This window comes from Nilaparvata lugens, chromosome 4, assembly GCF_014356525.2.
Source record: "Nilaparvata lugens isolate BPH chromosome 4, ASM1435652v1, whole genome shotgun sequence".
Taxonomy (NCBI): Eukaryota; Metazoa; Arthropoda; class Insecta; order Hemiptera; family Delphacidae; genus Nilaparvata; species Nilaparvata lugens.
Window position 1 is genome coordinate 10,658,542 of NC_052507.1, and position 121,009 is coordinate 10,779,550.

Here is a 121,009-nt window from a genome sequence, read left to right on the forward strand (position 1 = left end):
CCTACTCCTCCCTCTCGTCACCCTCCTCCTCATCTCCTTCATCTTCCTTATTCTCGATCTTCTCTTTTTCATCTTTCCTCCGTTTCCTCCATACCCTTCTCTTCATTTTCATCTCCTCCTCCTCCTCTTCTTCTTCTTCTTCTTCCTCCTCATCATCATCATTATCATCGTTCCCTCCTCCTCCATCTCCTTCTCCTTTTTTCCCTTTGCACCTTTACAACAACTGCAAACTACAATATTGTAGTATAATGTAGTCTATACAAGCTACATTGTTTATACATCTCACAACAACCCCTTTGAGTGTATAATATATCCCTCTCCCTCGTCTGCATTGCAGCACCTATTTTCCATCGCAGTCACTCTGCCCGCCCACCTTGTACCGTATTATTTACATGTTTCCTGTCTGTGTGATGGGCTAGAAAGGGAATCCACCCTTTTACGGTTTCCGTGCAATTGAAGCCCTATCAGTGTTCTGTTTGTACTCTGTCAGTGATAAAGGCTTGAAATACAAGCTCATTGAAGTGAATTATACCTTCAATATTGATTTAAATATTATACAGTTGTTGATGTGGTTCAGTTAATATAGATTTGAAAAAGGGGGTGTGCTTGCAATTTATATTGTAGTTCTGAATTTTTTAATATACTGTTTAGATACATCTGAGAAGTTAAGATCCAGTCTTTTCCATCCAATTTTGACTATATTTTCAAATTCGAAAACAACATTTTTGATAAAGAATAACCAGTACCCTTTTATTTTCTTCGATGGCACGACCGGGATGAGTACCGTCCTATTATCATGTATCCAAATGAAAAATATGTTTCATAATAATGCCATTCGTATATATTTCCAATTTCTTCTTCTCTTTCCTTTCCTTTTCTTCTCCACCTCTTCAACCTCTTCTATCTCATTCTTCCACAACTCATTCATCTGAACCTTCTTCTTCAATCCTTTTCAACCAATCATTTTAATCTTTTTCCCTTTCATCATCATGGGTTTATCTTCTCTCTTTCAATTTCGTGACGTTTTTTCCAATTCTCTTTTTCCACCATTTTCTTCGTATTTTTTCTCATTTTCGTTAACCTGATGATCCTTCTATACTTTTATCTTCATCTCCACCTACTTTTAACATTCACTACATTACGAAACACAATATTCATTTACTTCCATACAATACTCTACCTCTTTCTCATGTGTGTTATTTGGAAAAGGGGGCTCCTCTTGCATCAATTTTCCACACTTGTAATGTTTCAAAGTGTAGAAATGATGACATCTATTTATCTATGTTCCTCCAATAATTAATGGTCTTTCATCTATTTTATCTACTTTTACTTCTACTTTTTAATTTTCTTCCTCATCTTCTTCAACCTGGTTTTCCCACTATTCTCCTATTTTCTCCGTCTTTATCATCTATTACCCATTTCATCCTTTGCCAATCTTATCCCTCCTCTTCTCTTTATTTTTGTATTCCTCTCATTTTCCATCTTCCTTCTTCTTCTTCTCCTCCTTATACCCCCTATCCTCATCTTCATCCTGTTCCTCCTCCTCTTCCTCAACATCCTCCACTCCTCAACACCGCCACATCTTCTTCCTCTTCCTCATTTTCCCTTTGCACCTTTACAACAACTGCAAACTACAATTGTAGTATAATGTAGTCTATACAGAGTACATTGTTTATACATCTCACAACAACCCCTTTGAATGTATAATATATCCCTCTCTCACGTCTGCATTGCAGCACCTATCTTCCATCGCAGTCACTCTGCCCGCCCACCTTGTACCGTATTATTTACATGTTTCCTGTCTGTGTGATGGGCTGGAAAGGGAATCCACCCTTTTACGGTTTCCGTGCAATTGAAGCCCTATCAGTGTTCTGTTTGTACTCTGTCAGTGATAAAGGCTTGAAATACAAGCTCATTGAAGTGAATTATACCTTCAATATTGATTTAAATTACACAGTAGTTGATGTAGTCCAGTCAATATAGATATGAAAAAGGGGGTGTGCTCCCAATGCTCTATAGTGTAGTTCTGATTTTCTAATATATTGTTAAGATATAGAAGAGAAGTTCAAAACCAATTTTTCCATGCAAAATTTCCATATACTATAGTGAGGTCCACGTTACAGTACATTACAGTAGATATCCATTTATGGATAAAAGAGGACTTAATACTGTCGAAATCACTAATTTATAGGAACAACTTTAGATGCTAGATTGATTCCATAATCTAAAAAAAGGCGAGAGCGAATTTATCTGTCAGGTTACTGGATTTGGCGGAAATAGCTGGAAAATGAACCGGAAATACGAGGTTTTTGGCTTCTCTGTATTTATAGAGAGGTCCACGTTATAATGGCAGTGGAGAAAGAAAGATAGGAGAACAACGTTGCCGATCCTCTGTCTTGTCAATGCGTTCTATAGACGCATGACGTATGACAGTAGCTGATACAGGTTTAAGTAACTGTTCATTCTCGCTTAAAATGATGAATTATATTTTATTATGCAAGAAATTATATTTATCAATGATATCATAATGAATTTACATAATTAAGATGAGATATTTTGTTAATTAATTATTATTCATTTATTGGATAGAGTAAACAACACAGTAGTCGGAAAAGAAAATACAAGCTATTGCCCAAAACTTCTTCAATTTCCTAATTTTGTCCAAATATTATGTTATATATTTATAATATTATATTGAATATTATTCTACGGCATTAAGAGACGATCTGGCAACAGAGCAAAGCGAGAAAGAGATATTGCTATCTGTTTTGTTGAGTGATAGACAAGGATAACAATACAATTGCTAATCTAACACTGCAATTATAACGTGGACTTCCCTTTATATTTCACAATCAATTTTCTTATTCTCGTAGATCTTGGCGGTAGACGTTTTTTAAAAAGCTAATACCTTTTGTGTGTGTTCGTGTGACTGTACATGAGTAAAAAAATAGATTTATTGAATCCCCGTCAACCAATTTTCTTATCAATTATATTTTATTGAGCAAGAAAATATATATTTCAATAATTCCATAATGAATTTCAATGATTGAGATGAAATATTTTGTTAATTAATTACTAATTTTACATTGTTAAAAGACGATCTTGAACAGAGCAAAGCGAGAAAGAGATAGCGCTATCTGTTTTGTTGAGTGATAGACAAGGATAACAATACAATTGCTAATCTATCACTGCCATTATAACGTGGACCTCACTATAGATTTCTTGAATCTCCGACAATCAATTCTCTTATTTTCGTAGATTTTGGCGTTAGACGTGTTTTACAAAGCTAATACCTTTTGTGTGTGTTCGTGTGAGTGTACATGAGTCAAAAAAAAAAAAATAAATAGATTTCTTGAATCCCCGTCAACCAATTTTCTTATTCTCGTAGATTTTGGTGGTAGACGTGTTTTACAAAGTTATCAGCTTTTGTGTTTCAAGTTTGAGTGTATAATGTGCGTGTGTTCACGAGTCCAAAACAAAATATGATCCTCTCTCGAGAACTTGAGGAGGAGCCAGCAGTCGATAAGTGGCTTCATGAGGAGGAAATGAGTGAGTGAAAGATGATGAGGAGAGGATGAAGTCTTTTGCTAATTTGCCCAACGGCTAAACTCTAAAGCTAAACGAACACTCTCAAGTAGCTCAAACTCGTGTTTGAACTACTTTGTTAACGTAACTAGAGGTCTTGATAATTCTTCTTCTTTTTCCTCATTATCTTCCTCCTCGTCATCCTCTTCCTTCAACTTTCTCTTCTACCTTGATAAGCGCTTTGTGCGAAATTGAGGTGCATTAGGTGATTTTGATAACGAATGCTTGCAGTTGTCTATGCTTCTTATAGAGTTGGTAATTGGGTGAAATATCGTAGTTTTTCAACGTCTTCGAAGTTGACCTATATTCTGAAGAAATAATATAGTACCTGTTTACTATAATGTAAAAATATAATGAGTAATGTGATAAATGTAAACAGATGGAAATAAATTGGAAAATGCATCTGTTTAAATGCTAATTAATGAATAATTATTATTAAACGAAAATCCCAATTGAATGCTGTAAATCACCCCGAAGACGTTTGCTACTGCAAATATTGACAACAGGGTAAAAAGCAAGATATTTCTGGTAGAAACATTGGAATATGGGCTTAAGTACACTCAACAATAAATGCTCCACTTTTTGACCGAATTTGACTTATGATGCATGATTTTGAACCGCCTTGACGAGCCAAGAAGAATGAAGTGTAGTACGATGAAATCTGAGCATTGTGTCAAAAGTTATAAGTGTTTGAAATTTTGATCCTTGAGGTGACCTTAAGCGCGCCTCTCCACTAGGAAATACTGAAATGAAGTGCATCTAACGGGTGATTCTCATAGGACATAATCTCATGAACTAATATCATTGTTCGAAATATCAATGTGAGGACAATGTAGTTGGTGATGATGGTTGAAGCTGAAAATTAGGTGTTTTTCACAATACAAGGAGCATTGTTTCCAGGTGTACCTGGAAATCTATATGAGATAGAGCGCTCTACCTGATCTCAGATTGTAGAGCACAAAAATACGCTCAGAGGGATTTTGAACTATTCATCTGAATGATAACAATCGGAAGATATTGTTGATCAAAACCTAAAATTCATCAAAATTGACTTTTTCTTTAAATTTCACTTATTTTTGAAAAATCATGACTCAGTACTCGTTGGAAATAGAGAGTTCCAAATGATCTAATTTTATAATTTAAAAAAAATGCGAGACCAAATTTTTCTGTCCGATTACGAGATTTGGCAGAAATAGCTGAAAACTGGAAAATGAGCCGAAAATACGAGTTTTTTTGGGCCACCCTGTATCTAGCACAAGGAAATTTTGCATGAAGATATTGGTTCTGGACTTCTCTTGTATACTCTAATAATATATTAAAAAATCAGAACAACAATATAAATTCAAGCACACCCCCTTTTTTATGTCTATATTGACTGGACTAAAGTGAATTAGAGGCAATGTGAAGTCTATTAAAAGCCTACTTGTCATGTCTGGCCTGTGAAAAGGAAGTCTTTAGTTGAGTCTCTTTGTCGAGTCATTTTATTGGTCTGTTCGTTTTTGATAATCACTGTCAGTCACTCACATTATGAGTGACTCATATTAGAGTGTGACATGCGCATGCGTCTTGTTGGCTTCTAAATATAGTCTGATTCAATTTCATTCAATTATAATCTTATAACGACTAGTACTAAAGCCTTACTTCTGTTGGAATCATTGAATTTGATGAAATATTTTAATTTCTTGGATTCGAAATAATTCAGTTTGCATTGTCATAAAAACGTGACTGTAAAACCTGATTAGGTAATATCGTTTTAGTAATGCGAAATAAACAATAATTTAGAAAAGATGGAACACACTTAGATCAAGAGGCGCTATCAAAAGGCGCATCATCCTAAAAGATGACAAGGATTCAGTAACTCAAGATTCAGTAACTTTATTTATTATAAATTAAATTTTATCATTTAAATTAAACTCTATTACTTCATTAGTATGAAACCCATGCTATTTATTCTTTATTGATTCATTGCAATAAGAACTTTATCAAAATTGTAGGGAGAGAAAAAATAAGGTAACCTTGTGCTATTCCTCTCCCAAATTTTGGTAAGGTAAAACCTCGCTCTGCACGGGTCAAATTAAAAACTTGACAAACTGAAAACTTGACCTATTGAAATCTCTAAGAATTTAAAATAGGCCTATAAGCATCCTCGTTAAATTGAAAATCTATATGCAAAATTTCAAGTTAATCAGAATTCTTTGAGATTTGGGAAAAATAAATGTAGTTGAGTGATTATCACCAGGCAGGCGTTTAAAATTGGTTGTAAGGTAATAATACTGTCATGACTATATTTGGAATACTTGGGCGTGTCTAGTCTCGGCCAATTACAGTAGAGCTCACTCAACCATCATTGGTCAACAGCTAATGGCCAATCGTAGGCTTCTCCCACTTCCACACTACATATTGTGCTGCTCAATGCTTTCAATTTACTAGAGATTGATAATGGTGTTTCAACAGAAATTAGAATCTTGAATCGTTCTTTCATTGGTCAACAGCTAATGGCCAATCGTAGTCTTCTCCCACTCCCACACTACATATTGTGCTGCTCAATACTTTCAGGTTACTAAAGATTGATAATGGTGTTTCAACAGAAATTAGAATCTTGAATCGTTCTAATAAATTAGTGGTTTTGACAATATCAAGTCGATTCATTGAATATGATGAATGTCTACTAAGTTACCACAATAACAGAGAAAGTTCATTTGTTTTTTTCAATGCGACGTATTTTTTCTTATTGCTCTTAAAGACGTTGTCTAATCTTAACTATATCACTTCTAGCTCAGAGATTAACCATTTTCATTTTGAATTCTATCTACTTGTTCTACGGATCAGTCAGAGATGCGTTTTCAAATAGTACTGCTAACAAGTTCAGTTATTTGGTGTTTCAAACTACCGATATGCCTAAATAGCAGTCGTTAGGTCAAATCAGAGGCCCTGAAACTGATCATTTGCGACCTGAAAACTCTGACACCAGACCTGAGCCAGCCAGGTCACTTGATATTATTATTAAACTACCGGTACTTCAAGTCAACTAAGAACTTAATGCCTAAATAGCAGTCGTTAGGTCAAGTCAGAGGCCCTGAAACTGATCATTTGCGACCTGAAAACTCTGACACCAGACCTGAGCCAGCCAGGTCACTCGATATTATTATTATTGAACTACCGGTACTTCAAGTCAACTAAGAACTTATTTGTTTGAGTATATTATGAGATTCAGTATACAGGTTTTAATTTGTTTTAATATAAAGTACGATAGCTATGAAGTAGGGTATTTGGAAGAGCTCTACATTCTCACTATATATATATTCATGTAACCCAATTCCACAATCAATACGGTCACAGACTGAGGTGAACAACTGTTCTTCTCCAGACGGTCAACTTAGTTGTGACAATCGGGGCTTGAAATTGCATTTGCAACGCCACACAAATCATTATCATCATCGTCATCACCTACATCATGATCAGCATCATCATCATCATCATGGTTATCAGAACAGAACAGGGACATAACTGACCATTCCACATTGTGAAATTCACTCAAGACTCCCAGCATTTCTTATGAATAACATCACTGCTTCCCAGTCAAACCTATGCTGACAGTTTGAAGTGAATCTCACTAAAGAAGTAATTGTAGCCTATAATACTATTGGATTCCCGTAATAACGATACAGGGTGAACCGTAATGTGTGTAGTTGTCAATGCCTCATTGTCAAGGTTATTAATTTCGTATGAACGCTCAACGTTATCCTGTTCAAAATCCTCATTATGTACGAAGGAGTCAAGGAGTGAGTAGATTGGTTCCATGGATTTGTGGTTTCTAAAGTTTTGAAATTTTTGAAAATTGATATGTGTTGTGAAATTTAAAGTTGATTGGTCAAAGGACTCTACAGTTTTTGTAAGAACGGATTGATTTTCTGAACAAATCCAGGAAGATTGTGCTGTTTCCTATCTTTTTATCTGTAGAATATTATTTGTTTCATCAAATGAATTCGTTCAGAAAAATCTAAAACATTTCATTATTCAATAAATTGTGGAATCGTCATATTTTCTATAGATTTGTAAGTCGAACGAACGATCTATGAAAATTTTATTGTGTAGTTGAGAAGTTGATATTGTGATAATTATTCATATTGAATGAAGAAGACTAAGATTTTGACAAAATAATTTTTTGACAATTTCTTAGTCTTTTTCATTCAATCTAAGAAAATTATGTACATCAACATCTAGACGTGTAGAAATGAAATATTTACTCAAATTTATGTAGTATAATTTTATAGTCTGTACCTGTATAATGTAGTGACCTAAAAGAAAACTATATAGTACTAATAAAACTATACAGAGTACATAGTTGACCGAGCGAAGTGAGGTCTAAGATTCAAGTCGCCGGTTTGGCATTTCTCTTAATTTTTAAATGTTTATATGTTGCGCATTTACGGCGAAACGCGGTAATAGATCTTCATGAAATTTGACAGGTATGTTCCTTTTTAAATTGTGCGTCGACGTATATACAAGGTTTTTGGAAATTTTGCATCTCAAGGATAATATAAAAGGAAAAAGGAGCCTCCTTCATACGCCAATCTTAGAGTAAAAATCAAACTATAGAATTATTAATCATAAATCAGCTGACAAGTGATTACACAGATGTGTGGAGAAACCAGTCTATTGCTGTATTTCCATAAGGTCTATAGTTTCAATCAGATACTTGTGGATGAGAATACTGCGTGAGGTCTACTGTTCACAGAACTACTAGTATATAGTCTTGTACAAGACACTACAACCCGACTCAACTTTCGTTTATAACTAATATACTGAGTATATATGACTACATTATATACTGAGGCAAGTGCATGAGCTGTGACATTTGAAATTTGAACGCTACATAAATCACCGACGATTCTCATATGAGCGATAAATAAATAATATAGATATAACCTAGACATATAGAATAAACACAGGTATATCGAACATACAGTACAAAATCAAAACACAGGTATATAGAGTTGATGAATTTGAATATAGCGGAAAAGCTGCTATTTAATGTATTATTCACGGTATCTGGGATACCGTAACGTGGAAAGTCATACGACGCGATATATATATATATATATATATACAAAGTCATACATCATATATACCTTACGCCAGCGCTCTATATTTCCCCTGGTAGCCATATTGTTTAGGCTGCTGTGACGGGGTACTGATATCATTCTGCCCCCACATTTATGTGGGGGGTTTCTGAAATGTGTCCCCCTTTCGGCGGCGCAATCATGTAGTGTGGTGTAGTGAACATAAATATGTTAGTATAGTGTGTGCATTGAATTGGTGTTTTTGTGTGCTGTTTAAGATAGGAGAATGGGTATTGTCTACCGTTGAGGAAAAATAGTGTACCGTGTCTTAGGTAACAGGCTTTACCTTACTTTACCTTTACCTTTACTTTAGATGTTGGTAGGTAGGTAACTGTGATTTCATTGTGTATGTAACCGCTAAAATCGACTTACCTTTTTTCACAGATACGTCTTTGAAATGAATACAGATTGCTTTAAAATGAATGACCAAAATCAAATAGATTCATTTATCGTTGAAAAAGGTTTACGAACATTAAATCACATACTAAATTACTGTTAAAACCAGTGTTAGCATTTGTTGAACTACAAAAATATTATTCAGAGTTTTTACAAGGAACTCACTAGTCTATAGTGAGGTCCACGTTATAATGGCAGTGTTTGATTAGCAATGGTATTGCTATCCTTGTCTATCATTCAACAAAGCGGATAGCACTATCTCTTTCTCGCTTTGCTCTGTTGCCAGACAGTCTTTTGAAACAATGTAGAAATAATAATTAACAAAATATTTCATCTTAATCATGAAAATTCATTATGAAATTATTGAAAAACATAATTTCCTGCTTGTTAAATTAATATCGGGGACCGAGCTTCGCTCTGGAGTACAAATCATAAAAAAATTATTACGAAAGAAGAATTTATAATAACATTCATACAGAAATGTTCTTTCTAATCACAGTAAATTGAGTTTAATTCCCAGAGGAATGCAAAAATTTCCCTCACAAAGGCCCAGTTGCACAAAAGCCAGTTAAATTTTAATCCTGATTAACTTCACATGAAGCAAATCAGAGAAGAGACCATTTCAAAAAGATGGATCTACTGGAATTAATCAGGATTGAAAATAACCCGGCTTTTTTGCAACCGGCACTAAGTACCTGATTGAATGATTACAAAAGTTCAACAGCTGAGTCATAATTTTGACACAGTCCCACACACATGAACTCACTCACTCAGTTCCATCACCAACAGACGACGAAATAATTATTATCAGCTGTTTTGCCAAGGATGAATAAAAATTATCCTTTTAATGTCCTTCAGCGAGTTTTCCCAGGGATAAGACCTAGTGCAATCGAATCTTTATATTATAAACCTACTGTTTTCTGAATTTCGTGAGAGTCGTTAGAGCCCTTTTTGAGATCCGGTGAAATACAAACATATGAACATATAAACAGAATTTGCTCATTTAATAGTATAGGATAATTGATTATTTTAAACGAGCATGAACATTTAATATTACATCAATAAACCTGTATCAGCTACCTCTATAGGAGGCATTGACAAGACAAGGATCGGCAACGATGTTCTCCTTTCTTTCTCCACTGCCACCATACCGTAGACCTCACTATAGGAAATGCTCACGAAAGTTTAATGTTCACAGTACGTAGTTCTATAATAGAACTTCTATACCTCATCTTTGCTAGAGAACGAAAATAGTAAACTATCCGAAATAAGGGGGCTTCCAACATGTTGCATGTTTAACCACCCACTATAATTTTCATCAGCCTGATTATGTTTGTTCGTTGGTTTGGAACGGAGCCGATACGAACAGCAGCACAAAGGAGAAGAAAAATAAGGGAAGAAGAAGAGGAAGAACCAGAATGAGGTTAATGTAGCGGATAACTCAATAAGCAATTGCCGAAGAGAATAATAGAATCGGAGGGCAGAATGGCTTGAAACCTGGCCAAAGGGTAAGGTTGCGTAATATTGGCCCTATATTACTTCACTAACATACTGTATGTAAGCCTTGACCAGGAGAACTATATAATCTTGCTTGTTGCGATCACCGAAGACCGAATCATGTGAGTAATGGGTTTTCAGTAGACCTACTGGAAACTTGATAGAAACAGTGAGTAAACTATTGTTTCTTATTGGTGCGAACACAATGAAACGTACCAACTTACTAGAAGAAACAGAGAGTAAACTATTGTTTCTTATGGAAGCGAACACAATGAAACGTACCAACTTGCTAGAAACAGAGAGTAAACAACTATTGTTTCTTATGGAAGCGAACACAATGAAACGTACCAACTTGCTAGAAACAGAGAGTAAACAACTATTGTTTCTTATGGAAGCAAACACAATGAAACGTACCAACTTGCTAGAAACAGAGAGTAAACAACTATTGTTTCTTATGGAAGCAAACACAATGAAACGTACCAACTTTCTAGAAGAAACAGAGAGTAAACAACTATTGTTTCTTATGGAAGCAAACACAATGAAACGTACCAACTTTCTAGAAGAAACAGAGAGTAAACAACTATTGTTTCTTATGGAAGCAAACACAATGAAACGTACCAACTTGCTAGAAACAGAGAGTAAACAACTATTGTTTCTTATGGAAGCAAACACAATGAAACGTACCAACTTGCTAGAAACAGAGAGTAAACAACTATTGTTTCTTATGGAAGCGAACACAATGAAACGTACCAACTTGCTAGAAACAGAGAGTAAACAACTATTGTTTCTTATGGAAGCAAACACAATGAAACGTACCAACTTGCTAGAAACAGAGAGTAAACAACTATTGTTTCTTATGGAAGCGAACACAATGAAACGTACCAACTTGCTAGAAACAGAGAGTAAACAACTATTGTTTCTTATGGAAGCGAACACAATGAAACGTACCAACTTTCTAGAAGAAACAGAGAGTATACAACTATTGTTTCTTATGGAAGCAAACACAATGAAACGTACCAACTTGCTAGAAACAGAGAGTAAACAACTATTGTTTCTTATGGAAGCAAACACAATGAAACGTACCAACTTGCTAGAAACAGAGAGTAAACAACTATTGTTTCTTATGGAAGCGAACACAATGAAACGTATCAACATACTAGAAGAAACTGAGAGGCAACTATTGTTTCTTATGGAAGCAAACACAATGAAACATACCAACTTGCTAGAAACAGAGAGTAAACAATTGTTTCTTATTGGAGCGTTCACACAATGACGCTCCAACTCATCTTTTAGTATGAAGTAGGAGTTGGTATGAAATGAAATTGAATTGGAATGTATTTTTGAAAAAGTGTATAAGTTTTGAGGTTGAATCAATTTTCAATTGTTATCTTCGAATTGTGTATTTCAAGATGTTTTCTGGTTTTTTTACAGATAACAAATGTTGGCCGAGTTTTCGCTATTCATTCCATATTGCATCATCAAATGAGCATCACTGGTTCAGGTAAGCTTCAATTAAAGTTTATTAAATCTATTAAAGTTTATTGATATTTGTTTCAATGAAAATGATTCCTTTTCCGTAATTCTTTCTGTTTCTCTTATTTTTCATACTTTTTTTTATTGCTCCTTATTCTTTCCTCATTTTCATTATCCAATTTCGTGCTTTGAATGGGCTCGTTAATCGTCGGTCCCGGCTGCCTAAAAAGCAGTCGTTAGGTCATGTCAGAGGCCCTGAAATTGATCAGTTGCGACCTGAAAACTCTGACATCAGACCTTAGCCAGCCAGGTCACTCGATATTATTATATTATCCAATTCTCTTATCATTATTGTAATTAATATTCTCTAAGATTCTTTTCCTATGCCTTTTCGTCTTTCTCATCCTCTGGTCTATTATCAATAGGGAGCAATCAAACTTTATTATTATTTTTCACTTTCTTTTAATTTAGATAATCACTTTATTTTATCTCTAAATTTTCTGTTCTCAGTTATCGTAGACTTGTCACCTATTTCTCTTTCCTCCTCCTCAACTTTGTTCATTTTTGGCCGCATATCCATCTCGGTCTTTTTTATTTCCCTATTTATTTATTCAATAGAGACAAAAGCATATAATCATAAGGTGATAGGAAATGGAAATACAGGTTTTTCAACTCCTGACTTAATTTCTTAACTTACTTCAATTAATTTTGTAGAATTCCCTCCTTCCCTCTTATTTGTATCAACTTTGCTCATCCTTTGCAAAATAAATTTTGTATTTTCCGTTTCCTCAGATCATTTTTTGTCATCCTTTTCTCACATTTTGTACTTCTTCTCACCTGAATTGTTTCTTACTAGACTTCAATTCCATTAGAAATGTAGTTGAATCTCCAGCTTCATACACTTTCCCACTTTATCATAATATGTCTTCTTTTCTCAGTTTTACCATAGAGGAAGGATAGCACATGGATAGTTTGTGCTATCTTTTTTGTATGGTTTTATTGACTTTCTAGTGCTCTACACTTTTTCCCCATCTTATTTTAATATGCAATATGTCCCATCTTATGTTCATATATTGATTAGTATGTTCCTATAAACTTTGTAAGCTACATTCACTCTCCAATTTTATTTTGATATGTCTCATCTTATTTTCATATTTTGGTTACTGTGTTCCTATAAACTTTGTAAGCTATATTCACTCTCCTAGCACACAATATATATATACTCAACTTTGTAAACTTACACCACATACTGTACCAACAACTTTATAGTATGAAGCCTATCTATCCATCATCTTCGCCTTGTATGGTATCAATAAAGTTTTGAATCCATTGTAATAGCCTAGCTATCAAGCTTTGAGAAACTTTGGGTTCGTATTACAGTAACGACATACACATATTTGATGTTCTACAATCTATATAGCTCTCCGCCGGTGTGAGCAAGGTTATATTTATAGGGATATATGTTGGATATATTACATCGCAGTGGCACATAATGCACTTATATAAGTTGTGAGCATGCTAGATACGATGGGACATTAGTCACTTTAATGGCGTTTCCAGGCATACATTTATCACCAGACATGCGTCGTGTTAATCTCTTTGTTCCAAATCTATGGTAGGTAAACAGTATTAAATCTATGTAGCAGGTCTTGAGCTATGGTTGGGAATACTGTTGTGGAATGGCTGTCGATAAATTTCAATGTGGTTGAGTATTGTAATTTCTGTTTGTGTAGTAATGAAAGAGATGTTGTGAACCTCCTTACTGGGTAAAACCACTAATAATAGAGAATAGGTATCATAAAGATATAAAGACAGCATAAATATACAAAATATAGTATAAAGATAAAAAATATAGCATTAAGATATAAAGATGGCATGAAGAGAGAAGATAGCTGTTATGCCATGATGGTACAACTTGAAATATTTATTATATAACTGTTCAAAATTGGTTCATTCTTTTTGAAACACCCGGTATATATAGTTTTGTTGATTATAATACATATTTTTATGTATATGTAAAATATGCTGAACTTGCACCTTGAAGTATTATTTGGACACCTCTACCAGAAGTTCGATCACGTTCTATTCTGTAGTATATAATATAGAGTTCTGTTATAGAGGGGTCAACGGGTGATGAAGGCTTTTCCCTGCGCACTTTATTGCACTGCACTACTTTGGCTTCATTCCAAACGTGGATCCATTTCATTGCCTCCGCCGCCTTTTAGTCTGCCTCACCCTTTCAACGCTTCCAGCCTCACAATCTTGCTGACCTCATCATTTCTCTCTCTCTCTTCTCTCTCTCTCTCTCACTCTCTCTCTCTCTCTCTCTCTCTCTCTCTCTCTCTCTCTCTCTCTCTCTCTTCCGAAGAATGGACATTGATATGTCCAAAGCTCCGCCAATTTATTATGTAGATGCATAACAATATTATTTCTATTTTATCTATAGTTATTACAAATTGCTTTTTTTCATATCATATACAGCTCAATAATTATTTTCTTAATTTATATTTTGTAAATTCATCTATAATTTTGCTGTATTGTAAGCTATTGTATATAAGGCTAGTTACACACACATCGATTTTTGGTCGTACGATATTTTGTCGTCACTATGAATTCTATGAGATTAAACGGAACTTGGCAAACATCATATGTTTGAAATCATCTGTTCAATCTAATAGAATTTATAAGGACGGTAAAATATCGTACGACCAAAAATCGATGTGTATGTAACTAGCCTAAGTGTATAAGCCAGTATATATTGTAATCTACATAAAGTACTCAATCAATCAATCTCTCTCTCTCTCTCTCTTGGATTGTGTGACAGAGAGGAACAGGAGTCCTAACTACGTCCTAATAAAGGCAAATAATCAATCAATCATCCTGTTTAATGCTTTCTTCCCCCTTTCAATCATTTTGCTTATTGAGTTCTCATCTTTTTCATCATCATCACATTTTCTCCTACTTCTTTCTCTTCCTCCTTTTTTTCTTCTTTTTTTTCTTTTTTTTCTCCTGCGTTTTCTTTGTTTCTTGTCTTTCCTTGTTCTCTTATCCTCCATCCATTTTTTATCCTGTTTGATGTTATCTCTTTTTAATCATTCTGCTCATTAAGTTTTCTTCCTTTTTTCATCATCATAATTTTCTTCTTCTTCTACTCCTATTTTTCATCTCTTCTTTTTCTTCACGTCTACTTCTTCTTTCAGTTTTTCTTCTTCTTCTTCTTCATTCTCTTCAATCTCTCGATCCTTCTCCTTCACCTCATTTCAACCAAGATTTTCCAAATCAGCATAAGTGTTGTGCTCTTTGAATTTCTCTCAGCTCCCATTCATAGAGAATGGAAATCTACTACTCAACTACAGTACAGTGGATCGATTCTCTTTCCCACTCTCACTTACTTCAGTCACATTTTTTCTCTTCTCTCTCCAATTCACTCAATTTCTTTATCTTTTCTCAATTTCAATTCTCAATTTCATTCACTCTCAATCACTACCTATTCCATCACGATCTCTGGTTCTTTTGTTTCTCTGTCTCTCTTCATATCTCTCATTATTATACTTGTTCTTTCGTCCTTCTGTCTCTCTTCATTTCTTTCAAATGTATCTCACTCACTCTCACTCTCCCTCACTCTCTTTCTCTCTCCATCTTACTTTCTTTCAACTCTACTCTCTCACTTACCCACTTATCCATCCCCCTTTCTCTCTCTCTCTCTTACCGTTTACCCGGTCGTGTGTTGATGGGAAGGATATTTTATATTCTTCTTAGAGAATCGACAATTATTTGTTGAAACACCGCTGATTTATGAAGTTACATCACATTATTATTTTATCGTTATTCTAATTGCATTCAAACTTTATTCTCATTGATTAATTATTTATACTCTGTAAAATTCGTTGAATAACTAGCATTACCGTCATATTTAATGTAAGTTATTGTATAAGCCAGTAAATATTGTAACATATATAAATAAATAAATCTAATCTAATCTCTCTCTTTCACTCTCGTACTTTCGTCATTCTGTCTTCCTCCATTTTTGCGCCAAAAGGTGAGTTATCTGAAGTGAGAGAGGTGGCAATATCTACAACTCAATACAAGATGGTGAGCCCTTGTACAACTCAATTCATTCCATCTCTCTCTTACTCATTTTCTCTCACTGAATCTGAATCTCTCTCTTTTCCTTCCTCTTCCCATCTTACTCTCTCTTTCAACTCCACTCTCTTATCAGACACACATTTCATCTTTGTCTCTCTCACTCACTTTCTCTCTCCGAATCTGAATCTCTCTCTTTTCATTTCTCTTTCTTTCTCTCTTTTTCAACCCTAGTCTCTTATCAGACACTCATTTCATCTCTCTCTTACTCTCTTTCTCTCTATCTTTCTTTCTCTCTATCTTTCTCTCTTGCACTTTCGTCACTCTGCTCTGTCTCTCTCCATTTTTACCCCAAAAGGTATATATATATATATACATATCTAAAATGAGAGAGGTGGCTGAGAAAGGAGCACTCAAACCATACCTACAACTCAATACAAGAAGGTCAGCCCTTGTACAACTCAACTCATTCCATCTCTCTCTCTCACTTTTTCTCTCTTTCTTACTCACTTTTTCTCACTGAATATGAATCTTTCTCTTCCTCTTTCTTCCTCTCTCTTCCAACCCCACTCTCTTCTTTTCAGACACTCTTTTTATATTTTTCTCTCTTTTACTCTTTTTTTTTCTCTCTCTCTCTCTCTCTATTTTCATATTGTTAATATTCTTTCCGAAGAATGGACATTGATATGTCCAAAGCTCCGCCAATTTATGTAGATGCATAACAATATGAATATTATCTATAGTTATTATATTACAAACTGCTTTTTCATATCATATACAGTTCAATAATTATTTTCTTAGTCTATATTATGTAAATTCATCTATAATTTTGCTGTATTGTAAGCTATTGTATATAAGTGTAAAAGCCAGTATATATTGTAATCTACATAAATAAAGTACTCAATCAATCAATCAATCAATCAATCAATCTCTCTATTTTATTTTCTCTATCTTTCTCTCTCTTGCACTTTCGACACTGTTTCTCTCCATTTTTACCCCAAAAGGTATATATATTGAAATATATATATATTTAAAGTGAGAGAGGTGGCTGAGAAAGGAGCACTCACACCATACCTACAACTCAATACAAGAAGGTCAGCCCTTGTACAACTTAACTCATTCCATCTCTCTTTCTCTCTTTCTTACTCACTTTCTCTTACTGAATATGCATCTTTCTCTTCCTCCTTGTTCCTCTATCTTCCAACCCCACTCTCTTCTTATCAGACACTCTTTTCATCTCTTTCTCTCTTTCACTCTTTCTCTCTCTCTCATTCTCTCTCGTACTTTTGTCACTCTATCTCTCTCTATATATACATAGATAAGGTATATCTCTGAAGTGAGAGAGGTGGCTGAGAAAGGAGCACTCAAACCATACCTACAACTCAATACAAGGTCAGCCCTTGTACAACTCAACTCATTCCATCCATCTCTCTCTCTCTTTCTTACTCACTCTCTCTCACTGAATATGAATCTTTCTCTTCCTCTCTCTTCCAACCTCACCCTCTTCTTTCCAGACACTCTTTTCATCTTTTTCTCTCTTTCACTCTCTCTCTCTCTCATCATCATCTGATAATCTATTCTTCTGTTTTCTTATGTGAATTTTTCTTCTATTGTAAAGGGTTGTGTGGTAGAGAGGACCAGGAGTCCTAACTCCGCCCCAATAAAGGCATATAATCAATCAATCAATCTCTCTCTCTCTATCTTTCTCTCTGAAGTGAGAGAGGTGGCTGAGAAAGGAGCACTCAAACCATACCTACAACTCAATACAAGAAGGTGAGCCCTTGACTGGGTAGGGCTGAAATACGTATCTTGAAGGAGTTTTCCCCATTCCAACTCTGTGGTTGAGAGCTGAAGAATTGTACAAGTCGTAGACCACTCGAGAAATTCTTCGCTGCTTGGTCTGTTTTTGGTGGGTTGAAGGGGGTGGTGAAGATTGTTGGAAGGGGGAGGTATGGTACCCCTTCTTTGGTGTTGTTTAGTGGGGTCAGGGGGTCGGGAGGACCCCAAACCCTTTTCTGGCAGCTCGCAGGTCCAATTTGGGGCATCAACTACTTTTCTCAACGCCAGCAAGTAAAAGGCAAGATTGATTCGCGAATGGTATGGTGGTCAGATCTCTCACACTTTCCTTCTGTTCCTTTCTCTGATCTCTAATATAATGCCTCTCCCTTTCTCTCTGTCTTTCTCAATATCTATCAATCTCTCTTTCTTTTACCCTATCTCTCCAATTATTTTTTAAATATTCTATCAATTCTCCTTGTCCATCTTTTCCCATTTATCTAGTTTTCTAGAGGCCTTCCTTTCTTTTAATATGGCTACTTTCTGTTTGGTTGGTTTCTTCATCCTTCATTTCATGTATTCTCTTTTCCTCACTTCATTATCTTCCTTATTCTTCAACTTCTTATTCTTGTTTTTCCTCCTATTTTAGCTCAGTTTACTTTTCGTTATGTTTAGTTACTTTCTTCTTTTGTAATTTCACGTGTTTCCTTTTCTCTACTTCACTCTCTACCTTTTCTTCTTCTTCTTCTTCTTCTTCTTCTTCTTATTATTCTTCTTCTTCTTATTCTTTTCTTCTTCGTCTTCTTCTTCTTCTTTTCTTCTCTTCTTTCTTCTTCTTCTTTTCTTCTTCTTCTTCTTTTCTCTTCTTCTTCTCCTCTTCTTCTTACTCCTCTTCTTCTTCTCCTCTTCTTATTTTCTCCTCTATCTTCTTCTTCTTCTTCTTCTTCTCTTCTTTCTTCTTCTTCTCTTCTTCTTCTTATTCGTCTTCTTCTTATTCTTCTTCTTCTCTTCTTCTTCTTCTCCTTCTTCTTTTCCTCTTCTTCTTCTTCTCCCTTTCTTCCCTTCATTCAGGTTTCGTCTCCTTTATTAGTTTCCTTCTCATTCTCATGTTTGGTTTTCTGTGTATTTCCATCCATTCACGCTCTTTCAATCCACTGCTACATTTCAAATGTTTTTTTCACCCTTTTTGTCTCTTTTTTGTTCACCACAATTTTAACCTTCGCAAGTTTCATTGATATCCCCTTCTGCTCCCTTTTTCTATTGTTTCCTCCTATCACCCCTTTTTTTACTTTCTCAAACTTTTGACTCAGTAAGTTTGTCTTCTCTCTCTCTCTCTCTCTCATACATTGTAATGTATAAATGCAATAGGTTTTTAAGACCTAGCAAGTGAAAATCAATCAATCAATCAATCATAATAATTATGTTATAATGAGAGAATAACATAACATAACATGGCTACAATAATATATATATATATATATATATATATATATATATAATTATTTTACAAATAATTTTAAATTCTACATGACATGATTTCATTTGATTCTCATAATAACATAAAAATTATGTTATTATGAGAATGTAATTAAATCATGTCCTGTAGCATTGAAAATGATTTGTAAAATGATTATATAATATTATTGTAACCATGCGACAAGCAATTGAAAATGAAGTCTATCTATCTATCTCTCTCCATCATCATATCAATTAAAACTTTACAATATTTCCATTAATAAAATAATCCTAGTTTAATTAAGTTTTTGGTAGAGAGAGAGGTTAGGGGGAGGATATTTTTAATATTCATTCCGAAGAATGGACATGATATGTCCAAAGCTCCGCCAATTATGTAGATGAATAACATATAATTATCTATAGTTATTAATTACAAATACTTTTCCATATCATATACAGTTCAATAATTATTTTCTTAGTCTAATTATGTAAATTCATCAATAATTCTGCTGTATTGTAAGCTATGTATATAAGTGTATAAGCCAGTATATATTGAATCTACATAAATAAAGTACTCAATCAATCAATCAATCAATGATATGAATGATAGAATAACATAAAGTTATTAACATAACATAATAACATAACATGTTACAATAATATTTATAATCTTTTACAAATAATTTAAAATTGTACATGACATGATTTTATTTGATTCTCATAATAACATAAAAATTATGTTATTATGAGAATGTAATGAAATCATGTCATGTAGCATTGGAAATGATTTGTAAAATAATTATAAATATTATTGTAACCATGTTACCATAGACGACAAGCCTAGTAACAATTGAAAATAAAGTCCATCTATCTATCTCTCTCTCTCCACGTAGTTTCCCTGGATCGGTCTATCAATTATTCTCATACCTTACAGCTATTCCGTATCCTGTTCATGTTCTTCTTTTCTTCTTGCTCTTTTTTCTAATTCTTACCCTTATATTACAATCTCTTGTCCTCTTATATTCCTTTCTCTCTCGTCATGTCTCTCCAAATTCTTTTTCATCTACTTTCCATTCACGTAGTTTCCCTGGATCAGTCTTTCAATACTCATACCTTACAACTACTTCATCATCTTCTTTATTCTTACTCTTTTCTACTTCTCACCCTTATATTATAATCTTTGGTCCTCTTATATCTTCCTTTCTCTCCGTCATGTCTCTCCAAATTCTTTTTCATTATCTTCACCATTCACGTAGTTTCTCTGGATCGTTCTATCAACTCTCATACCTTACAACTACTCCGTCTCCTGTACATTGTCTTCTTTATATTCTTACTTTTTCCCACTTCTTACCCTTCTATTACACTCTCTCTTCCTCTTTCTTTCTCTTCCTTCATGTCTCTCCAAACTCTTTCTTATTTTCTTCACCCTCACTTTTCCCTAGATCGTTCTATCAATTCCTATACCTTACAACCACTCTGTCTCCTGTACATGATTTCCATCTTCTTACTTTTTCTACTTCTTACCCTTCTAGTACACTCTCTCGTCCTCTTCCTTTCTCTCCCTTCTTGTCTCTCTCTCTCTCTAAACTACCTCTCTCATCTCGCCTAAACCCTTCTCCTCCCAATAAAAGGTACTTGGCCAGCATTTCAGGAATTGCTAAGGGACTCAAACCACAGCCACTTTAACAGTTGTTGTATGAGAGCAAGTGAGAGAGTGGGCTGTTGCACTTCTCTCTCTATTTTTAATTAAGTTTGCGTAGAAAACATAAATTTCTTGTCGTAAACTTTCTTGCTCCCCACTTTCAGTTTGAGAATCATAACTCGTTTTTATTCGCCCCAAATGTCTCAGAAGTTTGGGGACTGTACTGCTGCAGTATACTGTACTCCTGGAGTCTATATATTTCTTGGTTCCTGGTTTGGCAATTCAAGAATCTAGCCTGCATCTTGGTTTTGAATTATTGTGAAACATGATACTGTATTATTTCAATAGTTCACTCTAATAATAATAATAATAATAATAATAATAATAATAATATCGAGTGACCTGGCTGGCTCAGGTCTGGTGTCAGAGTTTTCAGGTCGCAACTGATCAATTTCAGGGCCTCTATAGTGACTGTATAATGTATAACCAGTCTGATTATACAGTCTCTATATAGTTCACTTCATGGTTTTTAAAGTTTTTATCATGTAAATAAATTACATGTTACTAACTCAATTGCTTAGTTGTTATTCTCTTTCTGATCCTTTTCAAGCCTCATTAGATAAAGAGTCGGTTGCACAAAAGCTGGTTGAATTTTAACCGTGATCAATTTCACCAGAATCAATCAGAGAAGGCCTTTTTGATAAGACGGCTTCTCTGATTGGTTCTCGTGGAATTAATCACGATTAAAATTTAACCGGCTTTTGTGCAACCAGCACTTACTTGTTAACTTAGTGAGATTCTATAAAGTAATAATAATCTTATAAACTCATTGGAAATGATAAGATAGCCCGTTCTCTTTTTCTTCCGTCTTCCAATAGTAGGTAGCTAGTTGTGATTCAAGACCTAAATTACAAGGTATATAAAAGCGAAATGGCACTCACTCACTCACTCACTCACTGACTGACTCACTCACTCACTCACTCACTCACTCACTCACTCACTCGCAGAACTAAAAATCTACCGGACCAAAATCGTTCAAATTTGGTAGGTATGTTCAGTTGGCCCTTTAGAGGCGCAATAAGAAATCTTTTGGCAATATTTTAACTCTAAGGGAGGTTTATAAGGGTTTACAGTTCGTCTTTTAGCATGTATATTCTTCTTATCCTCTTAATTTCAATTGAAAAATGTCCATACCATATGTTGATATAGAACTATAATCTAGAGAGAGTACCTCTTCGAAACAGTTGTTTACTGGTAACTAAATTAATAATTTTAAGGGTTGGTATTAAGTTGGTTGACTTTGTTAGGTTGGCACCAAGTTGAAGATTGAAATGCATTTATCGTTCAGCCAATATCCGTTTAGCCAGACGTTTAGTTTGGACCCCCGACTGGATCGTCCTAACATATATAAAAATGCTCAAATATCTCATTCTTGGACGATCCAGTCAGGGGTCCAGGGGGCGGAGCCCCCTGGCTAGACGGATATGGCGAGCGAAGCGAGCCTGACGGCTAGTCTGATATAATACTGTATTAATTATTGATTATTGTTCATAATAAACAATTGTATTTCTAATATTATATTATAGTCACCAAGAAAATATATTTTTTTATAATTCAATAATAAATTTTCATAACCGAAATTAAATATATTCTGGTAGTTCATTATAGTTCTTTATAGCCTATGAAAGATTTGGCGACGGTGCGGTGTTAGAAAATTTTAGAAATATCTTTTTCGTCTAATAACAGACAAGGATAGCAAACCAATGCTACTCACTATAGAAGGTTTGGCTTTACTTGAAAGTCTGTAGAGTTTGAGTGACTCATTAGTTTTACTACGATGATACAAGATAAAACAAAAGGCTGCTCAAACAAATATTCAATCAGTGGGATAAACAATCAATTTAGCTAATTTAAAAATGACCTATGAAAGGGCTAGATTTCTTAGTAGTGGTGGGAGCCAATAGGAGTTCAGTAAGAGAGAACTCAACCAATCACAAACCAGCCAATGAAAGAGCAGCGATTTTGTCGTCATGGCGGCCACAGACAATAGGAATTCAGTATTAGGAAATGATACTGAACTCACTTCACAAACTCACTAATGATAAAGAAACTATATATCTATCAGTGCTGAGAGTATAGAATGTAAATTTTTATATTTACAATGACTCTTGATTATTTATTTACTATACAAGAAATGTATTTTCAGTTATAACACTAAACACTTCGTATGAGGTCATAGCTTTCCAATGATAGTGTCAGGTGGATTTTGAAAAGAAATCTTGAGCAGATTAGTGAAATATTGCCGCAAGCTTTGTCAATGAACTGGATAAAGTACTGAGGATGGATAGATAATTCGTTATTATCTTCATCAAACGTTTGTTATAAATGTTTCAACTGTAACTAAGGCATTGACATCACCATCAAACACTTTCATCTATTCATTTTGAACAAATATATTGTATTGGCAACATCAGTTCTTATTCTTTCAATTATTCATCAAATACTTTTTCATCAATACATCAAATGCTTGTTCTGTAGCCATCGGAACCTCTTACAGAATTCGCATTGCTACGCTTGTTGTTCCTTAGCCTGTCAGCTAGCACTCAGATCTTTCTAGAGCCTAAACTACTGGACAAAAGATTTTGAAGTGGGTTTCACTTTCATAAGCAATGTAGATATGTGAGACTGACTGAGTAGATTGTGTGTTGTGTGTTAATCCTACTCTTTGATGGATTTCGGTTTCCATTTATCATGTGATTGGTCATTAAGTTGTCATTCCTTTCAATTCTCATACTTTTATGGTCATTTTTTTGTTCAATCTTCCAAAAGATTGGAATGGAAGTCGTTATACTTCCATTTTCACTATTCGTTTGAAACATCAATCCTTGTCCCTTTTGATGTATTACTTTCTCCATCATTTATGAAGCTTTTGGTCATTCGTTATAGCTCGCTCTAGAATAACTCAGCTTCATTCTATCATTCCGTGTATTTGTTGCATACGTCCTTTTTCCTTATACAGAGTGGGTGAAAAGTCCGAGAACGGCTTAATATCTCATACATAAAGATAATTTGATTGTGGGTGTGATTGGGGATCCTACTCAAATTAAAAAAAATCTGGTGTGGCGCACTCACACAACTTTCCTTGCAGTTATGAAAATTTATCACCTGACGCTAGTGTTCCCGCGCATCTCAAGTCTACTATTCAAAGATATGAGACAGCTGGTGATAGGTCAATAACGCTGGAAACACACGAGGTCTGCCATCTCTTCGTAGTGAATGATTTAATAGAACCAACAGTTGCCAACAGTTTGCAATTTAATAATCACATTTTCTCGGATTTCAAGCTTATTTTCAATTTTAGGTGGAAATGTTACTGGACATTAATTGCAGAGATTTTCATGCTCAATCTTTTCCACTTGAATTTTTTTATTTAAATTGTATATGAAGGCTGATAATTGGGAATCTAAAATCCAACATTGCATAGATGGAGCAAAGCTCCTGAAATTTTTACAGATATAGGACTTGTTGCAGTTGATAGAGCTTATCAATGACTATTTCAGGTGAATTTGATCAAAATCGTTGGAGCCGTTTTCGAGAAAATCGTGAAAAACCCTGTTTATGATAACATTTTCGCCATTTTAGCCGCCATCTTGGATTGCATTTGATCGAAATTGTTCGTGTCAGATCCTTATAGTGTAAGGACCTTACATTCCAAATTTCAAGTCATTCCGTTAACTGGGAGATGAGATACCGTGTACACACACACACACACACACACACACACACACACACACACACACACACACACACACACACTCACACACATAAGCTGCGTACACATATACGCGCTTCCAACCCGCACCGAGCACGCTCCGCCTTCGTACCGCCCTCGTTCCTCCATCGTACCGCAGTCGCTCCGCCCCCGCTCTGCAGTCGCACCCATCATGAACGTTACGGAAGATGTTAGATCTTCTCGCGTTCCCCGGTCGAACCACTGTTGCTCCCCGGTCGATCATCAATCGCTCTGCTGGAGTGACGTTCGGTTGCGGAGCAGAGCGAAAGTCTGTACGCACCTATACAGACCAATACCGAAAATCACTTTTTCGAACTCAGGGGACCTTGAAACGTATAGAAATTTAGAAATTGGGGTACCTTATTTTTTTCGGAAAGCAATACTTTCCTTACCTATGGTAATAGGGCAAGGAAAGTAATACTACTTTACTATGACTTTGAAAATCTGGTCCGCCATTTTGAATGCAACTTTATTTTTTCAAATAGGAAGATGGTCATGCGATACTTGAGATATCAATGTACGGTTTTCGCCATTCATTTTGTCTTGAAATTCGAATCGAAATCATGTATCGTATTACCACCTTCCTATTTAAGAAAATAAAGTTGCATTCAAAATGGCGGTCCAAGATGGCTGACCAGATTTTTAAAGCCGTAGTAAGTAGTATTTTAAATTTCAGTAGGATCCCCATTACTACACCCACTGTCAAATTATCTTTGTGTATGAAATATTAAGCCGTTCTTGGACTTTTCAACCTTTCTCTGTATAGTGAGGTCCACGTTATAATGACAGTGTATAGTGTTGCCATCCTTGACAAAGTAGGTAGCGCTATCCTTTTTCAGCTCCGCAACTTTGCCAGATCGTTTCTCAACAATGTATTAATATACTTCACAAACTATCCAATCTAGGTTCACACACCAGACAATCTGAAATTTGTAGATCTCAGGCACTCCCCATGGATCTTATGATTTTTATGAATCGAAAGAATTGCTTATAGCATTCACTTTTTGACCGAGGGAAGTGAGGTCTAAAGGTGCGTACAGACTTTCGCTCTGCTCCGCAACCGAACGTCACTCCAGCAGAGCGATTGATGATCGACCGGGGAGCAACAGTGGTTCGACCGGGGAACGCGAGAAGATCTTCCGTAACGTTCATGATGGGTGCGTGGGCGGAGCGACTGTGGTCGATGGTGGTACGAGGGAGGAGCGTGCTCGGTGCAGGTTGTAAGCGCGAATATGTGTACGCAGCTTAAGATTCAAGTCGACGGTTTGGCATTTCTCTTAATGTTTAAATGTTTGAATGTTTATATGTTTATATGTTGCGCATTTACGGCGAAACGCGGTAATAGATTTTCATGAAATTTGACAGGTATGTTCCTTTTTTAATTGCGCGTCGACGTATATACAAGGTTTTTGGAAATTTCGCATTTCAAGGATAATATAAAGGGAAAAGAGCCTCCTTCATACGCCAATATTAGAGTTAAAGTCAGACTATAGAATTATTCATCACAAATCAGCTGACAAGTGATTGCACATATGTGTGGAGAAGCCAGTCTATTGCTGTATTTCCATAAGGTCTATAGTTTCAATCAGGTACTTGTGGATGAGAATCCTGCGAGAGGTCTACTGTTCACAGAACTACTAGTGTTACAATATATGTAACAGGCAATATCAATATGCCTGTAATCTCAACTTTTCCAGTATTATAAACTTGATTTCTATTAAAATTACATAGGTTTTCTTCAATGGTCGCTTCCTGTTTCTCGAAATTATGTCACTCCAGCTATAATCTGTGGTCTCTAGTGAGATGCACGTTATAATGGCAGTGGAGAAAGATAGGAGAGCAGCTTTGAGGATTTTCTGCCTTGACACTGCCTTCTGTAGAGGGATAGCTGATTCCAGTATATATCTGATTAGTTCATTCTTGTTTATACTCTATTCGTCAAGAGATATATTCTTCAATTATTTAATAATAAATTCTCATTATTGAGAATATTTCTTCATCATAATCATCTTCTTACAAGGATTAGGCTCTATTGGCCTGTACCGGCATCCATTCTCTCTTGGTCTTCCTATGCCTCGCTTTCCTAAAACCTTTTCCCAAACCCTTTCGGGTTTGTACTCCCATGCTAATATTGGGTGCCTATTAGATGGCATTCTGAATAAATGAGTAGACCAATTTTCCCAATATTCTTTCAGAATATCCAATTGAGAATATTTTGTTTATTATCAATTATATTCTACATTGTTGAAAAACGATTTTTTCGAGTGATGGACAAGGATAGCAACACCAATGCTAATCAAATACTGCCATTATAACGTGGACTTCACTATAGAGTCGAGACTTCTGTCTGGTTGGAAATTTGAAATTCTCTGCCAGCTTCAAACCTCGCCGTAATTATTTTGCATAGGAAAGGCGTGTAATTAAAACATTCGCATGTATATTTGCCGTCATTTGGCTTTGTTATTGTAACAAACTCGCAGCTATATGCCACCGTGAGAGAACGTTTGAAGTGCTGTTTACCATTCTCCGGCTTGCTAAATTTGCATTTGCATGGTTTGGGCGAAATGCAGGCTGTTGTGCTGTGTAATTGAAACTAGTAAACGTTTTTCAATTTCCTGCAATATCATTCTCACTGTTTTGTGTGTGTGTCTCTATCTCTCTCTCTCTCTCTCTCTCTCTTTCTATTTCCCTCATTCGTTCTATTCTTCTCACTTTTTGTCTCCCTTACATTGTTATTATTATTTCTCTCTCATTCGTTCTATTATTCTCCCTTCCGTATTTATTATTATTTTTCTCTTTCATTCGTTCTGTTTGACAGTTTCCATTTGTCTCAGTGTTGTTTGTGTTTTGAAAAGAAGTTTGGTGAAATTTGAAAACACTTTTCTGTCATGATTGAAAAGCTTTCAACATTTGAAAAATACCTATGTGATGAATCGGCATTGTGCAATTTATTCTTGATTTCTTAGGTAATTGTGTTGACAAACATTATTCTAAAGATAGTTAATATGAAAACTCAATTTCAAAATTTCAGAATTTTGAACAACTACTCGTATATCTCCCATCCTCTAATCTATTCTCTCTCTTATCAGCTATTTTCATTCTAACATCTCTCTTTCTCGTAGAAATTATAATTTCAACGGATCTTGTTCACCTTCTCTCTTTTATCGGTATCACAATTTTCCATCCAAATATATTTGCACTTGAAATTTAGAGTTCAAAGTCTTGATTGACTTTTCACTCCACATCACAGTTTTCTGTCAAAAAATTACTGCCCTTCAATTTAGAATTTAAAATATTGCTTGATGGATTTGTTGCTGAACTCATTTTCATGTACCCTCTCATGTATTTTAATACATTCCTCTTCTTCCTTCTCTTCTCTCTCCCAGGTCCAGCATCTGATGAATTAATTGAGCAAAAGCTTGTTGTTGAAAAGCTATGAATGAACAAAAATGTTTGCACCTGGATTTAAAAATAGAGATTGGTGAATTGGTTGCTCAACTCATTTTTGAACTCTTCTCATGAATTTTCTCTCTTCAATATATTTCTCCTCTATCAATCTCTCTCTCTCTTTCTCTCTCCCATGGCGAGCATCTGATGAATGTCTGATGAACAAAATCTATTTGTTGAAAAGATCTGGATGAACAAAAATGTCCAAAAATTTTGGAACTTGAATTTAAAAATAGTGATTGGTGAATTGGTTGCTCAACTCATTTTTGTACTCCTCATGCCTTTCTCTCTCTTTCATATATTTCCCTCTCTCTCTTCCATGACCAGCATCTGATGAATAAGTTGAGCAAAATCTAGTTGTTGAAAAGCTGTGAATGAACTCGCGGTGTACTAACGAACGTAACTTGATTAATGGATGCTGGTGGCTGGTGTCGGTTGTTCCAGTCAAACTTTTCTCTTTTCGGACGCAAACTTTTGTTTGTCGAGTGTTTGACGCCATAATTATAATATTTGAGAGTGCTGGAAGTTGAGGCGAGTGTGTTGATGATGAGTGTAATTGCAAAGTTCATAGAGCTCATGGAATTGGAATGGAGTTCATTCCGATGAATTGGTGTATCGAGAGCTCTGTATTTTAGCAGAAAGTATAGAATATAATGTACTTTCTACATTCTATATTCTATTTTACATTTTATACTCTCTGTATTTTAAACAAGTTTATTCAGGAATTTAAAATATTTTCATGAATTGAACACTGTATTTGGAGATATTATGCAATTTCTCCTAGGTTCATTGAAATTGAAACATTACCAGTAGTTGAGAGTAAGTATTGGTTTTTAATGGTTTTTAATATGTTGCGAATTTTATTGAAGACTAGCAGGTAAACCGTACTCTGCAAGAGTCTTATTACAAACTTGAAAAACTGAAAACTTGACCTACTGAAATCTCGAAGAATTTAAAATAGGCCTATAACCATCCTTATAATTTAGAGTTTATATGCAAAATTTCAAGTTAATCAGCTCGGTAATGGACACGTGATGATGCGTTCGTTATTCGTGAATTTCCTATCCTGTACGTGTATAAGCCAATTCCTTTCTTTCATAGATTGTATCTTTTCTCAATTATATGTCATTTTCCTTCGAGCTCCTATGATAAAAAGCCTCTAATTTTAATAGGAAGGCTTTAAATGATATAGATGAACTTTTCTTTTTTGTCAAACACTCAATACTCATTAGTAAGCCATTTTTCATGATTACGATTTGATAATACCAGAGACAAGAAAAATAGCTTATCCTTATATAGATTATGTTTATCCTTCATCTATGATAATACACAGTAAATATTTGTTGAATGACGCCATCATTGAAAACATTGACGTAGTTTAGTCTTTCCTAATAGTTCTCCATTGCTTGGTGTTTTGTGTAAGGTGTGGATTCCTCATCTTGTGCATTTTTTGGGAGGCTAAATTTTAGACATCGTTCCACAAATTTGTGTGAATTTAAATTTAAGAAAAATGGTATCCATTCCTAGAGAAATCTTATTTTTAAGGGTTTACCAGACTGATGTAGGTCTACATTTGTTATTTTTGATGATATGTATCATGTTTAGCACGCGATTCCTAAGACCAGGCGCACCCAAGTTAGTCAAGACAAGACAGGATCAAACACGTTTAGTCATAATACTTCACATTGTTGCTTATGACGCAACTCACACTGATTAGTCATTGCAAATAGACATGTTAACTATGTGAAGTGTTGTGACTAAACGTGACTTTACGTGACTAGTCTTGTCTTGACTAATCGGCGTACGTCCAGCCTGGGTTCAACACGTTATATACGATAAGACATAACATACAGAAAGAGGGCAGTCTTAGGGTGGGCACACACCAATTAGTCAAGACAAGACTACAGTAGTCACGATTAGTCACAATACTTCACATAGTTGCTTATCCATTTATTTATTCATGGAAACAACAGGTAAAACCCCCCATTTTGCCTCCTTCACACTATACGATAATTTCCAACATAACACAATTTCCAATAAGAAGAACATAGAAAATATGAGGAAATAATAAATTATAAAAATAGCCAACTATAAAATTATGAAAATGAAGTAAGATAAAAAATTTGAAAAAAAATAGTTAATTATAAAATTATGAGAAGGAAATAAGATGAAAGATGAAACTTTGCTTCATATGAAGAAAATACACACCGATTAGTCATTACAATTAGACATGTCTCCATAAGCAACTATGTGAAGTATTGTGACTAAACGTGTCTTGTCTTATATTGACTGGTGTGTGCCTAGTCTTATACCGAACAATAATTCCTTGAATCTTTGAACACTAATTATATATTATTTCATTACTTTATTTTATTATTTTAATCTTGAACATTCATTATTCTTGACCATTAATCCTTCATTGAATCTATTGCAATATATAATACCTTACTATTCAATTTATTGGAAACTTGTAACTTGAAACGTATAATGTTTGAGCACCCAATTCTTACTATCAGTCAAACAAGTTACATACGATATTATCTACAGCTTGAGTACAGCCTTATCCTCAAAATTGCATGCTTCAGATTCCTCCTTATTACAGTCTTTCCTCTTATTACAAAGTATTTTTTTAATTTAAAAATGATTTTTGTGTGTATGGATTGTAAATTGAGTGTGAAATTGGAGAATTTTGAGTGACTCATAACCTATAGTGAGGTCCACGTTATAATGACAGTGAAGAAAGATAGGAGAACAGCGTTGCCAAGTATCTCCATTTTGCCACTGAGTGTACACAGCTGTTACTCAATTCATCCCATTGAATTTAATCTAATAATAATTATCATTTCCTCGATAAAATAATCAATTTAATGTCAAATTAATTGAGAAAATGTATTTTTTCATAATTTGATTCAAAATTTGCTTCCATAATTGAGATAAGATTTTATTTTTATACAAACCTGAAATGGCGGCTAATTTAAAAAGCTGTGATACACCAATCTGAATTTAAAAACAACAGAAATTAAATTATTTTGTAGGTATTCTATTCCAATTTCTTTTAAAAGTAATAGATACATAGAAATCCTATTGGAAATAAATAATTTTAATGGAAATAATTCTGAAATAACCTTTCAATATTATTTATACCGGTAAGAGTAGGTCTAACAACCTATACGTGTAGGCTAACTGAAGCATGGATGAAGTCTAGGATGGTTAGTTATCAACTTTCAAAATGTCATTTCAGGTATTTTAATCTGTGTTTCTCATACGGTATTGTCTAAAAATTATTTTAATTGTTCCAAAAATACATTTTAAATCAATTATACGACTTGTGTACTAAAGTAATTTTGATAGAGTGAAGAAAAAATGGCGGCTGAGAATTGTTTGTCTTCTTTTGTACAGTCACTGTCAAAAGTGAAAATAAAATATTCTGGAAAACAGACAACATTGCAAAGCTAGATAGAGATAGCGCTATCTGTTTTGTTGTATGATAGAAAAGGACAGGAACAGTATTGTCAGTAGGATTGCCATTATAACGTGAACCTCACAATTATTTGGACTTGATTATGATTATGAACATGATTGATATGAATTAGAATTGGAACCGTTTTGGGCGTACTCTGTGGTACTTTTCTGTAAGTTGTATAAATTTGAATTATCTATATAATTATATAAAAGCGAAATGGCACTCACTCACCTACTCACTGACTGACTGACTCACTCACACACTCGCATAACTAGAAATCTACCGGACAAAAAACGTTAAAATTTGATAGGTATGTTCAGTTGGCCCTTTAGAGGCGCACTAAGAAATCTTTTGGCAATATTTTAACTCTAAGGGTTGTTTATAAGGTTTTAAAAGTTCGTCTTTTAGCATGTATATTCTTCTTCTCCCAATCTCTTAATTATAATTGAAATTTCCATATCAAATGTTACTATAGAACTATAATCTAGATAGAGTACCTCTTCGAAACAGTTGTTAACTAGCAACTAAATTAATAATTTTGTCAGGTTGGCATTAAGTTGAGTTGACTTTGTTAGGTTGGAGATTTAAATGCATTTATCGCGGAAAAATTGATTGGGCACTGCTACTTCAACCCTGGGAATATTATATTACTAGGTGTCAGGCTCGCTTCGCTCGCCATATCCGTTTAGCCAGCCGTTTAGTCTGGACCCCCGAGTGGATTGTCCTAACATTATGATAAAAATGCTCAAATGAAAAATGCAGGCGAGCAAAGTGAGATCTTATCCTTATTCTTGTAGCTTGTAGTCTAACAGCTGATCTTATTCTTGGACGATCCAGTCGGGGGTCCAGGGGGCGGAGCCCCCTTGCTAGACGGATATGGCGAGCGAAGCGAGCCTGACGGCTAGTTGAATAAATAAATCCAATACCTTCCTGATACTGTAGAAGTAGGATCTCTAAACGCTGTAAGAAACGACAGGCAACCAATGATTTTAGTCGGCTTCTCCTCGTTGCCACAGATTAATGGCCATTTTAAATTACTGAGGGAAAGAGCCAGGAAGGCGGGCAGGTAGCTGCCGAAAGAAGCACGAAAAAAATGACTTGCAAGTTTATAAGAATTTCTCACGAAATTCAATTTGGTCGAGACGCGGCCATTCTTTTCCATTTTCTTTGTCGACACTCTTGCAGTATTTGGGAAAGGAGTGGCCCGTAATCATAGTGTTATATAAAAATGATAGTGCAGGAAAACGTGACGTTGTGCAGTAGAAGGAGGAGGTAGCGGGGGAGTAGGAGGAAGAGAAAGAGAGGAGACGGGAAGGAGGAAAAGAAGAAGTAGTAAAAGAAAAAAGAAGTAGGAGTGAGGGGGAAGAAGAAGAGGAAGAAGAAGAAGAAGGAGTAGGAGAGGGCGAAGAAGGAGAAGAAGAAGAAGAGAAGAAGAAGAAGAAGAAGAAGAAGAAGAAGAAGAAGAAGAAGAATAACAACTAGAAAGAGAAGAAGAAAGTAAGGAGGAGAAGATGAAGAAAAGTAGATGGAGGGGGAGGAGGAATGGATGGAAGAGGAAGAAGGGTTGGATGGGGTGGAGGAATGGGAGGAAAAAGAAGATGAGGAGTCAGGAGGAGGACGAGTAGGAGAAAGAGAAAGAAAAGATGGAGGGGGAGGAGGAGGTACAGTAGGAGAATGAGAAGGATGATGAGGTTGCAAGATGAGGAAGAGGAGGTTGAATAGGAGGAGGAGGAGGAAGTTGAGGAGGAGGAGGAGGAAGAGGAGGAAATGAAGGAAAAGAAAGATGAGGAGTAGGAGGAGTAGGAGAAAGAGAGGATGAAGGGGGAGGAGGAGGTAGAGTAGAAGATTGAGAAGGATAATGATTTTGAATGGGAGGAGGAAGAAGAGGAGAAGAAGAAAAAGAAAAAAAAGAAGAAAAGAAGAAGAAAAGCAGGAGGACAATGTAAACTGTGACATAAGTAGTGTAAGAAGATTTTTTTGAAATAAGATGTGAAAGTAGAGATTGAATATTGTGTAACATGAGTATAATATTGATTTGAGTGAAATTTTTGCAATAATTATTGTGAAGGAATATTTTTGTTTGGATTCGTATTTGAAAATTGATCAATCTGATTAAAGAAAAGTTGATCAAAAATTAAAGGAAGAAGAAGAAGAGGGAGGAAGAGGATTAGATGACAAAAGAAAGTAGAAGGAGAAGAAAAAGAAGAAGTAGAAAAAGGAGGAGGAGAAGGAGAAGAATAAGGAGAATAAGAAGAAAGAAGAAGAAGAAGAAGAAGAAGAAGAAGAAGAAGGAGGATGAGGAGGAGGTGGGGGGAGGAGAAGGAGAAGAAAGAATAAGAAGAGGGAGGAAGAGGATTAGATGACAAAAGAAAGTAAAAGGAGAAGAAGGAGGAGGAGACGGAGAAGAGAGAATAAGAAGAAAGAAGGAGAAGAGGGAGGAAGAGGATTAGATGACAAAAGAATGTAGAAGGAAAAGAAGAAGAAGAAATAGAGAAAGGCGGAGGAGGAAAAGAAGAAGAAGAAGAAAAAGAAAAAGAAATAATAAAGAAAGAAGAAGAAATAAAGAAAGGAGGAGGAGGAAGAATAAGAAGAACGAAGAAGAAGAAAAAGAAGATGAAGAAGAATAGGGTGAAGAAGAAGACGAAGAAGGAGCTAGTAGAAGAAGAAGAAAAGATTGAGCAGAAAAGAGGCCTGAAACGTGTCTGTCCATTAAATAAGCGACACAGCAGCTATTATTATTTTAGGTGTGACTTTGGCTGATGGGTGGGGAAGACCCATCTTTCACCGCAGCCTTCCTGATTATCATTATGTCGGCCCACCCACCACCTATATCTGTATAGATGTATATATTTACCTATCTTTGTTATATCCATCTATCGCGTTGTCACTGCCTCGGTTGTAGCAGTAAGTCAGAAGCTTCAAGTAATAAAGACTGGCTGTAATGATGAAGCCTCATCACAAAGCTTACCGCAACAGAATATCAATTATTCTCGTTCTGGAATATCAATTCTTGCTCCAGAATTTCAATTGTTGCTTCAGAATATCACATCTTGCTCTAGAATATCAATTGCTACTTCATAAAATCAATTTTTGCTCCAGAATATATATTCTTGCTCTAGAATATCAATTCTTACTGCTGTATGATATAAATTTTTGCTCATTCTTACTGCTGTATGATATAAATTTTTGCTCATTCTTACTGCTGTATGATATAAATTTTTGCTCATTCTTACTGCTGTATGATATAAATTTTTGCTCATTCTTACTGCTGTATGATATACATTTTTGCTCATTCTTACTGCTGTATGATATACATTTTTGCTCATTCTTACTGCTGTATGATATACATTTTTGCTCATTCTTACTGCTGTATGATATAAATTTTTGCTCATTCTTACTGCTTTATGATATAAATTTTTGCTCATTCTTACTGCTGTATGATATAAATTTTTGCTCATTCTTACTGCTGTATGATATAAATTTTTGCTCATTCTTACTGCTGTATGATATACATTTTTGCTCATTCTTACTGCTGTATAATATAAATTTTTGCTCATTCTTACTGCTGTATGATATAAATTTTTGCTCATTCTTACTGCTGTATGATATACATTTTTGCTCATTCATACTGCTGTATGATATACATTTTTGCTCATTCTTACTGCTGTATAATATAAATTTTTGCTCATTCTCACTGCTGTATGATATACATTTTTGCTCATTCATACTGCTGTATGATAAATTTTTGCTCATTCTTACTGCTGTATAATATAAATTTTTGCTCATCTTACTGCTGTATGATATAATTTTTGCTCATTCTTACTGCTGTATAATATAAATTTTTGCTCATCTTACTGCTGTATGATATAAATTTTGCTCATTCTTACTGCTGTATGATATAATTTTTGCTCATTCTACTGCTGTATGATATACATTTTTGCTCATTCTTACTGCTGTATGATATAATTTTTGCTCATTCTTACTGCTGTATGATATAAATTTTTGCTCATTCTTACTGCTGTATGATATACATTTTTGCTCATTCATACTGCTGTATGATATACATTTTTGCTCATTCATACTGCTGTATGATATAAATTTTTTCTCATTCTCACTGCTGTATGATATAAATTTTTGCTCATTCTTACTGCTGTATGATATAAATTTTTGCTCATTCTTACTGCTGTATGATATAAATTTTTGCTCATTCTTACTGCTGTATGATATAAATTTTTGCTCATTCTTACTGCTGTATGATATAAATTTTTGCTCATTCTTACTGCTGTATGATATATATTTTTGCTCATTCTTACTGCTGTATGATATAAATTTTTGCTCATTCTTACTGCTGTATGATATAATTTTTGCTCATTCTTACTGCTGTATGATATAAATTTTTGCTCATTCTTACTGCTGTATGATATAAATTTTTGCTCATTCTTACTGCTGTATGATATACATTTTTGCTCATTCTTACTGCTGTATAATATAAATTTTGCTCATTCTTACTGCTGTATGATATAAATTTTTGCTCATTCTTACTGCTGTATGATATACATTTTTGCTCATTCATACTGCTGTATGATATACATTTTTGCTCATTCATACTGCTGTATGATATAAATTTTTTCTCATTCTCACTGCTGTATGATATAAATTTTTGCTCATTCTTACTGCTGTATGATATAAATTCTTGCTCATTCTTACTGCTGTATGATATAAATTTTTGCTCATTCTTACTGCTGTATGATATAAATTTTTGCTCATTCTTACTGCTGTATGATATACATTTTTGCTCATTCATACTGCTGTATGATATAAATTTTTGCCCATTCTCACTGCTGTATGATATAAATTTTTGCTCATTCTTACTGCTGTATGATATAAATTTTTGCTCATTCTTACTGCTGTATGATATACATTTTCGCTCATTCTTACTGCTGTATGATATAATTTTTGCTCATTCTCACTGCTGTATGATATAAATTTTTGCTCATTCTTACTGCTGTATGATATACATTTTTGCTCATTCTTACTGCTGCATGATATAAATTTTTGCTCATTCTTACTGCTGTATGATATAAATTTTGCTCATTCTTACTGCTGTATGATATAAATTTTTTCTCATTCTTACTGCTGTATGATATAAATTTTTGCTCATTCTTACTGCTGTATGATATAAATTTTTGCTCATTCTACTGCTGTATGATATAAATTTTTGCTCATCTTACTGCTGTATGATATACATTTTTGCTCATTCTTACTGCTGTATGATATAAATTTTTGCTCATTCTTACTGCTGTATGATATAATTTTTGCTCATTCTTACTGCTGTATGATATAAATTTTTGCTCATTCTTACTGCTGTATGATATAAATTTTTGCTCATTCTTACTGCTGTATGATATACATTTTTGCTCATTCTTACTGCTGTATGATATAATTTTTGCTCATTCTTACTGCTGTATGATATAAATTTTTGCTCATTCTTACTGCTGTATGATATAAATTTTTGCTCATTCTTACTGCTGTATGATATACATTTTTGCTCATTCTTACTGCTGTATGATATAAATTTTTGCTCATTCTTACTGCTGTATGATATAAATTTTTGCTCATTCTTACTGCTGTATGATATACATTTTTGCTCATTCATACTGCTGTATGATAAATTTTTGCTCATTCATACTGCTGTATGATATAAATTTTTTCTCATTCTCACTGCTGTATGATATAAATTTTTGCTCATTCTTACTGCTGTATGATATAAATTCTTGCTCATTCTTACTGCTGTATGATATAAATTTTTGCTCATTCTTACTGCTGTATGATATAATTTTTGCTCATTCTTACTGCTGTATGATATACATTTTTGCTCATTCATACTGCTGTATGATATAAATTTTTGCCCATTCTCACTGCTGTATGATATAAATTTTTGCTCATTCTTACTGCTGTATGATATAAATTTTTGCTCATTCTTACTGCTGTATGATATACATTTTCGCTCATTCTTACTGCTGTATGATATAAATTTTTGCTCATTCTCACTGCTGTATGATATAAATTTTTGCTCATTCTTACTGCTGTATGATATAAATTTTTGCTCATTCTTACTGCTGTATGATATAAATTTTTGCTCATTCTTACTGCTGTATGATATAAATTTTTGCTCATTCTTACTGCTGTATGATATATATTTTTGCTCATTTTACTGCTGTATGATATAAATTTTTTCTCATTCTTACTGCTGTATGATATAAATTTTTGCTCATTCTTACTGCTGTATGATATAAATTTTTGCTCATTCTTACTGCTGTATGATATACATTTTTGCTCATTCTTACTGCTGTATGATATAAATTTTTGCTCATTCTTACTGCTGTATGATATAAATTTTTTCTCATTCTTACTGCTGTATGATATAAATTTTTGCTCATTCTTACTGCTGTATGATATAAATTTTTGCTCATTCTTACTGCTGTATGATATAAATTTTTGCTCATTCTTACTGCTGTATGATATAAATTTTTGCTCATTCTTACTGCTGTATGATATAAATTTTTGCTCATTCTTACTGCTGTATGATATACATTTTTGCTCATTCTACTGCTGTATGATATGAATTTTTGCTCCAGAATATCAATTTTCATTGCTGAGTATGATATAAATCTTATTGCTGAGTATGATATCAATTTTTGTTCCAGAATATCATCTTTTCTCGCTCTAGAATATCAATTATATTGCTGAGTATCAATTTTTGCTCCAGAAAATCAATTCTTGCTCTAGTATATCAATTCTTACTGCTGAGTATTAAATTTTGCTCCAGAATATCAATATATATTGTTTCTTCAAAATATAATTTTGCTCCAGAATATCAATTTTCATTGCTGAGTATGATATAAATTTTGCTCATTCTTACTGCTGCATGATATAAATTTTTGCTCATCTTACTGCTGTATGAATAAATTTTTGCTCATTCTCACTGCTGTATGATATGAATTTTTGCTCCAGAAAATCAATTCTTGCTCTAGTATATCAATTCTTACTGCTGAGTATTAAATTTTGCTCCAGAATATCAATTTTCATTGCTGAGTATGATATCAATTTTTGTTCCAGAATATCATCTTTTCTCGCTCTAGAATATCAATATATATTGTTTCTTCAAAATATAATTTGTTGCTCCAGAAGTGGAAATTAGATATATTCATAATCTATAGCATCGTCAAGCCCATCCCTATAGAAAAACATATCTCACTGAAAAAGTAAGATGTATCCAAAATTAAACTACAATGAATCACTGTTCAGTGTTAATTTAGTAGTTGAAACAAGTGTCAACATGATAATGGAGTGATCGGTCATTTCTAGTGATATCTATAATAAAATCTAAAAAGGAAACTAGTGATTTATTGTAATTGATCATTCAAGTAGCTCTATCGCAACTCAAATATTCACTCACATTTAACTTCGTGTTGCCAACTTCTTTGAAAACTTCAGTACTGTACATAAATTTACCACTTACTAACTAAATCGAAAATGCTTGAATTTTTCATGTAGCTCTAACTGTATTACCATTATTTTCCTCACATATTCCTTAGCTGAAGAAAGCTTTTTAAGGGGAAAAAGAGGCTAAGAAATGAAATATAAAGGATGATAAGGCTAAAAAGTGGAAGGAGAAGAAGAAGAAGGAGGTAAATATGCAAAAAGGAGGAAGAGAGAGAAGGTGAAGAAGAAGAGGGAGGAAGCAAAGAAACAAGAAGGAGGATGGTGAGAAGGCGAAGAATATGAATTAGTCGGGAGAATACAAAGAGGAAGTAGGGGGAGAAGAAAAGAGGAATAACGAGATGGAAAAGAGGAAGAAGACTAAGAAGTAGATGAGATGATGATGATGATGATGATGATGATGATGATGATGATGATGATGATGATGATGATGATGATGATGATGATGATGATGATGATGATGATGATGATGATGATGATGATGATGATGATGATGATGATGATGATGATGAGGATGATGATGATGATGATGATGATGATGATGATGATGATGAGATGATGATGTGATGATGATGATGATGATGATGATGTGATGATGATGATGATGATGATGATGATGATGATGATGATGAGATGATGATGATGATGATGATGATGATGATGATGATGATGATGATGATGATGATGATGATGATGATGATGATGATGATGATGATGATGATGATGATGATGATGATGATGATGATGGATGATGATGATGATATGATGATGATGATGATGATGATGATGATGATGATGATGATGATGATGATGATGTGATGATGATGATGATGATGATGATGATGATGATGATGATGATGATGATGATTGATGATGATGATGATGATGATGAGATGATGATGATGATGAGATGATGATGATTGATGATGATGAGATGATGATGATGATGATGATGATGTGATGATGATGATGATGGATGATGATGATGATGATGATGATGATGATGATGATGATGAGGATGATGATGATGATGATGATGATGATGATGATGATGATGATGATGATGATGATGATGATGATGATGTAAATTTTTGCTCATTCTTACTGCTGTATGATATAAATTTTTGCTCATTCTTACTGCTGTATGATATAAATTTTTGCTCATTCTTACTGCTGTATGATATAAATTTTTGCTCATTCTTACTGCTGTATGATATACATTTTTGCTCATTCTTACTGCTGTATGATATAAATTTTTGCTCATTCTTACTGCTGTATGATATAAATTTTCGCCTATTCTTACTGCTGTATGATATAAATTTTTGCTCATTCTTACTGCTGTATGATATAAATTTTTGCTCATTCTTACTGCTGTATGATATAAATTTTTGCTCATTCTTACTGCTGTATGATATAAATTTTTGCTCATTCTTACTGCTGTATGATATACATTTTTGCTCATTCTTACTGCTGTATGATATGAATTTTTGCTCCAGAATATCAATTTTCATTGCTGAGTATGATATAAATTCTTATTGCTGAGTATGATATCAATTTTTGTTCCAGAATATCATCTTTTCTCGCTCTAGAATATCAATTATATTGCTGAGTATCAATTTTTGCTCCAGAAAATCAATTCTTGCTCTAGTATATCAATTCTTACTGCTGAGTATTAAATTTTGCTCCAGAATATCAATATATATTGTTTCTTCAAAATATAATTTGTTGCTCCAGAAGTGGAAATTAGATATATTCATAATCTATAGCATCGTCAAGCCCATCCCTATAGAAAAACATATCTCACTGAAAAAGTAAGATGTATCCAAAATTAAACTACAATGAATCACTGTTCAGTGTTAATTTAGTAGTTGAAACAAGTGTCAACATGATAATGGAGTGATCGGTCATTTCTAGTGATATCTATAATAAAATCTAAAAAGGAAACTAGTGATTTATTGTAATTGATCATTCAAGTAGCTCTATCGCAACTCAAATATTCACTCACATTTAACTTCGTGTTGCCAACTTCTTTGAAAACTTCAGTACTGTACATAAATTTACCACTTACTAACTAAATCGAAAATGCTTGAATTTTTCATGTAGCTCTAACTGTATTACCATTATTTTCCTCACATATTCCTTAGCTGAAGAAAGCTTTTTAAGGGGAAAAAGAGGCTAAGAAATGAAATATAAAGGATGATAAGGCTAAAAAGTGGAAGGAGAAGAAGAAGAAGGAGGTAAATATGCAAAAAGGAGGAAGAGAGAGAAGGTGAAGAAGATGATTTGTAAAAGAAGATGAGAAGAGGAAGTAGGCGAAGAAGACGAATAAGAAGAAGAAGAGGAAGAAGAAGGTGAAGAAGAAGAGGGAGGAAGCAAAGAAACAAGAAGGAGGATGGTGAGAAGGCGAAGAATATGAATTAGTTCGGGAGAATACAAAGAGGAAGTAGGGGGAGAAGAAAAAGAGGAATAACGAGATGGAAAAGAGGAAGAAGACTAAGAAGTAGATGATGATGATGATGATGATGATGATGATGATGATGATGATGATGATGATGATGATGATGATGATGATGATGATGATGATGATGATGATGATGATGATGATGATGATGATGATGATGATGATGATGATGATGAGATGATGATGATGATGATGATGATGATGATGATGATGATGATGATGATGATGATGATGATGATGATGATGATGATGATGATGATGATGATGATGATGATGATGATGATGATGATGATGATGATGATGATGATGATGATGATGATGATGATGATGATGATTGATGATGATGATGATGATGATGATGATGATGATGATGATGATGATGATGATGATGATGATGATTGATGATGATGATGATGATGATGATGATGATGATGATGATGATGATGATGATGATGATGATGATGATGATGATGATGATGATGATGATGATGATGATGATGATGATGATGATGATGATGCTGATGATGATGATGATGATGATGATGATGATGATGATGATGATGATGATGATGATGATGATGATGATGATGATGATGATGATGATGATGATGATGTGATGATGATGATGATGATGATGATGATGATGTGATGATGATGATGATGATGATGATGATGATGATGATGATGATGATGATGATGATGATGATGATGATGATGATGATGATGATGAGATGATGATGATGATGATGATGATGATGATGATGATGATGATGATGATGATGATGATGATGATGATGATGATGATGATGATGATGATGATGATGATGATGATGATGATGATGATGATGATGATGATGATGATGATGATGATGATGATGATGATGATGATGATGATGATGATGAGATGATGATGATGTGATGATGATGATGATGATGATGATGGATGATGATGATGATGATGTGATGATGATGATGATGATGATGATGATGATGAAGAAGAAGAGAAGAAGAAGAAGAGAAGAAGAAGAAGAAAACTATGTAGGAGGTACAGAAGCAAAATGTAAAAAGGAAAGAAGGCAAAGAATATGAATTATTTTGAGAGAATAAGAAGAGAAAGTAGGTGAAAATGGAAAAGAATAATAACGTGAAGGAGAAGAGGAAGAGGAAGAAGAAGGAGGAGAGGAAGAAGAAGAAGAAGAAGGTGAAGAAGAAATATAAGACGAAGAAGATGTAGGAGGTACAGAAGCAAAATGTAGGAAGGAGAGAAGGCAAAGAATATGAATTATTGTGAGAGAATAAGAAGAGGAAGTAGGTGAAAATGAAAAATATTAATAACGTGAAGGAGGAGAGGAAGAAGAAGAAGGAGAAGATGGAGAAAAAGAAGAAGAAATGAAGATGAAGGATAAGTAGAAGAAGATAGAAAATACCTGTCAATAATAAGTGTTGGTAGTGAGCCAGACATGAGGAGATGTGTGTCTAAACTTTTCATTTGACTTTTTGTCAGCCAAGAAACGAAGAGCAGGCAGGCATTTTGTATTTCACCTCCCGGCTCCCGCCAAACCGTGAGTGAGTGAAATACCATTAGTAGTAGGCCACAGTTGTCTATTTATAGCAAATTTCCCTTCTCAAGATTATTTTTGTAACTTGAGACCTGGTTTTGAAACTGTAACACTTGTACAATTTGTGTAGTAAATTTGTAAACAAATCAGTTTACCGCAAATTTGTTTTAAAATCTGGGGTTCAGTGATCTGATGTATGGTACTATAATATTTTTGCTCTATTCTTATTGGTTTTATTATTTCTAATTTAAGTTAATTGATGAAAATAGAAACAATGATTTTTCAAACGTTCAATAATTTTAACCCTTTACTGGTATGGGTGCCCATTTTTGACCCAGCCTACTACAATTTCTTATTCAGTGCAGGAATTTTCCTGTTGATCACGTTCTCCCTCCATGTATTTTCCTACTTCCTTCTCATCCACAAAGAGCCAGTATGCTCTATGCCAGTATGCTCTATGCCAGTATGCTCTTTGCATAGAGCATACTCTAACTTTAACTCTAACAGCTCGTGCGTGCCGGTTGCTGTTTATGAGCTTTTTGGGTCACTTTTGACCCACCATACCGTGAGTTGTGAATTCGGTTTTTAATTTCTGGGTTACTTCTGACCCATCCATTGACTAAATAAATGAGTACTATTCCATATTATTAGTATTTTTTCCATGAACGTGAATGATTTTTGGGTCCTATTACAATTATACAGAAAGAATAGTTGAGGAACAGAAATAATCGTTGGCTGGGTCATATTTATGAATGGGTCATAAATTGACCCAGCCATACCAGTTAAGAGGATTCAATCTGTGAATCTATTAATTCCGTTCAAAAAATGTGTAAAAATGCTTATAAAAATTAAAAATTTATATAACACAAAAAGAAAACATCAGGGATATGATATTCAATAAAAAAACTGGGATTTACACAAGCTGAGAGAACTTTCCCATACAAACTGCAAGATTTTTTGGAAATTTTCAGTACATAACTTTAACCCATGTCGGTTTTTTGTGAACTGGAAAAAACTATGTTATTTTAGGTTTTTTTTTGGAGATGGACTCATATACTACCACAGAAGAACATGGGAAATACTTTTATTCAACATGATGTATTTTTTTATTTTCTTTCAAAATAGTATTGAACATTGTTGACAAGTTTCACAATTTTAACATAAATTTTTTTTTTAAACAGCAATTTTATTTTTTTTTGTCAAATTACAATCTACTCTCCCAATATGAATAATGAATTTACTATATGACGAATGTTAATTTATATATAGAAGTAAAGTGAATGTAAACAGCTTGATATTGTCTAACCCACTGATTCATTAGAACATTTTGAGATGGGTACGTGTTTTGGTTGTTACACCATTATCAATATCTAGTAAACGGGAAGCTTCAACCTTGAGAAACAGAAATTGGATTAAGGCTGTGCAAAGGCTAAAAATAAACTTTATACTCGTGATATTTTTCAAAATTTTCGATTTGTATATCATCAAGCTATCAAAATTAAAAAGTTTTCACTAGAAAATTTTTTTCTGATCATTACTTTTTGAGATATGAGCGCCTAAAGTTAAAATTTTTGTGTCAGAACATTTCAAATTCGGTAAGAGATAAATCTATGAGATTTAGAGGATAAATTCTTCATGGTATTGTTGATTGAATAAAAAAAATTTTTAGAAACAAAAATTTAAGCTTTAGGCGCTCATATCTTTCAAAAAGTAATGAGCAGAAAAAAATGTTTTCCCGAGAAAACTTTTTCATTTTGATAGCTTGATGATATACAAATCGAAAAAATTTGAAAAATATCACCAGTAGAAAGTTTATTTTTAGCCTTTGCACTGCCTTAAGCCCAACGATTGGCTATTAGCTGTTGACCAATGAAGTTTGATTTCTACTGTAATTGTCCGAGACTGGACACGCCCAATTATTCCAAATAAGGTCATGAGAACCTTCAAGCACAGACAAACGAATATCCTTCCTTAGGATACAAGGAGGGTCTTTGTCTCTTATCCTTAGGAGACAAATAATTCTTTTCTCTATCTTCAAACATTAACAGATGAAGAAAAACTCTGTAACTGATGAAACGTAGTTGATAATATAAATATGAAAGAATAAAATAATACTCAATTTTCTAGTCTACATCGTAAATTACAATTCATAAAATTTAAAAGTTCTCTAATTCATATTCATATTATACATTTAGTTTTGTTTGTTACTAAGTTTCTCTTGATTTGTTGTTGTTGTTGTTGTTTAACGGCTCCATGACCATATTTGGGGTTTGGAGTGAAGAGCAGTGTCATACTTGGGCGTGTCTAGTCTCGGCCAACGACAGTAGAGCTCAACCTTCATTAGTCAACAGCTAATGGCCAATCGTAGGGCTTCAGCCACACTATAGTGAGGTCCACGTTATAATGGCAGTGGATAAAGATAGAAGAATAGCGATGCCGATTCTCTGCATTAATTAATTATATTTCTACACTGTAAAAAACATGATTGGTATCGTTGTGAACCTAGAAAAGGATAGTACCACCGGCTTTGTCGAATAATAGACAAGGATAGCAAAACCAAAGTTGATCAAATACTGTCATTATAACGTGGACCTCACTATATACATTCTCCAGTTTACTTGAGATTGATAATGGAATGGTGTAACAACCTTAACTATTATCTCAAATTGATTCAATAGATTGATTGTTTTAACAATATAAAGTCGTTTTCATCCAATATGAATTGTATACCACAAATTAACGCTCACAACAACACAGAAAATAATAAATGATTTTTGAATGATTTCTTTATTTTAAATGATGATTTATTTCTTATTCGTTTTGTTTCAGGTCTCTATGATTCCACGGCCTAAGAATTCAGTCTGCCTGATTGCTGAGTCATTTCAAGCTGGCTTTGTGCGACAATAACCACGGGTAAGAAGTTTGCTTCAATTTGCACTCTTACAATAATGAATGAATGATATAAATAAAAATTAGAAATCAAAGTACCATTTGAAAATTGTACAATCATGATAATAAAATGATAGTTTTATCTATTTCCCAATTACTTGATAATGGAATTATATAGCCGAAACATGTCGTGATTGAACAGTTTTAAAAGGGTACTTAGATTTTTATTTTACTTTCCTTGCCCTATTACCATAGGTAAGGAAAGTATTGCTTTCCGAAAAAAATTAAGGTACCTCAATTTCTAAAAATTTCTATACGTTTCAAAAAAGTGGTTTTTGGGTATTGGTCTGTATGTATGTATGTGTGTGTGTGTGTGTGTGTGTGTGTGGTGTGTGTGTGTGTACACGATATCTCATCTCCCAATTAACGGAATGACTTGAAATTTGGAACTTAAGGTCCTTACACTATAAGGTTCTGACACGAACAATTTCAATCAAATGCAATTCAAGATGGCGGCGAAAATGTTGTCAAAAACAGGGGTTTTCGCGATTTTCTCGAAAATGGCTCCAACGATTTTGATTAATTCATACCTAAAATAGTCATCGATAAGCTATATCAACTGCCACAAATCCCATATCTGTAAAAATTTCAGGAGCTCCGCCCCATCTATGCAAAGTTTGATTTCAGATTCCCAATTATCAGGCTTCACATACAATTCAAACAAAAATTTTCGAGTGGAAAAGATTGAGCATGAAAATCTCTACAATTAATTTCCTGCAACATTTTCACCTAAAATTTAAAATAAGCTCGAAATTCGAGAAAATGTGATTATCCAATTGCAAACTGTTGGCAACTGTTGATTCTATTAAATCATTCACTATGGAGAGATAGCAGACCTCGTATGTCTCCAGCGTTATTGTCCTGTCACCAGCTGGCTCAGATGTTTGTTTATAAGTAGACTTGAGATGCGCCAGAACACTAGCGTCAGGTTATCAATTCTCATAACGGCAAGGAAAGTTGTGTGAGTGCGCCACACCAGATTTTTATTTATATTTAAGAGTAGCCCTTAAGAAAAAAGACTTAATGAATTATTTATTCTCCATTGTGAATTCAGAGGTAAAATTGATATCAACTGAATTCCAATCATATCAACTGAATTCCAATCATATCAACTGAATTCCATGAATCATATCAACTGAATTTTGGAGGAAATCTTGGAACAATCCATTGGCAATGTTCAACTCAGTTATCATATCCTTCTTTCCCGATCATCTTCTTTCTCTTCTCCTCCTTCTTTAATTCGCATTCAGGGTCTCTTTTGATGCGAAGTGATTGAATAGGAATGAATGCGCCCCATTTTTCAACTTAATAAATATTCTCTCTTTATCTTCCACCTGTTCTATCTTATTCTATCTCATTCTACCTCTACCGGAGGCGGTAGATCTATCTCTTTTTTCTTCGTTTTCAATGAGGCAAGAAGACATCCTTTGTACTGAAATTGAATTAGCGTGCGCGATTGGTTGGTGCTTCTCAGGAAAATAATGAAAGAAGATGGAAATGAAATCAATTTTTCCGTGGACAGAACCAATTTTGGTGAAGGACTTAGGGAAGCCGTTTGCTGCACTGAATGAATCTTAGATTCGGCTTTTGATTCTCATCATTTTTTCATAGAAAGCATTTCCTGGATGAGGTTGTTATTATCGGAAAGTCGGAGACGGTAGTATTCTTCATGGTTATTGGTATGGAGGGAGCTATTGGAGTCGATCGACCAAGGTTTTTGAAAACATTAACTGATATCAATTTTTGATATCATTCCTCATTTTCATCGATTTCTTTTTCATTCTATTTTTATATAAATATTCGATATCATTACTATTTTTTTCTTTCTATTTTTAGATGTCATTCTATTTTCATTTTGATCAAATTATGCCACTGAAAGCATACAAACAATATTATAAAAACAATAGTCTCAAATGATAATAGAATAATGATACTGTCATGATTGACCGAGCGAAGTGAGGTCTACTACGATTCAAGTCGACGGTTTGGCATTTCTCTCTATGTTTAAATGTTGCGCATTTACGGCGAAACATGGTAATAGATTTTCATGAAATTTGACAGGTATGTTCCTTTTTAAATTGCGCGTCGACGTATATACAAGGTTTTTTTTGGAAATTTTGCATTTCAAGGATAATATAAAAGGAAAAAGGAGCCTCCTTCATGCGTCAATATAAGAGTAAAAGTCAGACTATAGAATATTATTCATCATAAATCAGCTGTCGAGTTGATTATAAATTGCATGTAATGATGACGCATGCAATTCAATATCTCAATGTAAGTTGGTAAAAAATCAGCAGCTGTGTAGACTATTGATTGCATGCCTCATTGAATGCAATTTTTATGCACTATTAATGAACCAATGATTGCGTGCAATAACGCATGCAATTAATAACTAAAATAACAGTATTGTCTCTCGAACTTTCTCTGCTTTGAACTCGGGCTGTCATGTTGCCAGTATGTCTTGAAGGAGATCAGCTTTTGTTGTTAGCATTTTTGATACACCAACCCGAACAGCCATTAGCCGTTTTCACACCGATATCTCGCCGACACGACATACAGACAGGATTTACTTTGATGGACAGTATAAGAGGAGGCTGCGGTTTATAACTGTGCGAGGTCTACTGTTCACAGAACTACTAGTAAAATTATAGTTTATAGCAAACGACAATAGAATTTTACCTGAAGTGAGATTCATGTAAAGTCAGAACCTGATTGAGATTAAGAAGTGTTTCCATCCTTGTCTGTTATTAGACAAAGCTCCTTCCTTTTCTAGCTCCGTTGCCTAATTCTTTGTTGACTAAATAGAAATATACTATCAAATAAAACATAGTAATGCATGATGAACTAACAAAGTATTTCATTCCAATTATGAAAACCTATTATTCAATCATTGAAAGGTGTATTTTCTTATTGAATATAATCAATTTGAGATAAATACAATCATTTTAATGATTCAGTAATAGAATTTCGAAATTGGTATGGAATACTTTGGTAGCTCATCATATTTCTACATGGTTCAACAACAAACAATTTGGCAACGGTGTGGAGCTAGAAAAGGAAGGGAGCTACGTCTAATAACAGACAATGATAGCAAAACAATGTTAATGTGATACAGTTGGAAATTAATAATTATTAAGAGGTATGTTTCCGTTCTGAAAAAGGGCTGAAACAGGCACTTCGTTCTTTCCTGTTTCGGACACTATTTTCCAACCGATAATCATGAAAATGGTACCAAATTGAAAAAATAATAAAATAATGGTACAGATGGAAAATAATAATTGAGATACAGTAGAACTATCTCATATAGTAGCCGGTGAAAAAGGAAAATTGGCAACTATGCCTTCCGATCATTCCAACGGACTTTTCAAACTATATTTAGAAATAAATGACTACGACAGACTTAGATAAGAAGAAAAATTTCATCTCTCACTTTTATCGCAATCTTTTGAATCATAAATATAATAATTAACTTGAGAAGACTTGAGTAATCTGTCCTAATCTCACTCAATATTCTCTCTCTGTTTTCAACCTTTTATCAAAATTGTATCTATCAAAAATTGGGAATCCCTATTAGCACTTATCAGTTAAGCAAGCTTTCCCCACTTTTTCATAAACAACCTCCATTTCCCATATTCCCCTATTTCATTTTCCTTTTACATAATTAACTGGGATTTTCAAGAAGGGTTATTTTGGGATCTCGTTACGGGGATAATAACGAATTCAACGCTTGAATAATGCTGAAAAATACATGAGCTTGTGAAATATTTCTCATTTTTCCTCGTAGCAACAGTTCATTTTAATTGAAAGTGAAACAATATTGGATGCCGTATTTTTTATTCAATTATACGCATTCATGATATGAATAAACCAATAAATTATCGATTATTCTCTTTGTTTTCAATTTTAATAACATTAAAATTGACTTTATCAAGAATTGGAAAGTTAATATCAACTGAGCATGGGTTGGATTTTTTTCACAGCTATGTTTTCAATATAGTCTATTTTTTATCTAGGTGGGAAGTTTGGATGATTTTCGTCGACAGTTTTATGTCGAAACATTTGATGTATGACAAAAAAAGATGAACGATCATTTCTTATCTCCCCGAGAAGATTGATTTAATGATGTTGAGGGCATTAAATGAAGCCATTCGGTTGAAAGTCAATTGCCAACGTTGATGAGACGGAAAGCCTTGTTATTTATGAGCCGTTTATGGAAGATGCGCTGGTTTTATGATTTTGACGATGATCTAAACGAACGGTCTGTTGATGGAAGAATGAAATTTTTGCAAGACGAAAGTGGATTTATTCTTAGATGATTTTTTATTCTTTAACGAGGAGGATGGGTTCATTCATGCAGCTTGAAAAGACGTTCATTCATTCTTTATTAATTGGATATTTAATCGGTTTTTTATTCCATATTGATCCCTCACATTCATCTGATAGGCTACTCCAAAATCGTTCTGCAGAAGTTATAAAAATGATAAGAAATTTGGTATGATGTAACAGGGCACATTCCTAAACCTGCTTCAATCATACGTTTAAAACAATCAATAATCAAGATCTTTTATCTCTCTGATTAGCTCGGTTTTTGTAAACCAATATTATATTATGTTATACTCTATTTATATTATTCAAACGCTCAGATTTGTTAAGTGACAAGCTTTGGTACTCCCTTTGGAAGGATGACCGCTTGAGACCAGTTCCATCTGGCTTTGATTTAAATTAAATTCAAGTATACTAGAAGTTCTGTGAACAGTAGACCTCGCGCAGTTATAACGACATCCCAAACCATAAGCACATCCACACTGATTACACAAGATTTAAGTACAGTATCATATAACGCTTTCCGGAATTTAGCGCGAGAAAACCAGAAGACATCTATTCGCCCAGACGAGCTGTTATATATAAGTTCTTTGCATCCTATTTTTTAATAGTGCATAAAAATTGCATTCAATGAGGCATGCAATGAGGAATGAGGCATGCAATCTATAGTCTACACAGCTGCTAATTTTTTACCAAGTTACATTGAGATACTGAATTGCATGCGTCATGGCATGCAATTTATAGTCAACTCGACAGCTGATTTATGATGAATAATTTCTATAGTCTGATTTTCACTCCAATATTGACGTATGAAGGAGGCTCCTTTTTCCTTGTATATTATCCTTGAAATGCAAAATTTCCAAAAACCTTGTATATACGTCGACGCGCAGTTTAAAAAGGAACATACCTGTCAAATTTCATGAAAATCTATTACCGCGTTTCACCGTAAATGCGCAACATATAAACATTCAAACATTTAAACATTAAGAGAAATGCCAAACCGTCGACTTGAATCTTAGACCTCACTTCGCTCGATCAACAATAAATGTATAATGGAAACTAAAGTTATTAGTAACTGTTGAATGAAATTATCAGAAGTATGACAACATTCTACTCTTCAACAGCATGAAGATAGAGTGCTATTCAATGATTATATTGATAATATCATCACTTTTTAAATAATTTTGACACGTCATATTTTTTACACAACTTAGACTGCTATGTCGTGTCAAAATTACTCAGAAAGTGTTCATCAACAAGCAGTTCATGATGGAAAGTGGAATTGAATATGATATACTGATGATGTAATGATTATGATCTATTCATTCATTTATCAGGTCAAGAACATTACAATATGATAAGAAAAACAGGCAAATAGAACATAGAAAATATGTTGAAGATAATGAGGTGTTATTGAGATCAATTTCTGAACTACACACGATGTATAGTTATACGATTTTCAGTCTTCTGGGTATACAAATTGTTTCTTACATCTAAATAATCGAGTGTATGTCGGGATAAAAGTGCAAAAATTGTGTTGTAATCATAATAATATTGTTCTGTTGAATGTGTGTGAGAGGAGGATGGAGATGATGAATAAGAAGTTAATTGAACGATTACCGATAAAAGAATAGAAGAAGAGAAGAGTAGTAGGACTGTGAGAAAGAGGAGTAAGTGAGAGTGAATGACAGACAGCTGTCTGGAGCATAACAATTTGATAACATGATGGTTGATAGTCCTTGGCCCTTGGCCTACATTTCGTATTGCAGAATAATTTCAAGTCAGAGTTCAAAGTAGTAACAATGAACTTGTTTTGTAGGTTATTTGCTAATATCAGGACATGTGGGCTGTATGGTTACTGAATTAAAAATATTAGTACAAATATTATTTGTGGCCGTACATACAGCTACATTAGAGACATTGTACAGAAAATGTAGATGACTATTTTGTTATCTAAATTACTATTTTGAAATCTAAATTCAAGTTAACAATAATTGAATTTGTTACCTATTTAACTTTATTTGAATGACTAGAATTGATATTGTCAAGATAACTGAGGCACTGATACTACTGTATTATTAAAATAATTTGAGATGCAAGTTTAGGTTATCAAAATCTAAATTTGTATGAAAACGACTCGATATTGTCAAAACCACTGATTATATATATTAAAAAAAAATTTGAGATACTAGTTTCGGTTGTTATACCATTATCAAAATCTAAATTTGTATGAAAACGACTTGATATTGTCAAAACCACTGAGACACTGATTATTATTATTATTATTATTATTATTATTATTAAAACAATTCGAGATACTAGTTTCGGTTGTTATACCATTATCAAAATCTAAATTTGTATGAAAACGACTTGATATTGTCAAAACCACTGAGACACTGATTATTATTATTAAAACAATTTGAGATACTAGTTCCGGTTGATTAACAATCTCTAGTAAATTGATAGCTTAAACATCGAGCAGTAGAATATGTATATAGTGTGGGTTAAGCTCTACAATAAGCTCTGATACCTGTTGACCAATCAACGCTGAGTTCTACTGTCATTGGCCGAGGCTAGACACGCCCAAGTATTCCAAATATGGTCATGAAACCGTTAAATTCACATGTATATCTTTCAAATTAAGATATAAATGATAGTAGAATTGAAATAACGTGGCCACAGCTTTAACTACTCTACTTAAATATGTTTTGTGCAATACTTTTTGTTTTATTATTTTCAATAGATGCGAATAATAATAGTTGCTAATTTTTACACAACTTGCTATTCATATTGAATAAGAATAAGATCCATTAATGGAGGAAATTTGAAAAGAGAAGGTAAACAAATTTATGTTATAATAATATTTTTAGGATTTATAAATCTAGCTGATATTTGAGAATTGAAAATCCTATCATATTAAGCGAGCAATTTCTGTATTTATGTATCTGGTTATTTTTATATCTGGTTATTTATGTTTAACGGATCTCGAAAACGGCTCTAACGATTTTCACGAAATTTAGAACATAGTAGGTTTATGATATAAAGATTCGATTGCACTAGGTCTCATCCTTGGGAAAACTCGCTGAACGACATTAAAAGGATAATTCATCCTTGGCTGAAACAGCTGTGGATGGTAAAAAAGTGAGTGAGCGAGTGAGTATGTGAAAAATCAAAATATCGCATCCCCGAAATTCATAAGATGACGTATAGCCAGCTGTGAAATATAAACACGATCATATTAGATAATTGTGTTCTGTTTATCAATAAATAAAAATAACGAGCGAAGCTCGGTGCCCCGATATTTGGAATTTAAACAGACAAGGATAGGCTACGCGAAAAACAGTAACTTTCGTAGGTTATAATGGCTTCACGGCTTTATTGAAGTTTGATAGCAACTCATATTCTTCTTTTGAACGTCTATGGCTTCAAATTATGCAAAATGAGCCAAGAATTCGATCAATTTATGTCTCCGCTTTCCTAACTTGTCATCTTGTCAATTTTATATAATAAGAACTTGAAGGATAATAAAATTTTCTTTTAATTAAATATCCATCGAATTATTCAAACTATGAATTCATTGAGTTTCCTTTCACCAAACTGAGTTTGTAAAGAAAAACACTGAAATAACTTGGGAGTCACTTCTTATCCCGGAAAGTTGTGGATAAGTTGAGGATTCCGCGAAAGTTTTTCTGGATTGTTGCAGCAAAAAGTTGGAAGTTTTGTCTGCCTCCTCACAACTTTAGCGCGCGATTATTGTTTGAAGGCTTTTAATAAAGGCTGGCTGTCTCAACTTTTGGCCCAGTTGAATAAATTCATGGCTTCTTACTGAGCGTTATTGTTTTCTTGGCTTCATATTTTTCTAAAACAATGGAGTTCCATACAAAAACTGTGTATAATTTAATATAATTCCAGTATTATGTAACTTATTTGGTTTTGAATATTAGTAATTTGATAACTGAGTGTCATTATACTGAGAGAAATATTACAAGGAATCCTTAGATTTTCCTTTCCGATCTGTAAAAATTAAAAATAAATTTTCTGTAAAAATAGAATTAAAATAAATAGGTGTTATTTACAATTTAATTTCTCAATTATGATCGAATGAGACTTTAATAAATGAATATTAAAGGTTCTGATTAATTAGTGGCTGTGTTATGTCCAGAAAATGTGATTTGAAGGATTAAAATAATCGTCGAATATAATTTATCTTTGACTTTGCATTGTTTGGTGCGACATGACGTTTTGGATGGGAAACGGTCGTTGTGGTTTTATAGGATTTTCGGAGCCATATAGGTTGACAGGAGAACATTTTTCGGGGGTCCAGTATGACTGCTGCTTTGTTTTTGATGGTGGTATATAGGTAGGATGGGGTGGAGTTCAGAATAATACATTTTTTGGGGCTTGGGTCACTAGCATTTATCCCTCTGTCACTGTCTCTCACTTCGTCACTAGTATCTATCCCTCTTTTCCTCTCAGAAAGACTTTTCATTTTCGTCTTTTATTTTTTCGAATTTTTTTGCTACTTCTGCCTAATTTTTAACGTTTTAAATGATATCAATATATTTCTAACAATAACTCATGGTTTAAAAATTGATGAATAAAAACAGAGCTAATGAAATGGTAAAATTTATTAATTCCAACCGAAATATTTTCTAGCCGAGTTAACAAAAACAGCTTGCCCTTGAGGACATATCCCCCGAATTCTGTGCCATGATAATTAGCCCAATTGAGAATTGAACAGAAAATTCACGAATTATCCACGAGTTGGGAACAAAAATTCATTATAATGGGTAAGAAACTCAGGAATTGATATTGATATTAGATTAATGTTAATATTGACTGTTGGAAAACCAATCGTAATCAGTCGTGATTTCAACCAATTGATATAGGAAAAAATTGAGAACCGGAATCTGACGAACTCGATCAAAACCAAGGTACCTAGAATAGAATGTATTCTAGGTACATTGATCAAAACTGTTGAATAGAAAATTAATTATTAAGAAGAGCAAGCTCTGAAACAGATGAAGGCCACAATTTACAAAAATCGTTCATGTTACCATTGCTAACCTCTGCCTTTTACTTTACTGAATCAGAGAAAACTTCTATAACTGCTGTATTCTGTGACTGAATTTTACCAGTTTAGTCTCATAATAAATTATACTGGCTTGTACTTCAACACTTCAACTACATCTGAAACTATCGAATTGTAAAATTGTACATCTGAAACTATCGAATTGTAAAATTGTACATCTGAAACTATCGAACTACATCGAAAACTATCATCATTGTTATTAGTTTTATTGCCTTTTATAGTTTTGTCCTTTTACTGCTAAAAACGTGTTTTGGATATCACTATTAAATTTTCCCCTCTCTTTTCATTTTTTTTCATCTTACTCTATCTACTTTCTTCTTCGATATCCTTCATTTCAACCATGTATGATTTGAGGTAACATAAGTACTCAATGCCCTCACTGTAAAATGATATAGGACTAATACCATGACTGGTTTTTTGGTTGACGTTTAGCAGTTTTAAGCGGATGGGTTTAGGGTTGAGGGTTTTAGGTTAGAGATGAATGTGTGGTTGAAGAGGGGTTTCAGCAAGCCTATTTCTCTCTGCCACGTTCGTTGTGTATTACTGCACAAGGATTTATTTTAATTGTTGCTTTTAGGTTTCACCAGCAGGCTAAAAATTACGTACGTGGCGTGCTACTAGCCTTCTTTGTTTATCTCTTCTTTCTCAATCCCTTTTACCTTCATTTGTTCTCTTTTTTTGTATCTACTGTGCACTCTGAATTGAGCTTTGCGGTTTTTTGCTTCTAAAAGCCGTGTAAACTGTTTGTTTTTTATCCTCTTAATGGATCAACTGCTACTTTCTGTGTTGTGCTCAACTAGAGTAGGCATAGGCTTAATCGGTCACTATAACCTCCTGAGTCCTTTTAGCTCTTTGAGGCCTTGAAAATAAGGCTATTCTTCATGGAAAACCACTACTAATGTCTTCTATTCATTCACAATTTGATTCAATATCTTCCAAGTCTTTTATTAATTATCAAAAATTTAATATTTCATTTTCATACTGCTAATTGAGTATGAAAAGTAAAGGCAACCTTCCATTACGAGCCAATTTCTCTTAGATTGGATATTGATTAGGGAGAGAAGTAGTTTTGGGTTCAGGTTGCTGTTTCTCTCGCAATTATTCTTATAAATAACTCATTCGTGATTGCCTCAACTACATTTTTTTTTTTTGAAATATCAAAGTACCAGTTGCGGTAGTTACACCATTATCAATCTCTGGTAAACTAAAAACCCTAGTGTGAAGAGCAGCAGAATAACATTGAGCAAGCGCTATGATTGGTTGATGAGTGACCTGCAATTTACTTGAATTACCCCATAATTGAGTCCAATTATCCGAATATTTGATCAACTGAAAAGGGTTCGGTCCCAACTGATTCGGATAATTGGTGCTTTACTGAATTCGACTGCATCTCTATGTTTTATTGTTTCATTATGATTTGTTCTACCTATTATTTTCATTAGGGATAAATATCACAACATCTCACCAAACAATGTGTCAGAAGTTGATGTGCATGTTTAATTTGGACCGAACATTATACAGTATATAATATCGAATTGAATATTGATTCATATCTGTAAATCTGTTTTGTAACAATAAGCTATAGGTGTATTTTTCAATGCGATAGTTTTTTTGTGAAGCTGTGACGCTGATAATCTCTCGTAGTGTGCCGTTCTCACACTCTTGACCGGCCAAAACAGTAATAGTACAGTAATACAGTAGTCGACAGTAATCGGCTAGTGTTAACAGAAAATTGGCGTGAACTTTGGAACATAAACGCCCTATACCATTGGATATCTTCTTATGCTATATTTTCTCTATGGTAACTTGCAGTTCTTACACTTCAAACATTCGAGAAAAATGGCAGCCCCAAAGCACGCAGTAAAGAATAACCAAGGGTATCCTTATTTTGTGCTCAAAGCTTTTTGTGTTATCTTTGAGTGATGTAGTATAAAAGTGTTCGGCTCGTACTGATGTGAATGTACAACTTTGTAAATGTTTTGTGTTGCTAGCCCCATAATATAGAACAAAGTGATTGTTTTGCTTTGATGTTGACAGATTTTATTCTTTGTATAGTTTTGTGTTGCAGTATGAAGATTTTGCATTGATGTATATGCTTAATCTCAATTGTTTTGTGTTGCAGTATCAAGGTGTTCGCCTCGTACTAATGTAAAAATCTAATGTTTTGTGTTGCTAGCCTCATAATATGGAACAAAGTGATTATTTTGCATTGATGTTAAGTGATTTTGATTTTTTTATAGTTTTGTTTTGCAGTATGAAGGCTAGTGAATGTTAAATTTGTAATGCCTTGCTAGCCCCATATTGTGGAACCAAAGACTGAGTAAATAGTTATCATGGTTTCAAGTTGAACGTTAAATAGGTAAAAGTGATTATTCTGCATTGATGTTGACTGTTGACATTGATGTTGTTACCGTTGCATTGTGTGTTGCAGTATGAAGGTTTTTGCATTGATGTACGGTATATGTTTAATTTTGAATGTTTTGTATTGCATTATGAAGGTTTTTACATCAATTTATGTTCAATTTGTGATGTTTTATGTTGCAGTATGAAAGTGTTCGGCTCGTACGCGGGCCGCGTGTGGCGTCGCAAGTCGACGGTGCTCGGCGCTGCGACAGGCGCCACCCTGCTGGTGCTCTGTCTGCAGTACGGCAGCAGTCGGCAGGTGGACAGCGGTCAGGCGGTCGGCGGGCAGGCGGTCGGCGGTCAGGTGGTGAGCGGTCAGCTGTTCGACCAGCAGCCGCAGCAGCAGTCGGTGTCAGCGGCTGTAGTCGCGGCTGAGAACAGCGTCCACTTTGTCGCCAACAATCATCAGCCTACTAACTATCCTAACGGAGCTGGTGATGCAGGTGAATAATATTTATGAAGTCTGTGCAAAGGCTAAAAATAAACTTTCTACTGGTGATATTTTTCAAGTACAATAGTTATTTGTATATCAAGAGTGAAAAGTACGACTTTTTCTCCCTGAGGGAAAAAGTTTGAAGCCCGTGGCGAAGCTGAGGGCATCAATTTTCCTGAGGGAGAAAAAGTATTTTTCGCTCGCGATGTACACAATATTTTTCCTCCATCTACATTTTTTTATAGAAACTGCAAATAAAATCATTTTAAAAACTTACGTATTGGTGACAATGTTTCCTAACAACATAACCTAAAATCTAAAACCTAAAAACCAGTCGGCTGATTGGCACTGCCGATTGCGCTATCTATCGGCAAAAGTTGTAACAATTGTATCAGCTGAGCGGCTACCAAAAATGGCTGACTCCAGATCACGCGTTTCAGATTTGAATTGCAGATCAAAAATATTTGTTGGCTGGTATTTTGAATAGAATAAAATATTTTTAAAATTGTTAAAATTTTTATCGTCTACAAAATAAGAATATAATATCATACAAACATATATTTCATGAGTTGTTCAAATTTCTTGTTGTGGTATTGAATTCAGTTGACTCAATGACAGACACCTCTATTACGCTTTCTCATCTGAGCTTAGACCTTCTAACCTATTACATGTGAGTTTTTGAATTAGAGATGCTTCCTATGTTATTTAAATGGAGTCACTTTTACTCCCTAGGGAGTTTTTCAGTTTTTTACTACCGAGAGCGAAAAAGTGACACTTTAGTATTATGTTTCAGGGAGTAAAGTAAGTACTTTAGACAGTAGCTGGAGGAAAAATTTATTCCTTCCACTAATGCTGTGTTTTGTAATGAATTCTGTCCTAATGGATAGAAAAAAATCCTTGGTTCTTATGTAAGTGTTCACGTATTGGTGGATGAAAATGTGTGACTACTCTCATAAGAACCAAAGCTGGGCTTCAGTTACAAATCCATAATACTTGTACACTTGAAAAAATTGGCATAGCTTCGCAATAGGAAGGCTGCTTGGAATAAACTTCTAATCGAAGATATTCGAAGGCTCTTCACGTTTATTTTACATCTTAGATTCAAGTTCGGGTTGAAGCTTATAGGCCCAAGAGAAATACTACAATATTAATCAATAGACTCGTAAAAGAATACAGAGAAATACAATAAAAATACGGATTGAAGATCGAGCTCAGAACAGCAATCTATTTCAATTTTCCACAAATATAATTGAGTAAATACATCAAGAGTGCAATGTATAATGTATTCTTATTATATCTACTGTATACTTATATTCAATTTATATAATGAGAATTACAATTACTGTGGAAATTCCAAAAGACTACTGAAAGATTCAATGGATGAATCAACAAATTAATCGCTTATAGATTATCAATAATTAGTAATATAACAAAAAATTAGTAATAAATAACAGTTCATCAAGAGTACAATGTATACTGTAAATGCAAAATAATGACTTAGAAATTAATATGGAAATTCGAAAAGACTTCTGAAAAATTGAATAGATGAATCAACAAATTAATCTAGATTCTAGATTATCAACAGTCATTATAGCATTATAATCATTTTCCTGAAATCACATTGAATTCAATAGAAATCTGATGAGCAAAAACTATTGGAGCAAACATTCTGACAACAGAAAAACGTCAAGAATCAAGGAACTGTTTACTTTTCCTGCTACTTATCCTTTGTTTCCGGGCAACTTGTGGTAGATATTGATAATGTTTTGCGGTGAATTTCATCTCTCTATAGTTCTGGGGTCAGTTTTAAACTGTGTTTAGATGAGAGGGGACCTCTTGTCAATTTGTGTGACTCACAAATTGGGATACGGCTAGTGTTATTAGTGTTTAAATAATTAGTACGGTATATTAACAAAAATCAATGTAACATGCACATTGTAATACAGTGGAAGATGTAGGGAGTTTAGTGTTGTAAGTTGACTGTGAAGTGTTTAGAGTGTAGGCCTAATGGAAACCATAGTGTGTTGGAACTTCAAATTGGAATATGTGTAGCAGTACATTAAATGTTGAGTAAAGTAATGAGTTGAGTGGTGCATCCTGTTAAAAACTAGAAAAAAATAGTAGTGAGTCCGGTAATTATGTTGATGAAATATCTCCAGAGATAGTGACTGAAGTGAGATAAAACTATTACAATATAGTGAACTATTAAATATAGTGTTGAAAAACTAGTCTGGTTTTTTCAAAAACCTATAATTGAGCTAAATATCTCATAACTTGAGTAAAGCTCTATTGAAATCGATTATATTATTTAGTCTGAAAATATTATTATTTGAACATGAAGAAAAAGTTTACTGATCAAAACATAATATAGCCAGGAATTTCAGTCTGAAAATATTATCATTTGAACATGAAGAAAAATTTTAATTACTGAGCAAAACATAATATAGCCTGGAATTTGAGATGTGAATTATTTGTGATATACTAGGCATCATTATTTGAGTTTATTTTCATTGTTGTCTACATTTTATCATCATAGGCTATGTGATAGTACAGAATAAATTGTTATAGAGTTTTATTGCAATCTAATCCTTATTTTCAATTAGTTTTTTTATTCTAATTGGAATACGGTAACATGTAATCTTGAAAATTTATCTTTCATTCTATTCATTCCACAATTACAACATCAAATTAATGATTGAGAGACAATAAACAGGATAAACCCAAAATTGTTTCTCTCCCCCATTTTGATAGAAGTAGTCTAAATAAATTATTTACTATCAAATCGAATATTGTCATGTAGTTTAGCGATATATGTTGTTATTACTGTATTATAAAACAATATAAGTTAAATAATTTTTATAAAAGTAGTCTAAAAAAATTATTTACTATCAAATTGAATATTGTCATGTAGTTTAGCGATATCTGTTGTTATTACTGTATCATAAAACAATATAAGTTAGCTGTTGATGTAAATAAAGCTGCTCTTTGTTGTAAATATCATAATATAACAAAGATGTCTCAGTTGAAACGACATTCGAGCAGAACTATCCCAGTTTTGAGTCCACTGCCAAAAGATTTGAAATGCGAACTACTGTTAGTTCAAATATCGCGTCTCAGCAAATCGATTCATTCACTAATAGACAATCTAAACAAAAGTGACAGAAATTTAGAAAAAATGGACGCTAAAATAGAACTGCAACAGGATGTGATGAGTCGCTTGAAAGATGCGAATACGAATTTGAAACGCAAGTTGGTGGAGTGCTGTTGTCAGCAGAATATCGAGTTGAACAGTGTTGTCGAGGTACAGAGTGAGTCGAAAGCGGGTTTGACTGTTGCCGATGTCGCTTTGAACTCGGATCTGGCTTTTGAGAAGATCGCTAGCGCCTGTTTCATCCGTCAGGAGAGGCAATTTGCAGCGTTAACAAATTTTGGAAGCGAGACAGTTGATAGTCGGGCGAGCTTGAGTTCGGATACTGACTTCCGGAGTTCTCAACCGGGGTTTTCTTTGAAAGTGGAGGGATCTCAACCGTTCAACAGTCTGCGACGGAGGATTAAAACCTGCGTGAATTGGGTGACCAAAGATGCGCGGTTTCGGTACTCGTGGAATAGTTTGAGAGATGAGGGGATTGTCAGAGGAAAAGGAATAAAACATATGAATTCTGAGAGTGATTTGTTGGCCTTTGTCAATAAAGGTTTGTGTGAATTTATTTTTAGAATTATTTGTACAAATATTCTCGTTATAAGTACAGTTATCAACTATAGTAATTCTACAGTTCATTCTTTATTGATTGATACAATAAGTACATCATCAAAGTGATAGGGAAGAAAAAATAAGGTAACCTTGTGCTATTCCTCTCCCAAATTTAGATAAGGTTACACATAGTCCGAAATATTTTAAGTCTTGTAGTTGTTCACTTCACAAAATTTTCAGTCCTTAATAATTATTTTTACAATGTAAATTTTCAAATTTAGATGCTTCAAAACCAAACATAGAAGAAATATTTCACATTATCATCACTAAAATAGGAAATATCCACATATTTAAGAAATAATTTTGCATGACACAAAAACAATATATATTATCATGTATCTTTATAGACTGTAGAAGATTTGGCAAGGTTGCGGAGAAGAAAAAGGATAGAGGTGTCTGCTTTGTCTAATGACAGACAAGGATAGCAAACCAATGTTGATCAGATGCTGACCTTATAACTTGAATCTCACTATTCTACCTATTCCCACTAAGGGGGGAAACCCCCTTATTTTGATAGTTTAATACTATAAAAATCTGGTGTGGCACACTCACACAACTTTCCTTGCCGTTATGAAAATTGATCACCTGACGCTAGTGTTCCCGCGCATCTCGTCTACTACTATTCAAAGAGCCAGCTGGTGACAGGACAATAACGCTATAGACACACAAGATCTGCTATCTCTTCATAGTGAATGATTTAATAGAATCAACAGTTTGCAATTGAAATAATCACATTTTCTCGAATTTCGAGCTTATTTTAAATTTTAGGTGAAAATGTTACTGAACATTAATTGTAGAGATTTTCATGCTCAATCTTTCCCACTTGAAATTTTTTGTTTAAATTGTATCTGAAGCCTGATAATTGGGAATCTAAAATCAAACTTTGTCTAGATGGGGCGGAGCTCCTGAATTTTTTTACAGATATGGGACTTATGACAGTTGATAGAACCTATCAATGACTAATTTAGGTATGAATTTGATCAAAATCGTTGGAGCCGTTTTCGAGAAAATCTCGAAAAACCCTGTTTTTGACAACATTTTCGCCATTTTAGCCGCCATATTTAATTGAATTTGATCGAAATTGTTCGTGTCGGATCCTTATATTGTAAGGACCTTAAGTTTCAAATTTCAAGTCATTCCGTTAATTGGGAGATGAGATATCGTGTACACAGACGCACATATACTCATACACACACACACACACACACACACCACACACACACACACACACACACACACACACCACACACACACACCACACACACCACACCACACACACACACCACACACACACACACACACACACACACATACACACACACACACCACACACACACACACACACACACACACACACACACACACACACACACACACACACACACACACACACACACACACACACACACCACACACACACACACACACCACACACACACACACACACACACATACAGACCAATACCCAAAAACCACTTTTTTGGACTCAGGGGAACTTGAAACGTATAGAAATTTACAAATTAGGGTACCTTAATTTTTTTCGGAAAGCAATACTTTCCTTACCTAGGCAAGGATCGAAAATATATGAAAATATCACCAGTTCGAGGTATTTTTAGCCTGTTGCACAGCCTTAAGAACTGTATTCAGATGAAATACAAAATACATTTTTTCAAGTTGTATAGTTAACAGTTCCTGAGGGATTTGACTGTCGAGAATTTATTTATTTATTGGATAGAGTAAACAATAGAGTAGTCAGAGAAGAAAAAACAGGCTATTGCCTAAAACTTCTTCAATTTCCTAATTTTGTCTTAAATTGTCCAAATATTATGTACGTTAGGCCTATGTCTATCTAAATTCTCAATTGGTTATCTAACAATATTATTTCAAGTGTCATTTTCTTGTCTGCCAACAGGTTTCCAAAACCAGGACCTACTAGACAACAACCCAATTTTTCAAGTTTTATATTTCACTAGACATCTATGGTATGAAATGAAATGATGAAGAATTGACTGTCCAACTTTATTTCAAGTGTCATTCTCTTTTCTGCCAACAGGTTTCCAAAACCAGGACCTCCTAGATAACAACAACGCAGGCAACCAGAGGCTGGACGATGTCAACAATCTGTTGCTAGGGGGACAAGGAGGAGGGGTAGGACTGATGGACAGTCTAGACGACCATGCGGGGTCATCCAATGGCGGGGGTAGTCGCAGCATCTACGTGCCCGGTCAGCGTCTGATGCACTTCGATTTGAAAGGCGCGCCGCCGAGAGTATCCTATCTGAAAAGGATGATGCCATTGGCCAAGGAGTTGGGCGCCACTGGAGTGCTCATCGAATGGGAGGACATGTTCCCCTGGGCGGGGCGGTTGGCCCCCCTGGCTGCCGGCAATGCCTACTCTAGGTAAGCAATCTACAAATCTATGGTCTATGGTCACATCTATGGTCTGAATAAAATACTGATGTGGTGTAACTATAACATCAATTGATTATACGGCGTCTTTAATAAAATTATGAACAGTTATAATGAAAATCTTCAATCTTTTATACTACAAAAAATAAAGAATTGAAATAAACATGCACGTGATAGAGAATACATGTTTGAGGGATCATCACTTCTGAACTATTGAACTGACCAACTTGAAATTTTAGTCTGTTGACTCAAATAGCTGGCAAAAACTTAGCTGGTTGATCAAATGCTATTGCCATTCATAATAGCGTCTTTGCTGTTGTGTAAGGCATAAATCGGTTCAGGAATCAACTTGTGAGACCGTGACTGTAGATAAAATTTTAAAATGTTATGGTAGTTGAATTTAATATGAATGATTCATTTATTGTTCGAGGGATTGATTGTTTGCAGACAAGACGTGCAGGAGATAATAGATGCGGCCGTCAGCAACGGTCTGGAGGTGATCCCTCTGGTGCAGACGTTCGGCCATGTTGAGTTCGCCCTCAAACACAGCGAGTTCAGCGAACTGAGGGAGGTGCCCGAGTCACCCCAAGCGCTCTGTCCTTCTCTAAACACCTCGCATGATTTTGTGCATCAGATGATCGAACAGGTCAGTATCAATCCGTCCGAGAGATATTACTCTTAACTTTTTTCTTTTGGGCTACTCTTGTAGCCCTAGGTATTTCTTTAAGTATAAAAAATACTAACTGTAAAGTCGCGATTAAACCAGTGGATGCCAAAGGGGGAAGCCATATTCAAAAGGTAGGTGACTACTGGATAAGATCATTGTTCTTAATTTTCGTAACCACAAAGATTGAATCATCTTAAGCAGCAGCGAGTTGTTTTCCCCATTAAATTCAATTTTAATATTGTGATTGTATATATATTTATATTTTACCTTTTTGTAATAGAGAAAAGTTGATATTTATCATTTTCAACCATGTAAAACCGAAAGATACCAATTAAATAAAGTTCTAGTTATTCTGTTCTCTCTTGTTATCATAGTTCTTTCCCTCCTTACATAATTGGTGAAGGCACATCCTCCTTGCATATTTGGTGGAGGCTTCTCCCGCCTTTCCTCATCTTGCTTACAAATAGAAATAGAAAATAAAAATCAAAGTACCCTTAAAAAACAAAATAAACAATTTAAAAAAAAGGGTAGGCTACTTAGATTTTTATTTTTGATATTACTCTTACTAACATGTAGAGGGGAACCGATTTCTCGTTGCACAGTTTGTAGCATGGACAGAGTAGTGGAGAGGAGTAAGCATGCTGCGCACAATTGGATGCTGACACAAAAGTAGGGGAATGCTGTTAGATAGTGGGAGTGATTAGCGAATGGAAGAGCATCGGGCCTCTCTGTCTTTGAGAGAGAGCCGTGTAAAAAGTAATCTCTCTCGTACTTTAGGTCTGGTATTATGGACTAGGAATCGGGCAGTAACTAAATAATAAAGCTGGATTCTCGATTATGAGTTCACGTGTCCAGTGCAGTGAAATTCCAGTGAAGAAACAAAATTCTGGAAAGAGCAAAAGGAACACGTGCAGTGTGAGCAGCTACAGACAAGTCACAACGTGTTACAATGGGTTTTTCCAGATTTTGTTTCTTGGCTCATGTATGATCTAACGTGCACATACACGCATCCAATGTGATCATACGCTAAGTGAGATCCGGCTCACAAATGTTTCAGGGCATGAAAATTCTATCGGTAACTTGAAGAAAATCGTGCCAAAACAAAGGTCCAATATTTATTTAGATGGTTATTCAATCATGTTCCATGTACCATCATTATTCTTATATGAAAAGCTTGTATTTATAACTAGAAATACAAATCTCAGTATCCTTTTTCTAATTATTTTATCACAACATGTTTTATTTATTTCAAATCACTTGAAAATGGCATGAATGTCCGAACATGTTGTGATAAAATTATTCAAAAAAGGGTACTGAGATTCAATGGCGTAAGGGGGGGGGCCCGCGGCGCGGGGGGGCCCGGGTCCCTAGGGGGCCCGGGCTAGGGCCCGGATAATATGTAGGCGAGAAAGAAAAACAATCATTGTTCAAATCTACTCATAATAATAATTATAGTTCCATTGACAGAGCTTCAATAATTGTGTGCTGGTAGTGAGCTTATTGAAAAATTAGGAATGTTGTTTGTTCACAAATCATTAAAATTTATACATCCGGTGAGACAATCCAGACTGAGTCTATTCAAACCACTTACTTATAGATATAAGATTTACTTCTTTTCTCTCTGATTCAAACAAAGATTGTCAGAATGGTTCTAAAGTAAATCGTTATCTTTATTTACTATCTTTAAGTAAGCATTGGAGGAAATAAATTATTTTCCCATTGAATTCCTGAACATATATACCATACTAGCCGTCAGGCTCGCTTCGCTCGCCATATCCGTCTAGCCAGGGGGCTCCGCCCCCTGGACCCCCGACTGGATTATCCAAGAATGAGATTAGCAGGCTCGCTTCGCTCGCCTGCATTTTTATCATGCTAGGACAATCCAGTCGGGGGTCCAGACTAAACGTCTGGCTAAACGGATATGGCGAGCGAAGCGAGCCTGACGGCTAGTAATATAATATTCCCAGGATTGAAGTAGATTGCCCAATCAATTTTTCCTCGATAAATGTAGGTTTTCAACTTGGTGCAAACCTAACAAAGTCAACTCAACTTAATGCCAACCTGACAAAATTATTAATTTGGTTGCCAGTTAACAACTGTTTCGAAGAGGTACTCTATCTAGATTATAGTTCTATAGTAACATATGATAAGGAAATTTCAATTATAATTAAGAGATTGAGAGAAAAAGAATATACATGCTAAAAGACGAACTTTAAACCCTTAAAAACAACCCTTAGAGTTAAAATATTGCCATAAGATTTCTTAGTGCGCCTCTAAAGGGTCAACTGAACATACCTACCAAATTTGAACGTTTTTGGTCCGGTAGATTTTTAGTTATGCGAGTGAGTGAGTGAGTGAGTGAGTGAGTCAGTCAGTCAGTGAGTGAGTGCCATTTCGCTTTTATATATATATATATAGATAGAGTGGCAGGGGCGCCGAAAATATAAATACTATATAATAGCATACTCAATTCATTATTTCATTTGCAATTCACATCCGCATTCAGTGGTTCAGTTCCTCTCGAATCGTGTTATTGAATGGTAGAATTTAATCAAGAACAAGTTTTATTTTTTCAACTAAGCTATGTAATTCACTCATGAAAGATGTACGTTAGCATTAGAGTTTAATGCTTGGGATTAAGGGAGAAGGGGGCTGGAGAAAGGTGGTACGATTTTAAAAGAGGGGCCCGGATTTTTTTTGCAGGGGGGCCCGGTTTGGAAACGTTACGCCATTTATTATTTATTTATTCAATTGTTTATTTTGTTTGTGTCAGGTGATGGACATGCACAAGAACATCAGGTACCTGCACATAGGCTGCGACGAGGTGTTTCAGATGGGCGAGTGTGTGAGGTGTCGCAGCCAGCCACGTGACACTCTCTTCCTGCAACACGTGACTCGTGTGGCGCAGTTTGTGCGCACGCGTCACCCGGGTGTCACGCCCATCATTTGGGACGATATGCTGAGACATCTGCCGCCCATCTCGCTCGAACAGTATCGCATCGGCGAGCTTGTCGAACCTATGGTCAGTCAACTCCTCTTTCTTTTTTCTACTCAAGCTTTCATACTTGTGCCGCATCCACGCTCTCGCCCAATGATGACTAGCGCAAGAGTGTGGATGGGTGGTTTGCCAGCGCTCGCCTTCACTGGTCTTTGCTTGCCGTCCCTCCGATTTTTGTCGAGCAAAAGCCAGCCAAGCGAAGGCAAGTGGCCAGCCGAGCATTTCCACAAACGGTCACATTGTACTGCGGATGGCAAGACCAATGTGGCCAAGCTTACCAGCTTGGACAGAGATTCTGCAATAATGTGGACTAAGCATAACTTGAGTCATCATATTCATATAGATTGCAAAACCAACTTCAAAATTGAAGTAGATTGAAGCAACTTGAAGGTTGTCTTTTTTCTTTAGGGTTACTTTTAATATAAATAAGATATAAATCTTAGTACCCTTTTAAATAAAATAATTAAAGCTGCAAATAACTAATAGTGAGTAGGTTTTTGATTTTGTATTCAATTTTTTCAAATAAGTGCAATATTTTTAAAGTTTTTAATTTATTGTGATTCATTTAGAGTATAACATCAACCTTCAAAATTCAACATTTTCAACTCATTATTCCTGGACCGAAAATCAAGTGACAAAGCAGTGTGTGATAACAATCATAACCTTAACTTTTGGACAACATTAGCATTTTATCAACATTTTTGGAGAGAGAAATAGTACAGGCTCAGCCTAGTTTTTCCTCCAATGTTATAATTGTATTATGATTATAGTGTTTTATACAATAAATGAATGAATTGTGATAAAATAATTTAAAAGGGTACTAAGATTTATATTTTATTTATATTTAACTTGAAGGTTACTCTAAAATTGAAACCATTTCGGAATAAATGTTGATGAACACCCCTTCCAACATTTAAGATAATGATAATTTAGTAGTAGAGCATCAATTATCCGTACTAATTCATGCATAACAGTGTTCGGATATATCTACTCCTCTATCGAAAATAATTTATTGTTAAGTTATCCATGAATCTATTAACTACAAAATTCACTCTCAATTTACTCTTTGTGTGCTGCTTGCTGTGATTCACAGCTGACGTGTGTGTGTGAGAATTTGGGGGGTGTTTGAATGGTTGTTCTAGTTGATTCAACATTATATTAGAAATTAGAGCAGCAAAGGAAATGTTTGATTAGCAAAGTACTGGACTTATTGTCTGTCTAATCAAGCCATAAATGTGTGTTTGTATATTGTATTATGTTAACTTGAATAATAAAGCATTCTTTCTATTCTATTCTACTGGACACATTGGCCCACAGACATTTTTAGTCCGTGTGGGCAATTACTGTTTCGTTAACAGGATATTGGGTTGCTGCACATTCATAATAATAATACCTTACATACCGTATGATACTACACTCATATAATCACTTCACTCATTTATGGGCTACTTTATTCAAATTAATAAAAACAATATAAAACTTGTAGTATCCTTTTATAAAAACATTTTAACGACTAGCTTCGACCTAAAAATGGCCAAAGTAGGTCGAAACTAGTCGTTAAAATGTTTTTATAAAAGGATACTACAAGTTTTATATTGTTTTTATTAATTCGAATGATACTAATATAATGCTTAATGTGATAGTATCCAATAATAGTAATAATATATCCAATAATAGTAATAATAGTTTATTCAATTAAAAGGGATAATTTTCACTATTGTGTGTTGTTGTACAGTAATGAATGTATTTAATCACAACCATTTTGTTTGTAGGTATGGGTGTACGCAGAGGACGTGTACCGATTTGTGCCGTCTTCAGTGTGGGACAAATACGCGGCGGTGTTTGCGCGTGTCTGGGCGGCGTCGGCGTTCAAGGGTGCATTCGGCGAGACGCTTCAGGTGCCCAACGCCAAGCGCCACTTGGACAACAACATGCGATGGCTGCAAGTCATGCAAACTGAGGCGCCCAAGTTCAGCGGCGGATTTCAGGGCATTGCTATCACCGGATGGCAGAGGTGAGATGATACAGTATCACACAATTATGATACAGTGTCACACAATATGATACAGTATCACACAATTATGATACAGTATCACACAATTATGATACAGTATCACACAATTATGATACAGTATCACACAATTATGATACCGTATCACACAATTATGATACAGTATCACACAATTATGATACAGTATCACACAATTATGATACATCATTATTAGCATCATCAGTAGCAATAGAATGTGCTGGCTACAGGTCATGCAAACAGAGGCGACAAGTTTAGTGGCGGATTTCAGGGCATTGCTATCACCGGATGGCAGAGGTGAGATGATACAGTATCACACACTCATAATACAGTATCAATGTTCTACTACACAGTTTAATACAAAAGTATGATGCAGTATCATTATCGTGATACAGTATCACACATTTATGATACAGTGTCACACATATGATACAGTATCACACATTATGATACAGTATCACACATTATGATACAGTATCACACAATTATGATACAGTATCACACAATTATGATACCGTATCACACAATTATGATACAGTATCACACAATTATGATACAGTATCACACAATTATGATACATCATTATTAGCATCATCAGTAGCAATAGAATGTGCTGGCTACAGGTCATGCAAACAGAGGCGACAAGTTTAGTGGCGGATTTCAGGGCATTGCTATCACCGGATGGCAGAGGTGAGATGATACAGTATCACACACTCATAATACAGTATCAATGTTCTACTACACAGTTTAATACAAAAGTATGATGCAGTATCATTATCGTGATACAGTATCACACATTTATGATACAGTGTCACACAATTTATTGTGAGCCTCAGTGTTTTAATTAAAGCAATGTGATTTGTTGCCCTAAATACTACACTATTAAAACGAATATTTTTTTATTTTTTTTCGTATAAGTATTACCATTTGCCAGAATTATTATTCCAATTTGAATATTTTGTGATTTTTTTCGTATGGGAATTGCGATTTGCCAGAATTTTTTATTTTCAATTTAAATATTTTGTGATTTTTTTGTTTATAAGATAATATTATGATTTTTCCCTCTTCCCATTTCTCATGTAATGCGTTCTATATGCCCTGTTTACACTGTATTTATGAATTACTATATCTATGAATAAGAGAGTACCATAGTTATATAGTATACTAGCCGTCAGGCTCGCTTCGCTCGCCATATCCGTCTAGCCAGGGGGCTCCGCCCCCTGGACCCCCCGACTGGATCGACCAAGAATGAAATCAGCAGGCTCTCTTCGCTCGCCTGCATTTTTCATTTGAGCATTTTTATCATATGTTAGAACAATCCAGTCGGGGGCCAGACTAAACGTCTGGCTAAACGGATATGGCAAGCGAAGCAAGCCTGACGGCTAGTAATATAATATTCCCAGGAATAGCTCTGATTGAAGTAGCAGTGCCCAATCAATTTTTCCGCGATAGATGCATTTCAATCTTCAACTTGGTGCCAACCTAACAAAATCAACTCAACTTAATGCCAACCTGACAAAATTATTAATTTAGTTGCCAGTTAACAACTGTTTCGAAGAGGTACTCTATCTAGATTATAGTTCTATAGTAACATATGATATGGAAATTTCAATTATAATTAAGAGATTGGGAGAAGAAGAATATACATGCTAAAAGACGAACTTTAAGCCCTTAAAAATAACCCTTAGAGTTAAAATATTGCCAAAAGATTTCTTAGTGCGCCTCTAAAGGGCCAACTGAACATACCCTAGCAAATTTGAACGTTTTTGGTCCGGTAGATTTTTAGTACTGCGAGTGAGTGAGTCAGTCAGTCAGTCAGTGAGTGAGTGCCATTTCGCTTTTATATATATATGGATTAGGATACTCGAGAGAATTTTTTAAATTTTTTTTGTTGTGAATTTTTGTTTCGATTCTTCATTTTATAATTTACTATTCTGTATAAATATTTGCTTCTGTACTAAATCAATTTAAATCAGGTTAAGCGTAGTATGAATTTATCGGCGAACAAGAGTCATCTTATGCCAGTGGTTTTTTCACTTACCTTTTATTATTATTACATTTTGGTTGGATTGTGTTGTTATGTTGAGCTTTGTTTGATTTATGTATATGTATTTATGAGTGTGGAATAAATTAATTTGAATTGAATTGAATTGAATGGGATTATACGATTATAGCAGGTTTGGCTTCTTAGTTCAAGACATCTTTTTAATGTGAACAATTTCAATTAGATTAATTAGTGATTTGTGTTCTGTTTGCAGGTACGACCACTTTGCCGTGTTGTGTGAACTCCTTCCGTCGGCCATTCCTTCACTGGCCGTCACTCTACTGGCCACCAGTCATGGTTACTTCAACCAGTCGCTCAGGCCCAAACTGAATTCAGCGCTCAGCTGCGGCGTCTTTGTGTAACTATACTTTTTGACACTCATTTCCTACTAAAGTAGACCGCACGAAAATGGTCCGATCAGAGTTGATGCAACGTTGCCAAATTTGAAGTATCTGGTCAATTATCTAGCTATATATATATTATTTGAATTTGTATAATACAACCCTGACAAATTGGCAACGTCTAGCAGTGAGATATTGGGTGGTTGAGGGGGGACTCAGCTGTTCCAATTTCCACCCTCATAAAAATTTGTACCCTCGTAAAATATGCCATCATTGCCGTCAAGTTGTCCCCCCGACTACTTGACACCTACTGGACCGGAGGTGCCAACTAGTCATGACCGTAAACGACAACTGGACACCTCGCACCCCCTCGACAGGGTGTCCCCCCGACTAGTTGTCACCTCCTCAGAAAGGAGACAAGTAGATGGGTATGGCTCACGTCTACTTGTCCCCTAAAAACCGGTTTTAAAGGGGGACAAGTAGTCGGGGTGACACCTAGTCGCGTACCCGGAAAAAGTAAAACATAAATTTAAAATTAAGTTGAAATTAGAAATTACCATTGGAAAAGTGGAAGATGTGGTTCAAAAAGTTGATTAATTACCAATAGTTGAAGTTACAAGCCTAGAAGAAATTTTCATGAATATTGTGACTCATTTGTACATCATTGATAAAAAGATTCATGTCATGAATTGATTGATTTGTTGACAAATCGGCAACAGCCTAGACAAAAGAGGTGGCTCGTCGACATCAGGGTATTTTCTAAACTTGAACAACGACCCAATAAATTGCTTGTTTGTTTGATCGATTTCTCATCTGTTCGATACAGTGGCAACAGCCTCGACAACAGAGGTTCGTCGTCGTCAGGGTCGTTTTTGAGCCTGAACAACGACCCGTTCCTGTTCGAGCAGTTTTCGCGGTGCGTGTTCCCGGGCCACGCCTTCTTCCGCCTGCTCTACCGCCTGAGCACCGTCGAGCGGGAGGTGGCGGAAGCGGTCGCCTCCATTCGCAAGGACAAGGGATGGATGACCGACTACAATGTGCGCCATAACTTCAGCAGTCCGTTAAGGGTTGACGAGCTCACCGTAAGTTGTTTCATTTATTAGATTTAGAATAGAAACAGGATTAATTTATTAATAAAAATTCATTGGAAACATGATTTTGTGGTGTTGAATTAATTTTCCTAATTGTTGTTGAAGCATATTGTTAATTGACCGAACCCAGTGAGGTCTATGTTTCAACTCGGATTTTCTTTCGTTTGTCTGTATGCATTTACGGCCAAACGCGTTGATAGAATTCTATGAGATTCGGAAGGAGTATTCCTTTTTCTACTGCGCGTCGATGTATGCACAAGGTTTTTTTGAAATTTTGCATTTTAAGAAAATCATGAAAGGAAAAGGTATTTCCTCATTACTCTGAAATTACTATATATTATCATCTACTCTGAAGATAGGGTTAATCAGACTAGAATTATTCATAAATCAATCAGCTGACAAGTGGATTATTCATTGCAAGCATTACACAGATGTCTGGAGAAGCCAGTGAACAGGTGACACCAGATACTTGTGGATGAGAAAACTGCGTTAGGTCTACTGTTCACAGAACTACTAGTTAAATTGTTGTTCCTGAAGCATGCTCCACAAACAGAGACTATAGTAGCTTCTACTAGCTACTATAAGAACGCGTAATTGGAAATGTCTTGAACTCAAATTTTCATTTGATTGACATATACATTTTTGTACAATATATTTTCAATTCTGCTTCCATGTAACAGCTAGTGGACGCTACTATAGTTTCTGTGTCTAGGCTGTTCTATTAAATGAAGGACAAGGGATAGATGACTGATTATATTGTATGACATAACTCACGTTGATCTCTGATTCCAGTATTCTTGATTTTTGTGACTAACCAATTGTTCTATTTGTGACGCAGGTGGATCACCAACGCCTCTACCACAGCGTGACCAGTTTGGTGCGCGGCGCGAAAGACGCGCTATGGGAGATATTCGACGCGTACACAGTGGCCGAATGGATCGAACAGCGCATCTATCCCATGGTGCAACAGCTGGAGTCGATATCACGTGACTCCATCTCGCTGAAGACGCCGCGCGTCTGGCCGCGACGCCCCTTTCCCATTCTCAACGATCTGCATCGACTGGGACTCCAGTTCTCCACCGACTCGTCACCCGGATGATCAGCTGTCTAGATTGATCATAAGTTAGTGACTGATTGATCATTAGTTAGTAACTAATCGATCATAATTTGGTAACTAATCGATTTTTAGTTAGTAACTAATCGATCATAAGTTACTAACTAATCGATCATAAGTTAGTAACTAATCGATCGTTTGTTAGTAACTAACTGGTAGTTGGTAAGTTGGACTAGCTGTGTAGTGGTCTAGAAGAGTGAAAAGTTTTCAGTCAGCAAAAGTTGTGAATTACGTGTTATGTAAAGAAAGATGTATGGTATTCTGTGGAACATAAGTTAGTAACTAACTGTAGATCGATCATAAGTGAGTAACTAACTGATAGTTGGTAAACTGGACTAGCGGTGTAGTGATCTAGGAGCGTGAAAAGGTTTGTGTTGACAGAGATGTGAATTTTTCATGACATTGTACAGGTTACTTAGCGTGGTGTGGAGTTTTGTGGAAGATGAGTTAGTAACTTAGGCTAGCCACTAACGGTAGGACATGCATGATGAACATATGTGTACATGCACGTTTATCATGCACACACACACATGTTCATCTTTCATGTTTTGTCGTCAGCGAGAGGCTTCTAACATAAAATAAACAATAAATAAACCACTAGAAAATTACAAATTATATTGATACAAGAATAAATTTAACCTAAAATAGAGCGGCGAAGAAAAGTTTAAAAAAAATCAAAAACCTAACGACAAAAAATATGCTTGAAGCCTTTTGCTGTGATGACACACCAATGTATAGCAACATGTGCTCACATATGTTCATCATGCATGTCCTGTCATTAGTGGCAAGCCTTATTGTTATACTCCGTACAAAATAACTTTTGACTTGGAGGAATATGCAGCGCAGAGAGTCATAGGTAAAAGCGCAGTTGCCTATTTGTCGATTAGAGTCAGTCGACTGAAGGCTTTCAGAGAGGAAACTCCGTAAGTTTAACCATTTGGTAATCGCGCCCTACTCAATCACACGAGCAGTCGCGTGTTGCAATTTTTGCAACATCGAATTTTCCAAGTGTTATGTACTCTGTTTACTGGCAAAACATATTAATTGATTGTATAATTACTATTCCCATCTCATTGGATTATTTTACGCCTATGAACATTTGGATGATTACCATTTCGTAGCCCAAAAAGGTACACCAAGCAAAGCCATCATTTCTGTGTTATTAGTTTGTTTATAATCCCCGTATACAGTCTTTCCCTATCATACTTATGCACTGTTGCAACTAAATGGCACCTAAAGACTTAACCATTGCTCGGTTGATACTGCAACTCAGTGGAGTGATGGCGGGAAAGTTTTGGAATGTATAGGTGACTCATTCACTGACACCACCGCATTCAATAGTTTTGTGCAGCAAAAAAACTGACACTGTTGTACTTTTTACAACAGCGCGACTGCCGGAAGGTTAACATGAGCGCTTGAATACTCACTAGAAATTAAAGAATGCTGGCCGGATCAGAACGGCAACATCACCGCCGTTGCTTCTCTGCTGCGCATGTCACTCCCAAGTCACAAGTAATTTTGTACGGAGTATAGTTGGTAAGTTGGACTAGCGTTGTAGTGTAGGCTACTAAAAGTTTCAAGTCAGCAGAAATGGTTCATTATGTGAATTTCTCATGTACAGGTTACAAGTAGTATGGACTTTTGTGGAAGATTAGTTTCTGATCAATTGATAACTGTTAGTTGATAAAAGAGACAACTGTTAGTTGGTATATGTTGAAGGGTGGACTATAAATGTTGTGTTCTATTATAGTGAGACTCAAGTTATAAAGTCAGAACCTGATTGGCATTGGTTTGCTATCCTTTTATGTCATTATGCAATAATACTCATAGCCTATGTGGAAATATTATGAATTACAAATTTCATCTAAATTTATTATCAAATCATTAAAAAATATATTTTATTTACGAATAAAATATACTGTTGATAGAACTGATCATTATTAACAAGGATCATGATATCATATTTACTGGAATCACATAGCTATCTAGCCTGCTGAAGAAGGTTATGGAAAAGGAAAATTGGCAACAATGCTTTCCTATCATTTTCACTGACTATATAACGTGAATCTCACTATTAGGGAGATTGAGTAGTAAGTTTCAAGCTGTGAATATTTCACGTAACTGAGATTGAAATTATGAATTAACAATTTAATTGTTTATAATTAAGTGATTGTCACAAACTACAAATCTCATTAACTGCATTATGAAAATAACATAGAGGTTATCTGTTGATGTATTATTTAGAAATTTCGAAAAATCGATTTACAAGCTGGCGGAATTCTTTAGTTATTGTTGTACTTATAAATAGCTGTATATAAATAGATATAAACTGTATGAGGAGCCGATTAGCTATAGCGTAAGAGCAAGACTTTTGTGTTTTATTAAGGAGAAAAGAAAAAATCTGGTGAGTGTGTAATGTTTGTTGTTGAAATGAACAATTATTTTATTTATTAAATTATGTGTAACTAATGATCAAATCTGTATTTTGTACATAACTTTCTTTTTTGCTCTATGGTATGTGTACTTGTTGTTGAAAGGTTGGTTATAAATGATAGGTTGCAAATTTAACTGTAGGTAATAATTGTATCTTGAAATAATTTTATTGTTGTTCAATGTAAAGCATTATTAGCATATTTGATGATTATTCTCTCTTAAACAATATTAATGTTATTTCACTGTGTGTTATTTTATATGTGGAGGCAGGTTACTAAATTTTAGATGTTTTAATCAATTTTTCAGTGGATACTAATTTTTTGCACTAAATTCAGGGTAATAGATGGAGCTTTCAAGTCGTAATCTAATGTTTTATGTATTTTATCTATTTTTTCTATTGGTGTACTTACTGTGTGGGTAATTGTTCAGGCCAGTTACAATCCATTGTGAAGAATGAGAGTTCATTTTGTAACAATGTAGGAAGTAGTTTCATCACATGTGTGGTTTCATCACTGGATGCAGTGTGAATACTATGCATCATAATTTATTTATTTGTTATTTGATGTATCATGTTTCAATGACAGAAGCTTCGTAGCTGGTACGGTAGTTGATTGGTTGATGAGTTAAGGAGTTTATATAACAGACAAGTTATACCGGGTGTTTCAAAAAGAATGATCTAATTTTAAACAGTTATATATATTAAAAAAATGGTGCATACAAACCAATTCCACATCAAACTACTCACAGAAGTATCGAGTTTATGATGATGTATTGAAAGTGTTCTATATTATACCCTCTTTTTGAGGCTCGGACATCTAGACGGTAGCCAAATTCATCCCAGACTGTTCGCAATATGTCTTCTAGGACTGTAGCTACTGTATCAATATAAATATTTTGAGGAGCTAAAAACCAGGATAACTGATACAGTAGCGACAGTCCGAGAAGACATCTTGTTAACAGTCTGGGATGAATTCGGCTACCGTCTAGATGTCGTCCGAGCCTCAAAGGAGGGCACATAGAACACTTATCATACTCGATAATTCTGTGAGTAGTTTGATTTAAATTGGTTCGTGTGCACCATTTTTCAAAATAAATATAACTGTTTGAAATTGAATCATTCTTTTTGAAACACCCGGTATATTATACTTCTTGGCTCAAAACTGAAAACTAACTAGGCTATGTAAGCACAGTATACATACAGTATGGAAACTTGGCTAGTACCCTGACGCCAAAATCCGCCATCTTGTTAGGACGCGCCGCATTGTAATAGTATTGATGGTAGGTTCGGATCACTTTAATGATCCGGATCAATTGATCTCGTTCACTGCCACGAGCCAATCAGAAGACCAGGATTGGAACTTCCTAAGGTCACGTGACGTGTGTTTAGTATTTGCGTCATGTAAAGTTAGATAGGCGTTTGATTACAAGTTTCCATTCTGTACCTATTCTGTGATGTAAGTCTAAAGTGAAGTAAAGGTGAGAAACTGCTACTGTGAATGACAAATTGAAGAGATTTTGACAAATTAAATGTTATTCTAATTCATAACTTGCATTGATTTGAAATCATTATTCAAATCGATTTCTTGCTTCCTCGTTTGATTTCTGTTGAATTGATGAAATTGAATTATTGGAATTAATGTTCTCACTTTTTTGTACAGCTACAGCAAACCAATGCTCATATCTGTGCGTAAATACATTCTGTCCTAATACATTGAGTGCCGGTTGCTTGAAAGCCGGTTAACTTTTAACCATGATTAATTCCACGAGAACCAATCAGAGAAGCCGTCTTTTCAAAAACTCCTCTGATTGGTCCTCGTCAAATTAATCATGGTTTAAATTTGACCGGCTTTTGTGCAACCGGGCCTTAATGTATGAAAACAAATATTGAGTACAATGAACAAAATTTTCCTAGTTTTTGCTTGGAAGCCAATAAGCATTAGAACAGTAATAATCTGAGTTTTCAGAGGAATTTGGAATTATCATATCACAGATTATAGCATTTTCGCTATTCTGTGAATCTGCTTTTATTGTTAATTGATAAATCGATATTCTAATGACTCGATAGGTACTGATGGACTGCAACTATTGAGAAATATCGAACAAGGTATTATTTATTTATATATTGGATAAGTTTCGATCTTTCTACTACTGTAAAGAATACGACTGTGATTTTCTGATTAGCTGGAGCACTTGATAGTAGTTTAGTCTTCTTTTTTGATCGCAATGTAATTATTTATTATTTCTAATAATAGTTCTAGGAGTATTAATACTATCGAACAAAGATACTTGAGTAGGCCTATCTTACCGTACAGATTAACTTTTTCAATAGAAGATTTTAGCCAAACTTTTTACATCATGTTATTTCTCTCTTTATAAACTATCATGGATTTTAGTTTTTTCCATGATTGTTGGTTTTTTTAATAACTACATAATCGATCACAAATTCAAATTGATTTCTTAAATATTTCAGAACAAATTTACTAGAACAATATTACTGAACATATTTTAAACTGTTGATCAATGTAGATGTTTTAATTTGATAAAATTACATCAAAAATAGGAACTAAATGCGTTTGTAAACTAGGCAATGTCAAGTACTATTAATTATTGAATGTATGACTGAAATCATAGTGTTGTATTTTTTATTTGTTTGTAATATATTTTTAAAATTTTGTTTTTGTAATTGAAAATGTGAATTTTGTCTGTTAGCGGGTGGTAAGAGGACGTTTAGGACCAATTTGATAGTGAGCTCTAGGCTTTCTTATGTTGAGCTGTTTTGAGAATGTTTTCAATAATTAAAATTAATAAAGTGAATTATACATTCAGTAATAAATTAATTAACTTTACAAAATAATGTTTCATTTATATATACAGTACTCTTGATTTGACTGATTTTTGCATTATTTATAGAAACATTTTTACTTTCCTTGCCCTATTACCATAGGTAAGGAAAGTATTGCTTTCCGAAAAAATTAAGGTACCCCAATTTCTAAATTTCTATACGTTTCAAGGTCCCCTGAGTCCAAAAAAGTGGTTTTTGGGTATTGGTCTGTGTGTGTGTGTGTGTGTGTGTGTGTGTGTGTGTGTGTGAGTATTTGCTTCTGTGTACACGATATCTCATCTCCCAATTAACGGAATGACTTGAAATTTGGAACGTGAGGTCCTTACACTATAAGGATCCGACACGAACAATTTCGATCAAATGCAATCCAAGATGGCGGCTAAAATGGCGAAAATGATGTCAAAAACAGGGTTTTCCGCGATTTTCTCGAAAACGGCTTCAACGATTTTGATCAAATTCATACCTGAAATAGTCATTGATAAGCTCTATCAACTGCAACAAGTCATATCTGTAAAAATTTCAGAAGCTTTGCCCCATCTATGCAAAGTTTGATTTTAGATTCCCAATTATGAGGCTTCATATACAATTTAAACAAAACATTTCAAGTGGAAAAGATTGAGCATGAAAATTTCTGCAATTAATGTCCAGTAACATTTCCACCTAAAATTGAAAATAAGCTTGAAATTCGAGAAAATGTGACTATTAAATGCAAACTGTTGGCAACTGTTGGTTCTATTAAATCATTCACTACGAAGAGATAGCAGACCTCGTGTGTCTCCAGCGTTATTGACCTATTACCAGCTGTCTCATATCTTTGAATAGTAGACTTGAGATGCGCGAGAACACTAGCGTCAGGTGATCAATTTTCATAACGGCAAGGAAAGTTGTGTGAGTGCGCCACACCAGATTTTTTAGAACTGTCTTACGAAGCACTCTTTATTAGCTCAACGTAGCAACCAATAACGATTATTCTTATTGTTCATACATCGGTTTTCAATGATTTTGAAACAAAGTTTTGGGTTCTCAATAAAAAATGTATGAGATCTTAGAATCTGTTCCATAGGAAAGTCCTACAAGGCCCAATTCACACAGGAGTAGCGTATGGCATGGACTTTTTCACTCCTATAAACATAATATGGTCCAATGTGAACAGAAGAAACGTGGCGTCTTTTATAATATAGGAGTGGCGTAGAAGTGACGAAAGTCCGTGACACTTCTGAGTTAATTGGGTCTTATATAGGAAATAATAGGTTAGTAATGTGAAAAAAGGCCCCATACACATCATTTAAAAAAGCTGGATTCACACAAAACACTGACAGTGAAAATATAATTATTCTCATAAGATCTAATGGTAATATTCATTCATATTCGGCCGGGGTGAGTGGAAATATTCTAATTAGAACTCGTAGGAATTATTTTTACTGTTAAATTTCACTGTCGTTGTGAATCCATCTTATACGTAGATTGATGACAAATGTGTCGAAGCATTTTTCCTAAGGTGCGTACAGATATACGCGCCGCGAACATGAGCAATTCAATTTTAATCAGCTGATGCCAAGCTTTTTATATCTGTATCTTAACGTTTCTGTAAAAATACAGATATAGTCAGCTGACTGAAAGTGAATTGCTCATGTTCGCGGCGCGTATATCTGTACGCACCTCTATATCACATGAATTCTAATGTAGCCTAACAACCAAAAGTTTTGTTCCTTCTAGAAGTAAAATAGTGAGTATTCCATTCACCAGGTACTTTTTGCTTGAAAATACGATAATTTTTCTGTATAATAATTCTGGAGTATTAGACATTTTAAATACTAAAGTTGACGTTCTAGCTTAGGTATAGTCATGCATAGAACAGTTTATATGATGTTCAATTATACATAAAAATTAAAATTCAAAGTACAGGATGTTTCAGAGAAACGGGAAATTTTGAAAGTTTAATAATTTCAAGAAAAACAAATCTTTAAATAAAGTTTTTCATATCATTCAATAGTAAAAATAATACCATTTCAGAATAAATAATAACCGTAACATTTATTTTTTGAAGATGACATCTTGCAGGTGTGTTCCTTTTCTACGCAAACATTCCTGTAGTCTCTTCATCACATTGTCCATGGTTTGACGTAACATTACTATTGGAATTAGAAATCGCTTCTCGAATCTTGGCTTTTAATTCTGCAACAAGGGAAGAATTGAAAGCCAAGATTCGAGAAGCGATTTCTAATTCCAATAGTAATGTTACGTCAAACCATGGACAATGTCCATGTCTCAGTTGAGCCAAGTACTTGATACCAGATCAAGTAAATGAGTATACCATGCTTATGCACAGTCAGTGTTACAGTATGGTATCATTGTCTGGGGAGGGGTGTCATCTGCTAGCCTGGAGCCTCTCTCGGTTACCCAGCGCACCATTATAAAAAAAAATTCTTAAAAAAGAACCCAGATATCCCACGTCGCTGTTGTTTTCGGACTTCCCTGTTCTCAATTTAAGACAACTGTATATTAAAACACTTCTCACATATATCAGGAAACACAAAATAGAACTACTCAGCAATATTCAACATAACTATCAAACTCGACACAGAAATAACCATGGATATTCAACACCTCAATTATATCACGGAATAGAACTTAGGTCTCCTCACTATCTAGCACAAATCGTCTATAGAAATTTGCCCAATGATATCAGGGAGGCTGAGAGCTGCAGCGATGTGGTGTATAAAAGGAAGCTGTTTAAATGGTTGATTGGCATAGGTTGGGCTGGAACCGAGGGCTTACTTCATTCCTATGCTTCTTAAATCTCTACAATTTAATAAATAAATTGTCACAGTCTTGAGTCCTCTTGCTCTTTTTTTTAGCTCTTTCTTTCCATTTAAGCACTCTTCACAAATGGTCACAAAAACAGTGGTAGGGAAGTGCAATAGTCTGTAGATTGCACTCTATCATACTAGCATATAAGTTAGGTTAACTTAGTATTATGAATGTATATTATTTTGCTTATAACTATTTCAAACTTAATTTACTTTTTGTTATATTCTTGCTCATAGGAACTCTCCCCCATTCACAGATGTATAGTCTTCTTGGGGGATTCCACTTTTCAATGATGTTACAAGTTTAAATAAAATAGTAAAGTAATTTATCTTTATATTTATTGCTTTATTGTAACTTAACTATATTTACAAATTTGTAATTTCATGTGGAAATAAATTGAATTGAATTGAATTGAATGTGATGAAGAGAAAACAGGAATGTTTGCGTGGAAAAGGAACAAACCTGCAAGATGTCATCTTCAAAAAATAAATGTTACGTAATTATTTATTATAAAATGGAATTATTTTTACTATTGAATGATATGAAAAACTTTATTTAAAGATTTGTTTTTCTTGAAATTATTAAACTTTCAAAATTTCCCGTTTCTCTGAAACACCCTGTACATTTTTCCAACTTTATTTTATTTCTCACAAAACATATAATAATATGAAAAACGGGTTCTTTGATTTTCAAGTTTTATGTAAATACGAGTAGTAGCCCTTAGGCTACCAAGAAAGTAATTAAAGTAATATTTGTCTTGTGTCTATATTCAAGTCAGCTATTTTCGTTACATAATACTTGAAATAGTTATTTGTGCAACTAGTGCGCAAAGTGACAGTTTGCTGCACCGAAAGAAACGTTTACGCCCGAGCCGTAGGCGAGGGCGGAATGGTTTCTTGAGTGCAGCAGAGGAACTTTGCGCACGTATTTCACATTAAGTTTTTCCTACAGTTACCATTGAATATGAAAAGTGGGTAATTATGTGTAAAATTGCCTGAAATCAATCAAATAACTTAGTAGTGTTTGAATGGCGGGGGGCAGCTGTGTGGTGTGTGCTGTGGTGGCACTGTGCTGTTGCTGTCCTCGTTATAATATATAATAGTAATAATTAGCGCGTTGTGCTTCGTTGCACCTCTGCTCCTATAGCAGCCCAGTCACTGTTACCAACTTCATTTTGATTTTGCTGCACTGTTGCTCCATATAACCTACTAAGTATTTTGCGTTGCCATGTTGCAAATCTGGAGTCCAGAAAAATTTTTCCCGCACTAGAGCGGAAAAGTGATTCTTTGCGTTCTGTAATCAGTGCAGCAATGGCCACTTTCCAACGTAACTGTAGGAAAAAAATATATTTTCATAAATAACTATGGGTCAATTGTGTACAAAAATCCAATTAAATTTAACCACAGTGGAACGACGTTAGATTCGTTCATTGGTCTCATTGCGTCGGTTCCCCGTTGATATCAATTCACTGAGGTTGAAAATTTGATTTGAACTTTTCTGCAAATGGCTGTAGAAAATTTCAAATTGATTACAAATTGATTGCATGGTAGCTTACAGAAAAAATAAACATTAGAATAAAAATAAATTTATTCTATGATATAGTCTACAGCAAAGTGTATACTCTTTTTTACAAAATAGAACTTTAAATGAAATTATCCAAGAACTATCTATAATGATAAATATTACGATAACAATGTCCTTCATTTTTTATTCTGCATTCTCACCTAATCGTTGATCAATAGACTCAGAATTTCTCCAGTATCCGAATTATTCAATGTATAGATCGACCTCCCCTTACTCATGATTCACCTGGAAACAATAGAGGATGAGATTAGAAATATTTTCAATAAACACAGTATGCAGTTTGATATTTGTTTAATGTGAGTGGAGATTGATACACTCAGGCCCGTTAATTTAACAGGCTTTTGTGCAACCAAGTCTCAGTATTCTCCAGTTGATTGATAATCCATAACATTAATCATTACTACGTATATCCTATATTATCTTTACTTTGCTAATGTCCGTGTTCAAAATGGATCTAAGATTTGGAACGAATGAGGTAAGTGCTCATCCTTCTAGAGATGTTGCTAAAAGTAGTTCCAAATAAAAAAAATAAGTTAATAATAATATTTTTTCATCATTACTGTATTACTTGAAGCGATTAACACTGTGATCGCACTGATAAGCTATCGATAATTTTGAATTGTAAATTGAGTGTGTAATTGAAGAATGTTAAGTGACACATAACCTAGCTACATTTGGACTGTTGTATAAATTAGAATATTGGAACCGTTTTGGGCTTATAAGCCTGTGCTACTTTTCTGTAAGTTGTGTAATTCTGAATGATTGAATAAATAAATAAGATAAGTTAAGATCCGTGCGCCTGCTACTTCCGTTGTAAGGGTGACCACTTGAAGAGCCGACTCCTCTAAATATGATCTGAGTTTAAAAATCGCTTCCCGGTGGTTCGGAACGCACCTTAAGCTGTAGGTTCACTCAACTCCAAACATCATTTGTCTCATTAACCACGCACAAGCAAGGAGCTCATGTGTGCATCACTCTCAGCAAGAGAAACTTATATGTACTGTTGAATTATTCCAACACGCGTTTGTAGGTACATGTCCCCGACATTAATGAGCATAGTATTTTAATAAGGTAACTAACTCCTACAAATATACTCTAATGCCTCATCTACATGTTGGCCCAATGAAGGCCAATGTCGACCAGCGCCAGTGTGTGGATGGGTGGTTTGCCAACGCTGTCCTTCATAGGGAATTGCACTTTTACCAGACTGGACCAACATGTGGCTGCTGCATAAAGTTCGTATTAAATTAAACTACCAGGCTGGGTCGCTAGTGAGTTAACAGACAGCAGTCATTGTCGGTCGTGTGTAGAACAGACTAGGAGGCCTGTGAGACACCAGGATTGGCTACCAGACTGGCAACCCAAGTGAGTCACCAGCCGGCCACTTCAAGCCAGGGCTACACTTCTCATGCAGCGTTCCGCTCGTACTCATGTCCGATATTTAATGTGACATAGATGTGTCGTGGTGGGACAGATCACATGACGGACTTGTGTGGCATGCAACATTCTAGGCCGTTGCCTTCTGTGATCGGATCGGAGTGGGATCTGAACACTAAGGGTAGGCACACACCAGTTAGTCAAGACATGACTAGTCACGATTAAGCACAATACTTCACATAGTTGCTCATGAAGCAACACACCGATTAGTCATTGCAATTAGACATGTCTTCATAAGCAACTATGAGAAGTATTGTGACTAAACGTGTCTTGTCTTGTTTTAACTAACTGGTGTGTTTGCCTAGCCTAAGTGTGACCCGGCTACAATTTCAAATATCAAGTGCCTTGCTTTCAATTGAATTTCTGCTCTACTAAGCAGAAATATAATGCCAGTTCTAGTTATTATGGAAGTGTTACACATTTACAGTTTGACAATACCATAGGAACCAATAGTATTCTGACATTCTCTGTCAATCTGAAAATTCCCATAAGAAAAATGATACTACCTTTCATCAAATCAGAGCAAAAATGCATAGGTAGATGGAACCTTAGTAGATGACATTTTTGAATACTCAGAAAACGTGTAAGTAGCTTAATATCATACCTACAGGATACTCTCCTGCGCATTTATAAATACACTTGAAATTTGATTCAACTTAATTAATACGAAATATATCCTAATAAACTAATCCTATTTTAAATCCAATAATAGGTTTCGAGTTGACTTACCATTCACAGCCACCAACGGCTCTTTCCTCTTCTTCAACTCGATCAATAGCACCGAATTCCTAGCCTCCTTTATCCTCTTCCATCGGCCCAGCTTATGTTCCTGTCCAACACCCACCACCAGGTATTTGTCATCTGTTGAGAACGCCATTGAATTGATGAAGCCCTGAACAGCAACGGTGAACAGCAGTTTCGATTTCCTGTATCTGTCCTCACACTTCCACACTTTTATGAAACCGTCCGACGAACCGGTTGCAAAAACATCGGAAGTGCCCAACGTTGCCACACAGGTAACCCAGTTTGCTTCACCGGACGAATCTTTCTCGTGCGAGTTTGAGATTATGTGAGACGGCTTCTTCTTCAGTACACCCCATACAGCAACTAACCCGTCCTCGCCGCCTGTCACGAAGTGATCGTCATCTAGCCGTTTCACCACGTCTATACTCCTCCCGCTTCCATTGTAGATCAGCTGAGATTCCTCCTGAATTTTCCACACCCTCACCGAGTTATCGGTGCCTCCTGTTGAAATTGTCCGGTCTTTACACAAAACATCGATGCTGGTAACTGACGACTGATGTCCAAACAATGTTTCTACATACATCATTTCGTCAAGGTTGAACACTTTTACGGACCGATCAGCTGACGCACTGTACAAACTGTTAGTTTCCTGACAGATTGCCAAGCCCGTGATTGCACCTGAATGGTAGTTGAATGTGTGCAAATGCTCCATGGTTTCCGGCCGCCATATGTGTATCACACTTTTCACATCGCCCGACGCTAGAAATTGGTTGTCCGCTGAGATTGCTAAACTCAAAATGTCAGCACTGTGACTTTTACCCTTCTTCAATTTATTGTTGTGAGAGCTCTCTATGATGTGTACCTTTTCTCTTTTAGCAATGTCCCATTTAATAATGTTAGCATCTTTGGAAGCTGAGTACACATGCTTACAATCATTAGACACTACTACACAAGTGACTGATAGCTTATGTCTTTTATTACGTAGCACATTTATGTCACTTTCAATCACAGTTTCTAGTAGATCACCAATTTTCCTACGCAGTTTGCCAGCTTTGGCAAGTACATCATCCTTCAAACGACTTGCCAACACTTCGTTGTCAATTTCTTGTCTCTCCAGACGTTCTTTCTCTTCTTTTTCGATTTCTTCCAAGTAGGATTTGGCTAACCTCAGTTTACGCTCCTGTGCGGTTTCCACATCTTCCACGTCCTCTCCTTCGTCGACCTCGTTTTCCGAATGAACGTCTGAGAATTCGTCACTGGAAATTTCTTCATCCTCGAAGTTGCGTTTTGGTTTTTTAGCTTTAGAGTTGGAGGTGCTCTGCTTACCAAGCTTTCCTTTCCTTTTACGCCCGCCTGCTCCTGACTTTGACGCGGCTTTATCGGTATTACCTTTTCTTATAAAGAAAGAAGACATTTTCACATAAACTAAAAATCAAATAATAATCACAATACAAAAAACTAAATCAATTTAGATGAAAGCACGTGAGAATAATCATAGTCGTAAACATCTCAATTGACATAACCTAAAAAACTTTAACCTAAATTTTCAACGTGGTGACAACGGCCTTCTATATAGCAACGAATCCTACCCTATAAGGATATAAAAATCCTTTTTAATATCAATTCACTTTCTAATGAAATAAAATAGTGCTTTTTATATGGGATAAATTCATAGAAGTTATAAAAATGCTTGAATCATTTTTTCCTTACGATCAAATTTTCGTAACACAGACACAGCTGTTACACTTTTCTAACCTAAATTTTACAATCAGCCAATTGTCAAATTGTCATAATACAGTTCAACTTCAACTAATTTACCTTATCATTATCAATGAAATTGCCTTATTGTGTTTGGTTTTAATTTATTTAATCTAAAATCAGTTATATTCAATTTATAAAAACAATATAGTAAGTGTATCATGATAGATTGAGTAAAAGTAAATAATTTTTTAAGTAATCTTATGCATAAAATCATCTCAAGAGATTGAGTGAGTACATTTTTTTCTAGATTAAATTTATTTTGTATCCTTTAAATCAATATTATTCATATATATCTTAATTGTATGAATATCATATACGCAGTATATTTATGATGTAATTTATTAGCCATATGAACTCATCATATTATAATAGGTACTATTTTATAATAATGATGAGGATAATATTTATGGAGACTATTGATAATGCCTAAGGTACATGTTTTACGTAATCTATCTAATTTGGTGGCATTAATTCAATCTCCTGTATGATGTTACTTTTATTAAAATTTTGTTGAAGAATCTTTTTATCAGTTCAGGGGTACCGGTAGTACCTGGTAGTATAATAATGATGAAGATAATATTTATGGAGACTACTGATAATAATGCCTAAGGTACATGTTTCACGTAATCTATCTAATTTTGTGGCATTAATTCAATCTCCTGTATGATGTTACTTCTATTAAAATTTTGTTTAAGAATCTTTTTATCAGTTCAGGGGTACCGGAAGTGTGTTAACAAAGTGAATATTACATTATCACTTTAATAAATAGTAGTTTTTTATTCATTTTATTACGGCATACAAGTACATTGTACAATTGAATATATTATAGTATAGTCAAGATTATATAATGTATAACTACGCACATTGCATTCCTCAACTTCGTCGTTGAATAATGTAATTTAAAGTTAGATTTCCACATATGGGTGATTCCTTGAAGGCACAACACGAAAGGACAGGAAGCTTTTCAATTGTTCAATTTGTGTTTACAGGGCGGCACGACAAGACGGGATAGGAAACTCTCGTTTGGCTGATTACAGGTTAACGTACTGAAAAACAGCCAATCGGAGAGAGCTTCCTACACTGTCGTGTCGTGCCGTGCCGTCCCGGAATCGGTAAGTGTGAAAACGTTTATTGGCTGATTAGGTTGACTTATTGCGAATCAACCGATCAGAGAACATCCTGTCCTAAAGTGTCGTGCCTTCCCGGAATCGGTAAGTGTGAAAACGGCCAATTAGTAACAGTAAAATTGACCGAAGTGAAAATATAATTTCCATAAGTTCTAACTGAACTGTTCCCACTCAGCACGATCGAACAAGTACTGTATCAACAACAATGAAAATGACCGGTACAGTGAGAATATTATTCACATGAGTTCAAGTGGGATAATTCATACTCACTAGGCTGTGTTGAGTGGAAACATGGAAATTATACTTTCACTGTAACAGTAAATGACCTGTGGGAATCCAGCTTAAATATGCTTTAAAATGTGATAAATGTTTCTCAAGCCTGACCGTTGAAGCTAGGTCTCTGGGAAGGAGACTGGAGGATCTTTTACGATTGGTGCAAACCATGAGTCAAACAGAAATAGCTCATGTTCAGTTCAAGTATATGGCCGCAAGGTTGAAAACATGAAATTCAATAGGTTGTTCCTGTATTGGACTCGTGGTCCTTCCTTAACAATTAAGTACGAATTGTAAATATAGTAATTGTTGACTAGCATCGACCTAATCAAAAATACCAATATTGTCAATAGAAGAGTGGATATCAATGTGAGCTGTATGAACTCAAACCTTTGGTTGAACTTTCATCCAATAATGTATTAATGTTATTACATAATATATTTTGTTTCAGTTCAGGTGAATACAGCCAACATGATATCGCGCAAGCGCAGTGATTCGGGCTCAAAGAGGCCTCTAAAAGAAAAAGTGGTTCAAATATATGAATCATTCTTCAAGGTAGTTATAGATTTTATTATTTTGTTATAACAAATAAATAAAATGAATAGGCCTACTGAGTGATATGGCTGGCTCAGGTCTGGTGACAGAATTGTCAGGTTGTACCTGATCAATTCAAAGCCTCTGACACCACCCAACAACTTTTTTCAGGCATCCAGGACCGTCGACTTGACTTGTCCATCCGAAACACGGGAATGACCCGAGAAAAATCTGGTCTCGCCGAGATTCAAACTCGGGACCTCTGGTACTAAGCCAGCATCTAAATAACTTGACTACAGCCACTCCCATTGTGCTATAATAAATAGTTTTTTTTTGAATTGTATCCGATCACCTAAATAGGTTTTATTATTCTGTACATATTTCTTTATTATTCAATGTAATATATTGTGAGGAATTTGACAAAAATTAACAAATGTAGTACATAAACAGTATTCTTGATTATTATTTATTTTGTTCAATACAAAATGCTTCCATAATGTTTTTTTTAAAGAATTTTTAATAAAAAATTTTTTAAAGAATCAACTTATAATTTTTTTTCCAGGGTGAAGATCTCGCTGCCAGGAATCCAAATTTCTGGGATGAGTTGTTTCTTCTCAAGCCCAAGGTAAGTTGAAGATCCCGTTAAAAACACATAGCAAACTCATCTTAAGTTTTATTTAACTTGACGCTTCATCATGCAAACAAGTTTAGTCACTTAAATTATCATTTATCACTCAATTCATTTCAAAATATATTCCACTGTCAATGTTTTTGGTCGATTAAGATGTATGGGGGGGGGGAGTGGTTCGAGAAATACCGCAGTTCCAAGCGTGAATCTACTTATCTTCATAAATCCAAGAATGAATTTAGTTACTATAAAGATAATAATATTGTGTGATGTGTGACCTGACTGATTCAGGTAAAGTGTCAGACCTCTTACTTCAGGTCGCACCTGAACAACATCAGGGCCTCTCAAATCTTAGGGCCTCTTAAATCACTTAACGAATATTTGGCAGAGAAAGATCTCATTTCTTCAATTTTAGATCTGATATTATAATGTTTTTGTATTGATCATATTTTTTTTTAATTCATTAATTCTATTATTTTGTTGCAGCCACAACAGCTGGAGGCGGAAATAATGAAGCTGCAAGGCGATCAATTGTTGGCAATTAAGGATAACATGAATATGCTGTTCTCGCAATGCATAGAAACCCTTGGTCACGAACATACTATCAGGGTTATTTATGCACTACAAGTAAGTCACAATAACTCATTCATTCAATAATAATCAATTTATGTATTGTACTATGGATTTCAATGTGATTGAAACTGAAATTCTTTGAATTTATTCTATATTGGAACTTATCTATACTAGATAAATTAAATATACAGGTATTTTCTATTTACTTATGCTGAGTATGATGCCTACAAGAGCTCTAGGCTTGTGCGTGGGTGATTAAATGGATGATGATGATTGATGTGTGGCCTATGGCTTTAGGTGGGCTCCGAACCACCGTGAAGCGATCTACATTTTGTGAGTGACAGAAATCATTATTGGAATTAACAATATCTATTTCATTAATTTTTTCATAATGATTGTAGATTGTAGTGTTTCAATTCAATTCAATTTATTTATTTCACACACACATACAAGTTTGTTACAAATTAACAAAAGAATACATGCAAGCATCAACAACAATACACAATAAAACAAAATAAAGAGAAAGTTGTACAAAAAAAGGTGGATGATTGAAGGTTTTTACCAACTATGGTTATCCATGTACTAGGAAAACCTTCAATCCTTGAGAAGGTGAAAAAGGTAACAGGAGAAGCTGATCGATTCATATTGCAAATTTATGTCTCATTTTAATATGCTTGTAATTTTTCAAATTCATGGTTGTTGTTGTGAATATTAATACTGTATAATTAATAGTGCAATATTGAATATATTAGTGACATTCAACAATTCTCGTCAATTTAGATGGTCAAGTGGTCTAAAGAGTTTAACCCTTTAGTCTGTACTATGATTGGTCATACATATTCTTGATTAGATGGAAATTACTGAGATATTCCAATTATTCAAATGCTAATGAATTAATAATTATTATTAAACGAAAATCCAAATTAAATGCTATAATTCACCCCGAAGACTTCTGCTACTGCAAATATTGACAACAGTGTAAACAGCTAGATGGAAATTCGATTCAAAAATTATTTGTCAGTCTACTGAATTTCCATCTAGCTTTCCTTGTTCTCAATATTTGCAGTACAGAAGTCTTCGGAGTGAATTACAGCATTTAATTTTGATTTTCGTTTAATAATAATTATTCTTCATTAGTTACAGAATAGAATTTTTCCAATAAAATTTCTATAACAAATTGATTTTTCCATAATTTGAAAAACGGATTTAATATCATATTTAATATCGTAATAAAATAAACTTTATAGAGTATTTTCATTTCAAAACTATAGTTTATGTTGAAACCAACACATCTTCTTCTGTACTGGTGAAGCCTTCCGCTTCATTAGATCAGTTTCATAAGTTGTAGATTCGTAAGTCCCAAATCATTTCCATGAACTAACTGTTTTTAATACCTTTCCTTGCGTAATCACTTCAGAAGTAGTTCACTGAGTATTTTTATCAATTTGTACATACATCATCTCCATTGACCCTATCATTCCAATCAATTTTCAACATTTTAAGCCCACTCCAGACCTGTTGCTCTCGCCCAGTCATATTGTAGATCATGATTTGTGATATGTGATTGATGAATAAGTTTTTGAATCAACGTTTAATCGATGTTGTGAATATTAATACTTTATAATTAATATTAATAGTGCAATATTGAATAATATTAGTGTCATTCAATAATTCTAAAATAAATCAATTTATCTGATATGATCAGTTCAATCAACTTTTGAACAATTTCTAAGATCTGATCAGATCAATCATTTTTTGGATCAATATTTATATGAATTGCCAGTTTTGAAAGAGTATTTTCTTCGTAATAATTGCAGACGTTGTGTGCCGTAGTCAGTAGTTTCTACAAGAAGGCACTGGGTGACTGTGGATTCAACGTAATCAACATACTGGTGGGATTTGACGAGGCAGAGGAGAGAATGCGAACCCTGTTGTACCACTGCAATAATTTTCTGTCAGGTTGGTAACAAGTGAAAGTGATTTCATTCATAACAATACAATAGTGATTCTTGTCACAATTTCATTCATAGCAATATAATAGTAATACCATAGTGAAACAATAGCGTTAATAGATATCCCATGGTATAGGGCGTTCATGTCGTAACTTTTACTGTTATCTCAAGCCGATAGCCCACGTAGTTCTTTCCTGTGAAGCTTTATGAGGCTGGTAGTCTCTCATATTGTGCCGTTCATACACTCTTACCCTGTCAAAACAGTAAAAATCGACAGTAATCGGCTTGAGATAACAGTAAAAGTTGCGACATAAACGCCATGGGATATCTATTTACGCTATTGTTTCTCTATGGTAATACCTCAGTTTGAAGTTTTATTCTCATTAAGCACAATACATGGAAATGTAAAATACATGCTTATCAAAAACAAACAAGATTATCCTATCTTAGTGATAATAATGCGAAATATTATGTTTGGTTTTGAAGCATCAAAATTTAAAAATCTAGCCTACTTTGAGAAAATAATTAAGGACTGAAAATTTTGTGAAGTGAACAACTACAAGAATCAACCTATTTCGGACTATGTGTAACTTTATCTGAATTTGGGTGAGGAATAGCACAAGGTTACCTTATTTTTTCTGTCCCTATAATTTTGATGATGTACTTATTGTTTGAATCAATAAAGAATATGAACTGTATAGTAGCGAATCACGAACCAAATTTAATGTGAAAAATACAATCCAGCACGTAAGGTGCAACTTACGAACCTACAAGCGGTTTGCTTGTCCGTTAATAATGGGAAGTGCATTGGTGAATTGATGTTATGATCAATGAGCTGATCAAATGTCCATGCCACCGGTGGGATGGATTTGAATTTATTGTTCACTGTGATATGGCGGAAGGTGTGGCTCGTTCATCAATTGGGCTAGTCAGTCTGGTCGAGCGAGGGGTTTGTTACCACTGTCTGAAAAAATGGCTTTTGGTGGCCCTGAAAAGGGACCAAGACAGGCTAGATGTTTAGTAGTCGTCGACTGGCGCGATACCACGCCGCGCGAGGGTCCCGGGCAGGTCCGTCTGGTGCGAGAGCAGGCCGGCAGGGGCTCAAGTCGATGGTTCGCAGTCTCCACTCTGGTTTACCCGGGCTACGGAGAGGGCTGACCGGGTGATCTACTAGCCAGGGGTCGTGCCGAATCTCCGCCGGGAGGACCTCCTCGACCACTTCCTCGTTTAGAAGGGGCCTTCGGTCAAACCCCGGGCAGGCAGGGTCGTAGGCTTCCGCTGCACACACTCCGATGTCGGTTCGGCACCCAACCCGCGCATCCAGAACCGCGCGCCAGTTGTTAGGCTGGGGCGCTAAGTCTTGGGGCGCAGCTGGCGCGGCGGTGTACAGCCTCAGCCTCTCCTCCACCTGGCGAAGCCGACGTAGGGCCCTCCTCTTCTGGATTCGGCGGCCGGCTCGGTTCCTCCTAGGCATCGGCTGGGTAGTAGACAAGGAAGACACCTCAGGTTGCGGTTAGTCTCGCCGTGGTTCCCTCATTGGCCTGCTCGCTGCTCTGCTCCTGGTCTCGGTAGTGGTCTCGGCTGGTGGTCTCTTCTGGCTCTTCAGTGGAAGGCTGCTAGTGAGCAAGTGCTATCGAGGGTAGCTGAGTAGCCCCCTTTTATTCACAGTCCCCGAGTTCACCTGCGCTGCTATTGGCCGGCGGTGCTCGGCCAATAGAAACGCAGGAACGGGTGGCGGCGACTGAGGCGCACCCTGGTGGCGGGTGGGTCAACCACTCATTTGGTTGATGCGTGGCGTGGGGAGCAGAGCAGAGCGGCAGGCTGAAAGGTAGCGAACGCGAGGGAGGTATCAACTGGTATTTCAAGTAATTTAAACTTTAATACATAATTATAAGAATAGTACATGCACCAATCATTCAAGAATAATTTAGGGTGAAATAGACTAAAATAAATAATTCATACAATTAATTTTGAAATAGACTATAACTATAAAAAACAATTTAAAAACATGAAGTACCCTTTTATTTAATTTTTTTTAACTTTAAAACATTATCAAACTAGTTTAGGTCTACTTTTGCCTTTTTCTAAAATGTTTTAGGGCCGGTTTCCGAGCTCGGGATTAGACTAAGTTCTAGACTTTTAACAGCTGGAGTCAGAAAATTGGCTTTCCGAAACGGGGCGTAGTCGTAGTCATTGTCAAAGTCACATTTGAATTAAATTTCAAAAAACCAGAAAATTAAACCCAAAATAAAATAATTAGAAAATAGTGTAAAGTTTCAGCTATTTTGAATTATTTAGAAATGTTTAATTTCGTCAAGGGAAAACGTTTCCAATTAGGCTATAGAAATGAGAAAATAAAAATGCAACTACTGTTATAAAAACTGCGACTACGCCCCGTTTTGGGAAGCTAATTTTCTGACTCCAGCTGTTTAAAGTCTAGAACTTAGCTAAATCCCGAGCTCGGAAACCGGCCCTAAAAGTTTAAAATGTTTTAAATGAAAGGGTACTCCATGTTTTTAATAATTTTAATAAAGTAGCCCAGACGTGTAAAGTAATTTTACTACAAAGAACGTATTCAATATTGAAAAAAATCATGGTAAATTACGAATATTTGCATGACTATAGTGAGGTTCACCTTATAAAGTTAGCACCTGTTTAATATAGTGGTCAAAATTAAGTAAATTACCTATAATGATAAAAACACTTTATTGTTTATTTGAATTGATTGTAATTTAACCACTTTTCGCTATTAAAAAGAACGACTAGCCGTCAGATTTTTTATTTGTTTACTGTGACAACGAGTTCTTTTGGCAGGTCGCCATCTTCCTGATTTTCTGTTGATAATATTACATCATATACACTTTGACTGTTCTGTACTGTATGGAACTGAGTATTCATAAGAATGACTTGTCTTATACTCCCTCCTGGAGTCTCCAAGTCGAAATATAAAAAAATAATAATAATCAGGTTGAAAGTCTGGTTGACAACAGACAACCAGGAAGATGGCGGAGCTGCTAAAAGATCTCGTTGTCACAGTAAGTGATTAATTCATTTATTGTAAAATATCTGACTGCTAGTCGTTCTTTGTAATAGCAAAAAAGTGATTCAATAATAAGCAGTTCGTGATGGAAAACAACATTGATGTAATTTATTGCATTTGTGATGTATAGTTGAAATGTTTGAGTTTTCTCTGAGAGTGGCGACCCCATGTTAGCTACACCTTGTGCATGAGTATTGAGAGGAAGATGATGATGAGGGATGAGAGGACCTACAGTTCTATAGTCACATTTATGTTATAAATTAAGCTCCTGATTATAACATCGATTTGCCATTCTTGTATGTCATTATACAAAGCAGGTAGCTATCGTTTTCCAACTCCGCATCGTTGCCAAATTGTTTGTATCCTACGAAGAAATATGATGAACTAATAGACTGTTTAAGCATAATCATGAAAATCTATAATCAAATCTTGATTAGATAATTGACTGAGCGAAGTGAGGTCTAAGATTCAAGTCAACGGTTTTGCATTTCTCTTTATGAAACGCGGTAATAGATTACCTTGAAATTTGACAGGTATGTTTCTTTTTAAATTGCGGGGCGACGTATATACAAGGTTTTTTTTGGAAATTTTGCATTTTAAGGATAATATAAAAGGAAAAGTAGCCTCCTTCATAAGCCAATATTACAGTAAAAATCAGACTATAGAATTATTCATAATAAATCAGCTGTCGAGTGGATTATAAATTGCATGCATTGACGCATGCGATTCAATATCTCAATGTAACTTGATGAAAAAACAGCTGTTGTGTGGACTATTAAGTGCATGCAGTGAGGCATGCAATTGATAACTTGAAGTAGCATTTCTCTCGATTTTTCTCTGCTTTCAACTGGGTAAGCTTTTGATGATAGTAGCATAGCTGTTTACATCAAATTATTAGCATTGTCGATACAACAACCCAAACAACCATTAGTCGTTTAAACACCGATATCTCGCCGACACGGCAGGACAGGACATAATTTACTCTGATGGACAGTATTATTGAAGACTGTGGTTTAAACTGCGCGAGGTCTACTGTTCACAGAACTACTAGTTGTAAAGTTATGTATAACTTTACACCGACACGTCAGGACAGGACATGGACAGTATTTGAGGAGGCTGTGGTTTTCAACTGCGAGAGGTCTACTGTTCACAGAACTACTAGTTATATTCCAATAGTGAATAAGAAATATTTGAGAGAGAATTGATCATAGAAAAGAATCAACTATTAATATCAGGTCAGATATACCAGTGTGACTTGAATCACATCTATACTACTATAGCAAAGCTAGTAGACACTAAGTATAGTACTATAGAAGGCAGTGGAAAAATGAAAAAGGCAACTATGTCGTCCTATTATTTCTACTGACTTTATAATGTGAATCTTATAATAGATTGTCTTGATATTATAATTCTATGATAATGTATATTTAAATAAATTTGTTGTATCTTTTGCAGGTGATAATCCAGTGAGTTTGAAGTCACTGTGCCTAAAATTGCTGCTACTGATAGTAACCGGGACTGAGAATGTTAGTCAGAATACGCTTTTAGAATACATTATGATGAATAGTATCTTTGAAACGCTTATACAGGTAAGATTCGAATCATTTTCACTCAATATTACTTGTCAAAAAATTTTAAAAACCAAGTGCCGGTTGCACAAAAGCCGGTTAAATTCTAACCATGATTAATTTCACAAGAACCAATCAGAGAACGCCTTTCAAAAAAGACGGCTTCTCCGATTAGTACTCGTGAAATTAATCATGGTTAAAATTTAACCGGCTTTTGTGCAACCGGGCCTAAAAGTTATTTCAGCTGAAAACACCAACCTACTCACCGTAATATTTTGACTTATAATCATGTAATTGCCTATATTTTCACGTATACTATGTATACTACATGTTTAATACCTGTTGTGAATAAAAGTGTTAAAAAGAGTAACTTACTTGGATGTTAAATTGTGAAACATATGTAATATTACTCACTGACTGGAGAATGCCTTCGATTTGCATGTGATTCATTGTCAATCCCATGCTATTCGAAAGCATGCTCTAGTGACTCTTGCGGAGCACGAACCTCACCTGCTACTACTGAATAATTAAATGAATAAATTGGTAATTGAATAAATTTGTTGCAGTTGCTAACGGACGGTGTCAGCCGCGCTAACCACGGCCACGATGTGGTTCTACTGCTCACGCTTCTAGTCAATTATCGCAAGCATGAGGCTGCCAATCCCTACATCGTCAAACTGTCAATCCTCGACGATCAACTGGCGCTAAACGGATACGGACAGGTGAGGATTGAGGTGGTAAGGAACCCACCTGAAAGTGTAGTCCTATTCATATTTCATCATCGTTTTTAAGGGCCTATTACAAGGTAAAATATTTTTTAAATATCGTTAACAGTTGTAGCAGTCCCACCCCCACCAGGGGTACATTAATTTTGAAACAACCTTTCTGATATTGTAACAACTCATTTTTAGAGCCAGCTTCATAGCTTGAAATGATCACTAGCAATTTGAGGGATAAGATAAAATTACTGATCAGTGAATTTTTATCTATTTTGTTCCAAATCAACAAATTAGCAATTATTATTTTAAACATCGATTTCACAAGATTTTGCAAGAACATCACCCTCTCACAATTAAATAATTGCATTAATGTTAAAAACACTTCACCTATTATATGGGCTAATTTTTAGCAAATTAATAAAAACAATATAAAAACTTGTAGTACCCTTTATTATTAAAAACTTCAAAATATTTCAACGACTAGTTTCGACCATAACTTAGGTCATTTTCAAGTTTAAGTTCTTATATTGTTTTTATTAATTTGCATTAATGTTAGTTATCAAAATTTTGTTTGTACCATGGTACATGGAGGGAGATCATAAATGGAGTTTTGCCAAAAAACTGCGATGTATTAAAAACGTTAATTTCAACTAATTAATTTTGTATTTTTAGTCAATTAACATGGTTTTCAAAATGTAAATATAGGGCCTCTAATCTTTGTTTCTAATTATATCTAATTCAGCATCTAATTTATAGGCATATTGTCTAACACTAAGTGCTGGTCGCACAAACAGCCGGTTAAATTTTTATTGTGATCAATTCCACGATAACCAATTAGAGAAGCCGTTTTATCATAAAAGCCTTCTCTAACTGGTTCTCGTGAAATTAATCCTGAATTAAATTTGACCGGCTTTTGTGCAACCGGGCACAATTAATAATACAACTAATATAATGTGTAGTACGTCTATTCTGAATGTTATCAGATTACTTTTCAAAAGCCTCTTTATATAATAATAATTATAAAGTTTATGATTTGAATATAATTTTTCACTTCTCAATTGAATTTTCGTATGTTGTTTGCTTACTGCCAGGTAATAACTGCTTCGCTGGCCGAATTCTGTCACCAGTTCACACTACAACAGACCGAGCCTCAGGCTGGTTCGTGGCTTTTCTCGTCCATTTCAAATATAGTTGGCAGTATGTTTGTGTCTGAGGAGAGTGGCATTAGAACTCAACAGATGAGGTAAACACTAACGGCCAAGCCGTTACCTTACAGTTGAATTAGAAGCGTTAACCCTACTCGTTTTATATGATAATAAAAGTGGTTGACAATTTCAATTTGTGTTTTCACCATATGAAGCTTTTTTCAGGCGTTTTCGCACTGGCGGCGGTTGAATCGGCAGAGCAGGAAACTCTGATTGGGTTGGCGTTCGGGAATCAGCTGATAATCAGTCAATTGAAGAGCTCCTTGCCCTGCCGATTCGACCGCCACCAGTGCAAAAAAAACGCTTCATGTGGCTTAGCCCTAATTATTACTACTTTTACCAGTACAGTATTATTGAATTCAATATTGCAGTAATACTTTTAAATCAAACTCGTGAAAAGACTTCCTATGGAGGTGAGGCAGCTTGTAGTATGAATAAGGCTGGGCATTCACCAGTTAGTCAAGACAAGACAAGACACGTTTAGTCACAATACTTCACATTGTTTCTTATGACGCATTAGTTTCACACTGATTAGTCATTGCAATTAGAGATGTCTTCATAAGCAACTATGTGAAGTATTGTGACTAAACGTGTCTGATCATGTCTTGACTAACTGGTGTGCGCCTAACCTAAAATTGGTTGAAACTTGAGCTTTCACCTAATCTTTTCAGTGCACCTTATCTTTGACCTAACTTAGTATAATTATTAAGGTAGGTAGGTTTGGACGTTGAAAAGAACCCCTCGTGAGTATCTCATTTTGGAAAAAAATTGTGGATAATACATTTTCATATCGGTGGCTGTGAAAAGGTTAAAAATAATTATTTGTACAGGTTTTGTTTTTATTGAGTAAACAAATAAGCAAACCAATCCGTCTCATTCTGAAATTTGCTATTGAATTATTTTTATCAGCCTATAGGGGCTGATGAAATAAATATTCTATTTTCAATCTATTCCATTCTGTTCTATTCTTCTCTATTCTAGTATATTCTATTCTACTTTTGTGTTAAAATTTCTTGAATGAGAATAATTGATATTGTGGAAGTTTTCCACAATTGAAAAAAACATAGTTCTATTTTTGTCACATCCACATTATTATTATGTGACATAATAAATTTTGAGGCGAGTCCACAGCATATGACCAAAAATGTGTATAATATTGTCTCTACTGTATAGGGCTACTTGTAATATAAATAGAAGTAAAAATAAAAATCTCAGTACCCTTTTTTGAATTATTTTATCACAACTTGTTTCAACATTGATGCCATTTTCAAGTGATATAACTCTACTTTTATTTCACTTTATTTTTATTCTATCTATGTGTATAATACTATTCCAATTAAAATTCGTGAACTGAATTCTGAGATAGTCTTCAAGAGAAAATCAAAACTGTGGTAAATTGAGAGATGTTTTTATGACATTGGTGAACTTTTGATTCAGTATTTGAACTTTGAACTTTTTTATTTCCGAAAAACATTACAGACAAAGAAAACGAAAAACAATAAGGCTACTTACTTATTGCATTAGCAAGTTGATGCTAAATGTAGCTATATATTTATAGTTTATTAATAATAAAGTAACATTGTTGCTAGAATAAATATAATGTCTATTATAAATAATTACAGGTAAAAACTCAAAATTCAAATTAACTGTATGATCTTTGCTCAAAATTAAGTAGGGTTTTATATCTCCTTCGCAGTCTTAAGGACTGTGTTCCTTCAAATTACCTGAGAATGTGCTACTTTGCCTTTTTTCAAAGCTTTTACACGTATGGTTTAGTCTTAAGGGGCTGCGCCCCAGAGGTTCAAAAAGTATTCTTGCTCCAGAAAAAAGCTATAAGAATTATATGTAACGCTACTTATCTGGAGCATTGTAAGCCATTGTTTATAAAGGAGAAAATTATGACAGTGCACAGTTTGGTAGCTTTCAAACTTCTCCTCCAGATAAAGAATAATTTAGGTTCTTATAGCCGCAGAGTTGACATTCACTGTCATAATACTAGAAATAAGACAAAAATAGATATACCATATACAAGACTCAAAAGAATATCAACAAGTCCAAATCAAGTTTCATTGAAATTATTCAACACATTACCCGAGATAGCCAGGAACCTACCAATGCCAATTTATAAGAAAAACCTAGAGCGCCTACTATTGAATAATCCTTTATACTCAATTTCAGATTTCTTCCAACTACCAGTGAAGGACTATTTTCAAGTCAAATAGGTAGTGAAATAATTCAATAGGCTACTAATCATGTAAATGTACTTAATTGTTCTTCCTCAGTTTTTCATCTAATGCAAGACAATTTTGTATTTATTCGATACATTGTTACTTTTTCTGTATTGTCAAATCAAATCGTACTAAGTGTAACTTTCACTGTATAATTCAAAACTTAAAACTATGTATTATATTGTTGACTGACGTTTCCGATAGCATTGTATGTATGCATTGAAGGAATAAAATGCATTCTTATTCTTATTCTTATTCTTATCTTCACCTTCCAAGTAATGGGAACCTTTAATTCCACTGTTTTCAGTTTATTCATCTTTAATTTTATCTGTGATATCAACTTCTCTTTTTAATTATCGCACCTTGGGAGAAGACTGTTCCAACTCGAAAAATGTCAATTTTGTGCTAAGGGTGTATTTTAGTTGGTTTCTATGCACTTTATTCGGTGGAAGACTGTTCCAAGTCAAAACTCGCTCCAATTACGCTATATATCACGGAATTTTCAGTATTCCTATTTTGAAAACCGATGCAATTATTTACAGGAAGACTGTGCCATTTCGATTAGAACAGTCTCCCATTCCAATTCAGACATATTATGAATTAAAACATGAATACAGCCCACTTTTAAGAAGTAATAAGTAAACTAAAACAGTTGGAATCAGAGAAATTGAGTGATTCTAAGAGCAGAAAATCTAGTTTGAATACCTTTGAAAATTTTAAAACTGCTCTTCTGAATAAACGACATTTTTGAGTTGGAACAGCCCGAGGTGCGTATATTTAGACTATATTACGTGTATATTGTGGTGACATTTGTAATGTATTTATGATGTGTATTGTCTGATGAAATGTTTATGACCTGTGTTAATATTTTAATATCTACAATGCATAACATGAAAAATAAAATTGAATTGAGAAAAATAAAGCTGTTTACTTTTGTGTGTTACAGGGCCAAGAACGGAGTGCTAGTTGCCCTGTACGAGGCCGTTCACCTGAATCGCAACTTCGTTACCACCCTGGCCCAGGACCACCCCGCCTCCTCCGCCAACTCCTCCTCGCCCCCTGATCCCCCCTCCGACCCATCCACAACCCCCACCACCACCACCACTCCGCCGCCTCCTCCTCCTCCCTCTTTCATCACGCTCACCAACGAACCGTCCAATCTGCTAGTCACGTTCTTTCAGTACTGGTGAGTTTTCTCTTCAGACTCAAGCCTTGGCTCTTAGGCTAGCCGCATATTGATTTTTACTTTCCTTGCCCTATTACCATAGGTAAGGAAAGTATTGCTTTCCGAAAAAAATTAAGGTACCCCAATTTCTAAACGTTTCAAGGTCCCCTGAGTCCAAAAAAGTGGTTTTTGGGTATTGGTCTGTATGTGTGTGTGTGTGTTTGTGTGTGTGTGTGTGTGTGTGTGTGTGTGTATGAGTGTATGTGCGTCTGTGTACACGATATCTCATCTCCCAATTAACGGAATGACTTGAAATTTGGAACTTAAGGTCCTTCCCCTATAAGGATCCGACACGAACAATTTCGAACAAATCCAATTCAAGATGGCGGCTAAAATGGCGAAAATGTTGTCAAAAACAGGGTTTTTCGCGATTTTCTCAAAAACGGCTCCAACGATTTTGATCAAATTTATACCTAGAATAGTCATTGATAAGCTCTATCAACTGCCACAAGTCCCATATCTGTAAAAATTTCAGGAGCTCCGCCCCATCAATGCAAAGTGTGATTTCAGATTCCCAGTTATCAGGCTTCAGATTCAATTTAAACAAAAAAAATCAAGTGGCAAAGATTGAGCATAAAAATCTCTACAATTAATGTTTAGTGACATTTTCACCTAAAATTGGAAATAAGCTCGAAATTCGAGAAAATGTGTTTATTCAATAATGCAAACGGTTGGCAACTGTTGATTCTATTAAATCATTCACTATGAAGAGATAGCAGACTTCGTGTGTCTCCAGCGTTATTGTCCTGTCACCAGCTGGCAGATCTTCGAATAGTAGACTTGAGATGCGCGTGTACACTAGCGTCAGGTGATCAATTTTCATAACGGCAAGGAAAGTTGTGTGAGTGCGCCACACCAGATTTTTTTGAATTGTCATTAGAAATTTGTATTTTGATTGTATTGTTTCCGTATTTTGATTTTTATTGTGTATTCATTCTATTTTCCATTTATTGACAACCACAAATTATTGTGTTGAATTGAATTGAACTGAAATTGAGAAGCGAACGAGTTCCAGTAATGGCCTGTTAGATGATTTGTTAGCCTGTGTTCATATTGAGAACATCTCCATACTGAAACGAGACTGGCACGTGTGACCGACCATACACGCATAGCTCATTGTTGTGAACGAAATATATCGGTTTCTTTTATCTTCTACTGTGTGTTTCAATCATATAATCAGTCAGAAATCCAACCATTATTAATTATTATTAAACGAAAATCTCAATTAAATGCTGTAAATCCCCCCGAAGACTTCTTCTACTGCAAATATTAACAACAGGGTAAACAGCTAGATGGAAATTCGATGAGCGCTACTATACAAAAATTATTTGTCAGCCCGGGAATCGAACCCAGTACCTCCTAATTGCCGGTCAGGAATGCTTACCCTTACACCAAACTGACAATCTCTGGATAGCAGTGCTCATTTTTATACTAAGCCACAGCGGCCAGTCAGTCTACAGATGGAAACAAAGTGGAAGTTGCATTTGTTCAAATTCTAATTAATAAATAATAATTATTAAACGAAAATCTCAATTAAATGCTGTAAATCACCCAGAAGACTAATTTCCATCTAGCTTTTTACCCTGTTGTCAATATTTGCAGTAGCAGAAGTTCTCGGGGTGATTTACAGCATTTAATTGAGATTTTCGTTTAATAATTATTATTTATTAATTAGCATTTGAACAAATGCAACTTCCACTTTGTTTCCATCTCCATCCAATATTGGTAAACATACACTGAAAAACAAAAGTCAAAAAATAAGACCAGTCAAAGATATATTATCTATATTGTTTATCAGAGTTTATCAGAGATTGACTATGGTGTAATAACCGAAACCGGTCTTTCTAATTATCAATAAATCAGTGGTTTTTTGACAATTTCTTAGTGTTTTTCATTCATTATCTATAGGCTATTGCTGTAAAAACTAACGTAAAAAATAAGATCAGTCAAAGAAATCTATACATTGAAATGAGAAAATACTAATAAATAGGCTAACCCCAAACGTAACGTTTCACATTCAGGATACGATTGTCAGACGATGGATAACACCTAACGTGAAAAAGCACACAAACGCTACAATGTTCACCTGTACAGCGGTTTTTCGCCTGCAGACCTACTTCGAAGCCACAGCTACTAACGATCAGGTTTTCGACTGTATATACAGTCGTATCTGACAGCCTATTTACTAGTAGTTCTGTGAACAGTAGACCTCGGGCGGTTATAAACCACAGTCTCCTCTAATACTGTCAATCAGAGTAAATTCTGTCCTGTCCTGTCGTGTCGGCGAGATATTGGTGTGAAAACAATTAATGGCTGGTTGTTGTATCGACAATGCTAATAAATTGATGTAAACAGCTATGCTGCTATCATCAAAAGCTTACCGAGTTGAAAGCAGAGAAAAATCGGGAGAAACTACTATGCTACTTTAAGTTATCAATTGCATGCCACACTGCATGCAATTATTATTCCACAAAACAGCTGTTTTTTTTCAAAGTTACATTGAGAAATTGAATTGCAAGCAATTAATAATCCACTCGACAGCTGATTTTATGATGAACTAGTAGCTCTGTGAACAGTAGACCTCACGCAGTATTCTCATCCACAAGTACTTTATTGAAACTATAGACCTTATGGGAATACAGCAATAGACTGGCTTCTCCACACATCTCTGTAATCACTTGTCAGCTGATTTATGATGAATAATTCTATAGTATAATTTTTACTCTAATATTGGCGTATGAAGGAGGCTCCTTTTTCCTTTTATATTATCCTTGAAATGCAAAATTTCCAAAAACCTTGTATGTACATCGACGCGCAATTAAAAAATGAACATACCTGTCAAATTTCATGAAAATCTATTACCGCGTTTCGCAGTAAATGCGCAACATATAAACATTTAAACATTCAAACATTAAGAGAAATGCCAAACCGTCGACTTGAATCTTAGACCTCACTTCGCTCGGTCAATAATTCTATAGTTTGATTTTCACGGTAATATTAGCGTTTGAAAGAGACTCCTTTTCCTTTGTATTATCCTTGAAATGCAACATTTCAAAAAACCGTATGTATACGTCGACGCGAAATTCAAAAAGGAACATACCTGTCAAATTTCATGAAAATCTATTGCCGCGTTTCGCCGTTAATGCGGAACATAAATATAAACATATAAACATTAAGAGAAATGCAAAACAGTCAACTTGTATCTTGGACCTCACTTCGCTCGGTTAATTAGTATTTTGTCATTTTACTGTATGGATTCCTTTGATGGTCTTATTTTTTGACGTTTGTTTTGAAAATGTATGTTTTATAACAATAAAGGATTTATGATTGATTGTTGTGTTTGAGTTTGATAGTAATGCAGGACACATAGTGGTTTTTAAACTTTGATTCATTGACTGATTGATTGATTGATTGATTGGTGTGTTTCAGTTCGATAGTGATGCAAGACACCAAGTGCGAGGCGAGCATGAACACGGTGAAGTTATGCTTTGTGATACTGCGCTGCATCGCTGAAGACCAGTACGCCAACTCACTCATGCATGATGTCAACCTCACCTTCCGCGTCGCCCTGCATCACATGCCTATGCGCATGCGTCCTCTGCCCGCCAAGGGAACCTCGGATAAGCCCAGTCAGCCGCTCGCGTCTACGCTCATTGGTCAGTTACACCAGCAATAATTTCATTATCTATAGTGAGGTTCACGTTTTAATGACAGGTCATGCATTATGAACATGTGTGTACATACATTTCATTATACATAGTTGTGTCATCACACATAAATATGTTTCAAACATTTTTTGAGGTGGTTTTTGTATCTTCTATATTTTATTTATTTTTTTGAACATGTGTGTACACACATTTCGTTATACATAGTTGTGTTGTGTCATCACAGAGAAATGTTTCAAACATTTTTTAAAGTTTAGGTTTTTGTATCTTCTATATTTTGTTCATGCATTATGAACATGTGTGTACACACATTCCATTATACATAGTTGTTTCATCACAGATAAATATATTTCAAACATGTTTTGAGATTAGGTTTTTGTATCTTCTATATTTTGTTTATTTTTTTGAACATGTGTGCACACACACATTTCGTTATAGGCTACATAGTTGTGTCATCACAGATAAATATGTTTCAAACATTTTTTGAGGTTAGGTTTTTGTATCTTCTATATTTTGTTTATTTTTTCTCCATCACCCCTCTCCTCTTCTTCTTACCCTTCTCAGACTTTTCCCAATCAGATGGGGTCGGCTTTTCGGGCGATACAATTTTCTCATTTCTTCCTAGGTCTTACCCTCTTCCTAGTGCCTTCTACATCTACGTGGTGATCTTTTTTCCCCACATAATCGTCCTCCCTCCTCTCCACATGTCCATACAACTGCAGTCTTTTCTCTTGTATTTTGCTTGATATTTCTGGTTCTAATGGTGGTTGTAGGTGCATATCGAGGTACATATCTTGGATAACTCGTACGTATTTTTCAGGAAGTCATTTGTGTCGTAAGCATCTCCAGATTTCCTCTCTGAGTACTCTTACTTTTTCTTCACGAGGCTAAATTATTTTTGTATCATTATAATTTGTTATTTTCCAGTGATTTATTGATTGTTATTGGTTGTTTATTTCATGTCAGAAGCTGCTGTCAAGACATATTTTTTCGAAGCCTCTCGCTGATGACAAAACATGCATGATGAACATGTCCTATAGTTAGTGGCCAGCCTAACAAACTGAACTAGTAACTCACATTTCAGCCTTCTCATAGATTTATAATAATAATTAATTCGACCAATCAACATACATTGTATAAAATAATTCAGAAAAAACACTCTTTACTGGAGTAGCAAACACCTTTGCATGCACAATACATTGTATATTAAAGTCTAAATGAAACCCCCAAGGTAATCCTGTGTGGGGCCCTTCTTCATACTTTTATTCACAATAGAAAAAAATGAAATAAAAATAAGCAAAAATCAAATGAAAATATAGTCATACTTGGATATTACACATACATTTTAAAACTAAAATTTTGAAAAATAATTACTAGGGAAAAGTATTGAACATAAAAAATTTATAAATTCATAAAGTAATTAAACAAGTTTTTGTGCGGACAGCACATTCTGAGTGGTCATTATTATTTCTCAGCTGACACAAAAGGCCTTGTAAATTGAAAGTGCTATGACACAATAATTGCACAAAATTACATATATAGAATTCACGTTTTTAAGCATATGATAACAATATCAAATTAGATACAAACAGGTAAATATCGACCTTAGATTATGGAATCCTCTTATAGAAATAATTCAATATAATCAATTTTAGCAATATTTTTTTCAATCTGGCCTCGTTTTACTTAATTTAGTACAAATCATACCAATATGTGGCTCCCATAATATTGTGAATTTAACGTGAAACCAAAAAATTTGACTCATTTGACTTGCTCTCACGTCTCAATGAGAATAGAATTTTCGCAGTTTTGGACTCAATGCTATAGTGAGGTCCACGTTATAATGGCAGTGAAGATTTTGCCACTGACTTTACTCAACTGTTACTCAATTCATCCCATTAAATTTAATCTAATAATAATTATCATTTCCTTGATAAAATAATTAATTTAATGTCAAATTGATCGAAAAAATATTTTTTTTCATAATTTGATTCAAAAATTTGATTTCATGACTGAGATTAGATTTTTATATTTATACAAACCTGAAATGGCGGCTAATTTTAAAAGCTGTGATACAACAATCTGAATTTCAAAACAACAGAAATTGAGTTATTTGGTAGGTATTCTATTCCAATTTCCTTTAAAAATAAAAATTATATTTAAAAATAAGTAATTTCAATGGATTAATTCTGAAATAACTTTCAATATTATTTATACCGGTAGGAGTAGATCTAACCTATACGGGTAGGCTAACTTAAGCATGGATGAAGTCTAGGATGGTTAGTTATCAACTTTTAAAATGTCATTTCAGGTATTTTAATTTGTGTTTCTCATAAGATAATGTTTAAAAATTATGTCATTGTTTCAAAAATACATTTTAAACCAATTATAAGACTTGTGTACTCAAGTATTTTGATAGAATGAAGAAAAAAATGGCGGCTGAGAATATGGTTTGTTCAATTTTGTACAGTCTCTGTCAAAAGTAAATATGAAATATTCTGACAAATAGACAACATTGCAAAGCGAGAGAGAGATAGTGCTATCTGTTTTGTTGTATGATAGAAAAGGACAGCAACAGTATTGTCAATCGTAAACTGCCATTATAATGTGGACCTCACTATAGTTTATTAATTGTAAACCACTTTCCGGCCTCACCATACCGTTCAAGAGCAGTGGTTTTTGGCAAGGTTCTCTCTGGCATGGACTGCCTAGATCATGAATATGCTACTTTTTCTGTTTTATTTGTATTTATTATTTCCAATTTCTTCTCCAATAAATGATCTCTATTGTAACTCATTTCCGTGTTGTATAACTGCTAGAGGAGTCTATTGTGAACTAATTGTTGTGTTGTTGCAGAACTGCTAGTGGAGTTCATAATGTCGCATATGATGCGCCGCCTGCCGCTGGAGCAGTACCTGCAGTGCGTCGGCTGTCTGCACCGTCTGCTCTGCTACCAGAAGCGCACACGCGTCCGTCTGCTCTACCCCTGGAAGGAGTTGTGGGCAGCTCTCATCACCCTGCTCAAGTTCATCCTTACCAACGAGGCCCATCTCGTCAAGAAGATGAATATTTTCATGCTCAGTCTGCAGGTTGGTTTATTGTATAGAATTACTACATAAGATTAATCAGGATTTAAAAATTCATAATTATCGAAGTACTCATAAATGAATAATCAATTGATACCAATGGAAAGAGAAAATTCTAGTTTTTTTGTACTAAATACATTTGCATCGTTCGGATATTGTTACATACACATAAATCTACGACTGCCCTTAATTGATTGATTGATTGATTGATTGATTGAGTACTTTATTTATGTAGATTACAATATATACTGGCTTATACACTTATATACAATAGCTTACAATACAGCAAAATTATAGATGAATTTACATAATTATAGACTAAGAAAATAATTATTGAACTGTATATGAAAGAGCAATTTGTAATATAATAACTATAGATAATAATATTATATTGTTATGCATCTACATAAATTGGCGGAGCTTTGGACATATCAATGTCCATTCTTCGGAAAGAATATTAAAAATATCCTTCCCACTAACTCTCTACCAAAACGTTAATTTCATTATTTAAACTAAGGATTTAATTTATTAATGGAAATATTGTAAAAGTTTTAATCAATATGAATATTTAAGAGAAAAAAACAGAAAATTGATGAAGTAAAATAATTATATAGGTAGATAAGATCAAATAATTGATTAATAAAATGAAGTAGGCTGAAAGTAGATCAGGGTTATCAACTTTCAGTAATATACAGCAGTATATTAGGACCTGGAGTCCTAACTCCGCCCTTAACACGCGAGTAGTCGCGCCAGCTGCAAATCGCCGCAAAATTGTAACTATTGTATGTAGTTTTGGGAATTTTCGTTTTCCAAGGTTGGCAGCTCATGTAATCCTCGCTGTGACTGTCCTCTAGACAATCTTGAACAGTTTGAGTCCTTGAACAATTTGGGATGACAGAATGAACGTTGACTAATTTCAATATATAGGTATTATCTTCCTATTTTATATTCCTTCGTCTGATTTAAACTTCCATTACTTTTTATTCTATCTAGATGTCGAAAAATGATTCAAATAAAGAAGGTATATTCATTCCATTCATGAGTAGATTATTTTATCCCATAAAAATGATAAATTCTAACAATAAATTTGCAGTATGTATTTTTGGAATCCCCTCCATGTATTATGTTATTATATAATATTAAATAGTATATAATAACATAAAACACGTTGAGAAAGATTTGAAATTAATAAATATTGAAAGAGCATTGTCAAAACCAACTGTTCATAGTCTAGGGAGCCGTAACGGTGAGTGTGAGCAAAATGCTCACGCGCGACCACTGAAGTTCTGCAAGTCCGTGCGACTAATCGCATGTTAAAAAAGGCAATTAATCAATCAATCAATCTGCCGTTTCTGGCTTAATTTCGTGGCACCTCTAAACACACTTTCCGTAAATTTCCTATGTATTTTACATTCGTATCTGCTCATATACAGGATGTTTCAGAAGTAGTGTCGAATATTTCAGGGTATTGTTCCTGGATTTATTATTATTAGCGTATGACTTTGAATGGTGGGAGACCCAAGGGTAGTTCCACCTCGCCGTATATAGTCCAAAGTTCCCTAATGGGGAAACCGGACACTAAGATTATAGTGAGCACAATACTTTGAATTTACACTTTTCACTTCGGAATAAAGTTTATTTTGATGTTAAAAAGTCCAAACATATACAAAACCGAAACAAAACCTGGATGATAGGAGACTACAAATGTCGTATTTGAAGTGTCCAAAACTGAGCGGTTATCCTTATAGCTGGCATTTTGTTTTTTCCACTCAGGAATTTTTATCTCAAGAACAAAATGTTGTATTGGTCTGAAATTTGGCATGCATATTTATGCTATATAGACTCAACTTTAAAAAATAAAATTAAAAAATTTGGATGTACATTTTCAAAATGGCGGCCATGTTAAATTTTTGATGGCATATTTCTCGAAAACCGTTCACTTTACAGAAAATTCACGAAAGACAAAAAAGTTGGAAATTTTTTTTCAAGATTTCAATGAAACCTTAGTTATTAAGATTTGTCAGAGAATAACAGAAATTAATTCTTTTCGTACTGCATGCATGGCCATGAACAAATAAGGTCATATGAAAAACATAGTAAAATCAGCTGGATGGCCATATTGAGTAAAACCGAGTTTCAAAGCTTCATCTTAATACAATATTGGAATCCCATTATATCATGAAGCGAGCAATTTCTGTATTTATATATCTGGTTATTTATGTTTAACGGCTCTAACGATTTTCACGAAATTTGGAACATAGTAGGTTTATGATATAAAGATTCGATTGCACTAGGTCTCATCCTTGGGAAAACTTGCTGAACGACATTGAAAGGATAATATTCATCCTTGGCTGAAACAGCTGTGGATAGTAAAAAAGTGAGTGAGCGAGTATGTGAAAAATCAAAATATCGCATCTCTGAAATTCATAAGATGACCTATAGCCAGCTGTGAAATATGAACACGATCATTTTAGAGAATTGTGTTCTTTTTATCAATAAATAAAAATAACAAGCGAAGCTCGGTGCCCCGATATTTAAAAATGTAATATTGGTGTTTAAAATGGTAAAAAGTGGTCATGCATGCAGTACGAAAACAATTGATTTCTCTGTTGTTCTCCAATCAATCTTAATAAATAAGTTATCCTTGAAATCTTGATAAAATTCTCTAACTTTTTTGTGTCTCTCAAATTTTCTGTGAAGTGAACGGTTTTTGTGAAATTTGAAATAAAAAATTTAAAATGGTTACCATTTTAAAAATGTACATAGAAAATGTTTTATTTTATATTTTAAAGTTGAGTCTTCATAGCATAAATATTCATGCCAAATTTCAGATCAATACAACATTTTGTTCTTGAGATAAATATTCCTAAGTAAAAAAAAAACAAAATGGCAGCTATAAGGATAACCGCTGAGTTTCGGACACTTCAAATACGATATTCGTAGTCTCCTATCATCCAGGAATAATACCCCAAAAATGTTCGACACTACTCTTCTGAAACACCATGTATAAATAAACTCAGTCCTCCATTTTCACTCAAACACTCACTTGTGCTACTATTCTACATTATGGTATTTTTGTACTAGTACTTAGTCGTTTTGTACGAAATGAAGCCAGAGTAGGCGAAACGGCAGACGTAGAGTGATGTGTATGTAACGACATCCATAATTTATAATAAAACCTTCTATTGGACTTCTATTACACCACATCACAAATCTCATTCAGTGTGAAATAAAAATAAAAAAACATGACAAGTACAGTGAAAATTATCAACTAACCTGAAGTAAACTCAGTTGACGATCTACAATGCATAAGCAGCCAGCCAGGCAACCAGGTCACACAGTCAGTCGGGAGGGCAGTCACTTACTGGCAGCCACGTTTTGACTGCTGTTTGGATGCCGAGCATGTTGACCACACTGGTAGCCAAAAAGTGACTGTCCAAGTCACTGCCTAACAATGCCCGGTGAGGGAGTGAGCAACTGACTATGTGACCTGGTTGCCTGGCTGGCTGCCTAGTCTAATAGGGGCCCTATATATTTATTGAAGAAAAAACTTTGGAATTTTCTCTTTCCATTGGTATGAAGATTATTCATTTCGAATGACTACTTCGGTAATTATGATTTTTTTGAATCCGATGAATCAAATGAGGAATCATGAATAAATAATGAATCATTTACTATAGTGAGGTCCACGTTATAATGGCAGTGGAGAAAGATAGGAGAACAACGTTGCCGATCCTCACTGTTTTGTCAATGCCTTCTTGACGGTAGCTGATACAGGTTTATTAATTTAATATTAATTGTTCATTCTCGTTTAAAATAATCAATTATATTTTATCAAGCAAAAAATTATATTCTCCAATAATTTCATAATGAATTTTCATAATTCACTTTTTACATATTAACAATTATACATAGTTAAAAGCCGATCTGGCAACAGAGAAAGGTAAAGCGAGATAGCTTTTTTGAATGAAAGACAAGGATAGCAATATTATTGCTAATCAAACACTGCCATTATAACGTGGACCTCACTATAGTAACCCTGTATTGTAATGCTGAATTTTTGCTCGATAATTATTTATAACTCTCCTCATACTAAAATGTACATGTTTTCAGTTCCTTTTCAAAAATAAATTTAAAATTATAGATAGATCTATAGTAAGATTAAATTGATATATAATCTTTATAAAGTCAATGTAAATGATAGGACGCATCCGGCGGCATGGTTACCAATTCTCTTCATACACGTACTTCCATGGTAGATTGCTTCAATTCAAGTCATATCGGTATATCTGATAATATAATATTAATTGTTTACTATCGGTAATATTATGATCAGTGATAGTTTATCTGAATGTGCGAAGTTTGGACAAGTATTATCATACACTCAATGTGACTATTTTTACCTTTGTGAATATTTTATCATCTTTTTTTCTAGGTTGTGAACATCTTCAATCTTTTTATAACGTACGGTGATACATTCCTACCATCTCCTAGCAGTTACGATGAACTCTACTATGAAATAATAAGGATGCACACAGTATTCGATAATATTTATTCTGTAGGTAAGTGTTACATCAGATATTATTATTTAAATATTTTTTATTCTATTAATTTAAATTTTCAAATCTAATTTAACCTGATCATAAATCATCATTCAATTGGGTAGTAAGCCCTGATTTTGAAAGAATAAATTCCTATTTTTTAACCAACCAGAATCAACTACTTTGAATCATAATCTACTGAGCCTAGTGATAATCCCTGATTTACTCGTATATTTATTTTGTAGGTGCAACTCAGCTTGAATATTGATTATTGTTGGAAGCTCAATAGAAGCAAGCCTGCCAGTCAAGCTTCGGACAAAATGTCTTCTCAAATTTGTTGAACTCTTCTGTAGGTCTCCACTAAGTTGAAGTTTTGTTAATTGTTCAGTTATTTTAAAACCATCACTTCAGCTTCTTAACTCTTCACCAAGTTGAGGTGTTGTTAAAATTTCTTGTCTTTTTACTACTCTACGTTTGAATGAAAATGTCTAAGAAATTGTCAAAAAACCACAAATTTATTGATACTTAGAAAGACCGGTTTCGGTTATCAGAGATTGACAATGGTGTAATAAACCGAAACCGGTCTTTCTAAGTACGGTATCAATAAATCTTTAGTTTTTTGACAATTTCTTAGTCGTTTTTATTTAATATGAATAATTACCACAATATCAACTTCTCAACTACACAAAAAGTACTCTAATTTTGTTGATCTTACTGAAGCAGTTGTCTAGTAACATTGTAATGGTTCTGCTATCAAAGATGGAAGAATTATTGCAGTTAAAACAACTGCTGGAATATTATAATAATAATTTATTCAAATATCCAATGAAAGCTGTAACTGTAACAACCAAAGCTTACTATGAAATCTTATTCTGCTATCAGCTATAACTTCGTAATCATACCCCAACAAAATAATTCACGAAGACAGAACATTTTGATACAGCAAATTAGTGTGATAGAAGTAAATTGATAATTATTCACATTACTGTATATTTTATTCAAGTATTAAGTTATTGTTTTGCATTTGTTCCAGCTTTTAGGTATTCCACAATAGAAGGGGAATATAAGGACACGGCACTGAGATTAACGAATAGTTTAATCAATGTCAGGTATGTTATCGTCAGTGTAAGCTCCTCAAGCTGATCGTTTTCCAATATAATTCATCATTCATGATTTTTATTGTAATTCATAAAAAAGTACTGGAACAATAGGCCTATTTGATAATTATTATTTATTTACAATGCAAATGACACTAATGTAATAACATTGGTAGATAAAATAATAAGGTAGTCTTTGTGCAATTTTTCTTCCAAATTTATAGGTGACAAGTCCAAGTTGATTATTGAAACAACTAACTGTGAGGCTGCTCGTAAATTAGAGCGGAGTTATTCACTACCTCCGTAAACAAAGCCGTAGTGCATTCGTGTGACGTCAGCACAGGTAGGGCTCCTACACCAATAAAAATTCGTTGATTTCAGCTGATCTATATCAGCTAGAAGTGTTTTTATTGGTGTAGGAGCCCTACCTATGCTGACGTCACACGAATGCACTATGGCTTTGTTTACGGAGGTAGTGAGCTATTTCCTTATAGAAATAATGTTAATAGTCACTATATCTAGTACCTCTTTATTTTATCAGAACAAAACTAGTTTCAACTCTTCAATTGTAGGCCTAAATTTGTGAAGTGTTAAGTGAAGATTTACACTTGAAAATGGCTCTTGAAGAGTTGAAACTAGATATGTTGTGATAAAATGAATGGATACATGATATTATATTTTATTGTATTTTAATAATGTTGATAGATATGATCTAACAGGTCAGCAGGTGTTTTTTCTAGAACTTCTTCCGTCCATCCGTCAGTCAAAAATCTTTCCTTCATCCGTTTTTCTATAGAATTGATATGGGGAGTCAGTTGGAGACGGTCGGAAAGAAGAATAAACTGTAGCATTCGTTTTTTTGTGAGCTTTACTGATTTGAATCAATAATTACTTTTTGTTACAGAGCGATTATCAGTCATTTCACTCCTAAAATAGATGCTTGGCTAGCCAATCAAGGGCTGTCAACGCCCTCTGAAAGTGAAGTAAGTATAAACGCATAAATTAATTCAAGTGAACCTATTTCCTGTGAACTGTAACATTTTTATCTATATTTTGCATTAGTGAAGGCAATAAATTTGTTGGATATCAGTGGTAAACTGAGAACTTGATAATTGTTTTACACAAAACCAGTGTAATATATTTTTTCATCCACAGCATTATGATTCTTCAAGTCAGTATTTATTAAATTTTTTTGTTATTGTATGTTCACTCTTTTTCAATTATATTTCAATCATGAATATGTTAACTTTTTCTTTTCTACATAAGTTACATTTGTATTAGTAATTTCGGACTTTTTACTCTATTATGGATTTTCTTTGTTGTGAACTCATTTTCTTGATTTTAGTTTCACTTGTATCTTATAATTTATTATAAATTGCAGATTTTAGAAGTTGTGAGACAAAACTACGACAGTTTAACGCTGAAATTGCAGGACAGCCTTGATCAGTATGAGCGCTACTCTGAATATCCACGGCATGCCTCTTTCTTCACTGCCATGGTGAGCGAAATTATATAATTTAAATCAAATTACCGTATTTAAAATACTTTTTTATGTATTGAATTTTTATTTTTCCTAAGCATTGGATTGCTCAGGATCGATAAGGACTTTCAGTAGCACCATTGAGTCCTTCGAATATTATAATAAATAGAATATAATTATACTATATTATAAGTTTGTCCTTTCAATATTATAATTTATTTTAAGAAATAGAATATTTACTATATTATAAGTTCGTCCTTTCAATATTATAATTGAATGAGATCTATTCAATTCATTTCATTACTCTTGTACTTGAACAGTGCACTCAAGATTGATAATGATGGGTGTGGAATGTACATCATAATAATTATTCATAGTAGTATCGTTAGCAGTAGAGTTCCAGTCATTTCAATCATACTGATGCTCCAAGTTGAGTCATTGCTCTAATTCTATGTAATAACATCCAATTTCTACTAGAACCTAGTAATTTAGTATGTACTATAACTAGTGAACAACGCGGGGTAACTTTGAGGGGTTTACAAAATACGGAGGACCGAGGAAAATACATAAAATGCGGATTGACTTACTTTATGCGGTTGTAACGTTGCGGTTTTAACGATGACTGGGGTTCTCAACCAGCTCTGCCGGGAGATAGCACCCTTCTCCTCCTCCTCGGAGATAGACAGAGCTAGGTATTGATTGATTGATTGAGTACTTTATTTATGTAGATTACAATATATACTGGCTTATACACTTATATACAATAGCTTACAATACAGCAAAATTTAAAAAATTATATGATATGAAAAAGTAATTTGTAATATAATAACTACAGATAATTATATTGTTATGCATCTACATAAATTGGCGGAGCTTTGGACATATCAATGTCCATTCTTCGGAAAGAATATTAAAAATATCCTCCCCACTAACTCTCTACCAAGGTAGAGAGAGAGGGGGGGGGGAACTAAAAGCGATAAGACGCACTGTACCGTTTGTGTTCCAACCAACTAGTAATCTATTATTTATCTAAACTATTTCTTGCTCCAATATTTTACAACATCAAAAGCGTTGAAATAAAAATGAGAAGATTAAGAGTTGGCATTCAAATAGCCTACTGTATGTAAATGTTACCACAGTTACCATGGTCTATTTCTTTCCGAAGAGTTAATGTATGAAGGAAAGATCCTTTAATTACCCTTTCTTAAATGTCCTATGTCATATGTCTTTCTTAATTACCAAACATAGCTGAGTCAACCAGGGATTGAGTTGAGGTACCTATTTCCTGAAGATTTCACCCTTTCTTAAATGTCCTTTAATTACCAAACATAGCTGAGTGAACGAGGGGTTGAACTAAGGTACCTATTTCCTGAAGATTAGGGATGTTTCACAACAGTAAAAGCGGACAGTAATAGGCTATATCTAAACTATTGAAGGGTAGAATAGCTTTTATTTAAAAGTTTCAACTCTAATATTGTAGATAAACTATTGCTTGACTTGTAGTCTATATGCGCATAATACATGCTTGTCAGAGTTTTCCTCTCTAAAGTTGTGGGTATATTTTTGGCTTCAAAATTCTCTGAAATAACTTAATTTATTCAAAGTGCGGTGATATTAAGTGCAATATTCGACTATAATTTGGTATTTTAATCATTCTAAATTCAAAAATTTTAGCTTATATACATTTTTGGACAGAACTTTCAACTTTAACTTTCCTCAGTAACAACATATCCTATTATTTCGGACATTTTATTATTTATCAAAATTTGGGAACAGAATAGTTTTGGGCTATGCCTGTTGTTCTATCCCGATCATATTCATATGATTTGTAATTGTGTCAAAAAATAAATAATAATAATAATAATAAACCAATTCTGAACTTTTATTAAGTAGCTCATAGCCCAGAATACAGCATAATACATTATAGTAACTACATTATACTAGTTTTCTCTGCTCTTAGGTTCTCATTCACTGTTATCTATTCTATGTTTCTCAAAAACCACTATCATAGAACTGTGTGATATCTAAAATATTTATGCAAGTTTGTACCCTAGTTAATTTCTAATTATTTTCAGGTTCGCAGTGTGGTGAATGATACGAGGCAAAGCATAGATTTCACAACGTTGGACCTTCAATCTGTGTTACAAGAATTCTCTATAATCACATGAGATTCGGAACAAGACCACTGTTTTTTCCTGAATTTGTTTTTATGAAGGGAAATGGCATTGTGTCTTAACTGTAAAGGTTTGGTTACCTCATTTGTAAATATATGTTGAATACCATAAGATTCAATCGAGTGAACACTTCATTCCAAGTTTAAATACAGGATCTGAGTTTCATTACTGGAGAGCTACTCCAAATAATAGAGTAACTGTATTATGAAATATAGTATTTAACTATTTCATATGAAATAGTTCTTCTATGCTGTGTCTTAACTGTAAAGGTTTGGTTACCTCATTTGTAAATATATGTTGAATACTATAAGATTCAATCGTGTGAACACTTTATTCCAAGTTTAAATACAGGATTTATAGTGAGTTTCATTGCTGGAGAGCTACTCCAAATAATAGAGTAACTGTATTATGAAATATAGTACTTAACTATTTCATATGAAATAGTTATTCTCTGCTATAAATTTAACAAATTACCGTGGATGATAAATTCTAACGAAATACATAATTGTATTATTGTTAGCATAATATATAGAGTGAGTCATATGTATGGGAACACCTCAATAAGTTGGAGACTGCTGTAGATGTAATACTGTAACTTTCAGGATAACTTATTGGTCAAATACTCTATCTTTTGACGTACAACTGAATTCCAACCCCACATAACGGGGTGACTTAGGGGTTGTAACTCGAATATTTTAAATGTAAACACCCATTGTGTAGTACATCATTTTAAATACCTTTTTAAAACAAGAAAGATGGCGTCGATAAAAATGTTCTATGATACTTCTATCCAAAATGGCGGCTGATTGAAGTTTTTAAGGAAATGAGGGGTTGTGACTCAAATATTTTGAATGTAAACACCCATTGTGTGATACATAATTTAAAGGCCTTTTCAAAACGAAAAAGATGACATCAATAAAAATGATCAATGATACTTTTATCCAAAATGGATAAAAACAATGAGTGTTTACATTTAAAATATTAGAGTTACAACCCCTAAGTCACCCCCTTATGAGGGTTTGAAATTACGTCAAAAGGTATTTGAAATTACGTCAAAAGGTATTTAAAATTACGTCAAAAGGTATTTGACCAATAATTTATCCTGAGAGTTACAGTATTATATCTACAGCAGTCTCCAACTTATTGAAGGGTTCCCATACATATGACTCACTCTGTATATTTTTAAATGGTTCAAGCAAGTAATGAGTTTTATCAGTTTGAAGTAAGAATTCCTGAATTAGTTGGGAATTTTCGATGTAAAAAAGACGAAATGATTGACCGTAATTTGAGGGTTTGCCTTACAGTTTTCTCAAATATGAGCACAATACGCTTTATGTATGAACTAATTGCCGAATTATTGTAAAAATAGTACCGGCACATAAA

The 121,009-nt window shown here is 34.6% G+C and overlaps 3 protein-coding genes across 6 annotated transcripts; 2 read left to right on the plus strand and 1 right to left on the minus strand.

Moving 5' to 3' along the window:
• The first annotated feature begins 11,958 nt into the window (after positions 1-11,958).
• LOC111044695 (hexosaminidase D) lies at positions 11,959-80,186 on the plus strand. 2 transcript variants are annotated; one of them, XM_039426621.1, is made up of 10 exons: positions 11,959-12,102; positions 46,086-46,169; positions 58,165-58,466; positions 64,261-64,606; positions 65,063-65,261; positions 68,056-68,304; positions 70,053-70,294; positions 72,568-72,711; positions 73,521-73,776; positions 74,624-77,299. In XM_039426621.1, exons 3-10 carry the CDS (start codon positions 58,166-58,168, stop codon positions 74,882-74,884), a joined length of 1,998 nt encoding a protein of 665 aa, XP_039282555.1. In that variant the 5' UTR covers positions 11,959-12,102; positions 46,086-46,169; position 58,165; the 3' UTR covers positions 74,885-77,299. The 2 variants fall into 2 exon arrangements, with proteins under 2 accessions (XP_039282555.1, XP_039282554.1); XM_039426620.1 differs by lacking the exons at positions 11,959-12,102; positions 46,086-46,169; positions 58,165-58,466 and adding an exon at positions 61,585-62,148 and having other exon boundaries at positions 74,624-80,186.
• Positions 80,187-84,695: 4,509 nt separating this feature from the next.
• On the minus strand, positions 84,696-88,311 carry LOC111044694 (U3 small nucleolar RNA-interacting protein 2). The gene is made up of 2 exons (XM_022329904.2): positions 86,736-88,311; positions 84,696-84,794 (listed from the first exon to the last, which is right to left on the minus strand). The coding sequence occupies exons 1-2, from the start codon at positions 88,162-88,164 to the stop codon at positions 84,784-84,786; spliced, it is 1,440 nt and encodes a 479-aa protein (XP_022185596.2). The 5' UTR covers positions 88,165-88,311; the 3' UTR covers positions 84,696-84,783.
• Positions 88,312-88,525: 214 nt separating this feature from the next.
• On the plus strand, positions 88,526-120,225 carry LOC111044692 (armadillo-like helical domain-containing protein 3). Of its 3 annotated transcripts, none has more exons than XM_039426623.1 (16): positions 88,526-88,738; positions 90,363-90,466; positions 91,008-91,070; positions 91,560-91,700; positions 93,464-93,605; positions 98,094-98,227; positions 98,773-98,928; positions 100,017-100,168; positions 103,305-103,544; positions 107,013-107,239; positions 110,105-110,337; positions 114,770-114,896; positions 115,909-115,984; positions 116,877-116,955; positions 117,354-117,470; positions 119,528-120,224. In XM_039426623.1, exons 2-16 carry the CDS (start codon positions 90,383-90,385, stop codon positions 119,618-119,620), a joined length of 2,064 nt encoding a protein of 687 aa, XP_039282557.1. In that variant the 5' UTR covers positions 88,526-88,738; positions 90,363-90,382; the 3' UTR covers positions 119,621-120,224. The 3 variants fall into 3 exon arrangements, with proteins under 3 accessions (XP_039282557.1, XP_039282559.1, XP_039282558.1); XM_039426625.1 differs by having other exon boundaries at positions 88,542-88,658; positions 119,528-120,225; XM_039426624.1 differs by lacking the exon at positions 88,526-88,738 and adding an exon at positions 89,473-89,722 and having other exon boundaries at positions 119,528-120,225.
• Positions 120,226-121,009: the final 784 nt, after the last annotated feature.

Excerpts from the sequence above, each read along its gene's own strand:
- LOC111044695 (XM_039426620.1), top strand. The coding sequence starts at position 61,632 with ATGGACGCTAAAATAGAACTGCAACAGGATGTGATGAGTCGCTTGAAA. Across the intron at positions 68,305-70,052 it reads GCGAGCTTGTCGAACCTATG|GTATGGGTGTACGCAGAGGA; the intron begins GTCAGTCAACTC and ends TTTTGTTTGTAG. Across the intron at positions 73,777-74,623 it reads TAAGGGTTGACGAGCTCACC|GTGGATCACCAACGCCTCTA; the intron begins GTAAGTTGTTTC and ends TTTGTGACGCAG.
- LOC111044694 (XM_022329904.2), bottom strand. The coding sequence starts at position 88,164 with ATGTCTTCTTTCTTTATAAGAAAAGGTAATACCGATAAAGCCGCGTCA.
- LOC111044692 (XM_039426623.1), top strand. The coding sequence starts at position 90,383 with ATGATATCGCGCAAGCGCAGTGATTCGGGCTCAAAGAGGCCTCTAAAA. Across the intron at positions 91,071-91,559 it reads TGTTTCTTCTCAAGCCCAAG|CCACAACAGCTGGAGGCGGA; the intron begins GTAAGTTGAAGA and ends ATTTTGTTGCAG. Across the intron at positions 114,897-115,908 it reads CGATAATATTTATTCTGTAG|CTTTTAGGTATTCCACAATA; the intron begins GTAAGTGTTACA and ends CATTTGTTCCAG.